This window comes from Pezoporus occidentalis, unplaced genomic scaffold (assembly GCF_034315485.1).
Source record: "Pezoporus occidentalis ecotype Australia unplaced genomic scaffold, CSIRO_AGI_Poc_V1 ctg34, whole genome shotgun sequence".
Lineage (NCBI taxonomy): Eukaryota > Metazoa > Chordata > Aves > Psittaciformes > Psittacidae > Pezoporus > Pezoporus occidentalis.
The window spans coordinates 4620468-4735210 of record NW_026915376.1 but is presented as its reverse complement, the minus strand read 5'-3'; the positions used below and the strand labels follow the sequence as shown (position 1 = coordinate 4735210).

Genomic DNA, 114743 nt, shown 5'->3' with positions numbered 1-114743 from the left:
TCGAGCCCGCCCGAGCGAGACGGCGGATGACCTTGAGGCGCCGGCGGCAGGCAGGGAAGCAGGCAAGGAGCCCGACGAGCCCGCCCCTCGGGAGACCCTCCGGGAGCGGAGCCTGGCACTACCGGGGAGGGCTCCCCCTCCCAGGCTCGCCGACGGTGCGTCAGGCTGGCCGGACTGCTGATGGGGAGAGGTGAGGAGTCCCGTGGGATGAAGTGAGGGAGCTCGGAGGACCCGGAGCACTTCGCCTGAGCTCTAGCGGTTTTCCTAATCCGTGGGCAGCCCCAGCTCGTCAAGAGGAGTGTTTGGGTAAAGGCTGACCGTCAGCAGTAATGCTGGCACTCCCGGGGAAACCTTCGGTTGAGAAGTGTCTTCACTGCTGTGATCTCCCCTGGGCCCAAGGATGCTTAGCTAGGTATCACAGAGCTGACTGCAGCATATTTCACCCACAGATCTAACCTGCCTGGTTGCAGGGACAAGTGAGAAAATCTCTTGACCCTCAATCTAAATTCACAGGGGAGAACAGGGAAAACACACACAGAGCTCAAGAACTCATTTAGGTCCACATATTGCAGGTAGAGCCCAGCTTCCTTGACAGTCTTGAGAAATCAGGTGTCTCTGCAGGTACTTCCCCAGATCCAAACTGGGGAAAAGCATAAGCTGCAGAATTTGCTGGAAATTGCTTCACTTTTTCTGAGCTCTGAGGCTCAGCCTTGGTGTTGGGATGAGTGGCTTGCTATTGTTCACTCTGTTCCCTGGGATGAGCAAGGAACAGTCCACAGGCATTACGGTCTCACTAAAGGAGATGCATCTGAGGAGAATTGCCAGCCACTGCTTCTTGTGGGAATAGGCGTGACAGCCAGGGTGCTGCTGAAGGAGCTCATCTTCAAAAAAGGCTGGGAATGCATTTCCTCTTGCCTTTTTTTCCCTGTTTCCATAGGAACAGCAACAAGCAGGAGCAGCCTGCTCTGAATTTTGTTGCCTACCGCTCAGGCACCCCTGCCCATTCCTCTAGGCAGACTTTGGCTCTTGAGGGTTTCAGACCCATCCTCACATGATAGATCCCATGCCTCCAAGGAGAGCTCACCACTGTGTGTGTGTGTATACCATGGCAGAGCAAGGCAAAGAGGCACAAGCCCAGCGCTGCCAGGATTTCTGTAGCAGCACTCTGTGCTGTTGCATGCACACTAATAGTTGCAAAGAATTTGCATGTTTATGCACAATGTCTGCTTTTTATAGGGCTAGGGTCTCCTGGAGGAAGTGACTTCAGCTAGACCCAAAGGCTCTGATGGGATGGTCACCCTTCAGGAACAGCTCTGGTTTTCACTCGCAGATGGGAATGTCACCCAAAAAGAGCAAAGCAGAAGGCGGAAGGGAAAAAGGTGATATGAGTTTGTCCTTGCATTAATAGCCCAAGGTGGCTCTTGCTGCAGGGAATTTGTTCATTCACTTTTGAATGCATGTTAACTATGGACTTCTAGATTCTGCATGTATTCCGTGGCAGGGAGTTCCACAGCACAGGCCCAAGGAGCACCTTCCTTCAGTGTGCCCATTTTGGGCTTGTTATCTGCTAGGGCTAACCCTTGGGAAGCAGGCTGATGCCACCCCTATGGAGCCATCCGCACAGGGCCCTGCAATTTACCCTCCACCAGTGGATTCAGTAGCTGGAAACCACTACTGTAAACAGTAGTAGTGTTTCTATATTAGGCATCTGTGATACTAGTCCTGGCAGCATGTGTTCTGTGTCTTGGAGATGACACTGCCAAGCACATCACCACCTGTGCTGTTTCTGAGCTGAGGTGTCACAAAGAAGTCCTGTGCCCTGATGTGTCCAAACTGATGTCGTACAAGTTCTCAGCCTGTTGGAAACAGGCATGTGGCAGGTTTCAACCCCCCAGATAGGAACCCGAGGGCATGGCAGATTACATGCTACAAAAAGCATGGGAGAATGGGAGAAACAATGCTGTATGAGGCATAGGCCTTTTGGAAACTGAAGCAAGACGGCCAAACGTCCAAGATTGAGTTGTGTTACCGTCAGAGGGAGAGCCCAGCAGTCCTAGTTATAACACCCTGCCCTGACCACTCAACCCTCCTTTTCTTGAGGGCAAGAGATGAAAATATCTTTTCTCTAATATGTGAGAATCTCTTCCCCACTCACCCCCTACCTCACCCTCCCTGTTATTCCTGTAGGTTTCAGGATGTTCTATTGGAAGATTGCATTGGACAGCAGGACATTTCTGGTATGGGGGGTTCTGATATGACCAAATGGCTGAAAGAAGCAGGGAGGCTTTTAAGAAAATGTGGTGACTGAAGTAGAGGTGGTACCCTTACTGGAATACCAATAGGTTTGTTCTCCATATACCCTGTGTCTGCCACCCTGCAGAGACATTCATATCTCCAAGCTTATGTTCCAAGCAGACATAAAGCACAAGGTCACATTAGCAGTATTCATTCACTTCCCATAAGGCATCAAAACAGAAAAATTCTCACACTTCTGCCTCTGCTAGTTACAGAAAATGGCACTTTTGCTCCTGGTTAAATATGGTTTTAGTTACCCATGCAGTAAATTTGCATTTAATTCTGGACAATTTTGACAGAGGCTGCATTTTAAACCAGATGACCGTAGATACCTACTCTTGTCCTGATATTTGTAGTCTAACTATAAAGCTGGGATTTGCAGCATCATATATTGGGTTTAGCTTTATTTTATCCAATAGGCCAAGTGTGATCAAAACTTAGTCTTTTGTTCTGAAGTAATCAATGATTCCTTGCTATCTGCTGCTTTTTGTCTCTCAAGAAGCTGTGTAGCAGAGAATCCCCTCGGGGTAGGATGCAGGATTTTCTAATTCAGAAACTGATGCCTGTTTAATTTAAGGATTTCAAGGGTATTTTGTGCTGAGCCTTCCAGAGTGTGTCACTCCAATTAAATTACTCCTTATGTTAAGGAGCGTGGGTGAAGGAACATGCGTCCTGACCCGGTTAAACAAGATCCCTTTGCCACTGCTGATCGATGGGGGGGATAGCATGGGTGCCATCTACCTCTGCAATCATTCTCCTCAAGGAAATCTATGCCATTAGTTACATTTTGCTTTGCTACACTCAGTTTGTGTTTGCTGGGAGGAGATCCAGGTATGCCCTTTGGTGCTGTGGGAAGGAAACCCATGGGGTCACTAATTTGTGACTGGGGAACTAGTTTCTGTTTATCATCACTAGACAGGGGCCTGCATCTTCATGGGCAAGATGCCAGCAGCCCACAAGCACACAAAGTCTTAAACTCCATGAAGTCAGTGGCTCCGGCTCTGGGGTGCTTTCACAGATGAGAATTGCTGTCATTGGAAATTCTTTGATCCCTACTCTGATCCTTCCCTTTCCAACAGGCCACCTGGTTGCTTGTTTTCCATCCAGCCCCACAAGAGTCCAATTCGTTATCACCACAATTATTTGTGAAGCTCCACAGAGGTTTCTGGCTCAGGTTAAATTAGTTTCCTCTCAGCAGCAGCCCAGGAGGATACCCAGAGTCCTCTCTCAGACCATACCCCCCCCCCCCCCCAAATGAAAAGCAGATTCAGAGCTGCCCAGATGCTGCTTGGCAGTCCTCAGGACATTTCATCTGATGTAACTATGGAGCAGAAGCTACCACCCCAAGTGCCTGGAAAATGAGCCAAATCATCCTCTGGCAAATGCCTTGTTCTGCCTGAGCTTTTTCACCCATCACCCCCCAAAATAAACAAGCCATGGAAACTAATGCCTCAGAGAATTTAGCCTATCCCTAGTTATGGGCCTGGGAGTCACCTCTCTAAAAGCAGAAAATAGGATTGTTGCAATTTGCCTACCCTGCACTGAACAGTTGGAGCTGATGCATCCTGGTCTGGGGAGGCATCCCTTCTTCACCCGACCCTCCCCATGGACCTAAGCAGGCAGAGGAGATGAGGCCCTTCCAAGGAAGGTTCTAAAAGCCCACTGTATGACTGGCTGCATTACTTAGCAACTATCACACAGGCTGGGGCTGGCAGTGAGGCCAATGTCCTGGGGTATGGCTGTGATCCTACCTTGGGGAATGGCTGCAATCCCACCTTCGGTGTACCAGGAGCACCCATTATCTGGGCAACATGGACTTGTTCATCACTTATTCATGGTGCTAGGGCTCCTCCATCCCAGGGGATGGCCACCTGCCCTCTGTGTGCCCTGTGCTCCTGCTCAGCACCTTAATATTTCAGCTTGCTCACCCCACCTCTCCACTGCCCCGAGCTAGCCGTCCTGCTCACTCTTCCCTCCTAACCACTGCCTGGGCTTCGGCTCCTTGCTTGCTTACAGTAGAGTGGCTCCACCAGACCTGTTCCCAAATTACTCTGATGCAAGTGTGGAGAGTCACAAGCTCTAATTCAGTCTGGCAGCTGGGTGGTTTAACCCTACTGAGAGCAGAGCTGAGCTTGCGTGAGTAATATCTCTGTCAGCACTGCACAGCTTGTTAGGGACCAGCAGAGTGAATAGCCACTTGGAGCACTGTTAGGAGGCAAGGACTGGGCTAGTGGGGGGCTGCAGTGAGGTGCTGAGATGAAGCAGAAAGCAACTCAAGCCGAATGAACTCAAAAATTAAAGTTAACCCATCCTCCTTTCTAACAACCATCAGCTCCAGTGTGGTGATGCTGAAGCCTGGGACATAGCATCCGTCTGTGCTCTCAGGCAAGGTGAGCTGAGGGATGGTTAGGGGAGTTGAGATTTTTGTTCTGTCTTTGGTAGTCCCTGCTGGATAAACTGTGCTTAGACAGTCATGAATAAGTGATATCCTGGTGATGGAGCACTGCCTTCCCCACAGCTATTCTACAGGGAGGGAGGAGCTCTCTTCATTAAAGCAGTGTGGCCTGACAGAGGTTATCAGAGCCACCCTCTGGAAGTGAGTCTGTCTCTCCACTAGCTATAAAGGGAGCCCCAGGTGCCAAGATTTCTCACCTAGGGTGCAGTTTCACCATCTATTTAAGCACGGTTTTATTATCAGTTCTCCAAGACCATCTGCCATCCCTTCCCCATTCGTAACCACATCTGCCATCTCCTTTGGGAGAGCTCTGAGCACATACAGCTGCACACACACACACACACATAAATAAATGCATACAGAGACCTTATCAGCCATGCATTTGCTCAGATGTGAGCAGTGCTGCTGCTGCAGCCACTGACCTGACAGCAGTTACACAAGGAGGATCTAATTTAGAATGACATTTGGTTAAAATATCTGCAGGTTTTGTTCATTCGCTTTGTAAGCTCGAGGATTTTTAGTGCATCTTTTACAGATCACATTCTGCTTGTGGAAGTGAGTGCTGTGGCTGAGGATGGGGTGAGTTAGGTGTGATTCCCATTCAAAGTATTAACTAATCCTCCTTGTCTGACTTCCTACTCATCACACACATATATACGTATAGTGAACAACAGAAGGAACTAGAAACTGCCCTGTCCACTGAGAGACCGTGGGCAACAATGGGAATCATGTCTCCTTCTCAGGGAGGAACTACATGGGCAACATGCTGACCACCTACCATATGTAGACAAACCTAATCTGCTTCAGATTATGTCATCATATTGGCGTGATGGATCCCATAACATTATGGGAGTGCACAGCAGAAGGACTAGAGTCAACCAGTATGGACCCCAGGGAGGAGAACTCTGACTAGAAATAATCCCTTACTGGAAAAACCAAGCAGGTACCTGGAGCAGCAACCTTGGAGACATTCAAAGTGACCCCCTGGTTTCAGACAGACTTGCCACAAAAGAGCAGCCAGTGTTTTCTAGGCTGATTAACCCAGAAAATGGGTACCTGAGGAGGACCTGCTTTGCACTGATCTGTTAGAAAGCTCAGTCTCACTTCTGGGAATTGAATCTTTAAGAGCCATGTTCCTGCTTTACTCTGTTAGGCCAGAAAGCAGACTGACCCAGTTTGGTGCATTACAGAGGTATTTGCTCTCAGATATATGGAACAGCAGTCAGAGAGAGCCTGTTGCCTTTCCTGCAGCTTTCTTCACTCTCCCAGGGTATCTGCTCCCAGTCGAGCCCTGTGCACATGGCTTCTGGGCTGAGATCCCATAGCTGGAGTCCCAGGCAGAGGACTGCTTTGGTGCTTAGGGTGCCCAGAGACATCTCTGGTGTGAAAAAAGGCAGTGGGAGCTTCCTCAGGTAGGGATCTAGCACCTTTCTGATGGGTTCAGTGCTTCTAATGCTGGGGATTGCAGAAAAGGGCTGCATTCCCAGGGAATGAGACAAACCAGTGCTCGCATGGAATGGAACCTGTGCAGTTGGCAGTCTGTGTGGGGGAATGTAGCACCAGTCACATTGCCTGATGTGAATTACTGTGGCAACAACTACTTACAACAATTTAATGTTGCTTAAACATGGCAGAGGACCACAGGTGGGAATTACAGTGCCATTATTTTTCCTCAGACCACATGCATACTGAACATAAACTCATTTTCCCCATCACCCAGCCACACCTCACTTATCTCACCCAGCTAACAGCTCAAGGAAGTGTGGAGAAGATGCTGGTGCCAAGCAAGGTGCAACTGAAGTGTGCAGAACTTGGGTTTGAGAAGTCAGAGACCTGGGTTTCACTTAGGAAATCAGAGGATGGAATTGGGGAGAGGACGTTATTACCGACAGTGCCGGGGGTCGCAGGTCGCCGGGGGAGTCATTCCCATGTCCAGGCTCTGTCATGATGCTCCTGGCAGTGCAATGAGGGGGGAGACTTTCTGAGCCCGGTTTCTTGCCGGAGAGGCTGAGTAGCGCTGGGTACCTTCGAGCAGCGTGTGTTTACACTGACCTCTAGTGGGAACAGATCCCTCCCTCCTCGGTATTTCCCTGCAATTTTAGCCATTTTAAGTGACACATCTTAAGGGAGACTGGAGAGAGCTCAGAATTACAGATTCAGTTCTAAAATCCTTAAGAGTAAATCATAACATCAAGATTGGCCTCGTATTATATTTATTTTTTTTTTATTTCTTCTACCACTACTTGCCAGTATACTGTATATATTTTATATATGTGCATGTGCATATGTATGTATATGTATATGTATGTGTATGCATGTGTATGTGTATATATCTAAATCTAGATACCTATAGATCTATATCTATTTAAAGCCTCTGAAAAGAATGAAAGTCCCAAACCCTCATGTCCAGACAGAAAAGCTCTCTGTTAGGAAGACAGCCTGAAACAAAGCCCAAGCCTTGCTGAATGACAGAAGGCAAATAACGGGGCAGAGTGGCCAAGTTCATCTTTCAGACTTCCTGGTCAAACTGCCCAAAGGGTTAACAGAAGCACACCAAGACAGAAGAGGGGTGTCAAGGAGATGGTGCCTGAGCTGGGTATTAGCGGGTGCAGTTGTAAGGTCAGAGCAGAGAGTGGCTGGACCTGGATGCCTGAGTGGCATAGCTGATTTTAATGGGGAATGCCTGGTCTCCTGAGCTGAGCAGCAGCAGACCACTGCAACACAGCCCTGGGAGAGCACTAGCCAAGCACAAGCATGAGCTCAAAGTTCAAGGCTCACCTTAGGGATGCTGCAAGATTGCTAGCTCCAGCTAAGCTCACGTCATCAGCAGAGGAAGGACACCTCCAGGGGCTGCTGGGCAGCCAGAGGTGTCAGTGGCTTGCAGCACACTGTGAGTCCCAAGTGACGGCTCTCGAGCTGCCTCCGTGAAGAGCCGGTCCAGAGCTTATTAGCTCAGGCTCTGTGCTTTGGCTGAGCCACTCCTGAACCTGTACTACCCTGGGAGCAGGCTCCACACCTATACCCCAACCAAAACAGGACAAGATACTCAAGGGGTGACTGCCACTTTCTGCAAAGCAAGCAGCAATTAGTTCACAGTGAAGTTAAGCCTCTGTGCATCACCGCACAGGTTTGTGCTGATTTGTCCAAATGGGGTTTCTCCCAATATTTGATTTTATCCATGCAGAAGTGTATAAGGAACCATTCCATGATGGAGCCGCATCTTTAGTAACATCTAGCATGTTACTAGAGAAAATGGCAGAGAATTTTTTGTAAGGTATTTGATGGGTAACCAAGTAGCAGCTGGGTACAGAAAGCTGAATGAGAAGAAATTCTGGGTGGAGGTCAGAACTTCAGATGCACATAGAGCTGGGGTGCAACCATCACCAGGGTGTGAGAGGGAGTGACAGGAGTGGCCTATATCGCTGCCCTGCATTGGACACAGCTGATAAGATGTGGGAGAAGCTCCTTTCTCTTAGTAATTGTAGTCTCACAGCCAAGGCAGTGCCAGGGACACAGCTGGAATACTGAAGCAGATTCTCAGCGTAGGAGGAAAGCTTGTGACTGGAAGCTACTGATGCCAACAGAAACTTCCCCTGCCTGCCTCCTGCTACCCTCGCACCCCAAAACCTTTCTTCCTGCCTGGCCAGAGTCACTTTTCATGGGTAGCTCGCCTGCAGCAAGGCTGAGGTTAAAGGCCTGTGTGGGGAGAGTGACACAAATCCGAGGTGGCAGCTGCAGCATGGGAGGGGGAAGTCACTGGCGCTTTGCATGCGATTTGTGTGAAGTGGATCCCCTTCCCGACACCAAGCTCTTCCCAGGTGAGCTCCCTTGCAGGGGATCCTTCCCCTCCTGCTGGGCTGAGCTGAAAAGATGGGCACCCTGTAGAGGCAGAAAGGCATGTAAAGCAATAGGAGTGATAAGTCAAACTGAAGTGTCACCTGCATTCAGAGCTATTTAGGTATATTCTGAGGAAACCCCACTGCTTGCAACACTGTAAAGTAACTAGATGAAGTCTATGCAGATCCATGAGGAACACAACTGAATACTTTTGATGTTTGAAGGGGCACGGAAAGGCAGCCTCATCAATCATTCACAGGCAGGGACTATTGTTTGAGCTTCTATTTTCAGCTTTGATCTCTGTGTTCTGGCTGTTCTTGTGTGAGCCCCAGCAGTCCACTGTGGGCTATTTGCCACACAGAAAGGCAGTGGGAAGTGGCTGGACCAACCGACCCGTTCAGCCAACTGTAGAAACTGCCTGGCTTCTCCCTTTGCCTGTAGAGGCAGGACAGACAAGAAGTGTCTCTCTGGTTGAAACGGGTTAAACCATGCACGTGGGAAAAGCAGGCGCCCCCTCGCACCTATCTCTGCTGCCTGCCAAGTGGCATCCACCGTGTCGTTGCCCACAGAGCCTGCGGCTTCAGTCAGCACCCGCTCACGTAACAGCATCCCCTCCAGCTCCCCGCCGGCTTGACGAAGCTCCTCTCCCAACGCCCAGCAGACCCGTCTGCTGTTTAAAGAACCCCGGCAAACCGGTCAGGGGAGGAGGCGGGTCTGGAGCACACCGGTGGCTCAGGGCAGCATCCTCCCTGGCGCACCTGGGCGGGTTCTCTCCCTCCCGGTGCTCCGAAGTGGGAGAGGTGAGAGGCAGCCCCCGTCTGGGGGGGCCAGGCCGGGGCGGGGCGGCAGAGGGGAAATCCCGGGCAGGCGGGGCCGGGCGCGGCTGAGTCAGGAGAAGGAGGAGCCGTGGGGCTCAGCCTCAGCGCCGCCCGCCGCTCGCTGTCTTTCCGGCCATGAGCCCCCCGGCCGTGTCGGGGCCGGGGCCGCGGCTGGCGGGCGGCGGGCGCTGAGCGATGTCGCGATCGGCGGGCGGCGGGCGCTGAGCGATGTCGCGATCGGCGGGCGGCGAGTGCCGCAAGGAGGCTGCGGGCTGGGAGGGCGAGGACGGGCAGTGCGACTCGGGCATCGAGTCGCTGCGCTCGCTGCCGGGCGGGAGGGAGACCCCCGCCGCCGCCGAGACCCCGCCCGCGGAGATCCCTCCCGGGGACACCTTTGCAGAGGCCGCCGCTGCTGAGGAGCGGCTCGACTCCAGCTACGGCTCCGGAGCCCTTCCCGAGCCCCTGCCCGCGCTGCCAGCCGCCTGCCGCGCCGAGGAGCCGCCGCCCGAGGGGCTCAGCCGGCAGCAGCTGGAAGCTCTCACCTACCTTTCGGAGGATGGAGACACGTGAGTGACCGCGGACCCTGCCCCCGGCCATCCATCCTTCCTCCATCCATCCCTGCCGGGGCGGCTTGCCCGCCCGGACCCCCCAGCCCTGGGCTTGGCTCCTCTCAGCCAGCCGGCAGCAGGGAGCCGGTGCCTAGAGATAAGCCGGGTTTATCTGCAGTGGTCCCCAGCCCTCTCCCGAGGAGCACCCGTTCTGCCGGGCTGTGAGGGACTCCATAAGCCCCTGTCCTAGTGCTGAGCATGGGTGCTGGACCCACTTTGGGAAGTAAAATTCGACTTGCTATGGGGCTGCTAGCAGCTGGAGGGGCAAATCAAGCCCCCGCTCTGTCTCTTCCCCAGACAATGCAGTGTTTCCTCCCCAGGGAAGAAGGCTTGGTTGTATGAGATAGCACATAAGCAAGAGATTGGCTATGCAGGGCAAGACCTTGAGATGGCTGTGTTAGGGCCAGAGATGCTGCTCAACCGAGCAACCCAAGAACTATTTGCTCTCAGGTGGAAATCGCCTTGCCTTACCAACCCGTCCGCACAGTGCAGCTTTCAGCACAGTTGTGACGCATGCCCTGCTACAGGGCTGCCCTCCTGAGCCTCTGTGACGGAGATGAGTGTTTCTTTGCACGAGGGGGGGCTTCCCGCATCTGTGATGCCCTCTCGAGGGCAGAGGCATCACACCAGAGTTACTTGGTTTGGCTTCTGGTAACTGTGTTCAGCTAATCACAGCTCTTTCCTGTCATGCGTTCCCTCACCAGAAGGTTTTCAGAATGAGTGCATGGGTTCACATACAGAGCATGAGCAAAGTGTGCTCACAGCTAAGAAGGGCAAAAGCTTTGCTCCAGACCCAGGTTGGACTTTAATACCAAGTAGTGGCGCAAGAGGAAGAGAAACTGAGAGGCACTGGCACAAGCAAGCAAATGTCCTCAGTAGAGGGAGCAGCAAGGAGGCTCTGTCCTTGCCTGGCAGAGCACATTGGTTCTGAGGCTGAAGATGAGCTGGGAGCCAGCTGGAGTGTTTACTTCCCGGTTAGGAAGGAGCCTGTGCATCTGCTAATTAGTTCATTAATGCTTGCTGGGGGATCTGCTCCCAGGATTGGCTGGAAGTCTCACAGCAAGCAAGGTTATCCTAAACCAGCCTCCCACACTCCCCAGTCAGGCGCCTGGATGATGCTTCCTAGTCCTGGCCTGTTTGCAGGCTGGCTCTGGGGCTCCTCTGAGTGGAGGAGCTTCACTACCTTTTCCAACTGTAATACTAGAGCCAAGGTGCCCACAGGGAGACCCAGGAGTCATTTAAACTGTGGAAGACCAGCTCCCCGGGCTCATCTGTCACACAGTGCCCAGGGCTCCCTGCTTGCTGTTCTTTGGTGAACCTGATATATCTGGCTGCTTGGAGATGCTTTGGGTGCTTGGGGCTGTTCTGTAAGGTGGCTGAGCCCTTTGCTTGTCAGATATGCTTGGAGAGACCTAACACAAGCATCTCAACTAGGAAAACATTAATCAGTGATGCCTTGGTTACTGTAGGCAGGAGAGGCTCTTGGAGAGCTCTCCAAATGGTTGCAGTTGCTCTTCTGTTTTCTCTCACTCACAGTTCAGAACAGGAAATCAGTAAAGAGTGAGGGAAGGAGTGAAAAGTCAGCTGGTGATGCAGCTCATAGAGCTCTGGGCAGGCCGTGTCTGTGTCAGAGCTGGCTTTCTTGGGATCTGCTCCGAGCACTGTGAAAAAAACCCTATTCTTGTGGTTAGAGTGGCTGTGGATTTCTGCCTCTGCTATTGCTGTCTCTCTTCCTGACCCTGTGGCAGAGGTAGGCGGCTTTTATATTTAGAAATGCTGAACATCCACCACTGGGTTGATGCAAAGGGGACTGAGAACACCCAGCAACTCATTGAGCTGCCTCCGGTTCTATATGCAAAACCAAGTTGGGGCTGCTAGTAATGCTGAAGTCTGTGGAGCAGTTGCTCATCCGGTGACAGAAAGTCCCCAGAGAAAAGGGATCAAATGGCTTCAGGCTGCATCCCTTACATCCACCCAGACGAACCCATCAACTTCTTTTCATCTCTTGCCAGTGGCGCATTTCCTTGTGTGCCTTGCTTTAATATCTGCCACAAAACAGCTCCAGGCTGAGAAAATATCATTGTATTTCAGGAGACTTGGGCAACAATGCTTTCCTGTAGCTGTAATTCTGAAAACACAAAAAGTTCAGGGGTTTTGGCCAAGTAGTTCCTGTTTCCCCAGATGCCCCTGCTGATACCTAGCAGAGAGGAGTCTGCACAAAGGGAGCTGGCAGAATTCTTGGCTCTCCATCTGACAAAAATCTTTGCTGTCCATAGCTGCCCCAGGCTTGCCCACCCGTGCTGCTTTGCGGTGTGCCTGTGAGCGGGCTGTGTTTGTCAGCCCAGTGCTTGTTGGGGAAGTATGGGAGGCAGAGGAGCATGTGCTCAGGTGGTTGGAGCATCAGCGGGATCCTCCTTGGAAACCTTCCTGCCTGCCTCTGTGGGAGAGGAGCGTTAACCCAGGCAGGGTGAAGCAATGGGGCTAAAACGGGCTCTTCCTGTGCTCAAAATTAGAAGGGGTCCTGTTTCTGCAGGAAGGAAATTGGCTAACAAGGGAGATGAGGGGGGTGATGGCCAGTGAAACGTGTGGGTGCCATCTTCCAACAATCATCTGCCCAAGTGTCAGCTCACCTCCCGCCTGCCCAGTGCTGCTGGCAGTCCCTCTGCCTCGGGGAAGTCAGAGCTGCAGTAGTTGGGCACCAGCACCCCAAGAGAGAGCAGCAGAGCTGGCGTGGCAGGAGAGATTAGGGATGAGGAATGGGGTGAGAGGCAGAAGATGGTGGGCACACTTACGGAGGTGATACATATCCTGCTTATTCTGTGACTGGGTAGAGAACAAGGCCTGTGAGCTCAAGCACAAGCAGTTTCCTCCAAGCATCCATCTTTTCCTTGAGAAGCAAGTGGTCTCCTCCAAGCAGCCATCTCTTCCATGTAAACCAGCTCCTTTTCTGCTGAATGGAGTCCCAGTGGGACTGCTCCATGTGGAAGTGAAGAGAGAGGCTTTCCAGCATGCAGTCGTGGCTAGTTCTGACCAGGCTGCAGGCAGCTATACTGCTGTGCCCCAGCCTCTGAACAAGATCAGCCCTTGCTAGGCTTCACTGAGGAAACTCTCTTTCCCAGCCTTGCCAGGCAGATGCATGAGTCCAGTGTCCTGGGAAAGGGGTGAGTATGGGACCAGCTCCTCTGAAATGAGATAGATCACCTATTGCATTCCAGCACATGGGAAAACAACCTTTCACTTGGGCTTATGGCAGTTCTGCCAGCTCTGGAGAGGCAGTTGATTCACCAGTGTGGGAAATTAGGCAGAGCTTTCCACTCTCTAGGACTACATATTCTGTCTTAAACTTCAAAACATGTTTTCCTTTCTGCCCAGGTTGGTCCTTGGGCCATGTGCTAGTTTATGCCATCAGTACCTGATGCATGGTGATGGCCCCCTTGGCAGCTGGTAGCGTGTGTAGTCTTGCTCTGAGCTATCTGACTGTGCCATGCTGCAGAAGGCTGAAGGCTATGCCTCTGCAGGAGGGTGGCTGTCTTCTGCATGGGGATCCATATGCAAAGGGCCAAGGTTCCTCTGTGGGGCTGAAGGTCGGGGGACCCCAGCTCAGTCATGAGAGAGAGACCTTGGCCTTTTTCAGATGGAAAATGGGACCGAGCGGTTTTGGTTGGGTGCATGTTTTGGGGAGGGAGGGGAGCAGAGGAAGCCTGACTTCCTCCTTCCACCAGAGACAAGTGCTGGCCTGTCTGCTGTTAAGAAATCACGTGCCAGTGACTCGTGGGCTGAGATGCCTTAACAAGGGCTTAGGGGACAGTTAATCGAGTAAAATTGGGGCCCCCTGGGAGCTGATGTTCTGAGCTCTCCTCCACCATGATGGTAGGGAAGTGGTCTTCCCCACTGAGCCCTTCCCTGCATGGGTAGGCACCTTGTGGGGCCAGGAGCTGCTTCTCAGCATTCAACACCGTGTGCCAGTCATAATCCTCCCACCTCATGTAGCTCTGTGCTAGAGGTCTTCCTTGTGCAGGAGAACAGAGGTTGACCCATCCAGGCTGCCCGCTCGATGCTTGCCCTGCTGAACACTGGTGTTGCTGAACCCCTGGATCCCAGTGTGTGTGACAGTGAAGGAAAACCCCTGTGAAAGAAGCAGAGAGCTGGAGAGACACAGTTTCAGGAATGAGTAAGAAAAGATGGATGCAGAGAACAAACCTGGTTGCTGTTTGGGCTGGGAGTCCCTTGGGCTGTTGCTGGCTGCCCAGCAGTCAGATGGCTGTGGTTAGTGGGAAGCAGGGATGCTCTTGTTTTTTCCAGAGGGCCTTTGGAAATCTCCTTTGCCCAGTTGCCAAGGAAATTCAAGTCTGTCACGCATTGCTCCCTAGCACACTGCTGTTGTAGGGCAGAAAAGAGAATGAGTCCTAATGTGGGGCGGGCCAGAGGGACAGGGGAACCTCCTGCGTCCAGCTCCCTCTTCCTGAACTCTCAGCTCTTCCTCTGTACATGCTCCAGAGTTTGGGGAGCAGGAGAGGGTACAGGCTCCTTCAGGATGCCCCAGAAGCTGCTGGCTGCTGCAGGGATCACATATACAGCCTTGGTGTAAGGTGGGTAAGTTCTGGCACAGCCTTCTGAGAGCATGCAGGCACAGAGGTTTTTTCCCCCATTTTGGGTGACTTCAGCCTGGCCTGGAGGAAGTTTCTTCACACTTTCCACCTGCCTTGGTTTGCCTTGGAGCTGGGGAGAGGCACAGGGAACTTCAGCACAGAGGAAGGGAAGGAATGACTGGAAATTTCCATGTCCTGGGATGCAGAAGCCTGCTGCCTGGCTGTAACGGATCAGTTGAGGGGGGAAGGGCTTCAGGTCCTTGCACTCCACAGGCAGGCTTAGCTGCTGCTGGGAAAGGGTTGAGCTCAGCTAAATTAACACAGAGTTTGATTTTTGTTGGCTTGTGGGTTTTTTTAATACAATGTGGATAAAAGGAGTCAGATGTGACTGTGCAGGAAGAGAGGCCATGGGGTCTGAGCTGTGAAAGTGGTTACTGGGCACCTCTCAATGAGCTCCATGTGATACTCTGTGCATCTGGGAGGTGGGAAGCCCCTTTGATGGGGCAGATGCAGGGCTGAGGAGGACCTGAGATATCCTAGACCCACTGCTGGTCTCATTAGAAGAAAATCCTGAGGCAGTGAGGATACTTGAGAGGCTGTAGATGATTCCTGGGCTGTGTTGTACAGGCCCTGGCAAAGTCCAGGCACTGTCCTCTTCCAAGAGGCTGTTCTGACTTCAAGATCTCTGTGTGTACAGAAGCTGTAGGAGAATGTATTTGCCTCCTGATGAGCGAGAATGGGAATTTGCTCCATTTAAAAGGTCCATTGGCTGTGGCATTTTGGGATGTTTGCTGCTTCTATTGCAATTGCTCATCTTGCTTCTCAGCCATGACCCTCTGGGGTGGGCTGGCCTGCTTTCTGGCTGGGCCCATCCCTGCAGTGATGGTAGTGTGGGCCAGACCCCTGTATTGCAGGGAGCAGTCCTCATGCATCTGATGTTTAGTGCTTGTGCAATCCTGGACACACCATCTGCTCAGAAACTGAGAAGAATGCTCATATGTGTGGGTGCAGAGGCTAGAGCATATGAGGCCAGGGGTGCCGTACGTGGGTGAACAGGGGCACCTTCATCTCCCCACCTCACTGGAAAACAAGACGCCCGCAGCCCTCTTGCAGTGCCTCCCCTACCAGGCAGCCTCCAGCACCCCTCATCGCCAGCAGCCACACCAGACCCTCTGCAGAGCACCACAGGAAAGCTGGAGTCTGGCTCCCCTGCTCCATCAGTTCCCAGCTCTCTCTTTGGTCCCAATTAGCAGCAGCCTTCCTCCCCGCTCCCCCAGGGAAAGGGAAAGGAAACCTACGCAACAGGAGACCCAGGGCTGGAGCAGAGGGTATGGGGATGAGCCTACAGCTGGCTGGGATTCGCTGCTCCCTTGGAGCTGCCGGAGGGCAGCTGGAACAGCTTTTTGGAGCAGGGCAGCATTGCATCGGTATGCAGGGAGGAAGGGAGCCAGGCTGGGCTGGCAGAGGGCTGCAGGGCAGGATGGGGCTGTGCTGGCTGAGTCTGCTGGCAGAGGTTCATGCTGATGGCTGAGGAAGCGGTTAGCAGTGCAGGTTACAGGGCTGCAACAGGAGAGCAGGGTAAGTATGGAATTCCCCTGCTGTTTTCCTCCTCCCTTGCTCTCCATAATGTTGCTGCTGGGGCCATTTCCTCTTCCGAACAAGTTTTTCATGTGTTTTGTTTGCATGATTTCCCACTGCTCCACTCAGCCAAAATGAGGAGCTGGGAGTGAACTATTCCTGCTGCAGACAGGGATCTTATCTAGGAGAAAAATGTAGAAAGAGAAAATACTAGAAAAAAAAGCTAATTCTACTGAATGCTGGAGCCCTTGTCCTAGGTGATTCTGGGGTTAGTGAAGGGAGAGACTTCTGAGGGCAAGGTGTCTTGTTCTGCACATGGCTGGGATCTGCATGGTCTGCCCCTTTTCTGGAGGGAGAGGAGAGGATAGCTGGAGATCTGCTGGGACTTCCTCAGTTCTGCCTGTGTGTCCAAGCTGGTGGCACCCTTACCCCATTCTCCTGCCTCCAGTCCTCAGGTGTGGACAGTTTTCCTACCAGGCACTTAAGGTCACTCAGAAGCTTGGGAGATGGACAGCACTATGGAAATGGATGATTTCCTGTGCCTGAACTAGGACTGCCTTGGGCACGGCGTGCTCAGACCTGGGGACATCCTCTCTGCTCCAGCATCATTATCTCTCTGATGATGGGCAGATCACCTTGTGCCAGGGATGCCCTGTGCCTTTGCAATTCAGAGCACTAATGAGACCGCTTGTGCCAGGATGGAGCTGGTGAGCAAGTGGCAAAGCTGAGAGCAAGCCCAGCAGTCTGTGCTCTTAGGCTGACCACATTTCCCTTGCCCACAGCTCCTCCATCCGCAGCCCTTTCCAAATTCATGTTTGCCCTTTCCAAAAGTCGCCGCCGGGCACCCACCCCACAGCTGCAGGCAGGAGCATGGGGAAGCTGGCAAGCAGAGAAGGCAGAGGTGTGCAGGCAGCTGAGAGAGGGTCTGAGCATGGAGGGGTGGAGGGTTTATTCTGGCAAAGGCACGTGGCTGGGTGAGGAGCGGTGCCTGGCAGTGAGCAGGTATCTCTCCATCACTGTGCCCTGGCTCTGAGGCTCAGCTGTGAGCACTGTGCGCCTGCATGCAGCAGCCTGTCAGCAGCTGGACCGCACGCTGCCATGGCAGAGAGATGTGTGCATGTAGCCTTGGCCGGAAGAAAGTGGAGATTGGCATGATGCCTGCACCTCAGGTCTCCCAGGGGCAAGAGGTTTCCTGGGTTAGCTGGAGGCAATCCTGATTCCGGGTTGATATCAACAGCCTGTGGCACAGAGTGCACATGTGCTCTTGGTGCGCTCATTCCAGGTGTCCTCACCATGATTCCAAGTAGTTCACGGCTCTTGCAGCCATTTCAGGAAGTTGAGGGCTGTCACTTAAGAGGGGGGAACGAATGCAGAAATGAAAGCACAGGAGGAGGCTGCACCCGGGCAGAGAATGAAGAGGGAAGGGTGAAAGCAATCCTTTGAAGCAGGCACATCCCAGCTTTGGGGTGAAAGCCTGAGCTCTGGGTGGCTGGGGATGCTCAACCCCATTGCCTCCACAGCACAGATCCCAGACTTGCTCAGCCCTGAGTGCCTGCCGCGTTGTTGAGCGGCAAAGGCACCCAAGCCAGGAAGAGCTGCCTGGGGTTTCCATGTCCCCTGGTTGACTGCCCCACTTCTCCCCATGTGATGGCGTCATGTGCTGTGGGTAGTGGCAGAGGGGCTGGGGGATTCCTGGGCAGGTTGGGGCTGGCTGTGGTGGGGGGGGACCCCAGGCTCTGCTCTTTCCCCCAGGAGCCCAGCACTGCTCTGGGAATTGAAAGCAGTGGAGGTTTAAAGTTCAAGGCCAGTTGCCTTGTGAAGTCCCCTGACTGAGCGGTTGTATCTCTTCTGTACCTGAAAAAAGCAGATCCTGTGGCCTTCTGCATGTGGTGCCTGGGAATGAGTGTGAAGAAACAGGGGCTGTCCCTGCAAGCGGGCAAAGGACACCTTGGTGCAGGTGCCACCATGGGGACCAGAGACCTGATGCAAAGCCCACAGAGAATCTCCCTGCCTGGATCATACCCAGGCAACAGCCTGGCAACGGGAGGGGTGTTCTTAGAGCTGTTTCTGCAGCTCTGCCCCTTGCTCTTGCCCTGTGCTACCCTGGCCTGGGCCCCTTGGCTGTGCCTCTGCCCCTGCCCATGGAGCTGCTCTGCCCTGGCTCACAGCCCCCTCCCCTGCCCCGGGAGCACTGACAGTGGGGATGCACCCTGTGGTGGTGCAGTGGCAAATGTGAGTGGCCTCTCCTTCCATTGGGGAGTTCCCTGCTGCAGCATGACCCGGGGCTTCCCCAGGGACAAAGCCTCTCCTGCTGGCCACAGCTTTTCCCCATGATGGCAGAGCGAAGAGGAACCAGCATTGTTTTATCACCAAAAATGGGGCTTAACTCTTGGGGACTGGCCTCTGGGTTTCTCAGCACACTCATGTCCCCTGGCAGCTGGCGAGAAGGCAGCCCCACTTCTTCACTGCAGCACCTTGGGGCCAGGTCTTGCCCTCCTGCCTGTGAGGGATGCTGTCCGTCTCTCACTGCAGGTGCCATCCCAGAGCTGGGCTGTATGGTGAGCAGGGTGTTTTGCTGGGGCTGGCACAGCTCTTGCCCTCTGTCCATCAGCCTTGTTTGCCTTCACCAAGCAGCATGAGTGGCAGGAGCCTGCTTAGAGCCTGGGTTTCACTTTGGAGCTGACATCTGACAGAGATAAAAGCCACCCAGCGCAGTGGTGACAGTGGCTGGGACTGGTCCCTCCTTCCAAGGAGGCCTGGGAGTGCAGCAGGTCATCGGAGGGGACTGGAAATTCCCTCTTGGCTCTGCCTCTGTTGCAGTCTCACTTCTGAGTGCACAGCGGCTGGCGTCCCGCCCGGCTGGAAACAAAGCCTTTCCTTGGGCTGGGGGACTCCAGGCTGCCTGGCCACCCCATGGCTGTGGGGACCATGGTCCTGAGGAGCAGGACTGTGTGCTGGCCACCCAGCTCTGATGGCCCCAGTGTCCCTGTGCACTCTCCGCCTCCATGCCAGCACTGCTGCGGTAGGGCTGGAAGGGAAGGATATGGGGTAGAGAAGAGGAAATCGGTGTGGGCTGGCAGCGTGGCTGGCATGGGGACTGTACCCTGCAGGTGATCTTGGACGGGTGCTGGGCTCCTGCCCAGTGTTGGCTGTGTGCCTGCACGAGGGGAAAGCGGAAGCGTGGCTCGCAGCTGGCAGCAGGTTACTGGAATTCCCCAGGCAGCAGCCAGAGCCCATATCTCCCTCTGCAGCTGCCAAACCCAGCTGCCAAACCCTTAGGCTCTGGGAAACACATCCTAGGCTTTTCAGACCTGCACCAGTTGGAGGCCTGGCTTTGCCCAGTGCTGAGTCTAAGCCCTGTGCATGCTGTGAGGTGTGAGGGAGGACTCAGCATGAACAAGAGGATCTGTTCCCCATGTAGATCAGAGTGAAGGACTGCCCTCAGGCCACATTCCTGTCTTGACCTGCTGCTGAGCTTCCCCAGGGAGAGGGCAGGATGGAGGAGCTCCAAGCTGGTGACAAGGGAAGGGGACTGGGGAAGGTGCGTAGATCACTCCTCCATGCAGCAGTAGAGGATATCTGCTTCTGAGCACAGTGCTTGGGACTTATTTTTCTTCCCTCCCCCCCCCCCCCCCACCCCGTTCCCTCCATAGGTTGGTTCACCTGGCCATTATCCACTGTGTCCCAGCTGTGGCACTCTGCTGTATCGCTCATCTGCCCAGGGAGGTGCTGGAGATACAAAATGATCTTTTCCAGGTATGAGGATGTGATAGACAGAAGATGGGAGGAAGGTGGGTCCTCCCTCGATAGATGCCCAATCTGTCTCCAGCCCCCCAAACCTGCTTCCTCCAGAGCATGGTGAACATCCCATGTGAGCAGCAGGGAGGGGAAGAAGGGTATGGGAGATACCCTGAGAAAGAGGTGTGACAGCTCCCAGCAGCACAGGGTGAAGGGGTCCTTTACAAGGCCTAGGACATTTCAGACGGCCCTGGAGGGTGGAGCAGGCATGGCTTGAACATGGCAGGGTAGATAACCTGGGAGAGTGAGATCTGCCCCCACGGGTGATCCGTGAGCTGAAGCCTGGGAGGGCAGCAAGCTGTTTGCACTGCCCCGGTGTTAGCCACGTTTAGTGCCGGGACAGGGATGGGCTCCTGCTTGGCAGCCTGTCCATGCCACCAGGCTGGCTCCTGTAGGCTGGTGTGTCTCATCCTGCCTGGTGTCCTGCAGGGCATTCCCCCCTTCCCTGATTTCTGTCCCCACCTCCTCTCTAGACCCCGCTGCACCTCGCCGTGTACCTGGAGCAGCCCTGTGTGATCCAGGCACTGATCCACAAGGGAGTGAACCCCGGGCTGCAGGACCGCAACGGCAACACGCCGCTGCACCTAGCCTGCGAGCAGCAGCACATGCAGTGCGCCCAGCAGCTGCTGCAGGGCACGGCCCCACCGCAGGGCACCCCACAGCCCCATGGGCACCACCACATCCTGCAGCTCCAGAACTGGCAAGGTGAGACCTGCAGGCTGCCCGGTGTGGAACCAGTGGCCGGGTTGGGGCACAGACCATGAGCTGTGTACACAGGGATCTGCGAGTGCAACAGAGTGGGCATGTGGATGGGGCTGGTATGCCTCAGGGTGGATTGGGCTGACTGTGGTTCTCTCTCCTGCCTCCCCACCCAGGCTTGGCCTGTCTGCACATCAGCACCTTGAAGGGGAACATCCCGATGATGTCTTTGCTGCTGGAGAGCGGTGCCAACATTGATGTTCGGGTAAGGCTGGGCATGATGCGATGTTTGGGCAAGGCTGAGCATGGTTCATGGCTCCCTTGAGCACTCCCTCCAGCTTCAGGGCAGGCGCTGCTGTGAGAATGGGAGGCACTGGATTCTGGGGGAGCAGAAAGAAAAGGTCCTTGAGGGGCTGTTTGGGTGCTGTGACAGCAGTCAGGGTGAGGACTGCCTCCTCTGCACCCTGTGAAGGGGGTGCTATGGGACCCCTCGGAGGGGACCCTGTACTCACACCTCTGTGGTCTGTGGGTTGCAGGAGGGCACAAGCGGGAAGACCCCATTGCACTTGGCCGTGGAGTGCCACAACCACAGGGCTGTGCAGTTCCTGCTGCACAATGGGGCGTACGTGGACGCGCAGATGTACAATGGGTGCACCCCGCTCCACCTCGCTGTGGGCCGTAAGGATGCTGCCATCGCTGCCATGCTCTCGCACTGTGGGGCTGACACCCTGCTGAGGAACATGGAGAATGAGACAGCCCAGGACCTCGCTGATGGCAACGATGATGTGAGTCCGTGTGTGGGGAGGCCTGTGCCTCTGCAAGTGTGTTAGGGGGGAAGCTCCTCAGAGGAGTTTCTAGTTGTGCCTGTCCTCCCTTATAGGCTGCAGGCAATGGCTCGGGGGTGCCTGGGGTGGCTGCCTGTTGCCTCAAGCCCTGGGGAATGTCCATAAGGGGTTTCCTGGCACTTCCCCAGTGAGGTGGGAGGCTTTAGGACTTGAGGGGGGGACTTAGGTCTGGGCCCCTACCCCAGCTCTATGGACACACCACCTTAGATCTTTATACATCCACACCTTGGCCTTTGCAGCTCCTCGCCTTGCTGCCCTTCGATGACCTGAAGATCTCAGGGAAGCCTGTGGTGTGCTCTGAATGAGCGGCTGGACTCCTTTGGTCTGTTGGGCTGCCTCCTTGCTCTGCACTGCTGCCTGCTGGGACCTTGCCTGCCTGCAGTTCAGTGGGAGCAGCACCACTGTGGGACACCTATCACACCCTCTCCTCTTTGGAAAAGTTTTGTTGTCCTCAGGCTGCCTTCCCAGAGGGAAGAAGGCAGCACTATGAGCACTACACAGGGGAGGCATTTCCTTGAGTATTTGTGCCCAGCAGCAGGACTGAACAAGGGTCTCTAGCTTACACAGGGAAGGAGCAGGAGATGACTCCTTTTCACGCTGCATGGTGGACAGAGCATCCTCTAGCATCCCCCCAAACGCCATCAGAGTAAGTGTGGGGTGAGGCGAATGAACACTCTCTAATAAACATTTGTTCTTGCTGTGGGCACCCAAGGTCTCGTGTGATCAAACCCACGCTGCTCCCCCGCAGCATCAGGAGGCTGAGCATCACCCTGGGGGCCAGGCACACGGCTGCAGGGGCTTCCCCAGCCTGCCTGCTCCCTCTGGGCCTTTGCATAGCAGAAGGTGAGTGGGAACACAGGGGCTTCCCCGCTTGCAAAGCCTTTCCAGTGCTCAAGGCTGAGGCTGGGGGATCCCAGCCTGGAGCTCTGTTCCTGTGCTGTCCTGCCGAGCATCAGGGCTGAAGAAAGAGCATAGGAGATGCTGGAAGACCAGGTTGTGGATCCTGCTTCTGCTGTTGTGTATGACATCTTGCTGCCTTCTTGTGCTGTGGTTTCCTCTTGTGCGGAGGATACAAAGATCCTGCCCCATCTCCTGGCTTGGGAGGGTGTTAAAAAACTTGGGGCATGGGTCTTCCCTGGGTTTTAGCTTCTCTCAGGCTGAGAGGGGAGGAGATGGCAGGGTTATTTCCACATCCCTGCTGATGTTCAGCTCGCTCCCCTTCCCTGCTTCCTCTCCAAGCCAGAGAAGCACATGTGAGGCATTAAGGAACCAGCAGCCAAAAGTGCTGGGGGAATGAAGACACTGAGTGTTCCTGACCCTACCTCAGCCAGCAGAATTCCCCACTTGATGCCTGGGAGCAGGGGCTATTGGTTGGGGCAAATCCTGGGTGGCACAATCGCACAAGATGCTCTGCAGTGAACAGTGTGCTGTTGTTGCCTTCCTCCCTTCGTGCAAAGACAAATAGTAAGGGAATGCTGTCAGGGAGGCAGCACAGGCTCCCTGCAGACCTCGCTGTATCTGGCCCAGTCTCCTCAGCAACCCTGGGCTGGATTGCTCTGTTTCTTTTGACTCTGCCTCTCAGCCCTGCTGCCAATGAGCCATGTTCTGCTCCTGGGCCTCAGCCAGCGCCTACCAGGAGCTGGTGCCCCATGGGGCAACCCTGGTGCCACCTTCACAGGGAATGTGGGGCACTCCTGGGAGCGATGGGTACTGCTGGGCAGTGGCATGGTGGGGCTGGGGTTGCAGCTGGTGGGAAGGGGAGGGAAAGGGCAGAAGCCTGCGATCTGCACTGGTTTTGTCATTGTTTTCAAGCGAAATGAGGGTGGGTTTTTTTGAAGATGTCTTATAAAACGTTACTGGTGTCCGCCTGAGGGCGGCAGCCGGCCCTGCAGCCTCCCCGGGCGCTGCAGGAGGCAGCGGTGTGTGCCCGGGGCCGGGCTGGGGCCGGCTCTCGGCTCTCACTGTTCTGACGGCCGGCCTGAAGCCGGGGCCTCCCGGGCCCCTCTGGCCTCTCCTCCCCCTGCTCCGCTGTTCACGGGCCGCTCCGGCCGGCAAGACCCAGCGCGGCCGGACTCTGCCGCGGCACGGCGGCGCTCCTCCGGAGCGGCAGGGGGCGCTGTGAGCCGACTCTGCGCACCCACAGGGCGGGTGTTCCGCCGCCGCTGCCGCTGCCGCCGCCGCCGGGAGCGGAGCCCAGGGGATCCGGCCGGGAGCGGGGCCGGGGCCGGGCGCAAGGTGGGTAGCGAGGCTGGGGTGGGCGCTTAGGGCGGGGCGGGCGGCGGGTGGCAGCAGTGCCCCGCTCGGCAAGGGGGCAAGGGTGGGAGAGGGCTGCCGGCCCGTTCGCTGAGGACGTGGCCGCCGAGCCGGGAGGTGTCCCCGGGGCTCCGCTCGTCCCGCGCCCAGAGGTTGTCTCTGCATGGGCTCACGGGGCCGGAATCCCGTACGCCTCTTCCTTGCCGGGCACTCCCGGGGCCCGGCCCGCCGCTGGGGAGCCCCTGGGAGCGGCCGGCGGGGATCGGCAGCCCGGCGGCCGCGGCAGGGTACCCCTGCTGCCCGGCGCTGTGAGTGGGGGCCGTGGGCTTCCACGCTCTAGGCTTGCGTTTGGGCTGAGCCCTTCGAGGCGCTGGAGTTGAGCTCCTGAGGAGCGGGGCTGCAGGCAGGGAGTGCATTCAGACCTCTGGCCCGGGACCCAGACTGCACCGCAGGCAGAGGGCTGTGGCCCAGGCCGGCGCCGAAGCGGTGCGTTCGAGCACTGCCCCTCCTGTGCCGAGGGGAACAGTACCCGAGTCTGTTGTCTCGGCTCCCTGGCTGCAGACTGAGGCTCCTTTCATGCCTCAGAGTGCCGCCTGCTTGCCGTGCGCGGCCCACTCCCCCCGCTTTCTACCTGTAACACTGGCGTCCCTGTTCCTTCCCAGCCTCGGTGGGGAGGGCAGCCCTGCTGCACTGAGTCATCTCTCGGGGCCTGGGAATTGCTAGCGCAGGCATAGAGAGAGCCATTGTCCCTTATAGCCTCCTCTTCACTGTCGCTGTGGGAGAGCAGAGCTGGTTCTCCTCCCATGGCCACGCTGAGGGGGCCGGCGGGGTAACAGCAGGCGCAGTCGTGCTGAGCAAAGCTGGCTGGCTTTCAGTCCCTGTCAGGTTGAAGGGAGTCGTGGCCCATGGTAGCAACCGATCCTGTCATTATGTCTGACTTCTGCAAAAGCAAACGGCGTTTCTGCACCCTCTGCACAACAAGAGGGCTGCTGCCATCAACCAGCGTTACTTAATACAGGCAAACCCAGCAGCATGTGGGCAGCCTCAGCGCCAGGTGTCTGCACCCAACCCTGTTGTTGCATTCTGCAGTGATGCCCCTGCAGCAGGAGAGATGATGGGTGGAGGTGTCAATCTGCCTTTTCTGCGGGGGAGAGCAGGGGGAGGGATTGGAAGCAGGCACAAAAACCCACCCACAGCTGTTTGTACTTCTCCACAGGCTGGGAATTTCTGGGTCCTTAAGTCAGAGAAGGGAGATTTCAGGGTGAAACACGAGCCTCAGCTTAGGTCAGGTTGTTGGGCTCTGGGAGCCTGGCCACAGCAACTGAGGATAAGAAAAGCCCCTGAGGCCTTTCCTAAGGTGACGGGGGGGGGGGTTATGGGGAGGACTTGTACATGAAATGATGGGGGACTTTCTTGCCTTTAAAGTTCTGAGTTTCTTCGTCTGTGAGTTTCATGTGGGGGCTAGCATATTTCACAGCACTATTGTACTGGGGCCAGGTACACCCCTAAACTGGGCCTAAATTCTTTACTTGCTTGTTTTTGGGGGAGAGGGGATTAACATCTCTGGCCCTTTTCTGTCACAGGAGCTCAGTGTCTTCTGGTGTGTGTTTATGTAGCCAGCTCCACAGCACCCTCACCTGGCCCTCAAGGTGATCTGGAGGCTTTCTCTACTGAGAAAATTGGGGCAGGGATGGAGCATGGACCAAGGAAACCTCACACCCTGATGCAGGAAGCAGCAGATTGCTTTGCAAGGTGGGGGGATGCACATGTGGCCTTGGGTGTAGGAACTTCTTGCCTGCTTGCTCATTCTGTTGTGTACTTGGTGCTCTTGTTCTTTGTGTGGCCCCTGAATATCACAGCCTCTGTGAGGGAGGAACTCCTTCAGGGAGTTTTAAAGCTGACTAGGTCACCTGCTAGGGCTGTATCTGAAGAATATCAGCTATGCCTTATCAGATAGTCCTGGTAAAATCCCAACCAGGCAGCTGGCAGGAAAGCTCTTTCCCAGCCTTGCTCTCTGGCTGTGTCCTGCTGCGTGGGTGACCCTGGTAGTTTCCTCTGGGCTGTGGGGAATACCTTGGCACGATCTCTGCCAGGGCTGCATGAGGTGGTGGGGGAGGCTGACAGCCTGAGCCCTCCCTGCTCTCCTCCACTCACCTGCACAGCCAGAGGGGAAAGCTCTGAGCTGATTGCTCTCAGGAAGGCAGCTCTGGCCACAGGCTTGAAACACGAGCTGTAGGTAGGAGTCACTTTTTCCATTCAATGACCTTTACTTTTTTTCCAGCTGGGAGCTGTGCTAAAGTTTAACCTAAAACGGCAAGGTGCAAGGTGCTTCTAGCATTTGGAGGAAGGGCGTTGTCAGAATCTGGTGGTTACAACAGTGTTCAAACAATCTCTCCAGTGCTGGAAACTGAAGTTTCCAAGTCCACGTGTTCCTAACCCAGAGCAAACACCCTTAACAGAAGCACTTATAAATGTGTGGCATATGCTCTTCAACTCCAGAGAGCATTTGCTACTCCATGTGCTGCCTTCATCACTGCTGTCGCTGGGGTAGTATTTGGGTGCTGGTGGGGAGCAGGCTGGGCAGCAGGAGGTGTGGGCATGCAGAGCTGAGCTGACCAGGTACTAGCAGCCCATCAGCTGCCTCTTTCTCTGCACAGATTTTGCCTTCCCCTTGTACTGGCTTCCCTCCCTACGATGGCTACTGGTGAAGAGATCGTCCCTGCCCTGCAGGACTCATGGGGCGACTTCTGGCTCTTCCGTTTCTTTGTTAATGCTGCTGGCTACGCGAGTATTGTGGTGCCGGGATTCCTCCTCATCCAGTACTTCAAGAGAAGGAATTACCTGGAGACAGGTAATGGCAGGAGCTTCCCTTCCACATCCTGCCTCTGAGTTCTCTGCACCCCCTTGGTCAACACTGTTCAGTGCTGACAGGCTGTTTCCCCAGCCTCCTTTGTCAGACCAGGCTTGAACAGAGATGCATCCCAGAGCTGCCTCAGTAAAGAGGGAGGCTTCACCTCTCAAGCTGATGCAGCTTGTGGTGCCCAAGGCTCTGGTTAACACTTGTCTCTGTGTTTCCCTACCCTGTTCAGGCCGAGGCATTTGCTTCCCTGTCATCAAATCGTGTGTGTTTGGCTCTGAGGTGAAGTCTGTACACCAGGAGGATGGCTCCCTGCCACCCCGAGCAGAGCCCACAGAGTCCTCTACAGCGCGACAGGTCTTCAAGCTGCTCTTCTGCGCTGCTGGTCTACAGGTAGGGGCCCCACGAGTGGCCATGCCTCTCTGGGAGGAGGGCGTGGGCAGTGGGTTTGTGGCCATCAGTTCTTTGGAAAGCAAGGATGCAAGTGCTGCCCTTGATTGGGGCAGGGTTGGAGGCTAGGGGACAGCCTCTCAACCAGGGTAGTCCACCAGAGGTGCTGTGTCACCTCTAAGGGCTGTGGAGGTCCGTTTAAACTGGTGTAATTTGGGCTGTGACTACTGGCCATCTGATTGCAGTCCTCTGCAGCCATGGATAGGGAAAATCCTGTGGTTCAGCACATTGTTAGGGCTGCTTTTGTTCTAGCCCTCATGTCAGAGTAGCAGATAGTTTTAGCCCTCATTTCCCTCTTAGCTCTGGGTAATCTTCTGGGGCTGATGTATATCCTATCTTGATGGATTAGATTCAAATACTGGGGAGAATTACTGAATTCAGCTACAGATAAACAGGAATTTTTAATGTGACTTTCCCTAAGTCTCAGCTACAGCCCGAGTGTCATTAGGAAGGGCAGCTTTTGGGGTCTCTGAGGACTAAAAATAGAAACATGGGCATTATGAGAGAAAACCCCATGCAGCCAGCAGAAGACATCCACCTGCTGGCAGACTACCCCATCCATTCAGACTTGCAGCTCACCAGCAAGTCCTTCCATCTCTCTGTGCCTGTTTCTCTGGAGGGGATGTGTGATGAGAGGAACTGTGTTACTTTTGCGAGGGGCTTGGTGCTTTCACACCAGGCATAGCAGAGGTGGCAGCCAGAACAGCGATAGTCCCTCGAGAACAGTTTTGTCTGCTGGGTTTAAGATTAGATTTGGGTGGAAGAACTGAGCCTAGGGAACTGGAAGTAAAAACAAAAACAATGCAGAGGCCACTGGGAAAACTGGCAGGACCTGCCGCAGGGAGCTGGCACCGAACCTGCAGCAATGCACTGCTAACTATTCCTGATTCTTGGTCTGGTTCAACAGGGAGCTTACAGTGTAACGGCTCACAGTACACCCGGATGTTTGTTTTGAGGGCTTCTCTCCCCTTGAAGAGGCTGTAAACTGAGCAGGTTTTGTGTGGGGCAGGATGTTCCTGGTTGTAACCAGACAGGACACTGGGTTCCCTCAGAGGGGTGGAGTGGGAGGTGGCCCCATCTCCCAGGGTCACATTGCCACACAGAGGGTGAGGCAACGCTGGGGCAAGCAAGGATCTCCGGGGGTCTGTTCTTCCTGCAACTGCTTGCAGCTGCCCTTTGTGGGTCCTGACTGTTCCTGTGCTGCTCCTGCTTTGCAGGCCTCCTACCTCACATGGGGCGTCCTGCAGGAGCGTGTGATGACGAGAACTTATGGTGCCACTGAAACAGAACCCGGTGAGAAGTTCAAGGACTCCCAGTTCCTTGTGTTCATGAACCGCATCCTGGCCTTTACGGTGGCTGGTCTGTACTGTGCCCTGACCAAGCAGCCGCGCCATGGGGCTCCCATGTACAAATACTCCTTTGCCTCCCTCTCCAACATCCTCAGCAGCTGGTGTCAGTATGAGGCACTCAAATACATCAGTTTCCCCACCCAAGTGCTGGCCAAGGCCTCCAAAGTGATCCCAGTGATGATGATGGGCAAACTGGTGTCACGCAAGAGTTATGAGTACTGGGAGTACCTGACTGCTGCACTCATCTCTGTGGGGGTCAGCATGTTCCTGCTCTCCAGTGCTCCCAACAGACACGTGTCCACTGTTACCACTTTCTCAGGCATAATCCTCCTGGCTGGCTACATTATCTTTGACAGCTTCACCTCCAACTGGCAGGATGCCCTCTTTGCCTACAAGATGTCTCCTGTGCAGATGATGTTTGGTGTGAACGTCTTCTCCTGCCTCTTCACGGTGGGCTCGCTCTTGGAGCAGGGTGCCTTGCTGGAGTCGGTTCGCTTCATGTCCCGGCACTCAGAGTTCACGGCCCATGCCGTGCTGCTCTCTGTGTGCTCTGCCTGCGGCCAGCTCTTCATCTTCTACACCATCAACCAGTTCGGGGCTGCTGTCTTCACCATCATCATGACACTACGCCAGGCCTTTGCCATCCTCCTCTCCTGCCTCATCTACGGGCACACTGTCACTGTTGTGGGTGGGCTGGGTGTAGCTGTTGTCTTCATGGCCCTCTTCCTCCGTGTCTATGCCCGCAGCCGCATGAAGAAGCGCAGTAAGAAGCTCCCGCCAGGCGAAACCCCTGTGCAAAAGGTCTAAGGAGCTGGGGTCATGGTGTTTAAGCCGTGCCTGCTGTCCTGCCTCTGCCTTGGGATACTTGCTTGATTTCTGAGAACCCACTGAGGAGCAGGGTGGGGTATGGATAGGCTGGACCAGTGACTTACATTTCCACTTGCTTTTCCTGGGGAAGGGGCTGAAACAAGCCCAGGGAATGCTGTGGGCTGCCACAGCTCCAAACCTTTCCGTTTGCCTTAATAGGTCAAAGACTTTCAGGCAAGGCATGGGCCTGGGGGCTCACATCCTGGGGGAGAGCCAGCATGAGACTGCTGGTACTCTTGCCCCACCTCTGTCTTGTGGCTTCTCCAAAGTCACTGATGAATAAGGGAGCTCTTTTCCCTGGCACCATCTTGCCTCTGGCTAACGCTCCTCCATTTCTGTCACTGCTACAGAGTTCAATTGGAGGAAAGGGCAAGCAGAACACTAGCTTTCATTTTCAAACAACTCCATGTGAGTCAAATCCCAGCCTGAGCCTGTCCCAAAGCAGGTGAGGTGCTCCAGGTAGGACAAGCATAGTTAAGGGAAGGACTCCCAGCCTGTCCTACCCCAGGCCTGGGCTCTGCTCTGAGAGAGCACTCTGCAGTGCAGGCCGGTACCTCTGTGGTTGGTTTTCTCAGTTCCTTACCCCTACTTTGAGCCACTTTTCTCTGCACCCCTTAGCCCAGGCTGGCCAGTACGGTTCTCCACGCTTGCTGAGTTGTTCTAGTTTGCTTTTTGGTTACATCCGCTGCTGTCACAGGCCAAAGGCTGCACTGCCCAGAAGCCCCAGCATCACCTTGGGGTGCCTTAGTGCCACAGGTTCTGGGCTTTGCAGTTGCCATTCAGAGAAGCACAAACAGCCCCTCTTCTTCCTGCCAACTGGAGGCACCAGGCCCAGCTTTCTTGGGGCCTGGCCAGAGCCCCACTGTGCCTGGGGGGCTGAGCAGTGGGGCAGAACTTGCTTGCGGTGCCTTGCTCCTGCTCCACAGGCAGCAGGGGATGAGCAAGTTGGGCACCTGCTTCCCCAGGCAGCAAGGGAAGGAGCAATGGAAGCTGCTCTTCCCCAGGAGCCTGGGTTTTACTGGTTAACCCTTTTCTCCTCAACACAACCTGACTGAAAAGCCAGCAGGTTTTGGTACTTTTGAAAGGCAACTTTTTTCTCTTTTTATTTTATTAAATTAAAAATATGCTGCATATAGTGCCCTGGGGGTACATGTTCTTTTTATATTTTTTTTCTAGCTACCTCAAAGGAGGGGAGAGACTTCCCAACCCTTCATGTGTCCCTCCTCAAGTCTCCTCAGGACAGCAGATCTGTCTTTTCTTTCCAAACACAGGTGCCTCTACCCAGGCAGGTTGGACCTAAACCTACAAAGCCTGACATGAGATCTTTGCACACATGACTGGGGAGGATATGCAAGTTTGGACCACTGCTTATGCCAGTGGGGAGGTGGAAGAGCTTTTAGCCTGGCCCTGGTTCAGCTCCAGGATTTCCTGCATGGTGGAGCTTGGGCAGCCCCAGAGGGTGTAGCTACAGCCTGTGTACCTAGAGAGGGGTGGTGCAGAGGCCTGCGTCACCAGTGCTAGGGCAAGGCCTGGAGGAACCTGTCATTTACAAGGTGCATCTGCACCAAGACAAGCTCCACAGGCTCCCCACCAGAGCCAGTGAAGGCCTCTGCTGGTGTATGTGGAGACCTGGTGGAAAACCTTAGCTGTAGGCCTATGCAATCCAGTCACAGTGAGGTCTTGGGTCAGAAACAGGCCCTGGCCTAACAACTGGAGAAAGGGGAGACCTAGGTGAAGGCTACAAGAGGAAGAGACTAGGGCCAGGAGGTGCTTACCACAGTGCTGTGCCAGCAGGGGTACCAGAGGTTTCACCTGTGCTCCTTTCCTACCTCTAAGCTCTTGAAAGTGTGTGTGCAGCCTCATAGCCCTTCATCCTGCTTCTGCAAATGCCACCCCAAACATCTGCCCCCACTACCTGCTGACAGACTGAAAATGGAATTTTTACTTCAGTCAAAAGAAGAGGGGAGAAAAAAAAAATAAAAACGTTGTGTGCCAGGTTGGAATGGGATCTCTCTAATGTAAGTGCAGAGTTGAAAACAGTATGAAACAAAACCCCAGAAGAGATTTAAAAATACTGGACTTCCATAGAATGGTTGGGGTTGGAAGGCACCTTAAAGCTCATCCTGTTCCCTGCCACAAGCAGGGACATCTGCTAGACCAGGTTGATCAGAGCCCTGTCCAGCCTGGCCTTGAACACTGCCAGGGATGGGGCATGATTTTACTGATTTGATATTTGGCAAAACCTTCCTCTCCAGGCAGAAACCTCTTTTAAACACTTTTACCCCCTCCTCTCCTGAGGGAGATAAACCCATGCTGAAGGCATTTGCCAGCTCAACTCTAGCACTGCCCTAGCACCCTGACAGCTGCCCATACAGCCAGCACAGCACCTTGATGTGCAGCGAGAGACTCCAGCAGGCTCTGCTGCCTCCTTCCCTCCCTGCTGAAGATGGACACTGGCTAAAGCCCACTCCATTTTGTGCCTGTGGTGGCTGGCAGGCAGACAGAGAACTGGATTGGTGTCACTCTTCCCTGACAAACCCCAGGCACTGTGGCTGAGGGTGACAAAACCCCACTCGTGGGAGTTCAGAGCAAGCAGTAGATTAATCAGATGCTCCAGGCTTCTCAGGGGACGCAGGCAAAAGACCAGATACTGGTGACCAGATACTGCCAACCTCCCCCTGCCACAGGCTGCAGAAGCCCAGAAAGAGCAGGCTAGAGGTGGGAGGAAAGAAGGAGTCCAGAGAATGAAGCCTTTTGGCCTAAGAGCTGAAGAGAGACAGCTGGAGTACAGTGCTGAGCTGTCACTTCCCCCCTGCCCTGCACCACAGCAGAGCAAGCAGATGGCTCCTGCCACAGCTCCTGCCCCAGGGATGCTCAGATCACACCAGCCAGCAGCAGATCACGCTCAGGCACTGGCAGAAGCTCCATGTGCAGTTTGGAACATGTTTGTTCCCAGGCTGTGGGTATGCAACAGTCCAGCTGGAGAGCTGCCCACTGGAGATGTCCCTGCCTCCACAGCAGGCCTTGTGTTTCTCCTACCCCCTTCTTGGTGCCTGGGCAGGCATAGGATAGGGTAGAGATCACCTAAAGCAGTATGAAAACCAGTCACAGGGTAAGGGGAGAGACCAATAGCCCATTACCCTCAGGCACAGGCTGAGACCCTTTCCTCTGTAAGGTAAGCATGAAATACAAGGGACCCTGGTAGGTAAATCACATTCTTCAATACTTTAATTTCAGAAGAACATAAAAGCCCCAGGAAAAAACAACATAACTGAAACACAATGTCCTACCCTGGGGTTCAGGGAAGCAGCAGCTCAGAGGAAGGGCTCTCCCACCCCAGTAGAACAAAGTTTGATGCCTACTGGGAACATGGAAGACCCCATGGTGGGGACAGAGGAGAAGTCTGATGCCTCCTCACCTCCACTCCCCATCAGCTGATGGGAGCTGTTCCTACACAAGCAGAAAGACACAGAACAGACATGCCTCAGGCTGTCTGAATCACTCACTACTGAAAAATGGGGAATGATGACCTCCTGCACCCTGCCAAAAACAACCCCCGACAAGCAAACCCAAAACAGACACCAGCAAGGAGTCAGTGGCAGCTGGTGGCAGCAGACGCCCCCCCCCTAAGCAGACATGATAAGGGGCAGAGGCCTGGCAGGTGAGGGAAGAGGCTTCCTCCTGCTTTAGTCTACCTCTTCCATGCGGGATGTATCTTCATCTCCCTCCAGAGGGGGAATTTCATCAGGGGCAGCTGCACTGGGTACCTCTGCAATCACCTCATCTTCATCAATGCCTGGGAGAAGGAAGAAAAGGGAAGGATGAGACCTCCAAGTGACACCTGATCCCAAAGGCATTTTCTGCACCCAGTCTGAGGGACAGGACTATTAGCATCCAGTAGTTATGCCAAGCCACATCTCCTGATTTACATCTTTAGTTAAATAGCAAATTTGGAGGAAAAAGTTGGGTACAAGCACAAGCTGTTTTATCAAAAGGATAGTATCTCCCACAACAGATTTCTGGCATCCACTCAAGTAGCAAAAAGTCTTGACTTGTGATCTGAGCAGCTTGGCAGTGGCTCCTTGCCCTGAGGCGGACAGGATAGTCCACTTGGAGCCCTGAGACCCACCCAAAGTACCTTAATTCCACGTTTCCACTTGCCCCTAGCCACCTTCTGTAGGGAGCCAGTTCTGCACAGCACACCAGCACCACGGTTACTGGCCTCCTCTGCCCCAAGACAGTACACGCTAGCCTGACCAGCTTAGTTGCTTTCAGACCTACTCCAGCCCCGAGAAGCTGCGTGGACACCTACCAAGCCCCAGTTTGATCATTCTGTAGATGCGGTTGGAGTGGGTTTGTGGATCCTCCAGGGAGAAGCCAGAGGAAAGCAGAGCAGTCTCAAAGAGTAGCACCACCAGATCTTTGACAGCTTTGTCATTCTTGTCAGCATCAGCCTTCTGGCGAAGGGTTTCCACAATTGGGTGGTCAGGGTTGATCTCCAGGTGCTTCTTGGCCATCATATAGCCCATGGTAGAGTTGTCTCGCAGTGCCTGAGCCTTCATGATGCGCTCCATGTTGGCTGTCCAACCGTAGGTGCTGGTGACGATGCAGCAGGGAGATGAGACCAACCGGTTTGAGACAGTTACCTGCCAATGTAGCCAAGAGTTAGCTGAGCAAGGTCCATACATCCTGGACTGGGCCCAGCCACAAGACACAGGATACCACAGAGGTATTTGCCCCAGGGTCACCTGAGGACACTCCAAAGCAAGTACAGATCCTTCAAGCAGCTCCAGGACTTAAACAGGGGAAGTTTAGATTGGATATAAGGAGGAAGTTCTTTAAGGCTGGTGAGGCACTGGAATGGATTGCCCAGGGAAGCTGTGAATGCTCCATCCCTGGTGGTGTTCAAGGCCAGGTTGGACAGAGCCTTGGGGTGACATGGTTTAGTGTGAGGTGTCCCTGCCCATGGCAGGGGGGTTGGAACTACATGATCTTAAGGTCCTTTCCAACCCTAACTATTCTATGATTCTATGACTGCTGCAGAGATTGGTTTGGACAGCTCAGCCAGCACCTTCAGCACCCGCTGATATTTCTGACACTTACCTTCTCCCATCAATGCACGTTTTTGGGTCAGAGCCCCTCACCTGCAGCCTGGCTGCTTAGAGCAAGATGGTGCATGCTGGGATCTCCAGTCTCCTTTAGCGGCTCCTCTGCAGGAGATGAGAGGCATGTGTTGAGCTGGGGCCCTTGCCTGTATCACAGAGGAGAGCCAGCCCTGCTCCCTCCAGCCCAGAGCTGAGCACCCTGCCCATCTCACCTTCTCCACCTTCTTGTCTAGGATCTCCTTCATGAGTTTGCAGAGGGTCTCAAACTTGGCCTTGCTCTCCTCCATCTTCTTTTTCTCCTCCTCATCCTCAGGCAGCTCCAGCCCCTCTTTGGTGACTGATACCATGGTCTTGCCATCAAACTCCTTGAGCTGCTGCACGCAGTACTCATCAATGGGCTCCGTCATGTACACCACTTCAAAGCTACGCTTCCGCACGCATTCCACAAAGGCTGAGTTCGCAACTTGCTCCTTACTCTCCCCTGTGTTTGTGAGGTGTAGAAATGAGATGTCACCAAGACATGAGCTGGTTTCAGCAGGACAAACAGCACCACTCACTCAGAACCCCTAGCATGAAACTGGATGCAGCCAGGGCTCTAAGCCTGGTGGTCTTCCACAAGCGCGCAGCAACAGGCTGCGATTCAGCCAGGAAGGTCTGCTGAGGGCATCAGCACCTACCTGGAAAAGCCTGCTCTAAGGCACGGGCTGGCTGGCAGGTAACCTGCCTCCACCTCACTAGGACAAGCTCTGGCTCACCTGTGATGTAGTAGATACTCTTCTGGTTGTCCTTCATACGGGACACGTACTCTGAAAGCGAAGTCATCTCATCACCTGACTGGGATGTGTGGTAACGCAGCAGCTCTGAAAGGCGCTTTCGGTTGGTTGAGTCCTCATGGATGCCCAGCTGGGAGCAGAGGAGATGCATGAAGCCTCCAGCATGGGAAGTGCATGCACTTGGCCACCTGAGGCACAGCCACCTCTTCCCACCCCCAGTCATTTGAGTGTTGGGCTTAGGGCAGCCAGAGCCACCAGATGCCCACAAAGTCTCTGGGGCACTTGCAAAACCCACTATCCCAACACCCATGCAGAGAAGACATAGCACGGGGACAAGGCTGCTCTTCAAGGCAGACAGGTCATGGGCCACCCCCTCCTCCTGCAGGTGCAGGGTGCCAACTCACCTTCAGATTCTTGGAAAAAGCCTCATAAAATTTCTTGTAGTTCTCCTTGTCCTCTGCCAGCTCGGAGAAGAGCTCCAAACACTTTTTCACAATGTTTTTGCGGATCACCTTGAGGATCTTGCTCTGCTGGAGCATCTCACGGGAGATGTTCAGAGGCAGGTCCTCAGAGTCCACAACACCCCGGATAAAGTCTGAGTAGGGGAAATGAAAACAGGCATCAGGTTAAGAGCTCTGAGCTTCATCACAGGAGGAACTGACTGCTGTGTGCCCATGCCAGCCGTGCCACTCTGTACTGGGAACAGTACCACAGGCTGTGGTAGTCCTAGCTCCATAATGGGTGACAGAGGTAAGGGGCTCTTACTTAGGTACTCAGGGATGAGCTCATCACAGCTGTCCATGATGAAGACACGCCTCACGTACAGCTTAATGTTATTCTTCTTTTTCTTGTTCTCAAAGAGGTCAAAAGGGGCACGGCGTGGGATGAAAAGCAGGGCCCTGAACTCCAGCTGCCCTTCCACAGAGAAGTGCTGCAAAGACAGGAAGGAAAAAAAGCTGCCAGTTTGCTTCTCTTGTGCCCCAGGGCCCACTGTGGCCAGGCTGAACTACTGCTCATCAGCACTTGGGCTGGCAGGCCTGGCACATCCAAGCAGCTCGCATTTGTTCTCCTCCTCAGCCTCACTTCTTCCTACATGCCAAGGATCTCTGCCATCCAGCAGTCCTGCACAGAGAAGTTATGTCTCTCTGGGGCCAAACATGCTCCCATCCCAATTCTATGCTAGCACTACCAACCCCTCCACCTGAATCGGAGTTGCAGTGCAGGCTGAGGCACCAAGCGGCCTGGAGCCCTCAGTCAAACTGAGGCCCAACCATGTGGTAGCTCTGCATATGGGCTGGAAAGGGGCCCTCTGCCTCACCCTGGAAGCCAAGGTGGTCCAGCACCCACCTTGACAGCCAGATGGTCCTCCCAGTCATTGGTAAGGCTCTTATAGAACTCGCCATACTCCTCCTGGGTGATGTCATCAGGGTTGCGTGTCCAAATAGGCTTGGTCTTGTTCAGCTCCTCCTGGTCAATATATTTTTCTTTGATTTTCTTGGTAGTCTTCTTCTTGCCTTTACCTCCTTCCTCTTCCTCCTCATCAGAGCCCACATCCTCAATTTTGGGTTTCTCCTCATCTTTGGATGCTGACTCTTCCTTCTCATCTTTCTCCTCCTCTGCCTCATCACCACTGATCTCTTTCTCACGCTCCTTCTCAGTCTGGAGAAAGAGACAAGCAAGAGTCAGGTTTATCCCCAGGCAACTGTTACCAGGAAACCTTTTGCTCCAGGTGAGAGAAGTGAGTATCCTCCAAGGCCCAACAAATGCAACATCTAAAAGCAGGGCTTCTCCTAAAGCCAGCCCTCAGAGTCCCTCCACAGCACATGCAACCAAAAGCTGTGTCTGAGAAGATGAGACAAGGGGCACAAAACCACCAAGCCTCCTCAGCTGGTTTAGATGACCTCCAGCTGCACAGATCAAAGGCCCATAGTGTGTCTGGCTACCCACCACCTTCACCTTCCAGTAAGCCCCAGCCTCAAATCATCTCTGGCCACAGAAGCTGGAAGCACCACTGCTCAATACCCAGTAGCCTGAAGCTATGGAAGGGAACAGAAGTTACTCTCCCCTTTTCTGGGCTGTCGCTCGCAAAACCACCCACCCCTGCTTCCAAGCTTCCCAATGGGTCCCCACAGTCCTTCCCTTACGTACATAGAGTGTGATGGGGTAGCCAATGAACTGAGAGTGCTTCTTCACCACCTCTTTGACACGCCGCTCCTCCAAGTACTCTGTCTGGTCCTCCTTCAAATACAGGATCACTTTGGTGCCCCGACCAATGGGCTCACCTACAGTGCATTGAGAGAAACAGTGCTTCAGGGCATAGCGTTAAAGGGCTGAGTACAAGCAGCACCAGCTTCTTGATTCTAAACACTACTTGACACCTAACAAGTGTGACTGGCATTGCAGCATAGCTCTAGGAAGCACCAAAAAAAAGGAATGCTTCTAGCAGGTAAATATATTTGTGGATTTTCTGTACAATACATACCGTGGTCAGTTCGGACAGTGAAGGAGCCCCCAGCTGATGACTCCCAAGCATACTGCTCATCATCATTATGCTTGGTAATGACAACCACCTTCTCAGCCACTAGATAGGCAGAATAGAAACCCACACCAAACTGTCCGATCATGGAAATGTCTGCACCAGCCTGTGAAAGTAGAGAAAGATTGACAGATCAGTGAAGAAACAAGAGATGTCTACAGATGATTCACAGCAGCAAAGAACTGGGTCAAGCATGCAGAGAAAAACGCAAGTGCCAACAGGCAGCCAGCCCTACCCTCGGCTTTTCCTTGCTGCTAGGAAGGCGCGGAAGCACAGCTGGGCACACCAACAGCTCCCACAGCCAAAAAGGCAGCACGGGTATGGTTTTATTCCAGTGCAAGCCTGTGGCCCAGGCCCTAGGAACCTCATGCAGCTAAAGACAACCCACCTGCAGGGCTTCCATGAAGGCTTTGGTTCCAGATTTGGCAATGGTGCCCAGGTTATTGATGAGGTCTGCTTTTGTCATCCCAATGCCAGTGTCCACCAAGGTGAGTGTGCGCTCCCGGGGGTTGGGCACTATGTCAATCTTGAGATCCTTACCACTGTCTAGCTTTGAGGGGTCAGTCAGGCTCTCATAGCGGATCTTATCCAGTGCCTAGGGGAGAGAGTGATGTTCACCGCCGCCTTCCCCCTCAGCGCACACCTCCCTCCCGCTGCAGACACCCGCCTCTCCCTGGGCACCCCCACGGGACATCAGCCTCCCCCCCGCGCCGAGGAAGGGGTCCGTGCTCACGTCAGAGGCGTTGGAGATGAGCTCCCGCAGGAAGATCTCCTTGTTGGAGTAGAAGGTGTTGATGATGAGCGACATGAGCTGGGCGATCTCCGCCTGGAAAGCGAAGGTCTCCGCATCCTCCTCATCGCGCTGCACTTGCTCAGGCATCTGCAAGGCAAGCACAGCCCATTAGGACCGAGGAGAACCTTACTAGGCCCTGCCCGGCCCTGCTCCACAGACAGCACACGCCCCACCGTGTCAGGCGCCTCCGACCGCCGAAAGACAAGCCCCTTCCACCGGCCGCCTTTTCTAGGCACGGCCGAGACTCACCACACACTGTCTCCTTCCGCCTTAAAACATCCCTGGTTCTGGCAGCTCACAGTAAGTGGCAATCAGCGTTGCCGTTTTAACGGCGGCGGCCATGGTGGAGGGGGGCCGCAGTCTCCAGCTTCATGCCGCTTCCGGCAGCGGAAGAATACCATCGCGGCGGGCAGAAGTAGCGATCTGCTTCTGCTTCCAGAGGCTTCTATAGGGTTCGTGGGTGGTGCCGGAGGTAGCGGCTGGTTCTGGGCTCCCTACGGCCGCGGGCCCGGGAGGTTTCTGCTGTCCCAGCGGCATTCCCGAGGCTGAGAGCCGCGCAGCTTTGCCGGCCCGAGGCGGGGTGTAAGCACACCCTGTGCATGAGGAGGGGGGCGAGATGGCGGGAAGGGCCGGGCTGTGGGGAGCACGTCAGGCTCTGAGAGTAAAGCGTATCCCATCGGAAAACAGCGTTTGGGTGCGCTATTTTTTTAGCGTTCAAGGCTAAAATAAACCTCATGTTCTATTCTCCCTGTCGGGGCTGTGGGTGCGGGGAAGCCGGAGGTGGGATGAGAGGACCCTGTCCCGCAAGCCTTTGGCTGAGGAAGCGGTGGCTGTGGCTGCCGTGGGTTGGCAGCTGCTGGCAGGGGGTGCAGTTCACCCCCGGGAGCAGGAGGTGGCACTCCGGCTGTTCCCAGGCAAAAGGAAGGGTCTCGGGTGTGTGTGCTGCGGGTCAGTGCACCCCAAAATACGCAGGCCCATTCCCTTGTAAGTGCCGGTGTTCCCCTGCTGAACCCTGAGGGCTGCAACCCGTCCCCATGCTGGCGCTCCACTGCTGGGGGAACACAAGCCGCTTCACCGGCCGGTGCTGGCTATGGCAGCGCCTGCTGCCTCCATCCCTTAACCCCTCCACAGCCCTCTGCCCTGTGGCGATGGAGACACACACATACCCAAAGGGTGTTTCAGTGTTTTTATAGAAAACGGCAACTGTACAGACGCGTTTACACCGACGAGGGATGGGGAAGCCAAGGGGAAGGTGAGGCCTCCCCCTGCAGCTCAAGCGGGCACAGGGAGGGCAGCCTGGGTGGGAAGGGAGCTGCTGCCTCTCCTCTTGCAGCCCGTAGTGAGACATCCCGTCACACAACCAGGAAGCAGAAACACAGTAAGAATCACACACACACAAAGTAGGGGGACAAAGGCAAGGAGAGGGCGAGAAGGCGGGGTGTGGAGACCCCCTCCTCCCTCAGCCTAGCCACGGTGTGGGCTCTTTATGTGGGTAGGACACATCTATGCTCAGGGATACTGCTGGGCAGTGGGATGTGTGCCGAGCAGACAGCAGGGATGGGAGGCTGGCTGGGGCTCTCCTGCCTGCTTGCAATCTCAGCAGCAGAAGTGGGATGTTCCCAGGCCCCTGCAAGGAGAGGAGAGCAAGTCCCTCGGTGCCTCAGGGACCAGGGCAAGTGAAGAATAACACTGGATACCAGCCCTCAACTCTGTCAAGAGGAGAAGGAGGCTGGGAATGGCTTTTGGCCTTGAGCTGGGGAAATTACACAGCGTGGGAGGCAACTGGACCTCTGCGAGATCCCGGGGGTCTTACACACACACAGCATGGGGAAGAAGGCACGGAGGCCTGAAGGCATCACACAGCCAAGCATGGCAGGAGCCAGGCCAGTCCTGCAGGAGTGGAACCGTCCCTGGGTCTAACATCTGCCGTGGCAGTGCGGTTTGGCAGGGGCAGGCGTGAGGGGTTATCTCCCCACGGCGCCAAGGTGTCCAGGGTCTTGGAGGAGGATGCAGAGCCGTCTCTCGGTGTCCCTACACCCTCCAGGTACCTCTGCTAGATAAGAATTCGGAAAAGAAAGGAGACGGCAGCTCCTAGGGCCAAGCCCAGTGAGAGGAAAAAGGCCATGACAGCTCCAGCTGTCTCTGCTTCATGGGCGAGCACTTTCCTAGGTGGAAAAACAGGTTATCAGATGTGTTCTAGGGGATGTGTGTCCCGTGCCCTGCTAAGTTCAACGGAGAGCTGAGAGGAGGCCACAAAGGAGCCAGAAGCTGCGTTCCTCTGCTCAGAGGAATAGCAAGAGCAAATCCGCCTTGGCTCCAAGAGCCTGCCTCCAAAGCAGGGGCTCGTAAGAGCAGAGTGCATCAGGCAGGCTTCCCTCAAGCTTCCAGAGCCAGGGACACCCCTCCCTGGCTCCTGCCCCATGCACTGCAGCCTGCCTGGCTGAACCCCAGCAAGGCTGCTCACCCTGCTGTGGGTGCTGTGCTCCCCAGCATGGCAGGTGGGGGAAATGGGGAGCCCAAACAACAGCTTCCTCATCTCTAAGATGTGGAGGCACAAGGCAGATGGGACAATGGGTTGTCTGCTCTGAGGTAGCGAGATTCCCCGAGGTTCCCCTCTGCGCCTGCACCCCCTTCTCAAGATGCGAGAGCTGAGCAGAGGCAGGCTCCAGCAGTCGTGCTGGGTCTGGCATCTGGGGTGGAAACAGCCCTTCCACATCCAAAGCTCTTACTCACTTGGGCCCAAAGCACATGCAGAGGCTGGCCAGGTAGCCGTTGGAGGCAGAGAAGAAGATCATGAAGACGATGTACCAGGCATCGTGAGAGAACACAACAGGCAGGTAGTCACGGGGTTGCACGTTGCACAGCATGAAAAGAGGGATAAAGATGACACGGAGGGCCACCATCACTGGCAGGAGGCAGCTGTCCTTCCCGGGCTGAGTGAAAAATACAGGTCATTGAGCAGCTGAGAAGGGGATATTCTCTATCCCATGGGATTCTGGCTGGGGCTATACAGAGGCTGTCCCTACTACACTGGGGCTGTGGAGGAGCCACAGAGATGGCACAGCTGCTGACTTTCTCTGCTGCAACAAATCTGAGCATCACCACCTATGGTACAGAGGTCCTGCTAGGTCTGAAAGTCCTGTCCCAGCCAGCTTGGAGAGCAGGAGCATTAGAGCCAAAACACTGAGCTGGGCTTGTGGGCTACTGCTAAACCCTTGCTGGAAAAAACAGGCAGGCAGGAGAGCCTTGTTCATGCTCATACAATCTCCTGCAGCCTCGAAGACAAGGCTGGCTGAGGTAAATCCCCTCTGGCACCTCAGGGCCTGCAAACTGGGCCTTAACCAGCTCCTCAGCCCCCTACACCATCCCCCAGCCAAGCGGGGTAAGATCCAGCAATCTGGGAAAGGGATTATGCTGGGGCTGTTCTGGACAGTGCTGGGAAAAGCACAGACTGAGTTATAGTCTTCCTGGATCCTAGCAGAGTCCCTGGACATGTGAGGCTGGGATGAAGAGGAGACACCATCCCCATGTTGTTCCTGCAGCTGGGACCGAGGCAGGCCCTGGTACCAGACATTCCTGGCTCCAGCTGGGGTCCCCTCAACGAGGTGCCAGGGTTGCAGGTGATGGGGCTCATTAGTCTGAGGTCAGGAGGGACCCCCAGTTGCCTCAGGAGCTCCTGAGCTGGCATAGCCAAGGGACACTGCGTGAACATGGGGAAAGCTGAGATTAGGACAGCTGCTGCATCCCTGGGCAAACTAGCAAGAGCAGCAGCCTCTTCTGCTTGAGGAGGAGAAAAGGAGCAAGTGGGGCCCCAACCAGGGAAATGAGGCCCAAACCACACACAGTCAGACTTTCCACACAGCCTTGTTTTGGAAATGTCTCCTGCTGGGTCATCCCACCGGAGAGGCTGTGGCCTGGACACCAGGCAATGCGGCTCATAGCCAAGGCCAAGGGCAGCCAGCAGTGGTGGCCAGGGCAGAAGCAGCTTCAGGCTGTGGGGAAGCCAGGCCTGGACAGACCCACAGCACGTGCGGTGCTGAGGAGCTTCTCTAAACAAGCAGCCTGAACAATACAGGGGGAAACAGCGCTTGGGGGGTGGGTGAGGGGGCAGGAAGAGACACAGACAGGACAGGCCCCTTCCCCAGCCACCCCCATTACAGCCCCCATCACTCAGCCCCAGCAACTCTGCGCCAGGCAGGGGAGAAAGGAGCAAGGGGTCAGGTCAGGGGCAGCTCTGTGACCCACATGGCATGGCTCTGCCCTGCTCCCAGGACAAGGCTCTAAAGCAGCTGTGTCCTGTGCTGTCCAGAGGTTTTATTTTGGGCTGCCCTGTCTTTCACCCTCTTTCCCTGCCGCCATCCTGTCTCGCTGTGTACATAGCTGGAGTGAAGGTTTGTTTACAAAGAGGCTGAAGTGGAGGAGGCAGCTTCATCCAAGCCATGCCAAAGGAGGGGTGGGAGGACAGGACAACACTGTGGTTCTCGGCTCTGACCCATAAATCTCTGCTTAGCACTTAAAACGCAGGCAGGAGTTGCTCTGCACCTCCTTCCTGTTCCAAACCATGGATGGTAGCCTCAGTGAGAGCCATGGCTGGGGCTGGGGTCTGCCTGGGCACTGATCTGCCTTTGCTCCCTGCGCCATGCTTACCCATGTGAAGAGGGCAGTGAGACTCCGTCCTGTCCAGTCACAGACATTAAAGAGCAGGAAACAGGAGACAGGGATGAAGTATAAACCTGCAGAAGAGGGGAGAAGGTAACTGATCAGCCCAGGGTGCCCCAAGGCCTTCTGCCACTAACATGGAGACTGTATTTCGGGTCTAGGTCATCCTGGTTTCCCATTAAGCACTGGAATGGTCTCCCAGCCAGGCCAGTGTCCACATCCAAACCACCATACACAGCTGTTTTTTCTTCCCCTCAGGCATACTCGATTGGGTTTGTGTGGCAAGATTTTAGTAGGAGAGCTACAGGGGTGGCTGCTGAGAGAAACTGCCAGAAGCTTCCCCTGTGCCCAGCAGAGCCAATGCCAGCCGGCTCCAAGACAGACCCACCACTGGCTGAGGCTGAGCTCATCAGCAACAGTGGTAGCAGCTCTGGGACAACAGAGATGAAGCAGATTCCCCTGCAGCCCGTGTTGCAGACCATGGTGAGGCAGCTGTGCACCTCCAGCCCATGGAGGTCCATGGTGGAGCAGATCTCCACCTGCAGCCCAAGAAGGACCGCACGCCACAGCAGAGGGTTGCCCAAAGGAGGCTGTGGCCTGGTGGGAAGCCCATGCTGGAGCAGGCTCCTGGCAGGACCTGTGACCTTGTGGTGAGAGGAGCCTGCATTGGAGCAGGTTTGCTGAAGGACCTGTGATCCCACAGGAGACCCATGGTGAAGCAGTCTGTGAAGAACTGCACCCCATGGGGTGGATTCATGTTGGAGAAGTTCATGGAGGGCTGTCTCCTGTGAGAGGGACCCCACAGTGGATCAGGGGAAAAGTGTGAAGAGTCCTCCCTGGAGGAGGAAGGAGCAGCAGAAACGTGATGAACTGGCCACAACTTCCATTCCTCATCCCCCTGCACTGCTGGGGGGGAGGAGGTAAATAAATTCTAAGTAAAGTTAAGCCTGGGAAGAAGAGAAAGGTAGGGGAAAGTTGGTTTATGGCTTAGTTTTTATTTCTCATTACCCTACTCTGATTTAATAAATTAATTTCCCCAAATTAAACTCATTTCCCCAAGGCAAGTCTGTTTTGCCCGTGATGGTAATTGGTGAATGATCTCTCCCTGTCTCTATCTCAACCAACAAGCCTTTTGTTATATTTTCTCTCCCCTGTCCATTTAGGAGGGGGCTTCGGTGGGCACCTGGCATCCAGACAGGCTCAAACCACCACGCATACCTACTACTTCAAGCCCCACTTTCTTTCTCAGCCCTTTACTTTGTTCCCAGTTTCCTCCTACCCCACCCCATCTCTGGCCACACTTACCCCATTTGTTTCCCTCTCCGAGGACAGTGGACACCTTAGCTGTGATGGCAGGAAAGACGCCGATGGTGACAGTGAAGACGAAGCAGACAGACACAGCCATGACCCAGAGCTAGACAGATGAAAGGAAGAGGATGGTACCAAACACAAGGCAAGAGACCAGTGCAGGGCTGGTCTCCTCATCCCCTGATAACGAGGGGCAGCGCAGCGGTGGCTGACAACCACAGACCTTCTTAAAAATAGCAATGACCGAGGGCTTCTCATCAGGGTTGTGGATAGGGATGACCTTTGAGTTATTCTGCTCCACCCCATTGGGCTCATCTGCAGGGAGAGACACAAATAGGGCATAGCAGACCCCAGAAAGCTGAGATCTGATTTGGCCCTTCTGTCTCATTCTTCCTTTCTGCTCTTCCTCTTTTTCCTTTTCCTCTTCTCAGTCCCTCACCTTTTTTAATCAGGTCTCTCTTCGTCTCCAGCTCTGCATTGTACACACTGTACTCTGTCTTGTCCTTCATGGAGTAGTATCGGAAGAAATCCTACAGAGAGACAGCCACAGAGAACTCACTCACACCTGAGGAAAGTAGGCTGTCAGGGGCTGCATGGTGACAGCAGCAATGGGCAATATGGGCAAAGAGTTCCCTCCACTTGTGTCTGCTACCGATGCTTTCCTGCTTACCCAGGGGCTCATTCCCACAGTACCAGTATCCCAGAAAGGTCCCTCGGAACAGGGTAGAGCTTGCCCTGACCCAGGAGGTGAAGGCTGGTAGAAGCCAATGCTGGGGTGCTGGTGGGCTACAGTCCTCCTGCCATGGTGCACAAAGGTCCCACATCCCCACTGCCTTCCCCACCAAGGTGACAAAGTCTCACCATGCGAGGCAGAAGGATGTAGGAGAAGATTGCCAGCACGATCGCCACACAGGCCGTGGTGAAGTAACCAATGAAGCTCTCGGGCTGCTGGGCACCAACTGGAGCACAGGAAGGGAGGAGACAGGGGGGAAAAAGCACAAAGATGATGAGGGCCGGTAGGACAAGGCTCTGCTGCCATCTTCCACCCAACCCTACAGCGTGATCCCAACAGATCCTGTCAACAGCAGTGCTCTGGAAAGGCCCAGTCACCCACAGGGCTGGGATTACTCACTGGCAATACTGAAGATCATCGCCAAAGCCGCAAAGGTGCCTGCCAAGCCCTGCCCACTCATGATGGGAGCTGTGTAGCTGGCAGGCAGGAGCCCTGCCAGCCCAAAGAGGCTGCTCTGGAGGATGGCTCCAAAGGCTGCAAAGGGAAAAGATGAGCAGAAATGGGAAACCAAAAGCAAGGATGGACTGCACCTCTGCAGGGAGCCAAGGCCCTTGCCCGGCAAGGCAAGGCAGGTACCCCTCCTCCTTGGCTCTCCCTCAGTGAGTTTCATGCTTTTCTCCCTACCCAGGGGGTTGTGCCCCTTTGCTTCCCCCCACTGCCTTACTCACAGTTGATGAAGACAATGCTGATCATGGTAAAGACGAAGAAGGGAAGAGGCTCCATGGCAACCTTCACCATGATCGCAGTGACTAAAAACACCAGCCCAATGGCCACCAGGCTGCCCGAGATGCGGATCTGCTGGGGAATCCTGCAAGAGAGGGTCTCAGTGAGGAAAACCCACCCACCAAAAGCCTGTGAGGCTGGGGCCAAGCTCTCCCATGGGAACCGGAGACTGGTGTTTTGCCTTTGACTTGACTGAGCAGGCTGCAGCTTGGCTCAGAACTGGGGCAGAATGGGCCAGGGCTGGGCAGCCCGATGGGGGCTGGCAATGGCAAGGACGGGGCAAGGCTCACCGCTGGTGGATGAAGGAGTTGAGGCAGGTGAAGATGAGGAGGGGCACCATGGCGCAGAGAGTCATGAAGTTGTCAAACATGGACTGCAGGTAGGATGGGGATGCAGGAGCCTCACCGGTCTGGTTCCAGCCACGGCTATTCTCTTCTGGGTCTGCGAGGCGGCTGATGAAATACTGCGAGGGAAGGAGCCTGGTGGGGCCCAGGTGCTGCGAGGTCTCCCCGTAGCACACTCAGGCAACCCTTGTCCCCCTCCAGCCCCATGCCCAGCCCTCCTACTGCTCAGCACAACTCATCCCACCCAAGTCACCCATGCTTCTGTCTCCTGTAGGGAGCTCAGTAACCTGGGGGCTCTTCTGTGCTGTGCTGCCACACCTACACCATGGTCCCCAGATGTGACAGGGGATGATTAGTGTCATGGGCAACAGCAGGAAGGAAGCCCTCACCTCCCTGGCGGTCATGAAGAAATTCCATGGCAGCAGTGTTCCCAGGCCGAGAATGAAGAAGATCAGCCAGACAGCTTTGTACCTGCAGAGGGGACAGAGCGCTCTGGAGTGGGACGGTGGGCAGGGAGGCAACAGGCATCGCTTCTGACTATCTACAGCAGTGGGAGGCACCAGGAGGAGGAGGAGGGAAGGTGGAATTTGCTGTCCTGCCCCACAGCCCCTGCTAGTCTGGAATGCAGGAGGGCCACGGGAGACCCTCCCCAGGAAGGTATGAAGGCAGAGGGAGGCTGGCACATGGTACCCAGAGACACAGCAGCTGTCAGCAGAGCTGGGAGGGAGTCAGAGTCCTGGTCACAGCCCACTTGTAATGGAAAAGCTGAGCACCTCAGGGAAGGGACAGCTCAGTATCCCAGTGAGCATGCAGGAGAGGGGGTCCCACAGATGCTGGGTGCCCCTGTCCTCTCCCTCACCTCCTGGTATCCTGGACGTGCCCCCACACCTACACCACAACCTGGCATTACCTATCTTGGGGCCCGTCTCTTGCTGTCATCTTGTGCAGCAAGATTCAGCACAGGTCCCAGTGAGTCTCGTGGCCACTCTCCGTCTGGAAAGCAAACAGAGAATTATACATGGAGTGAGGGACACAGGCCAGGCAGGGGCAGTGCTGGGTTCAACCCCCCGGCCATGCCACCAGGTAAGTGCTCCACAGGGAGCCACACAGAGCCAACAAAGGGCGAGAGCGCAGCACAACAGCTTTGGAAAGCTGTGGCCCAGTCCTTCAGCCGGGGCACAGGAAGCCTTCTCTCCACAAGGGACACTGCTTTCCTGAGGTGCCCTGGCTGCCCAGCTGCTCCGCAGCAGGCTCTTAAGGGATTTGTGAGCCTGCAGCTCTCTGCCCCCAATCCCGGGTCTGTGAGCAAAGCATATGCGCAGCAGGCTGTGTCCACCCTCTGCCCTCCCCACCTCCCTCCAATGCCTGGGGCACAGCAGCACAAAAGACACATTTAATTCTGCAGCCTCTGCGGCCAGAACCACCAACGCAAAACCCTGCTTCTAATTCCCACTTCCCTGGGGTGCTCACAGCCCTTTCCTGGGTCACCTTGGAAAGCCAAGGGCATCCCTGGCACTGCTGCTCCCCCTCCCCCAGCACCCACTGCTCTTTTTCCCCCATCACCACTTGCCCAGCGCCTGCCACTACCCTGTAGCCCCCGGAGTCCCAAAAAGGGACCTTCCCTCCCCGGTCCCCCCTCCTCTTCCTGGGGCACTGTGGGATTAGCCGCCCAGAGAAGCCACAGGCCTGCCTCGTTCTTTTCCAGTGCCGGCAGCGCAGCATGGGGTGTTCCAGCACCTCTCCCAGGCCGTCATCTGCAGTGAGGCTCTCGGTGCTGAGCCCCCGGCCCACCCAGGGCATGCCCCTCAGCCGGCTGCACCGCTGCTGCCGGCTACAGCATCCCTGCCTGCTCCCTGCCAGGTATGGGAGGAGGCAGGCAGGAAGCAGCATTCTGGGATCTGTAGTCCCTGCCAGCCCCAGTATGTGTTAAAGGCAGCGGAGCCCGTCCCTTGTGCTCGCGTGGTTCTGGGCACAGCTCGCCTCCTCCCTTGGTGTGTTGCTGCAGGGGGGGGGGAGCCTACAGCTGCGATGGAGCCAAAACACAGCTGGCAGGATGTGGAGAGGGATTTGGGAAGCCTGCTGGCTCCTTGGAAAAGCCAGAGCAGGATGACAGGTATGTCTGCTTGGAACCCAGAGCCCCACCAACCTGTCATGCACCATCCTGTTGATGCCAGAGCCATCTGTAGCACAACTCCCCTGCCTTCCCGTGCAGACAGCTCCTGCCTTGCCCTTGGGAGCCACCTGGGCTTCCAGAGAAAACATCCCAGAACTTCCTCCCAGCAGCCTGCCAGTGCCTCTGTGGGCAGGAGGTGCCCTGGATTAGCAGGGGGATCTGCAAGGGGATCTGCAAACACAGCTGACACCCTGCTGCCCCACCGGGGCCACGGCTTATCTCCGAGCAAACAGATCTCACCCCAAAACAGGCAGGAGAGCTCCAACTCTCCTTCAACACACTGCCCCTTGCACAGCCAAGCCCCCAGCTCCCCTCCCAGCCCCCAACAGATCACACCAGTGTCCCAACAAACAGGGGCAGGCCCCTGCAGACATACCTGGGGAGTAGGACAGAGCCAGGGCAAGCCCCGTGTTCAGTGTGTTTGAAGGGGCGTGCGTCCCTTCCACACCCCCTGCTCTTGGGGTGAGCGTCAGGCCCCGGCTCAAGTCACGGGGGCTGAGGCCATGCGAGCCTGGTGGCATCCGCAGAGGAGGAGGAGAGGTGTCGGGTACCAGAGCTGGCACGGGGCCGAGTCCCACTGCCTGGCCAAGGGAGGAAGGGAAGGAGCCGTGGAGCAGGGAGCATGGCTGGGGGTGCTGGGCAGGGCACTCCACCATGCCGCTTCCCAGCCACCTCCTGCTTCTGTCCGGAAAGCGCCCGCATCCTTGTGTCAGGAGCCCAACCTCCCCGCAGGCGCTGCCGGCCGCAGCCTCCGACCCGCTCTGTTTGTTTTCTGTCTCACTTCGCTAAGTGCCTCCTAATTTTTTCCACAAAGAGCTGGTGCCTTCGTGCCAAGGGGTGCCTGGGTCAGCACTCATTACAGCAGGAAGCGCGTCCAGCCACCGCGCGTACAAACAACCCTACAGCAAACACAAACCAACGCCAGCAGCAGGTGGCAAAGCCCGCTCCCAACTCACTGAGAGCAGCCCTACCATAAGGGACATGGGGACATAAGGGACCAAGGGATGGAGGCCACCCTGCAGCCGCCGGGCTGGCACAGCACAGCTCTAACCACCTCCTGGAGGAGCCCCCTGACGTTTAACCCAGCCACCAGCCCTGTGGCTGCACAGCCCTGGGACAAGGAAAAGGAGCAGCAATGATGGGCCTTGACGTGAGGCCATCCATTTTAATCTGGGTGTAGAACAGTCTGTCTTATCCCCTCGGAACTGATGTGTAAGCAGAAGGAGCAAGATAACAAGCTTAACAAATCTCAGGTTAGCGCCTCTAAGCAGGTACAAACAAGAGATGGCACAATTTTAATTGCCTATTCACGCCGCACAAAGGCCTTGACAGATGCTAAGTGACACCTGTGTATTGGGCCACACTCAATCCCATCGCCAGCCAAGCCCTGGGAGCCCAGGGCAGCACCAGCCATCACCAAAGCCGCCCAACCTCTGCAGAACTCGCACTGCAGGACAGCCACACCTGCACGCAGCCATTTGTCACCAGGCTTCTGAGATCTCCCTGCCTCCCCTTCCCATGCGCTGCCTACTCTCCTGGTTTCTGCTTTCACCTAAGGCGAGCACAGCACACGCTTGGCTTTCCACTCTGGAGCAATCTCAAGGTGCTGGGTACGCATGCTTTACACAGAGCCACCACCTCGTTGAAGAAAAGCCCTTTACACCACACCAGCGTAGCACTGTCCTTCCAGCCTCTACACAAGGGGCTGCCACCAGACCTGAAGCAAGCACCCCATGTCCTCTTTCCATCACCTGCAGGGGATCACTTTGCAGGGATAAGGTCATTGCTTCCTCTGAGCGTGGCCAAGATGGAACTGGGCCAGGTGCCTCACCAGGCTTCACCCCATCCCTACATCCGCTCACCCCTGGGTGACACCAGGATGGGGGCTCATCCAGGTTTACTGTGGGCAGGGAACAAGCTGGCATGAAGTGCTGGTGGCCATGACTCAGCTGGAGGATGTGAAACACTCTGAGACCACCCGTTTCATGAGGTTTCATGTGCATGCCTGAACTCTGACCATACCACCAAGGTCCTCCTACCTTGTGCTGGGGTCTGGGGAACCAGCCTGCTGGGCAGCGTCCTGCCTGCCTCCACCTTCATCCACCAGCTGCGCGCACACGTGCTGGTATTGCACAAGATATATGAGTGTGCACAATTGTGCACCATTACTGCAGCGCTGGCACAAATGTAAGCGCTCCCAAATTGCAAGTGCTCCCTGGGTCAAATCAGAGGCCAGCCTGACTCAACAGCTTGTCTCCATCAAAGGACAAGACTGGCACAGGCATAGACTAACTCCCTTATGGCTCCCCCAGCCTCTGAGCTGAGAGGGACACGCTGTTGGTGTGTTTTGTAGCCACAGTGGGTTTCATTTCTGTGAATCGATGCATATCCCTCTAACCCAGGAGTCTCTGAGCATCTCTCCCTATGCACAGGGCCTCAGCTGGGGCTCCCTTACACTCACCATCAAAGGGAGGATGAACACCAGAGTGGCTTCTCCATGCCAGCCGAGGCTTTACAGGCCTGGATTGTATCCACCCTACAGCACGTTTTCCAAACAGAGGAATTCTAACTCACTTAGTCATCCAGCACAGCTCCTCCTTGCTGCCTTCAGTCCTCCTGGCTGCTTTCCTCCCAACCTTCCCCTCGACCCTTCCAGAGTCATTGGGATGGGGGCACACAGGGACTGTGAGGGGGTGAGATGCCAATTTGAAGAGCAGCACATGGCTTTCCTGCCTTGTTTCTCGAGAGGATGATTCTATGATGTGTTTCCATGCACACCAAGCTACCCAAAACTGCCACAGGCCTTGCGGCGACTGACCAGCTCAGCATGTAATCTTGTTTGTGCATTTGGGGCTTTTTGTTTCCCCTGCCTCCTCGGTTGATAAATATCAGTTGATATTTATCTAAACTGAATTTCATCTGCCTACCACCCAGTGTTGTAATGGCCTTCTGCACTCTTCCTAGCTGGCACCTGTCCTCATGAACCTGAGTAATCCAATCGCCTCAGCAAACCCCGTCATCTCACTGCTCATTCCCTTTTCCAGGTCACTCACGAAAGTGCTGAAAAACCATGGGACCCAATGCAGCGATCTATTTCCACTGCAGCAACTGACCACTGACTCCTACACCCTCCTTCCTGTTTTGGTACCAATTACAGAGCCATACTGGGACCTTCCCTCTTGACCAGCCAGTTCCCTTAAACTCTGGGCTGAAAGCCCTGACTGAATGTTTTTTGGGAAGCAGTGTGGGCAGCCAGAGCCAAGTCCCTACTAAATGCTGCCCCAGCTCCAGGGTCCCTCAGCAGGAACCTCCCCAGCTGCCCATGGACCCCATCCCTGCACAGACAGGACACAGCAGATTCACCGCTCAGCTTTTCCATGAAGTTCCTTCCTTCAAGCCTTTCTTAGAAACGAACGTCACATCTTTCCCCCCCTCCCAGTCCCCGGGGGCCAGGGCAGTTGTGAATGAATGACCAGAGGCCACATGTGACAGCCAGTCGGTTCGCCCTCCCTTTCCTTCTGGTAAACATCGCCTTGCCCTAGCAACCTGTTGCTGTTCGGGCTTTGCTTTCTAACCCTTCCTCTGCAGATGCTCTAAGGAGCCCCCCAAAAGAAGGTGGAAGAAACTCTTCTGGAGCAGAGAGGCAAAAGCTTCATCCAGCTTTCCTGCTACAGCCTCTCCTCCACTAATGCCACATCCCGTCAGTGGACTGCAGCAGGCTTCCTGCTCCTGGTGTGCTTTGTGAACAGTTTCCATCAGAGAGCTGATAGCACTTCCTGTTCTTGTTCTCCTTTCTGAGCCCTGCCTCTCTGCAACAGCCTGCGCCATCTGCTCCCCCAGCGCTGCTCAAGGCTCCATCCCAAGGAGCGAATTTACTGGGGGTGCAGGATGAGGACATTTCTGCCTCCTCCCCTGCCTTGCTGCCTGCACACAAACCTCCCTGCGTTGCCAGGGTCTGGCAGGCAGAGTAAAACCTCCTGCAGGGCAGCCCATGAGGACCCTTAATGAGGCGAGGGTCCCTGGGCAACGTTTCTGACCTGTTTCACCTTGCTCCCTCCACTCCCCCATGGGCAAGAGCAGAGTCAGTGCTAGACCCACTCTGCCTTCAGGCCTGCGGTGCTCCCGGCAGAGCCGGAGCTACAGGAGGCTCCCAGCACCCGCTGTTATCTCTGCTGCCGGGTGGCGCTGGGGGAGCGTTCAGCCCCACGGTATGTCTTGAACCACGCACACCAGACAGCTGCCGAGGCCCTTATCTGGAGAGCCCAAGGAGCCCCGAGAGGCTCCCCAGGCACAGCAGGTAAAGCAAACCGTCTGTAAGAGACGTTCCCCAGGGCCCAGCGGGACGCTGTCCCTGCAGGGCTTCCCACCAGCCACAGGAGGGTTGGCAGTGATGGGGCCCTAAAACTACCCCAGGTAACACAGCTTTCCCACCCACCACCAAGTCCCTAAAGGGACATCCCATACCAGCAAAGAGGTCCTAGGGGTGGCAGCCCCACAGCGAATGCACACACCTCTCTCCTCAGCACCCACTGAGTGCCCAAACCCAGGCAAACCCTTGGCCAGAGAAAGCCCCTCCCAGGCACCCAGACAAGCCCCTGGCCACCCAGATGGGTGCTCCTGCTCAGCGTCCCATCAAATGCTGCGGGGAGGGGGGGTGGGATTTTAATGTCACAGCAAGGAGCTTACCAGCAAGGCAGCTTGGTCCCAGACCTTTGCTCCTGGTCACTTCAAGCCACAGGACTGCAGGGACAGTGTAGACTTGGAAGAGGCAGGAAAAGCCCCACAAACATTGGAGCAGTTGCCTGCTGCAAGGCCGGTGGTTTAGGGGTGCAAAAGGAGATACAGCGCCCAGGGGGGCAGGAGCTGAGGAGGGACGTCATTTCTGAGGCAGCGTCAGACAGGGAGAGATAAGCTGCTCCTGGAAGCTTGTTTGCAGAGACAGGATTTGCAGGGGTTCTTCCAAGGAGCTGGTTTCCTTAATGGCACCCGCTAGGCTGTTGTCCCCAGGGGCAAAAGAGCATTCCCTCCAAGCCACAACCTTGACCTGCTTCTCGGCAGGCTGGGGAAAGAGGCATGTTTTTCCAGGGCTGGGCTGGGGCTCCATTTGTTGGAAATTCAGAAGAATAAAGACCCTTTCTCCCAAGGGTGGAGGGAACGATTTGCTCAGGGCTCCATTCAATGCAGCTGCAGAAACCACCTCCAGGACCTGAATGGTGCCTCCAAGCAGCCCTCAGCACCTCCGGGGAGCTGCGGTGGGGTGACCCGCTACGGGCAGACACAGAGGCTCACACCGTGCTCATGCCACCTGCCCATGGCTTCCCATGGGTTTAGGGAGTGCCAGGGAATGCCTCCTTATCCCAGACCTTCATCCTCGCCTGCCATCCTCTGCAGCCAGCTGGACCATCCATGTCTGCAGGGCTGGTCCAAGTGCCCCAGGGGTGCTGGCATGGCTGGTGGAGGTGCTGCCCAGCTCTGCCAGGGGCCATGGGAAGAGGGGGATGCTGAGGGAATGGGTGCTCCGTAGGGTTGGCCTGGGGGCTGCGGCGGGAAGAGACACAATGGGAGGAAACCAGGTTTCCGCTTCCCAATGGAGAAAACCTTACAGGACCCTGGGGAGAGCAACCGGACACCATTAATGTAAAAATCAGGTGAAGTGGCCAGAGGAAGCCCAGAGGCAGGAACAGGTCCTTCTCGCATCTCCATACCTGGGCTTGGTGCAGCGATGGCAGGTCACCACGTACCCGGGTAGCCATGCAGGGACAGAGGCAATCCCAACCATGACACAGCCCAAGGCACAGTGCTGGCTCCCAGCTCCCCCGCAGGCAGTGACACTCCTTATTTCCACCCAGCCCCTGGTGGGTTGGGGCAGCACTTAGGTAAGACCCCCTAGGGCCTGGCTGCAGATGGATCTCTTGCTTTAGTAGCTCCCCCTGAGTCATGCTTGGGCTTGCTCAAGAGGAATCCCCATTTGTGCAGATGGTATCTCGCTGGCCGCACCTTGGGCAGCAGCTAAAGCACGTCGGAGGGATGGGCTGAGCCTCTAGGACAGTGTCCCCAGTTTCCCTCCTCACGTCTGCAGCTGAAAGGAATGAAGGTGAGACCCGTAAGAGGGAGCACACAGCAAGACAGGATGAGAACAAGACAGCTCATGGCCAGACAAGCCTGAAGACAAGGACTCAATGAATGCATGGGAAGAAACCGATGGGAAAAGTCCCATGGCTGAGGAATGGAAGAGGGGAAAGATGAGTTTCTCCATACCCTGCCTTCTCCAGGGCTTGGAAGGACCTTAACTACCTGCAACATGTTGCTATTCCAAGGTCACCACCCAGGAGCGGTACTGGAAAGGAAGAGCAGCCCTGCAGGAGGCCACCCACCATTGGTGGCCCCAGGGTGCTGGAATAGTGAGTGGAGAGCATTCCTCTTGGCCGCAGGACTGAACTCAGACCCTGCAGACCCAGGAAGGAACCAGGCAACAGAAAGGAGCACAGAGCAACCTGTGGTGAGGGCTGGGGGAGAAGGATGGGGACAGCTTACGTTGCAGCCAGGAGCTCCTCAAAACAGCCCTGCAGTGAGGGGCAAGGAAGGGGGGGCTGTGAAATCATTGGAAAGTCCTTTTAAATCCTTCCCCAAGCTATACATGGAGCCCCCTCTACGCATAGAGTCCCTGGCACAGGAGGCCTGGAGAGTATAACTCAACCCCAAACGTGCACTGTCCTAACAGCTCTGGCTGCTTTCCATACGGAGTCAGTGCTGGATGCAAATGTGCAGAGCTGGCACCAGGCAGGCAGGGCCTCCTGGGCACAAGAGCTTCCCACACCCTGTGGGAGCTGCTGATCCACATGGACCTGGGCTCTGCTGTCCCCTCTCCTCACCCGGGTCCCGCCTCTCCCCACGTGGGAGAGCATCCCTGGAGCTGGACACACGGATGCTCAGCAGAGGGGCTGCAGCCCGGCCAGGCAGAGCTCATTTTGCCCCCACCGGCAGTTTTCTGGGGCTGGTCCAGGCTGCACAGCTGCTTCCAGATTAGTGGTGGGGTGCAGGAGTAAAACCAGAGCCAGAACAACACCGTCTTCCCCCCACACCACCATCTCCCCAGCTGCCAAGCTTTGGAGGTGATTCCTCCCTGCTGACCCCTGCAGAGGCTGGGACCGAGACGCTGGGGACAACCATAGCCGGGCCTGTGGCAGGTTGAGGTTGGCTCCATCCTCCACATGTCAGCTGTGCCCGGCAGCAAGGACAGAAATACAAGGGCTATTTTGGGTCCCTGCAGACCAAAGTGACCTTTGCTGTAGGTCAACTCAGGAACAGGGGCCCGGGCTGACTGCTGCTTTCCGCATGGAATGTCCGCAGCCTGACTGGGAAAGGGGATGGCGAGCAGGGAAGCAGGATTTGGCACCTGCCGTTGTCCTACTCTGCCAGCTGCCTTGTCCTGCCAAGATCCTGCTCGTTGTCTGGACAGCCACAGTATCTCTCAAAGACCTAAGGCTTCATCTGCTAAATGTAGTCATCTTACAATGGATGGGGTTATGGCAGCTCTGCCCCAGGAAGTGGTTCATATCTGTCACCCCTAGCCAACGGGTACCCCAATACCTCCAGAAAGAAAAAGAGGGAGAAACAGTGGGTAGAGCCTTGCTGGGTCTGCTCCTCCAGGAGCCACACAGGCCTGCGTGTTTCCCAGTGGATTTTAAACTAGACTGAGGGGGAAACGCTGCCTGCTGAGAGCCGGGCTTGCCACATCCCTGCTTTGTGGCAGCTACAGAAGAGCTGTCTGGGCAGCGCACGGTCTGTGGGCCGGGACATGGGAAGCCAAGGTGGCAGCGGGCCATCAGTGGTGTGGAGCAAGCAAAGGACTTGGAGTAAACACCCAGAGCGGAAATACCACCGCTGGCACCCTCTTCCCTCCTCCCTGAACAGCTCAGCTTCCCCAGACAGTCTGCCAGGACTCGGGTCTCACATGTGGAGCCAGAGCAGGGCTCTAGGCAGACACCTCCTCCAGAGGAAGTAAGGTAGAGCCCAAACCTCCCACTCTTTGCACTGGCCATGGCAAACCCACGGCAAAGAAAAGCTTTACCAGAGTAGGATCAGGCAGGGAGAGCCATCAGGAGGCAACGAGCTCATCCCTGCATCTGCCCATCCCCGGCAAAACAGTCTCCCACACACCTGACAATAACAAGCCTGCTGCAAGCAGAGAAAGGGCAAGTCACATCCCCTCCAAATCTCAACCTGGAGGCACTGCCACATCCATGCAACCAGCCACCACCCAGTGTGCTACAGCCACGAGGTCCTGCACTGCCTGGAACCATGAGCATCCTCAGGGATGCCTCAGGAAAGCATGCAGAACCCTGCAGGAGAGCCACTGAGTGCTCTGCTCGTGTGAAAACAGCGCTTTGCAGGTGTTGGCATTGGCTTGCAGGCTCTGCGAACCTCCCCCATGTCGATTTGGGGAGTAAAGGAGATGAGGGCGGCACTGAGGCACCCTCATGATACCATAACCTTCATCAAGATGTGCTGGCCATCTGGCAAGGCATCCTGCCGGAGCTTGCCCAGGCACCTGAGCACGCTTGGACACTGATGCATTCCCACAGTGATGCTGGGCAATAGGGAGCCCAGGAGCCGAGTCATGCTGAAGGGATCCCTTTCTGGCACACTGCATCACCCCTCGCAGACACAGGGACAGCCTGTGGCAGACAACCTGTATTTGTTTATTGATGGCCAGGATTTTTACTGCTGTTGGGTTTTGTTTCTGACAAAGGCCCCACTTTTGGATCAAGCCTAGCTGCAGAGCCCAGGCAGGGGAGCACAACAGCTCCCTTCACCCTCCGCAAGGCACAGCTCCAGCTCCACATCACCTGGGAAGCCCGCACCCACTGCCCCTGGGATAACAGCCCTGTCAGGGAACACACTGGCAGATCAATGCCCTGATGTGGTTCACCACAGAGACACACCAGCCTTGTATTGCCACGAGGAGTGAATGTGAGGATGGGAAGGAGAAGCTGCAGAGAAGGGTGGATTGCTTTTTAATAGCTCAGCTGTGTTGCTGTTGGTTTGCCTCCTCCTGTGGTTAATGGATAACACTCCTGGTCTCATCAGGATGGAACAGATCTATCCAACCCCTACACCTACAAACACTGATGGTATTTCCTAAGAAAATAGAATTGCCTCAAACTTGGTGCAGAGGTCAAGAGAAGACAAAGGCTGTTGAAGGAAGGGCAGGCAGCTCTTTCAGCCCGGAGCCCCTGGCCAGGACCAAGAAGAGAGCTGTGCCCGCAGTACCTCCCACCTTCCTGAGCTGTTCTCCAGAAGTAATCCCCAAGCCTAAAAGGAGGGAGATCCTCACAAGGGTTTCCCACAAGGATACCTGTAGAAAAACTCTAACAGGACTGCCTACCCAAAGTCCCTCGCTGTCTTTGAGCCAGCCCCGCTCTGGAGTTGTAAATCATCTCCCTGTCCCTTGAATGGCATTGGTGAGAGGCTGTGCTAAGTGTGAGGAACCAGGCAAGGGTGAGGACCACACTTGGAGCTGCAGCATGGGCAGCAGTGAGGGAAGACAAGCAGGATGGCCCAGGTGGGACACCCCTTGCAGGAGGCTGGGGCCATTTCAGTGATAGTCCAGGGGCACCAGCAGGCATTCAGGTTGATGGATTCCACTCAGCTAAGCAAGGCTGATGGCCCGGTCCTGCTGCCCTGACTCAGCCTTGGCACATGGCTGGAGCAGGCTGCTCCCAACCCAGCCTTGCTCTTCACTTCCAGCCCCTGCCTGCCTCCTCCCTTTGTAGTTTCCCCAGTCTGCTCACTCCATGAATTTCCAGCTGGAAATCTCACAGTGAGGTGCTTTCCCATCAGACAAGTCCTAAAGGAAATGAACTAAAGCAAATCTCACTGGCAGTGGTGGGAAGAAGGCAATAAGGCTCTGTGGAAATCTGCCTGATTTCCTGCTGGCTCCTTCTGCTTGAGCCAGCAGCAGGCAATAGGTCTCAGCTCCCCTTTGGCCTGAAAGAAAAAAACAGCTGTTCTCCTGGAGCTGAAATCTGAGTGTGCTTACCATGGCTCAACCAAGAGGCTGAACGAGAGCCTTGAGCACTGCACTCAGAATGCCAGCCGTAACAGCCATGCATACCCAGTGCTTTGAGCCTCCCCTTTCTCGGGATGGGTGAGACCAGAGAAAAGCATGCTCCAAGCCAGAGCAGGACCAAAATGTCACAACAGTGATGTTACTCACACCTCCAGCCCCAGCAATGAAGTTACACACTATCCCTATGCAACAGCTTCCCTTGTCTCATGGGAGCAACAACCCTCATGCATGGTCCTCATGCATGGTCCTCACGCAGCACCATGGCTCCCATCCCATGTGGGGACCTCAGAGCCCATGTAGGGCCAAACCCTGACCAGGTCTGCAAAGTCTGGAGTGGGAGATGGAGTGCAAGTTCAGCTGGGGCACTCAAGTCCCTCCAGACCTGAACTACTAAAGCAAGAGATCCTGATATGACCAAACTCACCTGCCCCTACTCCATACACATCTTTCCCCATCCCACATCTTGCACACTGGAAGCACTGCTTAATTAAATCCTAATAGGTAGGTGGCTGTTAAAACCCGGGCTCCTGCCCATGTGTAAATGCATGTATCTCACTCCGTACAGCGCTCTGCACCTGAGCTGGGTCCTAGTTAGCACAGATAGAGATGTGACGCCACGAGCTTGCTGTCCTGCAGCCCCCCAGGAGCAGTGCCGGGCTGGTAGGGGTCACAGGGCAGAGCGAGGTGCTAGGGAGGGTCAGGAAGGTGCAGGAAGGAGAGTGGAGTTTGCACCGTGGGGGCTCTGTATGATGTAGCAAGGACCACAAGCAATAGCACGCTGCTGATAAGAGCGGGTGCTGCAGCTTCTTTAACACTTGCCAAGGACCTGAATGTTAGGCTGGATGAAAACAACATTGACCTACATGTGCCCCAGAGAAAGCACCACAGGCTGCTCTCTGCCTTCCTAAAGCTGATGGCTGGTGCATTCCTATCTGGGCAGGGCAGGTGGGTGCTCCTGGGCTCCCTCCGACCCAGCGGGGTGGTCACCAAGTCCTGCTTCTGCCAGGGCAGCTGGGAATAGAGCCAGGCAGAATGAGGAAGGTGCACCATAGGAATGAATGGGTCAACCAGTGCCTTTGTTCTCTGTGCCCTCTCTTCCCTCCAGATCACAACAAGGAGGGAGACAGGTCAGGACAGGGCAAAAACAAAGCCCATGGCTCATCTTCAAAGAGGAAGAGGCTCATTAATACCTACCAGCCCAAGATAATACGAGCAAAGATGACATGACAGGGAAATTATGCCAGCAGTTAATTATACAGCTTGGGGAGGAAAGGTGAAGAGGGACAACTGCAGGATGGAGGTTTCCTACTGCTCTGTGTGATGGCACTGGTTCAGGCCAAAGTGAGTTTCTTCAGCATCTTCACTGCAGGTACATGGCACAGCGCGAGGCCCCTTGTCTGCACTAGCTAGGGGCAAACCACCTCCTGGGGGCTGTGTTACAGCCCTCAGTGCTGTGCAGAAAGCGTCCTGTGAAGAACATCTCAGTGAGCCAAGAGAAAGCCTACCTGTCTTTTCCAGGAGCAAAAGGTGATGGTGAGAGCAGGAGTGCCCTGGAGAGCACATGTGTGATGCTGGCACTGCACTGACGCTGTAGCAATAGCCCATGAGCCACACTCAGACAACCAGTGAACCTGAGAGAAAAGCATCCCTGCATAGTCACATCCTGAGATAGCTTTGTAGTGCTCTGGTGAGACCTCACCTGGAGTATTGTGTACAGTTCTGATGTCCTCAACATAGAAAGGACATGGAACTGTTGGAACAAGTCCAGAGGAGGGCCACAAAGATGATCAGAGGCTGGAGCACCTCCAGTACGAAGACAGGCTGAGAAAGTTGGGGCTGTTCAGCCTGGAGAAGAGAAGGCTGCGTGGAGACCTCATAGCAGCTTCCAGTATTGGAAGGGACCTATAAGGATGCTGGAGAGGGATTCTTCATCGAGGACTGTAACAATAAGACAAGGGGAAATGGGTTCAGACTTAAACAGGGGATATTCAGGTTACATAGAAAGAAAGTCTTTACTGTGAGAGTGGTGAGGCACTAGCACAGGCTGCCCAAGGAAATTGTGAATGCCCCATTCCTGGCGGTGCTCAAGGCCAGGCTGAACGGGGCTTGGAGCAACCTGGTCTAGTGGAAGGTGTCCCTGCCCATGGCAGTGGGGCTGGAACTGGATGATCTGAAGGCCCTTTCCAGCAAAACCATTCTATGAATTTATGAAGGCAGGGCTGGAGGGAACCCAAGGCGTCTGGCAGCCTGCAGGGGCTGACAAGCAGGAATGATGCCGGGATGGGGTGCAGAAGGGGAGTGGGATTTCCCATGTCGGCACTCACTGATGTCCCTCAATTGTTTCGGCTCACAACAGGCAACTGAGGGGCTGTTGGTTGGGCTGCTTCCTGCTTCGGAGCAGCCGGGAAGTGCACCCAGCTGTGGCCAACAGCTGCACAAATTCCTCCTGCAGCCCCTAGCCCTGGGGAATCTAGTGGGCTCAAGAATACAGGCTCACTTGTCTGCAATTCCACAGCACCAGGGCTTGGCTGCTGCTGCCTTCCCACACAGCCCGCAGCTCCACAGCCTGCTCCCGAGAGCGCTGGTGAGCACAGGCAGGGACTGTGTTGGTCTGGCAGAATTAGCACCTAACAGGGGTGTGAGCTCAGATTTAACTACAGGCTCAGATTTTACTTACAGGGGTGGGGAGGACAGCATAAAAGGGCTCCACAGCAGCTCCTGGTGCTCCTGCCTGGGCCAGGCTCTCCGTTAACACAACTGGTTTGCTCAGGAAGGGGAGCAAAGAAATCTTCCCCAGCATCCCACAGCCAAAACTGGGAGCATTTTCTCAAGCCGGACCTGGAGCGACCCCGTCCCCGCGGCTTTGCTGCCAGGCAGGGGGCTGTGCCCCACTGCTCGCACCGCAGCACATGGCGCCCAGCCCATGTGCCTTCCCGTGGGTCCTCGCAATGCGCGCCCAGCTGCGGCACTGCACGCAAACAGACACAAACACGGCTGCTCGCAGAGATGTGCATCCCTGCAGCTGGAGGACCGCGGCACTACCCCCTCGGGGAAGTCCTGCATCCTGCATCACTGCGCTTCCCAAAAACACATGCTAGCTGCTCTGCTTTGCCTCCCCAGAACAACGTTCTCCCCACAGCAGTAACTACGGAAGGAGATTTGGAGTTACCGTGCGAGGCAGCAAAGAAGAAAAGCCACAGAAGAAAAGCCCCCCCATCCCAAAAGGCAGCATGTATGCACACAAACCCCCCTAGCCGCCACTCACACACCGCATCCCCACCTCGCAGCGGAGCTTGCGGCGCCGCTGGCTCCTTCCCAGGGCTCCCGGGGTGGGGGGAACCACGTACCCGACAGCTTTGAAACGCTGCTGGGAGCCATGTAGGGAGCCGGGGGGGGGGGGGGGGGGGGTGAGGGGGGCTCGGAGACCAGGTTACAATCTCCCCGACTTTAAGCCAATACCTTGGACCCGGCTGCCCACCGCTGCGCCCCACTCCTTGCCGACTCCTGCGCCTTCCGACCCCGGTGTGGATGGGAAGCCGCCTCCTCCTTGCCCGCTCCGCAAACTCCTCCTTCCTCTTTTGCCGCCTTCAGCGCCACGCGGTTCTCGCTCGGGTTTCCCCGCCTCCCCCCGCGGGGAGGGACTGGGTCCGAGGCGGCGGGACCCCCCGGGGCAGCCGTTCCACCTGCGCCGCGCTCCGACGTCGCCTTCGGGGAAGCAGAGCAGACGCACCGCCACCCCATCCTGAGCTGCACCCAGCTCCGCTCCTGCGGCCGTGCCCATGCGTTACTAAGTGTTACAGCTCCAAAAGGAGCTGTACGTTATATTAACGGCGCTAAATGGAGGGCGAACTGGCTCTGTTTGCTGTGTCCATCGCTTGTCCCCTGCAATGTGCCCTAATGCAGGCAGAGGAAGAAGGAACAGAAGGCGGCAGGGGAAGAAGGCGGAGGGGGTTCCCTCTGCTGGCAGTTAGCACTGATGGGTGTAAATATATATATATACAGGTGTATATAGAATCATAGAATGGTTAGAGTTGGAAGGGACCTTGAAGCTCACCCAGTTTCAACCTCCCTGCCGCAGGCAGGGACACCTTCCACTAGGCCAGGTTGCTCAAAGCCCCATCTAACCTGGCCTTGAACACTGCCAGGGATGGGGCAGCCACAGCTTCTCTGGGCAACCTGTGCCAGGGCCTCAACACTCTCACAGTAAAGAATTTCTTCCATATATCTAATCTAAATCTGTATCTTCGTTTGAAACCATTCTCCCTTGTCCTGTCACTACATGCCTGTGTGAAAGGTCCCTCTCCAGATTTCTTGTAGCCCTCATTTATGCACTGAAAGCCACTCTAAGGTCTCCCCAGAGCCTTCTTTTCTCCAGGCTGAACGAGCCCAGCTCTTTCAGCCTGTCCCCATAGAAGAGATGTTCCAGCCTCGATCATCTTTTATATATATATATATATATGAGTATATGTGTGCATATATATGTAATTATCATTATCTTGGGTTGCAGAGAGGCTCAAAGACAGCTTTTGCACTGTGTATTTATGGTAGTGCTACCCAGGATGGCAGGTAATGTGCAGACCCCTCTGAAGTTTAGCCATTCCTCTCTATCCAAAGCATGTGTCATGTGTGTCCAGTATTCAAAGGGGATACTGCACACAGGGGCTCAAAGCCAGTTTTTTTTCTGGCTGCCCATGTCCAGGCTCCTATCTCTCCAGGACAGGTATCTACTCCACTGTGTTAAAAGCCCATTGGTTTGCTTAGGTGTCAAGGTGCAGCAGGACTGAGGGTGCTTTGTCCCGCGGCGAAGGGGAGTGCACCTGACTCCAACCTCATATCCGGGTGGTTAAATGTTCTGCAGAAATCTAGTTTATGTATCTTAGTGTCTCCAGGTGCTTCTGCTGGAGCACAGGCCCCTCCTCACTCTCTGCTCCTCTATGCTGGCACCAGGAAGTCCCTGCAGCTGCTTCGAATGCAAAAGAGTTTGATCCATTAATAAACAGCCCCAGAAAATTCTCTGCAGACAGTGATGCAGTTTGGGCTGGAAATTAAAATCAGAAGTTAAAACACCCCCGAACGCTCTGGCAGATTCCCATCCTCACGATCTCTCAGTGCTATGATCTCTTAACACACCTCTTCCTGCAGAATCCAAGCACCAAGCTTGTATTTTAAGAGATGTGCAAAACACCACCACATAACTAAGCCTTAGAGGAAGGACATGTTATTTTAAAATCTAACATACATATTTTACAATATTTCTGTCTTCACTGATTTTCACTTTTTCTCCCTTTTTACCCCTTTGGCCTCTTGGAGTTGTCTTTATTTTCCTTTATTGTCTATTTTCTGTATTCTGAATTAATTTTCCTGTCTCCTTTGCCATGAGAATACGAGCACATCCAAAAGGGCACCTGAGAGACACAAATGGCCCGTAAATCTATGCAGAAAATGCATACATATATACATATATATATATATATACACACACATATACAGACTTCCCAGGGAATGTGTATAAACATTCCTTCCCAGGAATCACCATCCCTGTAAGTGTTCACAAACTGTGTAGGTGAGGCCTGCAGTGACATGGCTTAGTGGTGGCTTTGGCAGTGCTGGGGAACGGTTGATGATCTTAAAGGTCTTTTCCAACCCAGCTGATTCTATGATTCTATAAGCAAGGAGTCCCCAAAGCCCGAGAAAGAGGCAATGGGGACAGGGGTGAGACAGCTCCGTGCTTTCTGAGACACAATGATGCCACTGCGGAATGTCACCCCCCAGGAAGCAGCTCCTTCGCTGTCCTGCTCTGCAGCAGCCTCTGCCACTGGATCTCTCCCTCTTGCTGATGATAGATTCTTGTTGTGGTTATGGGATTCTGAGGCCAGATAGCAGGGTGCACTGACAACATCAAATGAGCAGCAGACAATGTTGTCATATACTAAGACAGGAAGACAGGAGGCTCTGGTCTTAAATGTAAGATTCATATCAGATCAAATTCAATTTAAAAGCTCCCATCTCTGCTCCAATTAAGTTCCTGCTGTGTCTCCCAGGCAATGATGGATCCAAGCCCTGGGCCTGCCTTTCTTCAGCCTGCTTTCCCTAAGCCTTTCCAATCTGGAAGGTCTTCTGGATTAGGCTTCAACACAGGAAAAACCTCCATCCTCTCTTCTCCTTTCTTTTTCTCCTCTCCTCCTCTCTCCAGAAAAAGCAAAATAGAAGAGCAAGGCTGCCTGCTGTGGGATGTCTCATGTCACCTCCTCTCTAACTTTCAGGTGTGCCTTGCTGTCAGAGTCCCATGAGACCCCGTGGGAGTCCCTGGGACATGGATGCTGTGGCTCCTCAGGGCCCACGTTTCCCCTTGTCACGTCCACATGCTCAGTAGCATGAGCTAAAATGTGTCAGCACTACAGTTTTATTCTTACATATAAGCTCTGACTTCAGCACAGACTAAAAGCTGTGGGAACTGATGCCTGAGCACAGGGTCCAGACTGGCGGTGCCCAGCTGAGCCACCACCATGCTTCCAGTAGCCATTACAGGGCTCTCAGCATCATTAAGAGCCTCAGGCCCCGTCAGGAGGACAAACACCACAAAATTTACCTTTGAGTGGATATTCTGGGAAGTGTCTGCTTCAGGACAGGGTGAGTGCAGCCACTGCCTCGCCTCAAGCTTTCAGCAACGAGGTGCATAGCACTTACCATCACCAAAGGACAGGATTAAGTATTCTGTAATTCACAGCTCTGTTCCTGACCACACAGCCGATCCCAAGCACGGGAATCAACATCTCTCAAAAGATAAGTCTCTCGGTGGAGACAGGGGGGTTGAAATCCATTAGCGCTGAGCAGCACCACAGCCACGGGTGACTGCAGGCAGACAGGAGGCCAGCACATACACCCAAGGGGAGGAGAGGAGAGAGGCAGCTTCCAGCTCCTAAACACAGGACGGGCTGTCTGCAGTGGCTCTGCACAGACCTCAAGAGCAATGTACAGTCCTTGGGGTGCTTGACGCCAGCGCCGGTGTGTGGTCTCAGGGGAACAGCACCTCCTCTGTGAGGGGAGGTGACAAATGACACAGCTGGTGACAACTCACTGCCCCACAAACACCATGAGCCTTTGCTGGAGAGACAAGCTGCCTTGCTTCCTTTTGATGGGGGATGTGTTGCCTTTGCAGAGCTCTCTGCTCCCAAGTGACTCTCATGGTATCAGCTTCACCTTTGTGAGTACAATAACAAGCCTCTCAGAAGAAGCAAACAGCTACCAAAATGGTTTCTGCTCCAATCCGGAAACAGCTGCTGCTTTGCCCAGTACTGGTACTGGGCCCACCGCTGTACACCACCAGCACAACACACAGAGCTAGATTTCTCCCCTATGAAATATAGGCAAGGAGAAAAGGCAGCCTCGAGTGGAGCCTGGGGGCTTGTTGCTCTTCCACCCTCCCCATCCCCAAAGCAGCAGCATGGTGCCAAAGTACGCTGCTGCTGTTGGCAGATCGCTGCTGTCCCCTGAGCAAAGGGGGAAGGGAGAGCCCTGCTTTCCCGGAGGAAGTCAGCCAGCAGAGCCTCTCCCTTACATAAGGCTGGGAATCCCATTGACATGCTCTTCAGGACACGCTGATGGGGCTCGAGCTGCCACACCTTCGAGGTCCTCAAACGCACACCGCAGGGACCTGAACCCCAATTTGTACGCTCTGCTCTAAGCTAGTCTGTAACAGGCAGAACAAACAGGCAAAGTGCGCTCCCTTCAGAGGCATCAGCTGCCAAACCTTTACAAAAGCTGGTTTTTTTTTAGTTGGGCTTATTTTTTCCCTCCCTTCTTGTAGCAATTCCCTGCTTCAACTAACGCCATGAAATCCAAAAGTGGGAAGCAAACAAACAGCTGGTTTGGAAAGCAAGAGTGAAAAGGGAGATTTATTCCAGGCAGTGGGTTATGCATCATATGAGATGAAGGAATATTTTCCATTCCTCTTTGGTAATATTTAAGTTTTAGGGCCTGAGGAGGCAGCATTTGCAGGCACTCAGTGTTTCCAGGATCCTTTACACTTGGCACTCACGTCAACCGTTATCCTTGGAGATTTGCAAGCACTTTGCAACCATTAATAAACCCGCCAGCCCTCCTCTGCAATGAGATTTCCTCTCCTGTGCTTGGGGCAGGGGAAACTGAGGCACGGCGAGGCCGTCACCCTCCAGCAGGGCAGGATGCACACATAAAGCTCTCCTTCCAAGTGCAAAACTGCCCTTCCCTTTGCAAGCGTGACACGCAGCAATGGCATTTCCCTCCATCAGGCTCTGCCCTCCCTGTAGCTCACCTCAGAAAGCCTCTGCACTGGCTCTCAGTGTCACAGAGCAGAGAAACAGAGAGCCAGTGTGTTTAAAAGGCAGAGCAGGCAGGCAGGAGTGGGGTAGCAAGCAGATTAGCAGCCGTATCCGATTCTCTGCCTGTGTGACAAGGCAGCGGAGCACAGCCGGGTTCGGAAAGGGGGAGAAGGGGCATTTTAATCAGTCACGTGGAGGGAAACACAGAAGATGCTGGACCTCTGTCAAGTGCCAGCAGGTTATTAACCTATTAGCCAATGGGGGGGTTTGGGAGGGGTGACCACTACAGGGTCCTGGGAGTCCAGTTATAGTGAGACTGCTGGATGCTTTGATAGTCAAAGCATCTCAGCCTGTTGCTGAGATCAGTGAATGGCTTGGGGACAGTTTGAGTCTTCCTGTCTCCTTGGTGGCCCTGGCTGACCCCGGAGCAGGGCCCTGGCTCCAGAGCTGCTGGCAGAACCTTCTGGGGTGGAAGTTCTCTGGTCATTATTTGCAGGGCTCCTCATGGTGACCCCCCTGAGACCTTGATGCCCTGCCCTGCATTTTGGGAAGAGAGGTGGCAGGATGGAGGTGATGCTCACCTGATGGCCTGAGCCTGGCTGGAATGAAGTGGGAAAGGAGCAGTCTGTGATCCCCTCCTGAGCTCTGCCTGTGGCACGGCGATCCAGATGGGCACGTCACCGCTTGCAGGGAGCCATGAGGATCTTCATCATCCCGCCACCCTTCTGCTTCCTCACACGACTCAACCTGCCAAGATAGAGTCAGGCAGCTGCCTGGGATTTCTTCACCAGGGCACTGAGGGCAGCCGAGGAGGAGCACTGGGTGAAAACCTGCAAGGAGAGGCCAGGGAGAGGAAGGCGCATGCTGCCAATTGGCCCCACTGCCTGCCCATGCCCAGTGTCCCCCCTCGCTGGTAACACCAAAGTGCAATGCGTGTGCACTGCTACGCCCAAAGCACTCAGAGCTCCAGTGAGCAGCAGGGAAGGGCTTTGACCCTGAGCACCTCCAGCCCAGTGGTGGGGCTGTGGGTATTTCCCAGCTGGGCAAGCAGAAACAAACCCCATTGTGCACTGGGTGGGCACAGCTCGGTAAGGGGCTTGGCAGTGCCCACAGGGCTCCCAGGGGCTGACATGACAGTGGGGTCCAGCCAAGCTTCAGCCCCTCTCAGCTAACTGGAGGGGAGGGCCAAGGGCTTGGTACCTGTGGGACAGCAGCATCTTTGGGATGCGAGCATCTCCCAGCTGAAAGGTTGTGGGGGGACACAAATCCCTCTGCCTAAACTACTCCTGAGGGCCTCTCATCCCTGTCACCTCCTGGCATGATCCTTCCCACAGCAATCTCTCCCCACTCCATCCCCATCACTGCCTCCCTTCTTGCACTGCTGCTGCCTTCTCCTTTGCTCCAGCTGCCCATTTGCTTACTCTTACAAGTATTTACTGCCTAATGACACCAATTAGGCACTGAGTTGCTGGGTGACTGGTTACTGAGTGACAGCTGCACAGCCACCGGCCAAGGGTTAACCCCTGATGAGACCTGGGCAAACTCAAGACACACAGCACAGGCTCCCACCAGCCAGGGTTAACCCCTGGCACAGCGGCAGCCAGCAATGCCCTGCAGCATTCAGACACGGCAGCCCCAGGGCACGGCCACTCTGAGCACCCAGCCTCACCATGTCATGGTCTCACGCTGGGTGTCCTTGGCGGAGGAGGGAGCTGGCATGGGCAGGGACAACTGCACTATAGTCAAGGTCATCCGGCCCATTGAAGCTGCACCGGGGGCACATCCCGCTCCTTGGCTGGCAGCACCAACCTCCCGTGATGGAGCAGAGCCATTGAAGAAGGAGCCTGCTGGCACCCGGCCACCCTTGTAAAACACCACAGGGGAGCTGTGGGCAGCTGGGAACCGGGGAACCTGGCAGGAGGAAGAGGGTGGCAGCCGCTGTGTGATCCTGCTCCCTGCAAAGCCTTTGTAGAGCACGGCTGAATCCAAGCCCTGAGCGGATGCCTGAAGCCCTGGCTGCCCATCAGCCTTCCTGAGGCACCTCTGGCTCTCAGTGGCCATAGGCTGCTCACCCTGCACAGCAGGGCAGGGGCAAGGCACCCCCTGCTCCTGCAGCCAGCCTGCTCCTGGGCAGGCTCTGTGGCCACTGGCATCCCTGGGACCATGGCACATGGCCATCTGCAGAGACAAGGGCTCCAAATACAGGCCCCCGAGCTCTTACGGCCGTGTTGGCCCTGGTCTGTGCCCAACCCAACAGTTGCTGGCTGGTGTGGCAGAATTCAGCCCTGTGCAAACGTCTGGCACTGCTCACTAAATCCTGTTTGGAGACTCAGCCCGCCCTGTCATGCTTTCCCCCTTGGGCGAACCGGCAGCGGAGCTGTGGCTGAATGCTCCCAAACATCCCCTAGGGAAGTCTCCAGGAGGGCCCTTTCCCACACCTTCCAACAGTACCAGCCATTCATCATTTTCCCTCCTTGCCAGTCACGCTTCCATGGGTTCCCCAGTGGAAATGAGGCCCCCAGGCCACCTGGTGAAGCAGAGCCAGGAGACATCAAAAGAAGGGGCAGGCAGAACTCATGGCTGGCAGCCTAGCCATCAGCTATCACCTGGGCATCACCTGGCCTGACCTCCCTCCTTGGCCCCTCTGCAAAGCCCAGCATCCACCCATGGGCAGAGGATGTGTTCACACGGCCCAGGGAGAAGGGAGCTCTCAGGAGTGGTGTCCTGCACCCCTCACGAATGGGGCTGGGTGTAACCTCCCTGGGTGCCCTGCACTCATGCTGCTGGGGGGGCTGGCAGAGCTTTGGTTGTCCCTAGAGGGGAGCCACCTGCCTCTAGGCGCTGCCCATCCTCCTTGTAAAGCGCCGTGACCCCAGTCGGGTTGCAGCGGGGTTGTGCTGTGGTTGTGCTGGGTCTCTACTGGGCGCTGCGCTGCGACACCCACCGAGCACCCGCAAGCTCACGCATGCCGGTGCTGCCCCCTGCTGGCGCGGCCCGGCGCAGCCCTCCCCTTGCGGCGGCCCCCATGAGAGCCCGGTAGCTGTTGGGGGACCCCAACCCGGCCCCCCCCACCCAACCCGTGACCGGGAGCCCACGGGGAAGGGCTTAGCCAGCCGACAGGATTAAGTGGCCCCGCGGCATGTGGGAAGGAAGGTGGGAAGGCAGAGAGGGGGCAGCAGCAGTGGCTGGGGGGAGAAGGTCCAGATTTTCTGGACCGGGAATCATCATCCCAAGCTGTCCCTCAGGCAGTGGGATAGGGAAGAGCAGGCAAGGGCTCACTGAGGATGAGGAGGCAGCAGACTAGACCAGGGAGATGGAGGCAGCACTGGCATTGGGAGCAGTGTGCGCCAAGTGGGACCGGGCACCCCAAAGCACAGGCAGTGATTCGGAGGGCTTGTGGTGTGTCCCCTGTGCTAACCCATGGCTGTGTGCAGAGCAGAACTGGGGAAGTGAGGGAGGGAGCCAGGAAATCTGGGGTGGGGGATAAGCAAGGAAGTCATCCGGCTCTTGCTCTGGAGGAGGTGTGAAGGAGCAGGGTAGCGTTTGCCTGTCAGTAACTCCATGCAGAAGGGCAGGGATAGAGTTAGAAAACAGATTTCAGGGTCCTGCTGTCACCCCGGATGGATCACCTGAGGACACAACACAGTGACAGTTACCCTGAGCACAATACCTGTCTTGTGGGGCTGTGCTTGCTGGCCATGGAGAAGGGGGTCGTGGCTGGTCCTCCAAGAGCCCTGAGTCTCCCAGAAATGGGATGGGACAGGATGGGATGACATGGGACAGGACAGGGAGAAGCACAAGGTGTTGCTCCTCAAGGTAGCACACCTCAGAATGCAGCTTGCCTGCCTCTCCCCAGAACCCTGGGCTATAAGGCAGCCAGGAGCATCCTTGTGCCAAGTGCCCAGCATTACCTCCCCAGGGGTTCATGGCCTGAAGCTGACTCCACACATCCATCTCCAGTTGACAGGGCTCACAGTCCACCTGCGGGGAAACAGCTTGCTTTGCTAACGCTGGAACATAGACCCAGTAATCTCCTTTCTGGCAAGCCAGAAGGCGGAAGTCAGCCCTGACAATAGCGGCGGCTGGCTCCCCATGAAAAGCACCACTTCTGAGGGGGAGTTGCAGGCATCAGCTGCTCCCTCTCCCTGCCTTCTCCATTCTCCCCACAGGACCTGCCATTTCCAGTGGGTGCAAGCAGGTGGAAAAGCCTCACTTGGCTTTCACCACTTGGAATGGCAGCAGCTTCCCAGCAGGGCTGAGCTGCTGCACAGTGCCCAGCAGTACTGCTGCTGTGCTGCTTCTGGCCCTGCTTTGCAGCTGTAGTCATGGAGGTGCTTGGATCCCTTCAAAATGCCAGGCTTCTCAGAAGGAAAAGAATTCCATGAAAGCCTGGCTTCCTAGTAAGCCCTGGAACGGCTCATTGCTGCTGGCAGCTAAGGTCAGGGCTACCTGCTGTGATGCAGAACAAGTTGCTCTGCCACTGCTGCCCTCATCCCCCATCCCACTGCTCCCACTGCTGCCCAGCATGCCTTCAGGGATGCTCTGGCTGCTCCTGGCATGGAGCAGGGGCTCCTTATATGCACATCACAAGCAGGCCAGCAGCAGCATGTGGCCGTGCTCTTCCACCGCATCCTCCATCGTCTTTCCTGCATGGAAAACAGCCTGGGGACTATGACAAAGGGTTTCATGGTTTCCTATCACCCAGCTGTGTCAGCTTCCCTTGCTTCCTACCTTTCCCCATCCACTGCAGCTCCTACAGAGCCTGCTTCCTCCCCGCAGCAGCATCAGGCATGGGAAAGAGGGACAGCGAGCAGCAGCAGGGACCCTCTTTTCTCACCTCTTGCATGATGCCTTTACTGGGTCAGTAGGGCAGTGCTCTGACCTCAAGAGGCACCACAGATGCAGGGTAAGGGCCACTGCATGAAGCCTACACTGCCTGTACCTTTGCACAAGAGGTCAGGCTCCTGCAAACAAGCCTCGGATCCCAGGGGCAGTCAGGACCTCTCGCCAGGCCAAAGCATGCTGAGGGCAGCCAGGGAATGGCGCCTGTGGGAGGAAGGAGCTGCACGGGGAATGGTGCAAGGCTAGAGGGCAGGCTCACAGGTGCCAGCAGTCATCCTACAAGTAGAAAAAGTCTGCTCTCATGGGGGAGTGCCCAGCTGTGGGCACAAAGGGCCTGCAAGAGGCAAATGGGGCTGCTGAAGAAGCCCTGTCAGGGAGGAGAGGGGTGACACAGCCCCAGGGCCTCCAGGAACAGGAAGGGCACCTCAGCAGTGTGCACCCCTGGGACCATGCAGACAGACATGGGACTGGTGGGGCAGGGAAGGAGGCAGTGCTCAGGGAAGGCTGAGACACTAAAGATGGCAGGGGCCAGTATGAAGGCCATGCCAGCCCTGGGGTGACATCCCGATGAGCAGGGTAACCAAACACCATACCCACCTGGCTGGTGCTGGGGGGTGGCAGGGAGGCACTTGCTGCCCCATGACACTATCCTGGTGCCAGCCGTATCTCCTGGGACAGGGACAGGTCCCGCTGGGGGGGGGTAAGGTGCCAGCACTTAGGAATGCAGGGCCGAGTGTGCTGGGGTGAACCACCCATCGGACTGCCTGCCACCCCCCAGTACCCCAAGCCCGGGACGGGTGCCGGGGCTGCCCTGAAGCGCTGCCGCTACCGCAGCCGGGATGCCCGCTCTGCCCCAGCACCCTGCGTTTCCGCAGGCACCGGCGTCTGTGCCGGTTCGCGGCCCCCCGGCCAGCCCTGCCCGTGGGACGCCGCTCCCGCCCGGGCCGGGGTGTCCCGGGGCTCGGCCATGCTGGCTTACGTGGCTTTTTTCCTTTCCGGCAGGCTCGCTCCGCGGTGCTGCCGGCGAGCAGTGCAGGATCCCGCTCGGCTCAGGCTCAGGCTCCGGCTCAGGCTCAGGCACAGGCACAGCACTGCCTGCAGTGCCTGCCTGCGGCTCGCCAGGTCCTAGCGCGCTGCCTGCAGCCTCAAGGACAACGCGCACAAGTGCGCGGGACAGCCCTCAACCACAGCCCGCGGCCGCAGCCGGTGCTCCCACCCCTGCCTGACCCTGCCTCGCACCCCGCTCTGAGCCGGGACTCCCCCCGCTGCAGCGCCTGCGTCTACGAGAAGGATGCTTCTGGGGTCCACCGCTGTCACATCCCCGGCACAGGGATGCTCCGTGCTCTGGGTTTCCCCAGCGCTTCCCCTCCTCCTGGAGCAGACGGCTGGCCCTCCTGCCCTTTCGAGCTCCTGGGGACCTTGCCCCGGGAGCAGGACACCTCTGTGCTGCGAGGTTGCAGACCAGGCAAGGCGGGCAGGGTGCCGGCAGCCAGCCCCTCCAGTACTGCTTCCACTCCCCGTCTGCAGCGGGGCCAGGCTCCAAACCCTCCTTGCAGCCACCGGACTGGAAAGCCACGGGTTCTGGTTGGAGTCCCAGACCTCTGTCCCCCGGCGGTGGGGGAGAACGGCAGCAGGTGATAGCTCCAGGAGCTCAGCACAGGCTACAGGGTGACCTTGCAGCAGCACTGCCGTTCAGCCGAAATGGGGAGCAAGTCCTTGGCTCGGCGAAGAGGGATTTGAACCAGACCCCCAGGGAACACGCTGTACCCGAGGGAACAAGGCACAGCAGAGACAGCACTTGCAACGATAAGCCCCCTGCCTGCACCTTGCCATTACCTTGAGGGCTCAGTTCTCCCGGTGCCGGAGGATGCTGCCTGCAGCCTCCTCGCTGCGCGGTGCCAAGTAGGGTCGGGGCTTCCCGCGAAGGCAGGACCAGGGTGCAGAGGCTTCACTGCCCGCCGGCTCTGCAGCCGGGGAGGGTTTGGAAGCCCTGGTGCTGGCTGGGCCCGGCTGAGCACGGCTTCCGCTGGCTCAGCAGGTGCAGCCTGCAGGCACGGGCAGATTAGCGGGGCAGGGGGAGGAGAAGTTGTTTCTGCCATAGGAAACGGCAACCGGGATTCGTCAGTGAGTTGCAGCGGGGCCGAGCGCCAGCATGGGGAAGGAGAGATGGGCGGCCGCTGGTAGGAAGCCACCTCGGGGGAAAAATGTACCCAGTGCGAGGAGGACAGCCCCGGGCACTGGGAGCAGTGCTGCGGGTGCCAGCGTCCTCCCTGGGATGGCACATGTCACCCCATGCTGCTGTGCTGGACTCTGGCTATGGCAGGACGCTTGCTGAGCCTCCACCCCACTGTGGGCCAGCACCAGCCCCCTGGGGCCTGAGGGTGGGGGCCCCTGCGCACACTGCCCCTCCACCGGGCCCCTCAGCTGCTCAGGAATGAACTGGCATCTGCCCACCGGCTGCTCTCCTGGTATGTGCGGCCAGAGCCTCCTCCCTAGCCCATCCCAGGCTGGCCCTCTCCCAGGACATTCCCCCCTCCCAGTCCTACTATCCCCTCGCCTCTTCCCATTAAGGCAGCGCAGGCAGCTGGGCTTCAGTGCTGGAGGAAAACAGGTGCCGGAGCCAAGAGCGATGGAGCCAAGTGGAAGGTGGGAACGCACAGGGGGAGCACTAAAAGCACAGCAACACCCCCCGCCGGCGTGTCCTCCCACCCCACAGTGGGAGCATGGAGAAAGCCCCTCTGCTGGTGATTCCAGCGTGCCCACCTCCAGTCCCAGTGGCACTGCAGGAGGAAAATGGGGTGGCGGGAGCACTTCTCTCCCAGCCCTTGCTGCAGAGCTGGGCTGCAGCCAGCATTTCTATTTTCAGCCCCAAACATGTATAAGGAGGCGAGGAGTGTGCGCAGCCCAGCCTCGCAGCCTGCCAGGGAGAGGCCCTGCTACCCAGAGCCCCGGAAGCTTCCCCTTCTCCCCGTGGGGCTGGTGAATGCTCAGTGCAGGTTGGGCTTCCCCTTTACCAGTGCAGGCAGGAACCAGGGCAGCTGAAGCTGGTGTAGCCTGGTAAAGTTACTGCAAAATATTTAGGATGCAGGAAGCCCTGGGGGTCTGGCTACACCGCCCTGACCCCTCCATGGCACACAGTAACTGCCCGCCGTCACCTGGGCCAGCAGCCATCTGAGAGCTGGGCAGGCCTGGCAGGCAGGAGGATTTGCTCTGCAGGCAGTAGCTTCCCCACCAACCACCTGCAGCAGAGAAAAGGGGCCCAGATGCCCCATGGGATTAGGTGGGCTGGGTACAGGCACAGAGGAACCACAGGACAAAGCATCCTTGTGAGACGCTCAGGCTTTTCCACAAGTAGAGCTGAACCCCGCTGCAGAGGTCTCCCTCGTCTGAGGCTTCCCCGCAGCCAGGACCACCACGCAGAGCCCGACGGGTGCTGCTGGAGGAAGAAGCTCCCACACTATGTGTCTGTTTATTTTTTAATAAAAACAACACCCCTCGACCCCCTGCTTGTGCTGCGTGTCGGCAGGATGCCTGGGGAGCCATCGCACCCAGGCAGAGCACCCGGCAGGAGGGGTGCTCAGCGCCGGGCTGAGGCCAGAGCTGCGGTGGCTGGAGCAGAGCTGCTCACTGCAGCCTCTCTCCCCCGGGGAGGCGGTGAGCTGGTGCTGGGAGCAGAGACCATGCTGGGATGGCACCCAGGAGGACCAAGGGCAGGCTAGAGCTTTTCTCCCCATTGGCTGGGGCTCACTCCTTCTTCCCAAAGAACTTCTTGAAGACGGATTTGTTCTTGGGGCGAGGGGGGGTAGGGGTCTTCTCCCCCAGTGTGTCCTGTGGGGTCCCTGGCCGGGCCACAAAGGAGTGGCAGCGTGCTCGGGGCACAGCAGGTGCTTGCTCCCCAATGTACAGCGTGACCGAGTAGCTGCTCCCAGCCTCCATGGGTTCCTTGGGCACAGCCACTGGAGTGATCCTCTGGTAGGTGGCTGCAAGAGGGAGCAGTCGGCAGGGAGGGCAGGGTACCAGCAGATGCTGCCAGTCCCCCAGAGCTCACCCTGAGTAGGGAGCTGCAGCCCAGGCACAGGGATGTGGGACCGGGTGGATGCTGGAGCAGCATCACACCTGCCCTCGGCTGTCGGTGGGGACAAGGGCACTGGTGCCACCTTCTGGCAGTGACAGCGAAACCAGCGTCCTACCTGAGGTGAAGGAGTAGGACCTCCTCTTGTTGGCCACCAGCCCGGAGTCGTCATCTTGGCAGCTGTTGTCCCATAACCCCGGGGACCCTCTGGGTGACCACCGCTGCTCCCTGTGCCTGGACACGTGAGCATCCTCTGGAGCAGAACAGAGACAGGTCATAAGGCAGGGCCATCACAGGACACCCATGTCAGCCCCAGAGAGGACAGCGAAATGTATTCCAGGAAGTGAAAGGAGATAACTGGTGCTTTTCCCAACCCAATTCCTGGGCATGGGGCTCTGGGCCTCCTGGCCCAGACAACACCCAGCTCAAGACTGACTGACAGCCTTCAGTTCACCCCCAGTCAGCAGCCCTGCACTTCTCTGCACTGGTGAGAGGACAGCAGGAGCCCAGCCAGCCAGAAAAGTCACCTGCTGCTGCCACAGTCCCATCGGCTGTGCCATCCTGGCTGCCCACAGCCCGCTGCAGCCAAGCGTTGGAGCAGGGTAGCACCACGATCTCCTGGCTCTTGGTGGTCGTGACCAGATGCTGCCCCTGGAGGTGGGAGCTCCCAGGGCTGGAGACCTTGCTGAAACTGGGAAGTAGCAGAGATTTAGTTAACCAGACTGGCCCTCTGGTATCCTGCTGGAGCAGCACACAAGGGCAAGTGTGGGAGAGAGCTATAACAATGAGATCCGGCTAGCCGGCTCCTGGCTACTCACCCCCCAGCACCGCCAGTGCCCTCGACATGCTGTGCTGCCACCTGGAAGTAATCCACTTCGGGGAAACCTGGGGGTATAGAAAACATCCTGCTAGGTGCAGGCAACGTGCAGGACCATCCTGCAGAGCCAGCCCCAGCTCTGGGTGCCCGTGCTGCATGGTGGGCCCCTCTGACCTCCTGCTGCAATGCCTGCTCTCGGTCCTGCCAGCCATGGTGAGACCTGAAGGCCCTTGGGTATGGGTACAGCAGTGGGAAGACCTCAGTATTACAGGTCTCCTTGCCTGGATGACAGGCAAGGTCTTTCCAGGCCCCGTAGAGAGGATGCAAGAAGACCAAGGCGCAATTACAATTTTCCTGACACCAGCTTTTCGCTGCTGCAGCTCCACTGACGTCAGTTGTGCTATTCCTGATTTGTAACTGTTGTATGTGGTGTGAAAACAAAGCCTCCAAATCCTGCCTGGCAGAGATCTGCTGTTCCCAAGGCAAGTTAGGAGGCATAAATCAGAGACAACACCGTACTGCTTCTCTTCTGACCCTCCATGTACCAGTGGGGCTGCACACCATGGTATGCACATACAGCCAGGCCCCTTTCACAAGCAAGGGCTGCTCACCTGAGTTTTGCTGCAGCTTGGAGACCCATTCATTCATGAGGGGCTGGGAGGGGGCCCTCAGGAGGTACTCGGAGCCATCCTGCAGCCTGCAGGGAGGGAGAACAAGTCAGCAATGAGACAGACACGGGGTGCAAAAACCACAGCCCCTGCCAGCCTGGGAAAGAGGGAAAACAGGTGGGAAAGAAAGAAGGAAATCATAAGCACCACACTGAGCCACTGAGCAATGGCTGGTATTGGTGGGTGTCTGTCCCAGCCGGGGCACATCAGGGAGGGCTGTGCCCGGGCTTGGGGTGACTCACTGAAGCCTGAAGCAGTTGGTCTTCTTTGTGTACTCGGCATCCGGGGTGCAGACTGCCCCGGCGAGGTTCAGGGGAAGGGCCACCACGGAACTCTGCAGCACAGGGAGCAGCAAGAGTAACAGCAGGGTTAGCAGATTCTGCCTTCCCCGCTGCCAGCCTCCTACCCCACTGCCAGCTCCGTCCCATGTCACCCCACTCTCCCCCCCCACACCTTCAGGCTGTCCCTGCGGTCCTGGTAGAAGCACAGCGTCTGCCTCATCAGCACGGCGTGGAAGAGGCTCCAGGCCCGGCAGCTGGCCTGTAGGACACAAACGGGACAGCTGGGACACCAGCAGCTTTGGGAGAAGGCCATGCGACCCAGAGTGCACCCCAGCCCCGGTGGGCTCTGCCCTCCCAGCAGCAATGCCATGGTAGTGCCAGGAACACCCCTGGCTTCACTCATGCCCCAAAACCTGGACGCCTCCTGCCATGTCCCAGCACTCCAGCCTTGAAGAAGCCCCGCAGCCATGCATGTACCTTCCTCCCTCCTGTCTGCAACACGTGCTTCCTTTCCAGTGTGCCCTCCATCATCTGAAACTCTGTTTTACCGGAGGGGACCTGTGAAGAGACGGGGGTGAGCCCTGAGCACATGGGGTCTGCCTGACCCATCCCCAGCAGGCAATGCCAAGGTGGGAAAGGGACAACAGAAGCAATGTTCTATGCTGTTTGTAGGCTTTTGGGGTGAGGTTTGCTGGAGCGGGTAACCCAGCTGCTGCCTGGAATGTCCCCCAACCCACTGCTTGACTCCGAGGGACACTCCATGGCTCTCACCTTGCTGCCCTCCCTCTCCTCTTCCCCACATCTCCGCAGATCCCAGGCGCTGGGGCCATCCAAGGAGGCTGTGGACACCAGCTCCTCTGAGCGGGGGGACACCCCGTGTCTGCTGGGACTGCCACCACTGCTGTGCCCTGCACCAGGGCTCTTGTCTCCGGAAGGGCTGTGGAGGAGCCGGGCAGTGGTGGGAAGGGTGAACTTGGCGACTAGTACATTGCTGGCTGACGAGAGGATGAGGGGCCCACCGGCAGCGGCGTCAGGGCTGGGTACGCTGCCTGCCCTGCTCCCTGGTAGGCGGCGGGCACGGCTGCCTGCTGGTATGCTGTGTGCCTGCTGGTCGTCTGCCCCATTCCAGATGGCCTGCAGCTCCTCCTCCTCCTCCTCAAACTGCCCATGGGCAGGGTGGCAAACCTCTCTGGTGCCCGACGCAGGGCTCTGGGGCTGAGGGGACCCCAGCTCCCATTCCAGGACAGAGAGCTGGGTGGGGGCAGCGGGGGAAGCTGGGGACACTTGGGGCTGGCCACTGCTGGCTGGCCGCTGTGTGCAGGCAGGGCTGGGCATCGCTCCTGCCCTGCCTGGTGTGCCAGCAGGGGATGGCCCCAGCTCCAGCCGAGCAGCTTCGCAATGCCTGGCCCTGCCACTGGCACCGGGGCTGCCATCCTGGCTCAGCCGGGCAGACAGCTCGTCCCCCTCCCGTCCAACCCGCTTGTGCAGCACGCCGATGCGGGGCAGCCGGCTCGGCCTGAAGTCCAGGGGGTCTTCACCAGTGCTGCCAGGGCACCTCGGGCTCCAGCGCTCCTCGCCAGCACAATGTGCCCTTTGCCGGCTGTAGCTGGGGTTGAAGCTCACCTCCTCGAACCATGTTCCTCGCTCGCTCTTAGGGGAAGAGCCCAGCCCCTCACCAGGCCCCTGGGGACTGTGCCCATCCGCATCTACCTTCTTCTGCCATACAGCCCCGTGCGTACCTGTGGGCTCCTGCGGCCTCACTGCCCTGACCTGCCTCTGCTCCTGCCCCTCTGCTTCCTCTGGCCGCACCGTGGCCCCTCGGTGGCACCCCAAGACCACTGGGTCCCGGGGCAGCTCCAGGCTGAGCACGGAGCCCAGGGAAAGGTGGGGGCACGTGTTTTTTTGGTTGGGGAGGTGGGTGTCCTGGGGGGCCGCCTCGCACTCAGCATCAATGTCCTGCACCAGCGGGTTCCTGACATAGAGCAGCAGCTCCCTGAGCTGGGGTCCAGCAGCGGCTGCTCCAGGGCCCCCCTTCCTCCGGCCGCACTTCTGAGGCCATGTGCTGCTGGGGCCGTGCCGCTCCTCGGGCGCGGGCTGCAGGGAGCCGGTGCCCATGATACCCTGCAGGGTCAGCAGCTGGGCCTGCTCGGCCCTTGCCTGCTCCCGCCGCTGCAGGCTGTTGAAAAGGGAGCCGGCCCCAGCCATGGGCAGGGTGTGAGAGGTGGATGAGGTCCCAGGGCTTGGTGCTGGAGGCCGGCGGGCAACGGTGGGCGGCCGCTTAGCGCTTGAGGTTTTCTCTGCCTCCGCCTGCGCCTGGGGACACAGAGATAAGAGAGGTGTGACTCTCCTGGCTGAAGCCTCCGTTACCCGGCACCGACCAGCCCCTCTCCGTGCTGTGCCTAGGCAAGTGGGGAGCCAGGGGGCAGGCAGCCAAAAATGCTCACCAGCAGCGCATAGCGAGCTGGGAGCAGCATGGCTTCACCTCAGCACCCTGAGGGCTGCTCCCACCTCCGTGGAGGCGGAGGAACCCGCCTCTAACCAGCATGGAGTCCCCCTGCTGGGGTGCAGTGGGGGCTGCCTATGCCATGTGGCTCTCCTGCCACACTGCCATCACTCCGGGGTGGGTACTGAGACAGCAGTCACTGCTGCCCACCCCTGCATGCCCCTAGGCGACAGAGCTGTGAATGCACTGGGCAGCGGCTGAGTCCCCCCATTCCCTACAGAGACCCTCTCCAGCCCGGCCGCAGCCCCTCTCCTGGGTTTCCACAGCTGCAAGGATAAAAGCTACCTGCAGCAGCTGGAGCAGTGTCCCCCTGTACCCCTTGGGCCGGAGGGTGTTTGTTACCAAAACTCTCCTGGCAGCCCCTTGCCCTGCCCCAGTGCCCTCTGGCCTCTCCAGTCTGGGGCCTCTCCCTTGGGCTACCCATCCCTGGCTGTGCTGGGGTGCTCAGCCGTGGCTGTCCTTGGGACACAAAATGCTTCGTGCACACTGTGGAGCACCACCAAAATACCGCGCTCCCAGCCCCAGGGTTACAAGCCATGCAACCCAGAACCAGCCCTCCCCAGACGTGCACCCTCACATGGCCCCATTCACCCTTGCTCCCCTCAGTCGGCTGCACAAGGGACCGGTGCTGCATGCTGGCAGCGGAGGGGGGAGGCTCTCCCACCTACCATGGCTACCAGAACCAATTACTCAGGGGGCCAAACTGCGGCCAGCCCTGTCCAAACTCCTTCCTCACATGCCCCAGCACCCACCACACTCTGGAGCTCATGTCACCATGAGGGTTTCCCCTCTCCTGCAGGACCACCGCTGGCAGGGCACAGTGGCATGGCAAGGAGGGTTGGTAGCAGGCAGGTTCACACCATGCAGCCACTCTGCCCAGCATGCAGCCTCCCATGGGGATGTTACCTCTTCCACTGGCTGGTGAAGCGGCTTTCTCTTTCGCTTTAAACTACCCCAAGTGTTTCCTAAAAGCCCCTGGCAACGCTTCCAAAAGTTTTTACAGCCTGAGCGTTTAGTGGCAGGGAGCTGAGCAGGAGGAGAGAGAGACACAGAGAGAGTTGAGGGCAGAGTGAGTGAAGGAGCCAGAGCAGGAGAGCGCAGGCAAAGGGGGTGGCGCAAGCTGGTCCTTGGCCCTTGGGCATTGCTTGGCATCGGCATAGCCAAAGGTCCCTCTTCTGAGACTGATACAGCCCCAACAGCTCGCTTGAAAACACCCCATGGGGGCTACCCTGCAGCCCTCAGAGCCTCCCGGTCTGCATGGGTGCACAGCCCTGGGAAGACACCCTGGCTGGCCCTGGGACAGGCACTGCGTGCTCACCCATGGCTCTGCGGAAGCTGTCTGCCATCCCCACGTACCGTCCGCAGCGCCTCTTCCCCCAGCCTCTCCCCTCCAGGCACCGGCTGCGCCTTCTTCTTCTCGCCCTTCTTGCTGATGCTGAGGATGAGGTTGACCGTCCCGCCCAGCCCGCCGGGGCCCCGTGGTGGCAGCAGCAGCGTGGAGGTCTCAGCAGGATCCCAGATGACAGCCTCCTCGTGGGGTCCTGCACCGGCGGATGCTGAGCTGCTGGGCTCCCCCCGGCTCTGCTCCACTCCTGATGGGGTATCCGAGTGGGGCAATGCTGGAGGGGAGATGGCCATTCCCACTGGCAGCCGTGGCTCTGATCTTTGCATAGGCTTGAGGACAGAACAGGGCATGAACTCCACTGGGTTGTGGATGCTCTCCAGCTGGGGCTGAGCACACAGGGCATGCTGCTCCTGGGGAGCAAGGCAAGAGAGGGAATGTGGAGGAAGGTCTGCCAGAGGCAGGCATTTTCTCAGGACAATGTTCCCTTTGCCCGGCCTGAGAGTCCCAGAGGTACTGGCACACATCCCTCCTTTACTTCTACACCACCCCCTCCACCCGGTGCCTCTGCTACCCTCAGCCTCAAGGCTGATCCTGCTCCCTGACAGTCTCAGCATGGCTGGGTACTCACTTGGCTGGTGGGAGACATGCCAGAGGGGCTCTCCGGGTCTCTTCTGTCCTCCTGCTTTCTTCCTGGGTCCCTCTGGTGCCTCTGTGCTCGCCAGCGCACCAGCACCCAGCCCAGCATGCTCTGCAGCTCCTCCAAGCGCTCCTTTATCTGAAGGGAGAAGAGATGCTGGGCAGCCTGCAAGGACTCCTGGCCCACAGACACTGGCCCCACCAGGACACTCCACTACAGAGCAGTTTAGGAGGGTTTTTTGAGGACAGTCACATCACCTCAGGTCTCAGCATCTACTGCTGAGTGAAACTCCTTCCTGCCCTGAGCAGCCGAGGAATGCATGGCTGTTCACTTGCTGGGGCTCTGCACCCACACCTTGTTCCCTCTTGTCCACAGAGGATTTTGGGGGGTTCTGAGGGTTTCCCCAACCTCATCTGCCCTGTCCTTACTGTTGCGCTCAGGTAGTGCTCCTCAGACACCAGCTGCTGCCCTGACGCTGCCAGCGCCTCAAACTCCTTGAGCTTCCCTTCGATCCTTCTCTCCAGCTCCTCACACGGAGTCTCTGGGAGGCCGTGGCCACTTGAGCCTTCAGAGAAGATCTGAGCCCGCGTGTCCTCCGTCCAGGAACTGTGGGCATGTGAAAAATGGGCTGAGGAACGACTTACTCCCTCCTCAGCCCTGCAGGCCCCAGAGAAGCCATTCCCATGCTCAGGGATGGCTGGAAGCAGCTCGCTAGAGTAGCAGCAAGTCTGGTGGGGCAGGGCAAGATGCTGTGGGGCTGCCCCACAGCAGGGAGCCCTGGCACAGCCCTTGGTTCCAAGCTCTCCATGGCCTTGCCTGGCTGCAGCTCTGGCATTGCCCATGTACCCACCATGGAAGCCCATGATTCCACACCATGCTGTCACCAGCTCTCCCCAGCCACTGCAGAGACAGCCCTGATGGCTCATCACCACTCACATCATGGCCAAGTAATCCTTGAAGAAGAGCCGCAGCCGGCTGGCCTGCTGCACACTGGCCCGGGTCTCCTGCAGCAGCTCCCGCAGCCTTGCCCAGGCACACAGCGTCTCCTGCACCTCCCGGCTGACAGGGCACAGACGAGTGGGGCACAGCTCTTCCAGGTGTGCACTTGCCCTCTCCAGCTCCTCCAGCTGCCCCTGCAGGGTCTCTGACACCTCACGCTAAAGAGCACAAGGCAGAAAAGGTTCAGGATGCATCCAACCCCTCTGTGCCCAGGCTGGTCTCCCCCGAGTGCTGGGATGATAGGATGGAAGGGAGGATGCAGGGATGGAAGGGAACATGCAGGGATGGAAGGGAGTATGTGGGGATAGAGGATGCTGGCACAGGGAGCGGGCAGAGCCACCCTTGGCAGGAGGATGGGCAGAGCAGTGGGCTGCCTGGTTTCCCTGCTCTGCTGGCGTGAGTCACCTCCCTGCATTGGGAAGATGAGTGAGGTGCTGGCAGCCAGGCGCTGGCACACGGGAGCTGACGTAAGCTCTCCCCTTGGCCTGGCCCGCGCCAGCAGAGGGAGCGGAGCAGGGCAGGGCTCAGCTCTGCTGGAAAATTCCAGCCCAGCCTGCCATGGTGTGCCAAGGCTCACAACACCTGGGCCCCTGCGGGCCAGTGCCTCCCTGGGATGGCCCCAGCCAGTTGGGATGCCTCCCTACCATGGGCACGGTGCTCCCTGGGTCTCACCTCCAGCTCCTGCTGCTGGCTCAGCAAGCCCTGCAGCCCCTCGAGATCCTTCTCACTCTTCACCGCAGTGAAGCTGCTCTCTGCTTGGGCAGTGTCACGAGCTAGTGCCTCAGCTCTGCATCGAAGGGCCTCCAGGCATGGGGACACCTCTGCCACCTGGACGGGCATTGGGGAGAAGGGATGAGTCCTGGTGTGGGACCACCTGTGCCACCACTCACCAGCAGCCCCAGCCCACCCCAGAGGGCACCCTGCCATGTGCCTGCAGAAGGGCAGGGAGCAGCAGCAACAGAAGGGATGGGGATAACTTCACACAGAGCAGACCCCATGTATCCAAGGCCCGTACGTCCCACTGGGACCGGCTGAGGTGCATGCCTTATCCCAACTAGCCAGCATGTTCAGCTACAGGTGGACTACACAGCTGCTTCCCCAGACCCCTGCCTTCATCCCCTACCAGGCGCTCCAGGTTCTCCGTCTCTGCTGCCACCTCCATGACCCGCTCCCGCTCCTTCGCTGCATCGTTCAGCATCTCCACAGCCTCCTGCAGCTCTCCCAAGGGATGGCTCAAGTCCTCTCTGCTCAGCGGCTGCCCGGCCTGGGCCAAGAGCAGGGGAAAAGACCCCTGCAAGCTGCAATGACCACTCCCTGGCTGAAGCCAACAGAAACAACAGGAGTGAGGGATGCGGGGAACATACCCCCAGGCAGCTGGGCTGGAGGGGGACACCCATGGGGTCCCCGTGCCACCCACAGACCAACCCTACTTCCAGTCCCAGATGCTGGACGATCCCAAAGGATGCCTGGTCCCACTGCTCACCGCTTCAGGTTCCTGTCGGCTCCGTGCCTCCTCCTCTTGCAGGTCCTGCAGGAACTCAGACAGCACCAGGGAGTCACGCAGGTCTGCCGCCCGGTGCCGCAGGGCTGCCTGCACACGTGCCAACCTGTGGGGACAGGCACCCATCACACATGCTGGCACCATCCACACTGCCTCGCGGCAAGCATCATCCTCCCCGCACCTCCTCAGGGCAAGCATCCTCCTCCTTGCCCAACCGGGAGATCAGAGAGGAGGCACCTTCCCCAAGGACTCACTTCTCCTCCACCACCTCCACCTTCCTCTGCATCTTCCTCCTTCCCTCGAGCTCGGTGGCTGACTCGCCTGCTGCCTCCTCCCGCAGTGCCTGCAGCTTGGTGCCACACAGCACGAGCTGCCTCTCCAGCTGACCCATCTCCTCCAGGTCCTGGCGTAGCTCCACAGGGCTTTTCATGGCAGCCGGCTCTGAGAGTGACCCGGCCACGGCTTGCAGCCACCGCTCGGCCCGGTCCAGCTCCCCCACCAGCCTCAGTGCCTGGAGGAGAGCAGGGAGCCCATCAGCCTGGCTCTGAGCCACCCAGGAAAGGCAGAGGCCATGCTACCCCACTGTGGGTACCCAGGGCACTGGCAACTCGGGTGGTGCAGTTGAAGCAGTGATGCCGTCCGGAGATGTCAGTGCCAATGCTGCAGCTCTTGTCCTGATGAGCACCTTGCTTGCTGACCCCCAGCAAGCTGCTGCAGCAGGGGCATGCCGTGGGCCCACCCCAGCCCTTCCTCCATGTACCTTATCAATCTCCTGCAGCACGATGCCATTCTCCTGGTGCTTCCTCTGCAGGTCCTCCCAAAGCTCGCTCAGCTCCCGCAGCATGGCCTCCACCTGTGGGCTCCCCGGGGGCCTCCCAGGCACCGGCCCCTCCTGGCAGGCAGGCAGGGAGGGTGGTTAGAATGGGCCCTGCTGCTGTCACCCTATAGCCCACACCTGAGGGGGCTCACCAGGAATGCGGCCCTGGAGCTGGGGTCTGGGGGCTCCCCCTGCATCTGTGCTCCCTCCAGGCTCTCCACATCCCCCAGGCGTGGAGGGACTCTGGGACCCACGCTGTCCCTGTGCGAGGACACAGTCTGCTGAGGAGCAGGGAGATGTGGTACATTAGTGCCCAGACCAGGGACAGCATGCGTGCACAAGCAGCATGCCCACAAACAGCAGGAGGGGGTCAGGGAAGGGAGTCCTGCCCCCCAGCACTGGCTTGCCTGGCTGGACAGGGAGCAAAGTGTGTTTTCAGGGAGACATTACCGTGTTCACCGCATGGCAGACATCCCGCACATGGGCCTCCTGCTGCCGTGTCCCCCACTCAGCCTCTGCCTCTCTCCTCCTCCTGCAGAGAGGGACAGAACTGGAAGGTTCCCCCTTGCACAGGAGATCCCCATCCCCTCCAACTCCATCTCGCTCCCTGCAGCCAGTACCTTTTGCTGTCCTCTCCCTGAAGAAGCTGCATCACCACCGGGGAGCCAAGGCTGCTCCCCTCTCCTCCCTTGTGCTCCACCATCTTCCCTGGTACATCCTTCGGTACCTACAGCACAAAGGCTCCTGTTCCTCCCTTGCCAGCCCAAAGCGTGCTTCCCTTTGTCCAAGGCCTGGCACTTATCACCTCCCATAAGCAGCAGGGCCAGGGCCAGGTGTGCTCAGCCTGGGCTTTGCTAACACCTCCCCTTTCCCACAGGGTTGCTCATTTTTCCAAGGAAAAGGTGCTGGAGATGTCTGGAGGAAGGTAGATGCCTGTTCTCACCATGCTCCCAGAGTCTCTTGTCCATTTGTCTCCTGCTTCCTTCCCTGCAGCTTGGGACTCAGCGCTCAGAGCCACAGCTTTCCCCCCTGGAGAACTGCTCACCAGAGCCTTCCCTGTCCTGTGAAAGGGGAACAACAGAGGCTCAGGGGAGAAGAGGATGAAGAGAGACCTTAAGTGGAGCTGGTGCCCCAGAGGCAGCCTGTCAGGAGCTAACAGATCTTTCCCTGAGCTTCCACCTCTAGTGCTAGAGGGTTCTGGGGCTCATCCGGGCTATGCCCTACCTCAGTGCTTGCTGGAGCTGTGCCCAGCTCTCCTTCACCTCTCGGTGCTTGGGGTTCAGTCGGGCTGCCAGGCTGGGCTGCAGGCTGAGGAGCTGGGACACAGTCACATCCAGCATCTGGAGGAGAGAGAGCAGCAGGGGAGCAATGATAGGATAGGGGATGAGCCACCATAGCCACAGTGCAAGTGCATGACGGCAACCCACCACAAGCCCTGTGGGGCCAAAACTGGTCCCCTCCTGCCCCCAGGAGGGTTCCCCATTATCACACAGCCCCTCCACCCCATGTGGCTTTGGGGTGCCCACTGAGGCCTTGCTGGTTGGTGCCAGTGCCGACCTGGGAAGGTACACACATCTCCCCTCTATTGGGATGCTTCCCAGAGCTCAGAGAATGAGGCAGTCTCTTGCACTTACCATCACCTGGCTGGCTATGTCTCTGACATCCCGATCCCGGCATGGCTCGCCCTCCTCTGGTTTCCCTACACCACAGATGTTCTTTTGCTGTAAGAAGAAGCTGCAGTGAGCCTCAGGAGGAGGACAGGGCCCTCCCTCAGCTCTGGCAGAAAGGGATGCTGCAAAGCTGTGCTTGCCCCTTTGGTTCCCCTTCTCACACCAGGCTCTGTCTCCCAGCACTCTCCCCAGGCCCCAGGCTGAGGGTGCTGGGACCACAGCAGTCCCCATACAGGGGATGAGAGCAAGGTGCGACCTGCCCAGTTTTGCTCTGACCGTACAGCAGCCCCACACCAGGCTGACCGTGGCTCCGGTGCTGGTACCTTGGTGTGGATGGCCCCAAGCAGGGTATCCGCTTGCTGGAGGAAGGCAGCCACCTCCAGGGCCAGCTGCAGAGCCTCATGGTGCTCCTTCAGGGTCCCCTGCAGCCGCAGCCACCTGCGCCGGTGGAAGGGGAGAAGTGAAGGGCAGCCTATGCCCTCCTAGGGAGCAGTGCAGAGCTGGGGTGAAGGGAGGCACGAGGGAGGTTTGGGGGTCCTGCTTCCCAGCCTGTTGTCTCCCAGTGCCTGGCTCAGACTGTGCATCCTCCACTCACGTTTTGTTGAGGTGCTTGCGTCGGGCTGAGATGCTCCTGCTCTCACTTTTGCCTTGTTTCTCCAGCTTCTGGGCCAGGCTGTTCAGCTCCTTGTGCAGGCTCTGGAACTGCTGCTCCTCCTGGCCCGAACAGAGGCAGACATTAGCATCCTCAAGGACCTGCACCATGCTCCAGGTTCAGGTCACCCAGCAGCCTCTCACCTGCTTCAAGTCAAGGATGCGGCGGGTGAGCTGGATCTTGTCCGGGCTTTCCTGCAGGAGGGCTTCCATGGATGGCTTCTCCTCCTGGGCCAGGGGAGAGTGTGAGAAGGCAGTGGGACAGCCTGGTTGCGTCCCCCCACCCTGCGGACCACGCCCTGAGCACCCCACACCTTGTGCTTGATCCATGCCTCCAGCTGCTCGGCTTTCCTGTTGAAGTCCTGCAGGCTCCGCAGCCCGCCCAGGGCTTTGCTCTGGCTGGCGGCTGTCTGCTTCAGGAGCTGCCACTGCTCCCGCAGGGCCAGCAGCTGCCTGCGCACTGCCTCGGCGCTGGGACTGGCTCGCCACATCAGCTGCTCACCCATCTGTGGACCCAGTCAGCGTGAGGGGCTCCCAGGGACCCTCTGCTTTGGAGAGCACAGGGACACGGGTGCTGCAGGGAATGGGAGCCATGCCGCCATCCACCCTCACCTGGTTGAGCTTTATCAGTGTGTTCTCAAAATCCTTCATGTCCCGCTGCAGCGTCTGAGCCACCTCTTCCCAGTCCTGGAGGTCGCAGCCATCCTTCAGGTCCCGCAGCTTGCCTCGCACCCAGCCCTCTGCCTGCCATGTGGGAAGAGCCACGTAGCCAGGGACCTCCACCAGAGACTCAAGGACACAGCTTTGGGGACGCAAGCCCAAACCCTTCCGAAGCCACAACAGGGACTCAAGGGTACTCTCTGGGCTGACAACCCATCTGCTCCAAGCACCAACAAGCCAGCAAAGGGGCTCAAGATGGCGTCAGTGGCAATGGGGGTGAGAAGGTGAGTAGCATCTGGCTTCTTTCCAGTACCTGCCCCCCCACCAGCAGGCCAGACTGGGCATCTCTGCACAGGACAGCCCTGCAGGAAGCATCTCTTCTCCCTGCACCCTCCTCCACAGCTCACCACCCATGCACCCTCCCCAGTATGACACAGAAGCAGCCCCCCTGCACCACCCCTGTTCCCAGGGATAGGGACTGGGAGGAGGAGGATGGGGGCCGGGAGGAGCGTGCGCACGTGGGGAGGAAGCAGGGCCCTGGTGTGGGCTGACCCCCTCTCCCTGGGGCCGACAGCCAGGGAGAAGCAGCCAAACATGATCTCATGCCACAACCACGGCTTCGCTCAGGGCAGGGAGTTCAGCCTCCCCAGCGTGCGCCCTCCCCCGCTGCTCACATGAAAGGCCCTGGAGTCCCCCACTCCGCTCCGACACAATTCCTAGAGCGGGCACCCATCTGTCCTCACCTGCAGCATCTCCCGGTTGAACTGGGCTACCAGAGGGCTCGGGTCAAGGAGGAGGGGTGCTCCCGCACCGCTTCGCCCATCGCCTCTTGGTGCCATGCTGGGCTCCTTGCCCCTGGGGCTCTCTTTCTGGGGTGATGATGCCAGGGATGCTGCCAGCTGGGGTGGGCAGAGGTGGGGAATTCATTGTGCTGCCACAGAGAGCCCTCCCCATCACCTCCCAGGAGCATTTCAGGTGCACAACTCAGGTATGTCAGCCTGCCTCATCCCTGATCCCACTCCTTCACTGACATAGGGCTCTCTTCCAGCATTCCAAGGCACAGCTCCCCTCTACCAAGGCTGCACCGGTGACTTTCACAGCCCTGGCAGGGGGTTGCCAGGCTGTCCCTCAGCCCCGGGTCACTCCAGGCTAGTGGGACGGCACCCAACACCTCTGCTGGTCCCTGCACCCAATTTGGAGATGGATGTGGTGCTTGCTGCCCCTCCAGCCTGAGGCTGCATGTCCCTACAGGGAGCATTCCCCTCTGTGGCATCCATTTGGTGTCACCCCAAGGGACACTGCCAGGGGATGGGATGGGGAAGCTATGGGGCAGGTCCCTGATGAACTCAGCCTGTCGCCCCTTCAGGGGCACCCGGAGCTCCCATCCAAAGTGAGCAGTGGTGGTGGGCAGAAAGCACAGCACCTCCCACAGGACGCGGCCTCACGGGCAGATGATGCTGACGAAACCCTGTGTCAGGGCTTCAGCTCTGCCAGGGGTGACAGCAGAGGTCAGCCAGTGAAAGCACTGGCCCTCTTCCAAGCTCAGCCCCGGGCCCAGCTGCATGTAGCCCAGGGGACAGCACAGCCACCCGGGCACTCACTTCCCACCCTGCTGCCCAGGGATGGGGACCTGACCCTGCACTAACTGGTGGCAAACAGGAGCCTGGGCATCTCCAGGAGAAGCCTGAATATGCAGAGCTCACTGCTTCTACTCACCAGGCAGAAACTGCTCCTGGGGCAGCCCAAGGGCAGCCTTCCCTCCCCAGGGAGCTGGGTGCAAGCTGCCCCATGGGGTCCTAGCAGATCCCAAGCCTGCCAGGGTGCGATTTCATAAAAGCATGTAGAGCAGTGGGCTTTGGGCCGCTAAGGCTCTCTAAGCAGTCTGGCATGTGCTGCCCTGCCGACGGCATGGGAGTTGCTTTTCAAAGCCTTTCTGCTTAACCACAAGAACTACAGAAATCTCTTATTTTTTTTCTTTTTTTTTTTTTTTTCTTTTAAATAGCAACACAAATTCTCAGGCCCTCCTGTGACTCTGGGATCTTGAGTCTCTTGATACAGCCAGGGCTGGAGGAGCCTGTAATCCTGCTCTCTTGGAAGCAATAAACCCTCTGGGCACTGGCCTGAGGGGCTGACCCCTCGCCCCATTGTGCCTAGCTTGTCCCCTTTAAAGCAGAGAGGCTCCATCTGCACCTCACCACCAGTGGCTGCCCTCAGTTGCTCAGCTCCAAGCTGTGCCCTCCTAAACAGCGAGGGCTGGGGGACATACCGCATAGAAGGGGGAACCTCTGTCCACTGGTGAGCAGAAACCACCAGCCCGGAGGCTCACAACCTCCTGCTGCTCATCGTCCACATCCACGTCCTTCCTGAGGAAGACCTAGAGACAGGAAGGCACAGTCATGAGCCTGGAAGTGCTCAACCATCCCATCAGCTGGGGGACAGAGAAACATGCATCTGCCTCCCCATGCCCTTGGCCAGAGGAGGCTGCTGGCAGTACCCAGCCACTTGGCCGGGTTCTTGCCCATCCCTCCTTACACATCCAGGACAGGCTCCTCTGTGCAGCATCCGCAGCTCCTGCCATGTGTTCAGCAATTTCCAAGAGCTCCCAAGGTGAGCATCATCTCCATTTTCCCTCCCACACAGACACCCTGTTCCCCCTTGAACCGACTCCAAACGCAGCAGAAACCCATTGAGTGGTCACTACTGCCCCTGGTCATCTAAGGACAGCAGGGCAGAGGTGTGAGGGCACAGGAGGACATTAACTCCACTGGCACAAACCTGAACCCTCTCAGCTGCTGATCCCTGACCTCAGCATGGCTGGGAGGCAAGAATTAAGGGGGTGGCTGGCTTGCAGGGAAGGGCTGGCTCCCTTGGGATGGGGGTGAGGGAGGGAGAGGCAGGAGGAAGGAAGTCCAGGAGCTGCAGCCAGGCACAGAGAGGAGGTCCAGGATGAACTCCATGTTACCTTGTCCTTAATGAAGCCCAGCTCCAAGGGGAGAGGTGCGTGGGATTGACTGGATCATGCACAGGGGCCGTCACTCTCATCCTCTTACAGATGGATCTTTTCTTGAGCTGTCAGACGTAGCAGGCCAGCGTAGGGACCTCCTTCCACTCCCTCCCCAGGGCCACCTTGCTCTCTCTCTAATAGCCATCCAAGTGTGTACAGGGCAACATGAGGTGGTGAGCAACGTGTGCTGCCCCGACATCCTTTCCTCTTAGCAAATGGGTGGTGGATCAGCCAGAGCCAGACCCATCCCACCACACTCGGACCACTACAACCTGGGGACAGTGTCCAAGGGGCAACCAACGCAGGCAAAGCAGGACTCCTTCCCTGCACAGAAAGTGGCTTTCTACCATCTGCAGGATTGCAGAAGAGTCCCAGCATGGATGGCAGTCTAACAACCCTGTAATTCCTGGCAGATGAGCACCACCAAGGGGCCTCCAAAGCCCGGTCGGTGGCTGCAGAGGACAGACCACCACCACACACCACAGCATCCCATCCTGAGTAGGAAGAGCCGGCAGGGAGTGAGGCTGAGTCACAGCCCAGCACGCTCAGTGCATCTGGCAGGAGGGTGCCAGAAGGAGAAGGCACCCCTCTGCCTGACAGCAGGGCTGAAGGATTTGGATGCCATTTAGGGAATGGCGGGGAGCTAAATATGAAATGCTTACGGGGCATAAGACCCTAGGAAGCCCCTCTTTAGGCAGCAGCTTCGCACACCGGCTGCAGCAGGGCTCAGCTGTGGCAGACAAGCCTGCAGGTGACATGGAGCTTTATTTAAAGTCCCCGTCTCACGATCGTCAGCCGCAGGAAAACAGGGCTGCCAGCACAAGGATGACTTCATCCTTCCCGCAGAGCTGTTCTACCGGGACTGCCCCCCCCGGTCCCTCACAACAAACAGCAACCAAAGGCTGGGAGAAGGAGCTGTGTCCTCCTCGGCATCAAGCCGCTCCCCAGCAGGACCCCAGGCTTCACAACACTGGCAAAACCACACATGAAACAAGCGCAGCAGCCTCAGCTGCCTCTTCTGTGAACGCTTCTTTCCCTCATACAGGCAAGATTAACGTGGCACATATGCTCGTCATATTCCCATAGAGAAGTAAGTGCCAGCGACGTCCCATGAGTAGGAAGACCAGGGTCAGACCCTCCTGGGCTGCACTGTGCTCATCCCAGAGGAGTCCCGCATTCCTGCAGGGCAGAGCCAAAGGCCAGGGAGTACACTTGGGAAAGACCCAATGTGTCTTCTGTGTTCCCTTCTGTACTGCATCTGCCATCCCACCAAACACACGTTTTCCCCTGCACCCTGCCTGCCGCTCTGCCACCCAAAGCCCCATCTTGCAGCCTGCCCCCCCCCCTTCCAGCTCCACCCCCGAGGCCGGACAGGAAGGAGGGGCCGATCCTGGCAGCTTCCCGAAAGTCCCGCACCACACTGCAGAGCCGAGCACATGTCCCTGCCTTATATGAAAGAGGGGAGCCCTCATGCCGATGCCCCTTGGGCTGCGCAGGCTCTGGCCGCCCAGTGAGGAGCTGCCTGCGTGCCGGAGGAAGCGGCAGCTCTTGCGAGGCTGTGTCTGGCCTTTATTGGCAATGAGGATGAGGGTTTTGGCAGTGGGCTGTGCGGCTCTCCCTAGCGCTATCCCGCCGGAAAACCAGCTGTTGCGGTTCAGGGTTAAATCCCAAGGAGTTCCTGCCTGCTCTTGCCAGCAGCAGTGAGGTCTCCGAGCTGCCTTCTGCCCCATCCCAGCCTCAACAGGGGGTCTCCCTGACTCGGGAACTGATGGATTCGGACCTGTGTGCCTGCTAAGGCTCAGGCCCAGAGGGTGGGGTTACGGGAGCCGGGGTCCTGCTCTTAGCCTTGTCCCAGCTCTGCCTGGCTGTGTGGCCCTCCATGAGTCACTTCCCTTCTCCCAGCCTCCGTTTCCCCTCTGGTAAATGGGAGAGTGAGTTCTCAGCTCCCCACACACCATTGCCTCATCTCAGGCATCCCAAGAGCTAAGCCTTCCATAGCCGGGCTCTGAGGCAGAGCTTTTCTGGGTCATCTTAGACCTACCAAAAGCTCATCTCCAGCAGAGACCTTCTGCCCTCCAGCCTGGCAGCACACAGAAGGAGGGGACAGGGGAATGTGAGAGAGGACATGGAAAGAAAAGCAACTACCCCAGGAGCCCTGGAGTGGGTGCTACCTCGAGGGCATGGGGACAAGACAGCACGGATCCCTTGGACCTCCCCAGGATCTGCCCTTCCCTTGGCAGCCCGGAATGGGTACTGCAAGGAAGACACTGAGAGGAGGGTACAGGGTATGGGTATCACTTACCTTGAACTGAGCTTTCCCTGGCCTACTGTTGTTGTTGTTGTGGTTCCTCTCGCCGCCTGTCCGGTCAGGGTCCCCGGGTCCCGCTGTGTCCCCTGCGCCGGTCTCCCCATGCCAGTTGGACAGCGTGATCTTCTTGATGGAGCGGGAGAGGGAGCTGCGGTTCAGCCGCTCATCGTCGGTGCCCCCATCCTCGCCGGGGCTGGGGCTACGGGGCTGACCCTCGGGGGCGACGGGGCCGGCCCGGGCGTGTGCCAGGTAGAGGGAGATGCGCTCATTGAGGCTCCGGCGGAGCCCGCGGTGGCTGTCTAGAGCGGAGGTGAGCGCGATGCCGGGGCAGGCGTCCCCGGGGAAGTCGGCGGCACACTTGGGCAGCGAGAGCTTGGTGCTGATGGTGAAGGGCTGCACCTTCCTCGCCGTGCTGCCCGACATCCTCCCCGCTGCCCACCGGCAAGGGGGCAGCCTGGTGGCGCTGCCCGGGCAGCGCGGGGCGAAGCGGCAGCGCGGGGCCCCGGCCGCCGGGGAGCGCCGGTGATGGACACAACTCGGGCGGCGCCAGCTCCTTCCCCGGGGCGGGCGGCTGCGGCGGGGCCGCCCCTTCCCGCGGGGGCGCTCAGCGGGACGGCCCCGCGGCGGGGGGCAGCGGAGCGGGGGGCGGCCCGGCTCCCATGGTCTGGCGGCGAGGCGCGGGCAGCCGTCCGGCCCCGGCTGCCTGGGCTGGGTTGCGCTGGGCGGACCTTCCCCTGACCCAGTCCCTCCTCCCGAGGCGGGCAGGGCTGGCGGGGGGGACTCGCCGCGGCCGGCCCTGCCCTGGCCCGGCTGGCGTCAGTCGTCCACCTTCTTGCGCAGGTTGAGGAGGCAGAGCAGGCAGGTGAGCACGGCCTGGCGGCTCTCCCGGGAGCGCAGCCGGCGGCCCAGGCGGCGGAGCGGCGGCAGGAGGCGCTTGCGGGCCAGCGGCAGCAGGCGGGCGAGCAGGGCGCGCAGCAGCGGGGCGGCCAGCGGCGGGGCGGGCATGCTGCCCCCTGAGCCTGCGGGGACACCGTCAGACCCCGGCACCCCCCGAAGTGCCTTGGCGGACCGGGGGGTGCCCGGGAACTCCTCACGCTGCCATGCGGGACCCCGAGCGCGGCGCTGGGACGTCTGCACCGCTCCGGGAGCAGGGGGCTGCTCGCGGGATGCTCGGAGGAGAAGCCCTGGAGGGGACTGCTGTCCTCCCCACCTCGTTCCCTCTTTTCTTACCCTCCTTGGAATCGTTCCTGCTCCGGGACACCTCTCAGCCCTTTCTCCCAGAGGAGCCTGCACTGTTCAGCTCCCCCCACGAGGACCTGCCACCAGCCCAAATGGCAGGAACAGCTCCAGAGCAAGGGACAGCAACAAAAAAAACAACAACCCCAAAAACAGCTGCCCATTTAAATGCCCCCTCCTCCTAAGCCAGACACATGCTCCCTGTAAGCGATACTGCTCCTCAGCCCAGGACCCCGTTTGTTGGGGTGGCAGTGCTGGGGGAAGAAGGGGGGTGAGGAAGGAACAACATCTGCCTACCACAGAAATGCGGGCTGGCAGGAGGGGGTCCTGTTTCACTACAAGCTTCACCGAAGCCCTGAGCAGGCAGCCAGATCCAAAATATTCCTGTCATTCTCTGCCAGCACCAGCGATTGCCACCCTGCTCTCACAAGGGCTGGGAATGCAGAGCAGTTGGACTGCCAAGGAGAGCAGGGCAAGAGGTGGCCCAGGGCATGAAGTGCTGAGGAGCAGATGGGCACTACTCTGGGGAAGAGCTGGGATCTGGCTCCACGTGGGGCTCCAGAGCAGGCTGGTAACCAATGTCCCATGCTTTCCAGCTGTGCTCCCAGGCTGAGCTAGCTTGGGGCAAGCAGCCAAGATCCTGCAGGCCAGGAGAGTGCAAGCTACCCAAGGTGCAGGCAGGAAGGTCCACGGCTCATGTCCGTGCCCTTCCGCTTCCCTCCTGCTCCTAACCTTTGTTTTGTTCCTGGTGGCTGTCTGGCTTCATTTCCTCCCCTTGTTGTTCTCTTCAAAAACCCTGCCAAAGCCCTATTCTTGGCTCCCACTCGAGCAGAATTTAGGCAAATGAACCGATACAAGGAACTAAAAGCTACTGCTCCATCTCCCAGCCTGCCTGATGCAAGCTGTCCCTTGCCCAGGGAGTCCCATCCAAGGGCTGTGAGTTCAGCCAGGGTGACCTTTCCCAGCCTTGTGGATTCTTCTCAAGGAGCCAGCCATGGATGAGGAAAGCAGGCTGGCTGCGCCTCAGCACAGAGACATTGTGTGCCGAAACTAGAAACAGCTCCCCAGGGGCTCAGCTCCAGGCCCAGGAGCGGCAAGGACTGTGCCTGACGTCAGCCCCTTGGGACCGGCCTCCTGCAGGCTCTCTAGCACTGGATCTGCCATGGTCAGAGGGCTCACTCCAGCACACTGCTCTGCTGTGCGCTGCTGCCAGCCCTGTGCCGGCGGTGTTACAGGAAAGGGTGAAGGTAGCAGGAGCCAAAGTTTTGGTGCAGCTGTGTCAGGGTTTACATCTCCCTGGGAGGGAGCCTCTCCCCTTTTACTGGGGAGGCAGCGGGTGCAGTGTTTGGCCTGCTCTGGAGACTCCTGGGTTTGCTGCGTCTGATCCCAGGAAAGTTGCTGCCTCGCTCAGTGCCTCTGTTTCCCCAGCAGTACAGCCCTAGAGGAAATACTCCTCCCCATGCAAAGGGCCTGTGCAGCGCCCTGCCTCTGAGCCTGCTGGGCGCAACTGGGATCAAAAGTGAAGTGTCCCTGGTCAGTGGTAGTGACCGCAGTGATGGAGAATGGAGCCTTACTTACTCCTAGGAAAAGCCCTGCTGAGCCCAGGGAACAGCCCATCCTACCATGCCTGCCAGGGGAATCCTGTCCTCCAGTCCCAAAGGGAAAGGAAGGTGCCGGACAGGTGCAGAGGTGTTGCAGCACGTTCCTGGGGACATTGCATCTGAGCATTATGTGGCAGAGATACACAAGGGAGAGAATGGCAAATACCTTGGGAACAAAGGGGCTTCAGTGTGCGGCTTCTGCAGAAACCTGTTCCTTCCCAGGGAGCGAGCACAGGTAACTGCAGAAGGGGTTACCCGGCTGCAAAAGCCAGATGTTTGCAACATCCCAGCGCTGGGCAGAAAGTGGGGCAGGGCTTGTTTGCCAAGCTCTTGGGTCTCATAGCGAGGCAGATCTTGGTCTCTGCCAAAAATGCAGACGTTGCCAAGCTGCTGTCCCTATCTGGAGGGTCAGGGGGTTTAGCCTCCTTTCACAGTTGAGCAAAAGCACAGCCCAGGGAAGCAAAGGGACTTAATCCTGTGCCTCTGGTGAGTCAGGCAAAGAGCTGGAAAGGGAGTGCAACCTTGAAAGAAATCAAGATTCTGTCAGTATCTACTTCCAAACACAAGGTTTAAGGCACTGGAGTCCTGCACCTGTGTGTTTCCTGAACCAAGGACCTTGCTTTAACCTTTCTGATCCATGGAGGACTTTCTGCTCCTGCAGTCGCTGCTCTCTCATCCCTTTTTCTTGTCTATCCTTCATCCCTCTTCACCAAGGGGCTCAAAATCCCTCACCAGGTGGCCAGATATTTTTTCACTGGGTATGTATTGAGGCCTCCCTTTTCAGGCACCCATTTTCTGTATCATATCAATTGCCAGGGAGGGCAGGGATCCACTTCCTGAGACCAAACAAGAACCATGTACCCTTTTAGCGCTTATTTCTCTCAGGTGGTCAGTTAGCAGCTGGACATCAGTGAACAAGGGGCAGGAGATGCCCCAGGCATTGCAAGGCAGGCCCAGGGTCTCAGGACCTGCTGGTCAGCCTGCTGCCAGGACAGCATCTCTGCTTCATGGGACAGCAAGACTCTCATGCTACAGGGGATAGGACAACCATTAGCACCTACCAATCCTTAAACTGCTACATGGTGAAGGCTCCAGAGGATTTAGCAGGGAGCAGGGGTGCTGGGAAGCAGGGTATGGTCCTTGGGCATCTCTTCACAAGGTGTGCAACATCTGCTGCAAATCTTCCTCTGGCATCGCACTGGGAGCTGACAGAATAGCGTGGGAGGAAGATGAGAGCTGGCCAACAGTCCTTTCTTTGTGAAGACCTCATCCTTCCAACAGGGACCCAAAGGAGTGTTGGTGGGGACACCACTGGTGCCTGGCCCCACACAGGAGAAATATGGGCCATTGCTGCTGGGGAGGGACATGAGCACTATAAATAGTTTGCTTAACGCACCATGGACAGGCCCTGGAACACCCCAGCCCAGGCAAATTCCCTGTTGCTGGCACTGGGATGGCAGCTGTTGAAAAAGGCTGAATCCAGCAGCTGCTGCCGGCGCTCACTGCCCCCACTCCATGCCCCCATTCCTCCCACTCCCCTCATGGGGCAGCTGAGCCCTCGGCATCCCATGGTGCGGGTGACAAGGCATGCCAAGGAGGTGCCAGATCTCAGCGTTGGTGCAGCTCCCTGCGCTGGCGGCTGCAGGATGCTCCCATCTCTCTGCTGATGGAGCCAGAGAGATGAGGAGGATGGGAGGGGGTTTTCCTCCCTGGCAGCATCGGCGACACTGCTGAGCCTGGCCAGGAGCCGTGAGGCCACGCAAGGCTGGTGGCAGCTGCTTCCCACACGCTTGCCTTCGGCTGCAGCTCTCCCAGCCCCAGCTCGGGATGCTGGGCTGCGCCATGGCCCCCCGCCAGCCTGCTCCGCTCGTACAAAGGCCCTTTGTGCCCACGGGAATGACATTGCTGCAGCCACGGGTCCAGGGCAGCGCAGATGGGATCAGAGCCCAGCTGCCAGGGCAGCTGGTGGGGCCAGGTGGGATCGGGCTGTGGTCCTTCCCCCCATCCTGTGCATGCAGGATGGACATGAGCAGCTGGGGTGTGGGGGGACCCCAGCATGGGCAGACTGCTCTGGATGCGGGAGGCAGGAGCACAGGGCATGGGGTGCTGGGGAGCAGGGTGCTACTGCTCACCTGGGGCACTCCTGCCCATGGGATAGGTGTGGAAAAGGTGGGAGCACCCATCACAAGACAAACCCAAAGCTAGCAGCAGTTTTGCCCACATGTGGCCCCCAGTCCCCCTTGTTCCTCACCTTACACTGGCATTTAAGGACTCTGCTGGGCCTCCTCCTTGTCCCAGGGTACAAGAGGGATGATCCAGGCTACTCCTGGTGGCATTAGCTGGGGCCCCCTTGCCTGCTGGCCCCCCGCCAGTACTGGTCTGCCAGCTGCTGGGCGGCGAGGGAGGGGATGTGCCAGCTGGCCCCTGAGGGAGGGAGGGAAGGAGGGGGCTTCTGGTTAGGCTATGGGGGCACCTGTCATCCCAAAGCCAGCCAGTACACCCTACCCTACAATTTGGCTTGTGTGTGTGTGTGTGTGATAAGGCTCCACAGCTGGGACAGCAGTCACAGCTCTGCATGCTTGCTCCTGTGTCTCGACCCCACCTGAGTCCTTGTTTTGCAACGGCTTTTGGGTTGAATGCAGGAGCAGGGACTCTGGACTGGCAAGCTGCAAGGTACCCCCACCCCATGGGAGGCAGCTCAGCTCACAAGTAGCCAAATGCAAGTAGCCCACCTCCATCTAGCCCCAGGAGAGAGCAGCAGATGGGGTGCTCCTTTCTGCCATCACACCTCAGTTTGCCTCCATGCTCTGAGTCAGGTTGGCTTGTCCCAGAGCTGGGTGCTCTCCCACTGCAGGCATACTGGTCCCAGGGAGCAGGCCTGGCACTGAGATGTTGGGGGAAATGAGGGGCACAAGGGGCACTCCTTTTCCAAATGCTGAGTCCCCCTAGGGCCACCTGGGCTGTGATGCCCTTCTGGGGTGTCAGCAAGGGGCAGGATGTGCACGCTGACAGCAAGTCCTGCTCTTTGCCATGCAGTGGAAAGCCCCACCACCCAGCCCCCCACCGTCATTTTGGTGGAAGGCTTTTGCCTCCAGCTGTAATCTGAGAAGAATCAGGGAAAACACCAACCTCTCTCAGCCCCTATCAAGAGTCACATACCTTGCGTGGTCCCTTTTCAGGGTCCAGAGCTGCAGGCTGCCCCAACTCCCATCCACTCCATGGTTAAATCCATGCTATCCAAGCAGACCTTTTCCCCGTACCCAACCTCCCCAAGACATTTCCTCCCCTTTCTTTAAGAGCAGATGCACCTTTGCTGCCACTGACACTGAGGAGCAAGCACTGGCTTTTCCTCCGCTTGAAAAATCCCTTGGGATAACCAAACAGCCCTGCTAACAGCATAATGCTAGCTCTCACTTTGAGGAGCAGTGCTTCCTTACACGGTGCTTCCCCTATGTGTCCCCTGCACAGGAAAAGGCGAGTTATAAAATCCCAGGGGATATAGAATCCCCATTCCCAAGGCAAGACCTGCACCTTGTGGTGCTCCTCCGTCTGTGCCCCAGGCTGGGCAAGATGTGTGTCCTGGGCTTGGCTCTGCACCTCATTCCCCGAAACCCAGGCCACAGTGAGCAGAGGGAGAACACGACCCCCAAGTCAGTGCCCGGGGCCACATGTCCAACAGATACGTTTATTCCTGGAGCACACAGTGAGCGGGACGAGGAAGCGGAGCTGCTGGGCAGGCAGCAGTGGTTATTGCTGCAGGAGCATCCTCCAGCCATGACGGAGGGCTGGGGGGGAAGCTAACTGCCTGCCTGTAAAGGACTGGCCATTGCCCACCGCCAAGCTGGAGCCACCCTGTTAACCCAGGAGAAGGGGAGGGTAACGGAGGAGCACAGTCAAGTGCAAGAATGTTGGCACTGGGGTCCATCTGCACAGGGCAAGGAGCCCAAGGGAAGAGGAGGGTGTAACTGCATGGGATGGTGAAGGGAAGCACGAAGAAATGTGTGCAGGAGAACACCCCATTCAAACCACCAACCCCTCCTCTCTGGGGGAAGGCACTGCCGCTTGGGTTCTGCCCCCCCTGTCCTGCTGGGGACCGTGAGCAGGGGGCAGGGATGTCCTAGGAGCTACCAGAGACAGGAGGGGAGGCCAAGCCAGTGTGATGGTGGTGGCATTGCTGTGTCCATGCGGAAGAGGGGCTTCTGCTGCACTACAGGTCATGCATGTTCATGCAGCGCAGGAGCCCACAGACATTCAGTGCTGAAGTTGCAGGGCTTGACCAGTGGTGGGGCAAAGTCATGGGCATGGAGGTGGGACGGACGTGTTGAAGGCCACACAGAAGGAGCCACTGGGCTCTATGCTTTGGTCGTGCTTAGCGGTGAATGCAGTGTAAGGGTATCAAGGAGTATGGCCCTTCCTCCTCCCAGAAAGCCACTGCAGCTCACTGGGAACCTGCTGCCTCTGCCTGAGCAGGGCAGTACCTGCTGATGCTCCCAGGCATGGGCACAGAGACAGGCAACGTGCTAGTGGGAACAGGGCAGCATAGAGCAAGCGATAAGAGTCCTATCCCCCCTTTTCCCCTGCAGCTCCTGCTTCTCCCTGCTCTGCAGATGTCCCCCAGCCCACTCCTTCACTCCTGCCCTGCTCAGTGCAGAGATGCACAGGTATCCTGTGCTGCATGCCCTCCTCCTGTTCTGGGCTGGGGAGAGAGGAGCGGGAGTGGAAAGAAGCCCAGCTAAGAAAAGGAGAAGGGCATCCCCTGGCTGCCTTGACTCCTGGTCCACTGATGAGGGTGGCATGAGGCTTGTCAAGAGGCAGGGCTGGTAGGTCAGCGTGGGATGGAGCAAGGGGGGAAGAGTATCCTGTGTCCATAGATCCAAAGGGAGGCACTTGGAGGGGGCCTGGGTGCTGGGGTGTCCCAGTGGTAGAGTATCCGTCATGGTTCCTAGCCACACATCGTCAGCAGCAGCCACTGGGAAGGAGAGGGAGAAGGGATGAGAAATGTGTGGCCTGCAGCAATCCTGTTTTCTCATATCGATCTTTTCTGGTCTCCTTCCATACCCAAGTTGCCGGAGGGCTTTCTACCACCCCACTCCATGTGCCCCATTCACCCTAGTGCCTGATCTCCTTGTCTTCCACCCTACCTCCCACATAACTCAGTTCTCACCTCAGTGAGGTTCATGACGGCCGTGCCAGTGCCTTCAGTATCCATGCTCTGGAAAAACCCTACAGGGGCACAAGAGCAAGGTGAGCAACATATCCCTCTGTGCCTGCCTGTCCTGCCCCAGAGCCACACTCACTGAACATGGCCTCCAGCTTCACGAGGCAGCAGACAAAGTTGTCGAAGTCCACTCCCATGTCATCATCTGCATAGCGGGCCACCACCACCTGATGCAGCTTGTTGTTCAGCTTGAAACCTGCAAGGCAGAGAGCAGTCAACATGCCAGGGAGGCAGGAGAGGAGGGTGTAACTATGGCAGTCCACGTTACCCAAAGGGGCCATCAACCCACCCAATGAAGGATCTATGTCCAGCCTCAGCAGGAAGAGAATGCTCCCCCTGAAGCCATGTGACTAGTTAGATCACTGATCCACCCTGGGCCTCTGCTTTGCCAGGATGGGACCCTGCAGCTCACAGGAGGACAGAGGTTGGGACCACCTTATGTGCATGCCTAACTCTGAGGCGCCAGCACTTGTCACAGGGGGGATGGAGAGAGCCCAGTATAGTCATGGACCACATCTCACTGCCACGACAGGCTGGCTTGAAGCATGCAATATAGGCTGGTTACACTCTTCTCCAGCTACTTGGGACTGTGCTGACAGCAGGAGCCCCGTTACCATCCTTCTCCAGACTTACCAGCTGACTCTAGAGCCATGCGCATCTCGTAGGAGCTCATGGTGCCAGACTTATCCAAGTCATGCTGCCGGAAGATTGTCTGCAAAAGCATCACAGAGCCATGAAGAGCAGGCTGTGCAGCCTGGCTATCCCCTCACCCTGCTGCTCCTGCACAGTGTGCCATGCCTGCCGCTCCTCCTCACCAGCCAGCTCCGGATCTTGTTCCACAGGATCTGGAACTCCACCAGCCCAAGGCGGGCGCTGCCATCTTTCTGGGGAGAGCGGGTCAAGGGGAAAGCAGCCAGCAAAGGGGGTGGTGTAAAGGCAAAGCTATGAGATCCCAGCCAGATAAGAGAAACCTGGCCACACTTGCTCTGCCCAGTTTTCCCTCCCAGGTTCCCCTCTCTGTCCTGCCACATTAGCAAGATCAGAGCTTGCAACCCAGCAGGGAAAGTACAATGCTTAAGCTATCTGGCATCCACTCCCTGGGAGCAGCTGTGCTGCTGCTGTAGGAAGCACACTGCTGTGGTGTCCTTGGGAAAACTGGGCTGGCCTGCAGTGAAATGGGATGCTGCAGGGCCAGTCTGGAGAAGAGCTTGGAGGTGCTCCTCTACGTGATCCCTCAGCTCCGTGTCCTTTTGCAGGCAAGAATAAAGACCATGGCTCCTGTCACTTTATACCTCTCGTCCTCAACCTGCTGGGCAGGATGGTTTAGGGAGATAGGAGCCCATCAGCCCTTATTACCTTCAGGGAGTGCCATGAAGGCTGGGTGGCACCACAGCACATCAGGCTGGGGAGCCTACGAGGAGGGGAAGCAGAGGGAGCTTTGTCCTGGAGGGGAAGGCTGAAGGCAAGAGTGGGGCTGGGCTGGGCTTCTGGTGGCAGAGCCAGGGCCCAAAGCAACAGGGAACTGATGGCCCTTGCCACAAAGAGCTGCTAAAGCCCAGGGATGTAAGGCAGGTGGCCCTGAAGCCACAAGGATTCCTCCCTCCCTCCTCTGGTTGAACAGCCTTGGCACAGCCAGAGAGCCAAGCCCCAGCTCCTGACAAGTCTTGCCAGCAGGCTGAGCACCAGGGAAGCTGGCTCCTGCTCACAGCACCAAGAGGATACATCCATCAGGTTGACCATGTTGCGGCAGGAGTCCAGGCTGAACCCATCCGTCTTCAGATCTTTGTCTGAGGAGGAAGAAGGAGGTTGAGCACATGCATCAGAACCCAGCCTGCTGAGCAGGCTGCAGGGAGTGAGGGGCAGGGAGGGCAGCGCTTACGTCTAGCGAGGACTCTGTTCAGGATAGTGCGGAGCTCAAAGACACTGATTTCCATGTCCTGCAGCAGGAGCAGAGTTAGCAGAACCCCTTCCCTGCTCTCCACCCGACTTGTGGTCATTCCTCCCTCTCCTGCCTAAATGTGTCTGCCTCAACCACAAAACATTAGGGTGCTACTGCATTTCCTGCATGCCCAGAAGAATTTGGGCCACAGCTGGATGCCCCTTCACCACCCCTGGGGACAGATGGGCCGAACAGCAGCAGAGATGGACTTGTCTGTAGGATGGAACTGAGGCAAGCATGGAGTGGGTTGGAGCTCACAGCCAGGGGTCCCATCCTGTCCCCTCCCCATTCCAGGGTCTCCCAGAGCTCAGCACAGCTGTACCCACCTCCCCTGCCAGCTGCTGGAACATGTTCTTGAAGCCATCCTCTATGTCATCCTCAGTTATTTCCTCCTGGGGTGATGCAGGCCAGAAAGAATTCGTTAGTGGTCAAAGCTGGGTTCTGCCCTGCCTCCCAGGTTCAGCAAACCTGAACTGGAAGGGAAGTTCTTCCTCTCATCCTTGTTACTTCCCATATCCCCATCACCTTGACCCTGCCAGCCTCTCTCCAGCCCCAGTGACATCCCAAGCCCAAGCAGCCACCTCCAGCCTTCAGCTCCCCCTCCCAAGCCGCAGAGCATCAGCACCAAACAAAACCAAAGCAGTGGCTCCTACTTCATCTGCCAGTTCTGCTGAGATCTCCTCGTCCAGCTCCCTATGGGCAGAAAAGAGGAAAACAAAGTGATGAGCAGCCAGCAGCCTGCCTGCGCTGGGGAACTGTCCCATCACCCACAGACACAGGGTGTCCCCAGGCCAGGCAGAGACTCACTCCGTGTCCGACTGCTTCTCGGTGAAGACTCGCAGGACGAAGTCGGCCTCCTTGTGTGGCTCGAAGGTGGAGGGCACCACGATGTACTCACCGGGGGGCAGCCGGATCTGGTTGCTCACCTCCCGCAGGTTGATAAAGGTCTCAGACCGTGCCCGTGACTGGTTTCGCAGGAAGAAATCCTTCTTCAAGTGCACGTTCTGGCTGCCCCGGGCCTGAGGAATGAATGTGCTTGGGGACCACAGCCCCGCAACGTGGAGGGACCAAAGCCAGCCTGATCAGGCAGCACATTCCTACCCTGCCCATCCCAGCAGCCATCCCAGCAGGAGTCGGTCCTCCCTCAGGGAGGTGCCCAGCACCCATTAGCAGAGCACGCTGGGAGCTCCCACTTCACTGGGTGCACAGCTACCATATCACTGGGTGCACATGTATGCATGCACTTCTGTTAACTCATTCCTGCCCACTCTTGAGCTCCCATCCAGGAGAGGCAGGCTCTGGCAGCTCAGGACGTACCTCCTCAGGAACCTGCGGAGAGGAGAGAAGAGGGGAAAAACCCATCAGAATCCCAGTACCTGTCCCCATCCCTTACAGCTGCAGGGAGCACAGGACAGGGCACATGAACCCACAGACTGGCAAAGCAGGTGGGAAAGGTTTCCTTGAGGACTGGGGTGCCAGATCGAGGCAAGACTGGCAGGGATGAGCGTCCCAGGAAGCAGCACTGGGGCGGGCAGGGGTTACCTCGTAGACAGCGAAGCCGATGGTGTGCATGTCACCCCCGACCCGCCGCTCCCGCCGCCGATGCTTCTGCATTAGAGCCACCAGGAAGCTGCAGGCCACCTCGTCATCCCCGGGGTCATCATCCTCTTCCAGCAGCTTGATCTTAAACTGGGGGTTGATCCAGAATGTGGCTGGAAGGCAGAGGATGTGCAGATGGAACACCCGGTTCCGTCGCACTGCGGAGTGAAGCAGCGGAGGAGGGAGGTACCTGGGTGATTCCTGCAGCCCCCGGCAGTGCTTCCCCGGCGCCATGTGCCCTCGAACACTTGCGTGTGCCATCTGCTGAGCTCATCCTTGGTGAGGGCATCAGGGGTCAGGTTGCAGATCTCCAGCCTGGAGAACTCCCTCATGAAGTCCCGGAAAGACATCCTGTGGGAGCAGGCAGGGGCTGAGGCCAGGGCACTCCTTGCGTTAGGAAGGGCAGTGCAGGCAGCTCCGGGCCCAGCCAAGATTTTGGCAGAATTAAGTGACAGCAGGAGCTTCTTCTATCCTGAGCAGTTGTGGCTCATTTAAAGCCCACTGCTGGGTCTGGGGAAGAAGGGATGTTTACCCTTCCTAGATGCTTTGCATTTTGTTGGGCTGAATTTCTTTGAACAGAGGAAAATTATTAACCAGATGAGATGAGAAAATGCTAGCAGGTTCCCCAGTGCTGGAAAGCCAGCTCATAAACGCAGGTCATGCGTTTCAGGACCTCTCCTCAGCTTCTCTGCTCCTTTTCCAGGCTGGCTGTTGTAAAAGAGCAGCACTGGCACTCACCAGAACTCTCCATCCTCCATCTTCAGCTGCAGCTCTTCCCTGTCACCAGGGTCAATGTTGTCCCACTCGGAGGAGCTGCAATAGCAGGAGAGAGACAATTAGATGAGAACTACTCAAGGTGAACTGAGAGCACTTCAGAGCTGGCCCTCAACTGCTCCCCTCTCTGATGTGAGGGGCACTGCACACTGAACCTCCCCTGCAGTGCCATGCTGTGTGTGCAGTGCCCGCTTGCCTGCTCTCCCGGCTGTCCAACTCACCCATCGCTCCAGGCTCCTGTCCACTCCACCTGACCCCAGGGGTTCCTGATGCGGATGAGCTGTTCCTGCTGACCCCGATAGTTCACCTGACAATAATGAGACATGGGACGCTGAGCCCATGCCACTGGCCGGGCTGTTTTATTGCCATTAAAGTCTCATCTAACCAACTCACATCTCTGAAGGCTGTGACAGAATAGGCATGGCCCTTCACCAGCTTCTTGAAGGTCACCGCTTCCATATCAAAGGCACTTGTGATCTGAAGACAATGTGGAAGACTCAAGTGAATACGATTAAAACACCTAACCCTTTCCCTCCACCATGTGGAGAACTCTCCTGCCTTTGCACTGCTGTAGCCAAGAGAAGCAGCAGGTAGCAGCTCCCTGTGCTCAAATGCTGCTGGCTGAGGACAATTTAAAGACGGTTTCCCTGCTGGAGGATGCTGAAGATGCATCAGAGAACCATCCAAACTTCTGAAAGCATGAGAGGGAGCAGCTGGAAACCCCTGCTCCAGGTAATTTGCAGACACTGTCACAAGACATGGCCAGAGCTGTAGGCAGGCCCTCGTTCAACAGCCTGCACTCAAGATGGATATTCCTGCTCCATCCAAAGAAGCCCATTCAAAGCAACTGGGTTGCAGCCCCACGCTAGCTCTGACAGGGTGCTCTGCTAAGAGGGGAAAGAAGTAACCTCCTGCCCAGTGTCCCAGCGAGGGCCCTGCTGACACATTCTCAGGCTGTGAGCCCTTGCTTTGGAGAGCCCCTGGCCCATCCCACCGCACCACTTACGTCGATGGAGCAGCCGAGCAGGGAGCCCCTCTCCAGCGCCTTGCGGATGATGTGGCCCATGTTGCGCGGCGGCCGTTTGAGGTCGTACATCTCTGCCACGCCGCCAGTGAAGTCCTCGAAGCCCTCGGTGGTGCTGCCCCCTGAGAGTGACTCGTAGCAGCCATTCAGCCTGCACAAGAGGGAGGGGTGAGGCGGCAAGGACACAGCCACTGCTGCTCCCCTGGCACCCAGCACAAGCAGGGACAGGGATAGAAGAGACCCCCTCCCTCCACCCCACACTGTGAGGTGCCCTGTCCCCAATATGCCTGCCTCAAAAGGACTCACTTGGCATAGGCCTTCTCCAGCAGAGCACTCCAGAACTCTGTGCACTCTGCCGAGTGGACAAACAGGAGCTCCCCGTCCTTGGTGGGCAGCTGGTCATCCACCACCACGTCCACCCATTCACCGAACTGCCAGATCTGCAGGGTCAGGAGAGAGTGGAGTGAGCTCGGACCATCACAAGACTCGCTCGTCCCTACCCTCAACCCACCACCCTCCGTCCCACCCCTGAAGCCAACCATCTGTGGAGGGTCAGGAGCTCCCAGTGCACCTGGAAGTGGAAGATGCCGGCATAGTCCTCCTGGAAGCTCTGCCCGTGGGGCACCACGCGGTGCAGGAGCTCCTCGTTGAGCGTGAGGGAACCGATGGCAGCCAGCAGCCAGCAGTCACCTGGGGAAGGAGAAGAAGCTGGTGTGAGCACCCACCACATCCCTAGCTGGGGTAGGTGGTGGATGTGTAGGAGCCTGTGGTGTGCTCTTCTTGCAAACATTTGGGGCTCCCCAGCTCCAAAAGCACGTGGAGAGAATGGAGAAGGTCCAGCAGACAAACAGAGCTCAGGGAGCCAGGCTTGCTCAGCCTGCTACAGAGAGGTGTGTTAGCTCAAAGCAACAGGGAACAATCCTCCCTGACCAGGATCCTGTGTCCAGACCACTAATAACCCCCTCCTGCAGCCATTTATCTAGACCCTCCTGGGGCTCATTCCTGACTGCCCTCCACATCGCAGACAGCGAGTTCTGCAGTGGAATTACACTGTGCATTTAAAAAAACATTCTACCCGGTGAGTGGTTTAACACTGTTTCCCTGGCTCCTTACACTGGGAGCAGCACCTCTGCACATTTCCTTCCAAGTGCTCTTAACCACAAGTGCTGCTCCAGGCCAGCACTGCACTTTAAATTCTTTGCCTTGGTTCTCCATTCTCCTTTGCCTTTGAAGCGTGTCACACCTTAGCCTGGAGCCTGGAAAACCCCTACCGGGCTGTGGCTTGACAAAATGGCAATCCACACTTTTTAATGACCAACTGAACATCACCACAGTGCTCTGGGCTGTTAGGTGCTCCAGTTACCACCTCGAGTTTGTTCTAATTACTGGATGTGTTAAATGTGGTCAGCCCTGAAAACAGAGTGCTGTGTGTCTACTCCCAGTTGGGTACCCAACTTGATCCAGATCAGGATGACGCTCTTGGTGGTACCCGGATCTGGTTTCAGTTGCCAGCCCTGACAGCGTACCCAGCCCATTAACACTGCTCTCCTTGTTTCAGTGCCTCTGCCTTGGGAGACACCCCTGGAGAAATAAGAAATCACCATCTGTACTTTATAGCTCCCTTCTCAGTTCCTTTCTGCCACATACTCCTTTGCAAGCACTTTGTCATGACCAGCACAACCTCACCTAAGTTTGTTACTGCCATCCAGCTGCCATCCTTCACCGTTCACCAAAGCAAGGAGCTCTTTGGAGCAGCTCCTGGCACTGTTGTCAGCATGTGTCAGGCATGGATCCACCCCACATCTCCACTGATCACAGCGTGATCAGGCTGTGCACACATCAACCCATCAACAGGTGTCCCCCCCCTTCCAGTTTCCACCGCACTAAATGGGAAAGGAGCTTTGGTACAGGGATGGTTGTGCAGAGGCCGGCATGAAAATGCGCTGCATGGGCCTGCAGAAAGGTGCTGTGAAACTGCTCCACTCTCAACCTCTTCTCCAGCCCTCCCCAGCCACTGTTCTCCAGACCAAGATCTGGGCACAGAGCTCCAGCACTCACCCAGAGCCCCCTGGCAGATGTCTGTCCGGGTTGCACCTCCAACGATGAACTGAGGGTCATCCACTAATTCCTGCAGGAAGACAAGGGAGTCAGATGCTGGATCTTGGCAGGGCCTGGGATTCTGGGAGACTGGCACCCACTGCAGCTCTGACTCGAGAGGAAGGGTCTAGGGTCCCTGAGAGACGCATGCCACCTGCCCTCTGCCAGGGAAATCTCTGCCTGGGGACTGCAACTCCAAGGCCATCAAGGTAAGGCTGCTATAGCCGTGGGAGGACACAGCTAAATAGACTAATGGCATTCTCCTTGCACTCGTAGCACCAGGAGATATAGATCCTCAAAAGCCCCAGTTACCAAGGGTGACACATCCATGCCACGACACCTAGAAGCAATGACATAGCCCACACATTGTAAAGCCCACAGCCTGCTGCCCAGAGGAAGCAGGGCCTGCTAGACATGATGCTTTTTCAAGTAGAAACTCATGGGGCATTGGCCCTTGGGAAATGAGGTTATGCAGCACTGAAGGGACTGAGCACTGAGAGGAGCAGGGCAGCAACAGGCTGCAGCCTGGTAAACCACATCAGTGCAGACACTGCAGGGCAGGGATGCCAGCCCAGCCCAAGGAGAACCAAGCCCGTCACTTACCGACGGACGTTTCCACTCCACCCCCCTTGTCTTGCTGGAGTGTGGCCCCAGCTCCTTGAATCCGAGGGCAGAAGGGCCAGCTGGGAACTGGGGGTCCCTAAAGAGGGTGCCGCTCTCAATGCACTCCTGTTTGAGAGCCTCATAGTCCTGGTTGAGGTACTTGATGGCGTTGTGGTGCTGGCCGAGCCCCTCGGCCTTCAGGCGGTCTCTCTGCAGACGGGCAGCCATCCCACCAAAGGGATTCATGGCAGGGCACCGGCAGCCCTACCTTCAGCTCCGCTCCCTGCAATGAAAATGGAAAAGCATGGTGGGGCTGAGGCAGGGCCCGCTGCCCAAGCAGCCCCTGGGGACATCAGCCATTTCACATCCACGGCTGCACCCACAATTCACCACCATTCCCACAGCAGGGACCTTCTCCATCAGCATTGTCCTGGGGCAGCGAGCAGAGCCGGCACACAGAACATCCCCGGGGTGCCTCAAGTGCCAGGAGCATCACCCCAAATCCCAGCCCCAGCCCGGCCCCGTTCTGAGCCACGGCCTCCGGCCCGGCCACCGCAGCCCAGCTCTCTTTAGAGGACACCACAGGAGCAGAGCCCCTTTGAGGGCTGGCTGGGAGGAGGCAGCCCAGCAGCGGCCCGACCGCGGCTCTCCCGTCCTGTCCTGTTCCTGATACACAGAAGCGCCGCGCCTGGAGGAATTTCTGCCGCTTTCCGCCTTCCCACAGCCTCTCCTCCCGGCGCAGCTTCCCGGTACCTTCCCTCATCCCGGCTCCTCCTCGTCCGTCGCAGCCGGGAGGGCGTCACGGGCCGCCCCGCAGTGTGTCCCAGCCCCTGGGCTCCTCTCCCATTCCGTCTCCCTCGAAAGCCGCCGCGGCTGCCTGAGCACTGAGTCAATAGGGCCGGGAAGGGAGGAGCCCGGCGGGCGCAGGCACAGCTCTATCTATGGGGCCGGCGAAGGACGAGGGAAGGAAGGGGCGGGAGGGGACGGACCTTCCCGGCGCACACACGGGCAGGGTGACTCAAACCAGCGGAGCAGCCTGCGGGAGGCACCGGGGAAGGGCTGTGGGGTGCAGCGGGGCACCCCGGCACCAACAGACCGGGGTAGGGCAGAGCCCCCACCCCGCACCGGTCGCTCCAGTGCTGCCTGGTTCAACCGTCCATGCAAGCAGGGTCACCTGCAGCAGAGCCAGGGGGCAGGGGGCAACACCATGGGCCCGCTGGTGTTTGCCGCTTACCCTGCCCCACTCCCCCCATCTTAGCTCCCTCTCAGTACTGAATATGCCAGAGGTTACCCCACACAAAGCAGTGGAACAGTCCTTGGGTAAATAACCCAGGAGCCAGTGACCCGTGCAGAGCACTGGGCTGGGGTGCCAGTGCTGGCCTGCTGCATTCCCAGTGCCCCATCCCAGGGAGCAGCGTGCATCCTGGCACCGGAGAGGTGGCTCTCCTTGTTCTGCAGTGCTGTCATAGCAAAGGGAAGGCAGGCAACAATGGAAAGTGCAAGCTCCTATGCAAAAAGCATAAACTTGGCTGCTAACCCAAGGGGCTGCCCTAACCAGGAGCTTTTTAGGAGGGAAATCCACTCCTCTCCCTCACTCTGCCTGCCCTGGGATGCTCTAAACTCACTATTTTTCTCCAAGGCAGCACCAACCCTCCTATCCCCTACAATGGCTCCAAATTTATGGCCCTTTTCCACCATCTCCTCCCTCCCACTCCTGCTCTGCAGCCAGCACCCTGGCAGCCTCTCCCAGCAGCAAGGCACTCGCTGCCTGCAGAGCTGGTGGGATGGCTCCTCTGGTCCAGGCCTCTGCCCAGAGCCCAGGGGCACCGTGGGAGGAGGAATCCCAAACGCAGTCACACACAGAGCCTCCAGCTCCCATTCCCCAGCACTCACACCACAGCCCCCTGCACCCGCTCCCACGCTGCCTACCAGTGCTGGACATGGCTGCGGCCATGGGGAGCTCTGCGCTGCCTGGACACGGGCAGCGTGTGAGTTATTCTTAGCTCCGTGGCTGTAAATACTCGGGAAGGTTGTGCTCATGGCAGACGGAGGTCACGCAAGCGCAGAGCGAGGAAAAACATTTGAGACCCCGATATGGGACAGGAACCACGTGGGGCCCGAAGAAATAGGGTCAGTTGCTGACACCTCCCCAGGCTGATACTGCTGGCCACTGCAGGTCCTCCACAGTGGAAGCAAGTGCATGCAGAGACAAGCCAAGCCCCCAGGGCAGTTCTCCACACCTGGCACCATCCAACCACAGGATGATGCTTTCCTCTGTGTGGAGGCACCTCTGATTCCCCCCCGGGTAGGAATGAAAGACATGCTGGTCCCCACAGGGTCCCTGACCTCGTGGTACCATAGCCCGTACTAAAAACCCCTGGGCAGCATCACTGCTGAAGTCCAGACAAAAAAAATCTCTGCACACCTCTCTTCTAAGAAAGGTCTCTAAGAGCCAGCTGCTCTTAGAGATCGAAGGAATAGGGAGCTCCCTTCCTTAAAACCAGCCAGGCCGAGCCCTGACACCGCATCCTGCCGCATACTCATCGCGGGGCAAGGAGCCACAGCTGCTCATAGGGTCCCGCTTTGCGCAGACAGCTCTCAGGCCCTCCCCAGTCCTCCGAAGGACAAAGACCTTCCTTTCCCACAAGCTCCCCTGTATGTTCCCGCATCCCCTCGATGACATGCAGGGTTACCATCGCATCCGGGGTGGCTGCGGTACCCATTTTACTCTCCGCCCTGATCGGGAAGCCTCCGGCTCTCTGTGGCTGCATTATCTAATGTAAAAATCCCCGCGGACAGAAAGGGGATGGTGGGATAGACCGGCGAACCTGGAGAAGCCCAGAGCCCGGGGAATCCCCCACCCTGGTGCTAACCCCGTGATGGGGTCGGGTAAATGTGGGGATGAGGGTAACTTACGGAAGCTGCTGCCGCCACCGCCCTGCCCGGCTCGGCTCAGCCCAGCCCGGCCCGGTTCAGCCCCGCGGAAGGTGGGGTTTCAGCGGGCAGGATGTGCGGATGCAGGGAGGGCGGTGGGAGGGGGAATTAAAGGCGTAGCGGCAGCTCACAGCTACGGGGAGGGGATTTATTGGGGTTGCTGGTGCGGTCCCGTCTGCCAGCGCCCTCTCCCAGCTGCGGTACCGCCGGGCTGGGGCGCTCCTTCTGCCTCTGCTCCGAGCTAAGGGCGCGGTGCACCCTGAAACCAGGGCTTAAAGGAGAAGAGGAAGAGACCTTTCCCTAGGAAAGGGTTTTGGGGTGACATGGCACTGCCCCATGCGGCTGGCACCTCAGCCCAGGGCTTGTTGACCTTCTGGTGCCGGGCTGAGCACGGTGGTTCCAGTGGGTGCCATCCGCTGTGTGGCTCCTTCTCATAGAATCAACCAGGTTGGGAAAGACCTTTAAGATCATCAAGGACCCAGGACTGCCAAGGGATGGACTCAACCCAGGTCTGCCCAGTCCTGCGGTCTCCTTCCCAGCTGCCTGGAGAGGCACCACCCTGCTCCTGCAAGCTCAAGCAGTCACGGCCAGCACCCCCCCACCAGCTGCCCCTTGCTGCTGGGTGCCAGCGGGGCCACCCCAGCAGGCCCCATTGCCCTGGGGCTTCCCGCAGTGGGGATGCCCGTGCGTGCCCTCTGTGACTCAGGGTGCAGCAATGCTGGGTGGTGCCCTCGCCAGCAGACATGGCCACAGCAACATGGGTTTGTGTGGCATGGCATGGCCCAGCACGGCCCAGCACAGCTTGCCCTGATGCGGCTTAGCCCAGCACGGCCCACAGCCCAACAGATGTCACCAACTGTGGGTTCCTTCTCCTCCCCTCATGCATGGCTCCTGAGTGCTCCCCAGAGTGCCTGCTTTCTAACCCACACCACCTTGCCCCAGGGGGGTAAATCCTTGCTAGGCACAGAGCAGGTTGCACCTGGGGTGAGGAGCTGCATCCTTTGCCTGTGGGAAGGGCAACCAGCACATTCAGAGCCAGTTGTAACATGGTCCTGCTGCTGCACCCACAAGGGAAAGTCCTGGCCAGGGGACACTGATCTGTCCTGTTCCCATCCCCACCTAAGAGAAGCCACCACAAGCAGTTTGTTCTGCCCACCCTGATGCAGAGGAGGTTTTGGGGTGCCCTTTACGGCTGCAGCCCAGCCACAGCAGCCACTCCCTCTTAATCTCAACCAAAAGGCAGCTGTGCCCCCTGCCCACAGGCTGGAAGGGTCCCTGCTGGCATCACAGCTCTGCACCGAGCTGCAGGCAGCAGCATGCTTTGACAAGGAGCAAGCAGTCCTGCAGTGCCAGGACAGAACAAGCCCTGGTTTTCACCTGAATGGATCTGGAAGCTTCGTCACTGGCCTCAACCACCACTGCCTGCCTTGCCTGCTCAGACCCACCCAGGACAGAGCCCACCCTTGTGACCCCATTCACCTCCTGTTCATCTCTTGCCTCATTATCCCTCAATGGCCTTTAAAGCTGCTTTCACAACTGACTCTCCTGGGGTAGGAGACACCTCCTGCATAATCCCATCACGCAGGATTCCCCATGTCCTGCCCCTTGTGCTTGGGAGCAGTTTCTGTCAAATACCTGCACAAATACCTGTGTAATTTCCTTGTTTTCTTCCCTCAAGTTTCCCTTTGCCGCAATGTCTGCAGGAACTTGGCAGCAGGCACCGTTCTGGTCTTTAGCGCTCTTTGTTTGGGTCCAGGCGTTGTCCCTTCGGCTGTGGGCTGCTCGGGGAAGGAGAGCTTTGTGCCCTCGGTTCATGCTGTGCTGCTGGCACGTCAAGCTGCAGAGCCTGAACGCTTGGAGGTGGGAACTGAGCTGGGAGGCTGCGCTCACCCGTCCATCTCTGAGGCCTGCCCCACACATCGCCTCTCCCTCGTGCCATCCTCCAAGCAACAGGCACTGTACACAAACCTGTGTGTGCAGCAGCTGCTGGGAGCACCCCGGCTTCAGACTGCATCCCAGAGCAGCAGGGAGCAGTCCTGGGGGCTGGCTGCTTGCCCCGTGCTCAG

General features: G+C 57.4%; 6 protein-coding genes across 11 annotated transcripts; 2 read left to right on the top strand and 4 right to left on the bottom strand.

Annotated features, from left to right (window-relative positions):
• The first annotated feature begins 9465 nt into the window (after positions 1-9465).
• NFKBIE (NFKB inhibitor epsilon) lies at positions 9466-22228 on the top strand. Its single transcript, XM_062629648.1, has 6 exons — positions 9466-9971; positions 19834-19936; positions 20452-20683; positions 20854-20942; positions 21214-21462; positions 21762-22228. Exons 1-6 carry the CDS (start codon positions 9634-9636, stop codon positions 21825-21827), a joined length of 1077 nt encoding a protein of 358 aa, XP_062485632.1. The 5' UTR covers positions 9466-9633; the 3' UTR covers positions 21828-22228.
• Positions 22229-25869: 3641 nt separating this feature from the next.
• Positions 25870-30436, top strand: SLC35B2 (solute carrier family 35 member B2). The gene is made up of 4 exons (XM_062629647.1): positions 25870-26322; positions 26433-26626; positions 26865-27025; positions 28300-30436. The coding sequence occupies exons 1-4, from the start codon at positions 26258-26260 to the stop codon at positions 29236-29238; spliced, it is 1359 nt and encodes a 452-aa protein (XP_062485631.1). The 5' UTR covers positions 25870-26257; the 3' UTR covers positions 29239-30436.
• Positions 30437-32508: 2072 nt separating this feature from the next.
• HSP90AB1 (heat shock protein 90 alpha family class B member 1) lies at positions 32509-38791 on the bottom strand. 3 transcript variants are annotated; one of them, XM_062629641.1, is made up of 12 exons: positions 38679-38791; positions 38446-38592; positions 38101-38307; positions 37659-37818; positions 37325-37458; positions 36524-36835; positions 35942-36107; positions 35581-35771; positions 35159-35306; positions 34616-34884; positions 33611-33944; positions 32509-33094 (listed from the first exon to the last, which is right to left on the bottom strand). In XM_062629641.1, exons 2-12 carry the CDS (start codon positions 38590-38592, stop codon positions 32985-32987), a joined length of 2178 nt encoding a protein of 725 aa, XP_062485625.1. In that variant the 5' UTR covers positions 38679-38791; the 3' UTR covers positions 32509-32984. The 3 variants fall into 3 exon arrangements, 1 of the variants encoding a protein (XP_062485625.1); XR_009966829.1 differs by lacking the exons at positions 32509-33094; positions 38679-38791 and adding an exon at positions 34443-34508 and having other exon boundaries at positions 33809-33944; positions 38446-38672; XR_009966830.1 differs by lacking the exons at positions 32509-33094; positions 38679-38791 and adding an exon at positions 34402-34508 and having other exon boundaries at positions 33856-33944; positions 38446-38672.
• An 886-nt stretch (positions 38792-39677) lies between these two features.
• SLC29A1 (solute carrier family 29 member 1 (Augustine blood group)) lies at positions 39678-73745 on the bottom strand. 4 transcript variants are annotated; one of them, XM_062629643.1, is made up of 14 exons: positions 73556-73745; positions 67459-67624; positions 47243-47325; positions 46722-46803; positions 46279-46451; positions 45934-46073; positions 45605-45739; positions 45334-45431; positions 44912-45002; positions 44696-44787; positions 44470-44578; positions 43153-43238; positions 41239-41438; positions 39678-40670 (listed from the first exon to the last, which is right to left on the bottom strand). In XM_062629643.1, exons 3-14 carry the CDS (start codon positions 47269-47271, stop codon positions 40559-40561), a joined length of 1347 nt encoding a protein of 448 aa, XP_062485627.1. In that variant the 5' UTR covers positions 47272-47325; positions 67459-67624; positions 73556-73745; the 3' UTR covers positions 39678-40558. The 4 variants fall into 4 exon arrangements, with proteins under 4 accessions (XP_062485627.1, XP_062485630.1, XP_062485629.1 ...); XM_062629646.1 differs by lacking the exon at positions 73556-73745 and having other exon boundaries at positions 67459-67672; XM_062629645.1 differs by lacking the exons at positions 67459-67624; positions 73556-73745 and adding an exon at positions 62037-62191.
• A 1436-nt stretch (positions 73746-75181) lies between these two features.
• Positions 75182-94435, bottom strand: LOC134169243 (uncharacterized). The gene is made up of 33 exons (XM_062629640.1): positions 93647-94435; positions 90607-90714; positions 89084-89239; positions 88293-88424; positions 87995-88186; positions 87825-87908; positions 87625-87743; positions 87353-87467; positions 86994-87080; positions 86584-86699; positions 86303-86420; positions 85980-86086; positions 85810-85891; positions 85512-85637; positions 85303-85434; positions 84797-85053; positions 84525-84648; positions 84165-84359; positions 83714-83869; positions 82979-83199; positions 82471-82648; positions 82034-82180; positions 81417-81815; positions 80967-81086; positions 78329-79870; positions 78035-78115; positions 77730-77816; positions 77519-77610; positions 77220-77305; positions 76610-76676; positions 76319-76482; positions 75910-76044; positions 75182-75699 (listed from the first exon to the last, which is right to left on the bottom strand). The coding sequence occupies exons 1-33, from the start codon at positions 94073-94075 to the stop codon at positions 75464-75466; spliced, it is 6390 nt and encodes a 2129-aa protein (XP_062485624.1). The 5' UTR covers positions 94076-94435; the 3' UTR covers positions 75182-75463.
• Positions 94436-100160: 5725 nt separating this feature from the next.
• On the bottom strand, positions 100161-112697 carry CAPN11 (calpain 11). Its single transcript, XM_062629638.1, has 22 exons — positions 112660-112697; positions 109744-110026; positions 109102-109171; positions 107615-107733; positions 107350-107483; positions 107026-107194; positions 106413-106496; positions 106241-106326; positions 105984-106058; positions 105436-105596; positions 105189-105358; positions 104964-104975; positions 104454-104665; positions 104300-104339; positions 103973-104038; positions 103587-103644; positions 103430-103494; positions 102523-102591; positions 102341-102419; positions 101787-101903; positions 101654-101712; positions 100161-101458 (listed from the first exon to the last, which is right to left on the bottom strand). The coding sequence occupies exons 2-22, from the start codon at positions 109987-109989 to the stop codon at positions 101432-101434; spliced, it is 2118 nt and encodes a 705-aa protein (XP_062485622.1). The 5' UTR covers positions 109990-110026; positions 112660-112697; the 3' UTR covers positions 100161-101431.
• Positions 112698-114743: the final 2046 nt, after the last annotated feature.

Coding starts and splice junctions, on each gene's coding strand:
- SLC35B2 (XM_062629647.1), top strand. CDS start 26,258: ATGCTCTTCAACTCCAGAGAGCATTTGCTACTCCATGTGCTGCCTTCA. Junction 26,627..26,864: donor AAGGAATTACCTGGAGACAG/GTAATGGCAGGA, acceptor TACCCTGTTCAG/GCCGAGGCATTTGCTTCCCT. Junction 27,026..28,299: donor TCTGCGCTGCTGGTCTACAG/GTAGGGGCCCCA, acceptor CCTGCTTTGCAG/GCCTCCTACCTCACATGGGG.
- SLC29A1 (XM_062629643.1), bottom strand. CDS start 47,271: ATGACAGCAAGAGACGGGCCCCAAGATAG. Junction 44,788..44,911: donor GAGAGACCTGATTAAAAAAG/GTGAGGGACTGA, acceptor CTCTCCCTGCAG/ATGAGCCCAATGGGGTGGAG. Junction 43,239..44,469: donor CGGAGAGGGAAACAAATGGG/GTAAGTGTGGCC, acceptor CCTCTTCTGCAG/GTTTATACTTCATCCCTGTC.
- LOC134169243 (XM_062629640.1), bottom strand. CDS start 94,075: ATGTCGGGCAGCACGGCGAGGAAGGTGCAGCCCTTCACCATCAGCACC. Junction 84,360..84,524: donor GCCGACAGGAACCTGAAGCG/GTGAGCAGTGGG, acceptor TGTTGGCTTCAG/CCAGGGAGTGGTCATTGCAG. Junction 81,087..81,416: donor GGGAAGAGGCGCTGCGGACG/GTACGTGGGGAT, acceptor CCTCCTGCTCAG/CTCCCTGCCACTAAACGCTC.
- CAPN11 (XM_062629638.1), bottom strand. CDS start 109,989: ATGAATCCCTTTGGTGGGATGGCTGCCCGTCTGCAGAGAGACCGCCTG. Junction 107,484..107,614: donor CCGGCATCTTCCACTTCCAG/GTGCACTGGGAG, acceptor CTGACCCTGCAG/ATCTGGCAGTTCGGTGAATG. Junction 101,904..102,340: donor CATGGCTCTAGAGTCAGCTG/GTAAGTCTGGAG, acceptor TCTGCCTTGCAG/GTTTCAAGCTGAACAACAAG.
- NFKBIE (XM_062629648.1), top strand. CDS start 9,634: ATGTCGCGATCGGCGGGCGGCGAGTGCCGCAAGGAGGCTGCGGGCTGG. Junction 19,937..20,451: donor TACAAAATGATCTTTTCCAG/GTATGAGGATGT, acceptor CCTCCTCTCTAG/ACCCCGCTGCACCTCGCCGT. Junction 20,943..21,213: donor GTGCCAACATTGATGTTCGG/GTAAGGCTGGGC, acceptor TGTGGGTTGCAG/GAGGGCACAAGCGGGAAGAC.
- HSP90AB1 (XM_062629641.1), bottom strand. CDS start 38,592: ATGCCTGAGCAAGTGCAGCGCGATGAGGAGGATGCGGAGACCTTCGCT. Junction 36,836..37,324: donor GCTACCCCATCACACTCTAT/GTACGTAAGGGA, acceptor CTCTTTCTCCAG/ACTGAGAAGGAGCGTGAGAA. Junction 33,095..33,610: donor AATGATCAAACTGGGGCTTG/GTAGGTGTCCAC, acceptor TCCTTCTCCCAG/GCATTGATGAAGATGAGGTG.